General features: G+C 44.3%; 1 protein-coding gene across 2 annotated transcripts; it reads left to right on the plus strand.

Annotated features, from left to right (window-relative positions):
* The first annotated feature begins 58,930 nt into the window (after positions 1-58,930).
* LOC142776840 (uncharacterized) lies at positions 58,931-93,357 on the plus strand. Of its 2 annotated transcripts, none has more exons than XM_075881191.1 (5): positions 58,931-59,062; positions 60,619-60,758; positions 65,503-65,982; positions 80,962-81,062; positions 93,256-93,357. In XM_075881191.1, the coding sequence occupies exons 3-5, from the start codon at positions 65,593-65,595 to the stop codon at positions 93,323-93,325; spliced, it is 561 nt and encodes a 186-aa protein (XP_075737306.1). In that variant the 5' UTR covers positions 58,931-59,062; positions 60,619-60,758; positions 65,503-65,592; the 3' UTR covers positions 93,326-93,357. The 2 variants fall into 2 exon arrangements, with proteins under 2 accessions (XP_075737306.1, XP_075737307.1); XM_075881192.1 differs by having other exon boundaries at positions 58,932-59,071.
* The last annotated feature ends 50,822 nt before the right edge of the window (positions 93,358-144,179 follow it).

Raw genomic sequence — 144,179 nt, forward strand, 5'->3', positions numbered from 1 at the left:
CGGATCAACTGATTTGTAACTACGCTTGCCGATTTGCAATGTCATTCGGCTGACCAATTTCGGCGAATGAAGCATCCTCAGTGATGACTAATCGATGAACGAATCTGACGGCGTAATGTGCCGAGTAATCACTTCCTTTTTGGCTGTAATCTAGGATTCCGTTGCTGTTGCTGCGTGTCTTGAATCTCAGTGCGGAATATTTTTCAAGAGGTCGGTGAGGATCGTGTTCGACTAGCACTTCAGTGATGCGTGTGGTCTGTTTGGAAGCGCACTGCTGACGCACCTTCGCACAGCAGACGCAGAACGCAAATTGTAGTGAGCGAACTGAATGCATGCATGAATGGGTGGCTTTCGTCCGATGTACCACGTGTAAGAAAGAATGGGTGAAAGAAAAGAGTTGACACATAGTTTCTGAAAAACAAAGCAAGAAAAAGGTAAGCTCCACCAATATACCTTTCGCAAGTTCCCAAAGCCAGTTTTTCTCATTATACCATGCACGGCGTCTTACTGCTCCCTTCTTCACAACTGTTGGTTTCCCATGGCAGTCGTGCTTGCTTGGAGTCCCTGCATGTGTTGTTTGGGGGGTGGCTGGCGACCATGCTTGCGGCGCACACGCTATTAGGGTTGCTCAGAAATGCAAGAACCATAGCGCACGTATGTGCTTAAACTAATACCGCCGTGTGCTTCTGCCGCAGAGCCTTCGCAGTTTGCGGTCGCTTTGACGAACCAGCCGCGTGCAAGGTTGCCTTTCTTCTCGCCACTCCAGTGCTCATTGTACGTCCGCTATCTAGGAGAAAATGCACGTCCACCCTCTAGAGACACCATTTGCCAGCGCAAGCCCCGAATAAAACAGAAAACACGTGTTTCGAAGCGCCTTCTGATCATTAGAACTTTGATTAGGCATTGTCCCGGCGTTTCGGAATGCATACAGTCCCTCTTTAGAGTTCACAGAGGGGAGGCACGAACCACCTTGGCTACCTTGGCTGCGGGCAACGCCTTTGGAGTGTAAGAAGTCAGCGAGACTTTTTTTTTTTCTTTCAGTAGCTGAGTACGTAAGCAGTTCTTCAAGTGTGGTTTCACTTTGAAGTCGCGTGCGCAGCATCGTTTCCAGTTTAGAACTGGCCCTAGCTCGGTCTTCATCCCTCCTGTTATGGAGTGCGAGTGTGTGTGGCCGCAACGAAAGTGGACGGGCCATAAGCATTCTTACTATCACCCGACTCAGCCTTCCATGAATGGCACGCCGTTTGAGTTCGCTTCAAATGGGTGATGGTTTGGCTGGTGCCTCGGACAACGGTGAGTGATATGTTGCTGTTGTGGTGTTGATAGGGGGAATACTGTTGCTGCAGTTCTAAGATTGCATCGTTCAGTTTTTAAATAAACAATCTTTGGTGAGATTGCTAAAGATATAGTGCTTTTTTTTCCTTTTTTTATTTATGTGGTGCACTGGATTGCGGCTCTTCGCACTACTGTCTTTACTACTGATGTATTGCAGATTTTCGGGTAGTCTGAAGTGAACTGAGGATATCAGTTAAGGTAGGTTTGTTTCCTGTTTTATTTTCAGGTTGCTAGAACATCCAAAAGCAACAATGACCCTCTGTTTCAAGAAGGAACTGAATACTTGTTCAATAAATTTAGATGAGATAATAAATAAGAGTTAAGATCTCGTGAAACGACAGTCCTTCAGATGAATCTGGTCCTTGAGAAGATACGGCTACGGTTGGAATGGATTGAAAGCATGTTCCTTGGTGTGTTTTATTGTTTTATTTGTCGCGGTGGTGTGCATACGCGGGCTCAGATTTACAAATGGTGAAATAATGATACAGCTTGTATATCTAACAAACCTAATGCATTGTGATGAGGCAAGAGAGGGAAGAGTTTCACAATGTATCTACAAAGGCAAATATGCCTGAAATACTTTTTTTTGTTTCAGAGGATCAATAGTCAATTTGATTTAATCCTGCCGATTTGAATTATACACCGTTTGCACGTCAACAGTGTTGCTAATTGGAAAGACTTTAAATCTAAAGAGCATTGTAGCAGCGACTCGCGTTTCCTGTAGAATAGGTGCCTTCGTTCTTACTTCGTGTTTTGAGGAACTCAATTGTGATGCAAAAAGGATGTTTTTCGGCAAGTAGTGTGCTTATTCTTGACTATTTAAAGTAAAACAGGCTACATGACGGGCACGATTTATGTTCACTATAATGTAAGGGATTTGGGAAAAAGTTGTAAAACTGCCATGGACATCAAAACTGAAAATGGGCACCACGTGTTTCACTTCTATAGGGAGTAAGGTCATAGAATGAACTTGGCTGTTAATTCTATAAATTTACCTGCATGACTTTTTATTTGAAGAAAGTTGCACATTTAAAACAACAAGAGCGCAATGTTATCACTTTGCAGCTTTGTCACATCACACCCTTAGGGCCAATAAATCAAAGCTTGTGAGGCCGATAATTTAGTTGTATTTAGACACTTGAAATCTTAATTGCAAATTGCATAATGAGCGTCCAAGTCAACCATGTATTTGAGTGTATGCAAGTCAGTGCCATAGATTCGCCTGTGTGAACCGGACGATCTTATAAACAGTGAACAACACTGCCAACTTTTGTTTAAACATACATGTATGTAAGGGGACGAAGGCAACGAAACGTTTGTGGCACGAAGCCAGAAGGAAATTTATTCATATTTCTCAGTAAGAAAGCCTCTTAGTTGCTGAAAAATTCGTCCTGGTATGTGGTTCGAACCAGAACCAACACCTATCTTGGGCGGTCATTCTTCCAATTGAGCAAACCAGAAAGCTAGCATTTGACAGCGCGATGGGTGTATTCATCAACAACTTGAAGCACATGAACACAAGTATTACAAATATATGTTGCAAATGTTGCTCATTTGCAACATACATGTATGTAGCATTGCATGCACAGCTGGTTTAGCTGCTAAATGTAAAACATTTTGAAGTGACATGCACTGTGCACCGAAGCCTATGGCCGAGTCAAGCAGGGCATTGTTATTGTACACAGCCCCTCCAAGACTTCCAAGAATAAAATTGGAACGGCCAGACGACGACTCGTGAAAGCTTCCTTTTTTTTTTTTGTACAAGGCTGCTTCACTGGAAGTGAACACAGCTCGAGCCACAGAGCGTACGGTTTCTGCTCTTTCAGTATAGAAGTATATATGTGAATACAACCTAATTATTAGAATAAATTAGCCAATGTTGCCCTCAAGCCATTTCTTGGATTGAAACGACAAAAAACTTGAAAACAAGGCTGCACTTATGGGGGGGGGGGTCAATCTCTGGGGAGGGGTAATAAACGTTTCATATTTACCCTTCAAACTTTGGTGAAAAAAATTTGTGTTATATTGTGTGTATCGACCAATGCATGAAAAACCAACTTCCACCTTCTCTAGGCATCAGAGTCTGGGCCAGTGCACGAAGCTTTCATGCAAACTGCAAGCTTGCAAGTCTTTTTTGTGCCTCCAGTTAATTTTACATCGCAAGTATTTCACAAGTGATCTTGCTGACGTGAGTGAAATTTACAGCAGGGCACATGCGTTGATGCCGAAGTCATCAGTTTATAGATTGTATGTGCAATTTATCGAAGTTAGGCTAGATACGGGGCTCTAACGGGCAACATGATACAAAAATAGGGGTTAGGTATAAGTATCAGTGTAAGCTTAATTTATCAAGAGGTGGCAGCTGTAACTTCCTTGCTTAGTCAGTCGGTTAATACAATAAAATTCTATATAGTCACCTTAGTAGACATTTCTTCAAATTCATAACACCCACCCGTCTGCTTGCATACACACTCAGAATGAGTAGGAACTTAAGTGGGGATTTTCAGCTCTTGTTGTACTGTTTAAAAAAAATGACCGCACAAATTTTGTGATTGTGCCTAAGTTTAGCTGTTTACAGCAGGCTTAACTTTTAGACAGTTTGGTGCAGTTGCAAGTGTGATTCACTGCATCCCCAATGTGATATCAAAAGTGAGGGCAGGTTCACATTTTGCAGTTACTTTTCCTGGCATTCAGAAGTCATATCCGCTTTCTTGAGTTTGTAGTGCACGAACAAATTTCGCATGGTAGTTCAATGGTTTTTATAAAATTGCTCCTTACTCAAATACTACCACTGGAATTCCGGGGGCACATAATGAGCTGATGACAAGATTGACAAGATACAGGTTCAAATTGAAGTTTGATAAGATACATACATAAACAGCACTTGCACGACTACACACCAGCTGAGCAAGCACAGTTTGAGAGACAGGCAGCACTTTAGCATCAAGGTTCTTGTCATGGCATATTTTTTTATGCACAAAGAACCGTTTTTTTATTCAGTCATACCAACATTTTACACAAATTACATGACCTCTTTATTTGTGCAAACTTGTACAATTGTTGACTTGTGAGACATTTCTCAACCCAATTCGGATATTTATACATATAAATAAAAACACCTCATCCATATGTGTTATCCTTTTTTTTCAAAATCAGCTGCCTACTGAATGATTTCATTGGTTTCTACTCTTTAATTCCACTTCATATATCTGAACGCAGCAGCAGGATTATGTCAGAGAGTTTACAGCGGCAGCCTCCATATTGATCGTCACAATATGATGTCCACTGGTTGTTCAACTGAATGTCCTTTGAACATCTACTCAAAGCCTAGACATTCTACTCCCCCTTTCCCCTTTGAACGCATGCATGTGTCCTGCGCTGCATCTACGTCCTCTGGCGTGTCTATTGATATGTTGCTGGTAATCGTGAAAATTTTTGTAGATCAGTTATACACTCAAACATCGATATAAGGAACCTGGATATCACAAATATTGATTTTAATGAAGTAAATGAATAGTTTTGAATTAATTATAGTGTTAGAATATACCTTTATAACGAATGTAGAGTTATAACAAACTTATTTTTATGTGAAATACAACTTCGTTATAATGAGGTTTGAGTGTACCTTCCCTTGTACTTGCGCTGATGAAACTGCATTAATAGGCTGTGAGTGAGTGGTGTAACAGAGGTGGGCAAGGGTGCACAAGTGCCCCGGGTACCACTCGGGAGGGGGAGCCGAGCCGAGGCTGCACAACATGCGCTCTGGGAATCGCTGAGGACCCCAACGGCTTCTGGCGCCCCGTGCCCTGTGGAAAGGTCACCCTTCAAGTTCAAAACCAGTGAGGGCATGTCATCATGTTGTTTCAACACTCCCTTCCTCACCTTTTTCCCCCTAGTACCACCCTTGAGGCTAGAGGCTCCTAAATAAGTGGTGCTCTTGTCCTTCAACAAACGCAATATGCTGGGAGCCTGTGGCTTTTGGGAATCTGCAGCTCATATGAGCAAGAAGCCTGTGGCTCATTCTCATAGACAAGCCCGTCAAAAGCAATAAGCTAAATAGGTTGGTGTAAGCCGGTTTCCATTTGAGCACGATATTAGTTGTGAACGTACGTAGCCTGGATAGTAGACGGAAACTTTTTGCTAGAGTTCTGACTTCTCTATATTGGTGACCTGGCATATGTTGGTATGTGTCTGCATGTATACACATATGCAAATGTAATAATATCCCAACAGTAGGAGATGGAACCTCCATATTCTTTTTTTAGCTTCGCCACGGAACTGATCTCTTGAAATATTGCTTTTCTTCTGGTTTGTACTAAACAACTTTGGTACTTCCACAGAACCATAGTGATAATCGGAAAGGGAAAGTGCTGCCTATGGTCTTGTCGTTGAAGAGTTGCGATCGGAAAGCTCTATACCAACTTATCAAACATGTCTCCCTCCAAGATTACCGTGAGTTTTCATGGGCAGATATCGGAATAAAAAGAGGAGAGGGTAAAAATAAGTACGGGCTGTTTTACAAGGCTACATTATCCTTTTAAAGTGACAAACTCGTTCACAGATTGCTTTCTTCCATCAAAATGCGTCGTCCCTACTCGTTTCTCTCTGTGTATCGGTGCTTTCCCTTCGACGTTTCCCTCTATCAGGGTGCGTAGGCCAGAGTTGCCTAAGAGAAATTACGTCTCCATAGTAATTCTTTTTTGGAAGACTTCGAGGTGTTTGCGTCTTCTGGTGGAGAGGGAGATGTCCCGTGTGAAGTCAAGGTCACTTACTCAATTGACATTTGTGTCACCCGTCCGCAAAGTCACCTTTTCTAAAGTGTTTGCAGCAAAGGCATGCGTGGGTCTTTGCCTCATTGCTCCTTCTAAGCTAGCTTTATAAGCCAGGCGTCGTGATGTTATTAATCCTTGAGGAAAAAAGCCGTAAACATGAAATTGCACCCTGCTCTATTGCCTGTGCGATGCACTAATTGTGGCACACAGCACTACCAAAAGCATTGCTCAAACTTTCCAAGCTCTTGTTGTTTCTAGATGCCAGTGCACAAGAACTGGTTGTGAACGAAACAAGGCTGTATGAAGGGGTAAACTCGAGGAAAAAAAGGGGCTTAGGCCGCTGGCTACCCGCCTTTAGAGCAAGGTACTGTGAAGCGGTGACATCACGTGATTGTAATGTCGTAGCATGTCGACTGCTACGCCCGTGTCTGCAGTGGTAGGCCTCGTGTAAAATAGCTCAAAAGAGATACAGGAAGTGTCACTGGAATTACAAATATATTGTTAGAATGCATTCATGTCATTATTGCTATGAACTTAGCTGTAACAAGCGAAAAAAATGCCAGAAACTGAAGGGTATATACATGTACAATTGGCATCAAATTAAATGTGAACAGCGACAAGTATCACAAACCGTATAGTGCGCTCCATTCAGTCATCACCACAGATAGGCGAGCATCAGTTTTATTTGGTAACACTGAGCATGTGCCCGGTGATGACTCGACAGGGCGCACTAGACAATTGCTTATGCTTGCGGCTGTTCGCCTTTCATTTCATGCCGATACTACTATTGCTCTTCCCCGTTTCTCACAATAATCAGAAACGCAGTTCAGTCGTGATTTGCCAAGAGCTATTTGTTTTCTTGGACTGTTGAATAGGTGGACGAACGGACACACAGACAGATGCATGTACGGACGCACAGATGGCTGCATGGACAGATGGACGCATGGACGGGCGCAGGAGCAGATGCATGGACGAAAGCAGGGGCGGATAAACGCAGAATTGATTTCTTCATTTGTTTTGTTTTGATTTCTTGCTTCTACCGGTGAGCGTGTTGGCAATAAGAGCATCCAGGTGCAGTTTGGCTCCAGTGTTGTCAAGGTCGTTTAAACGAGCAAGGCTTGCAGCGAATCTGCGGCGGATTTCACCCTTGCTCTGCCACTGTCCCGCAAAAAATTATGGGGCTTCAATGGTTTTGATTTCATATGGTACATTTCTTCTCATTGGTACCCTTCCGCCTGCTCTTCGGACACGTGCCGTATTCCAGGGACAGATCGAGTGGCTTTGCATGGCTCTGCTCTCAGATCTCTTCCGCGATACTCTTCACGGTATAGTGTTTCTGCTCAAGCTCTCCGAAAAGAAAACGCTGTTAATAAAAACGAAAAATATAAACGTGCATACATAAACAGTATTCGGCAACGAGACGCCGTCAAAGAAAACGACGCTTTGCTTTCTGTTGGTTGGAGCCAGGCTTCGTTAGCAGAAAGTTGCTGCCGCCGTGATAGCATGGGGGATCTTTGCAGACTCACTGAAATGCAATCCTACTTCCAAGTGGGGATCTTCGCTGCAAGGTTGTAAGTCTGCTACCAGGTTAATCATGGCAATCATGAAAACTGCGACATCACTCCACCGCACCCAAGCAGCGGCTGATTGAATGCGTCGTGACGTGAGATGACACTTTCTAATTGGGTAACAGCAGTCTGATTTGTGACGACATTCCTTCAGCATTCAGTCTGGGGCAAGAGAATTTGAGTAAGAGATACGCGGTCTCCACTTTATTCCCACTAATAACCTATCTTTTCACACCCAACCGAAACTGTTGACGCTTTTTCGATGCCCCTGTTCATTTCACCTCCACTTCATACTTATCGTTAGCGTACTTTTGAGGTCCCTAACTGAATGTGCGTATCGGACGCCCAAGCAGGAGAGTTACACCAGAAAAGATCTACACGCTCATGTTTCACCCACTACTTCGGGACGAAAGCAGATCACGAACATTGAGCTCACTGTCAGCTTCGATGGGGCGGTAAGCTACAACGACACCTCATAATCTGCTCTCAGAGCTCAAGATTTTGCGTTTGGTGTCTCGAATGAACGGGTTATGGTGGCTACATGAGAAGGTACTAGCATCTTATCTAGTATATCAAACTCTGAATAGGGCATGAAACAAACACCAACAAAAGGCTAAAATGTTTAACAGCTAACATTGCAATTTGAAATATTTTTGCTTATCTCATACATCGGTCATTTTCGAAGGCAATTGAGCACCAGGATCGCAATAGGGCGCTTGCATGAACTGCGGCGACGCTATGCACTCTGGGTAGGCAGCCATATTTTTGTCAGAGGTGGCCGGGGAGGGCAGCAGCGCAGTCGTGTTTCCAAGCGTTGGCATAGCTTGAAAGCGTGATCGAGTGCGAGCGCGACGCAAATTTAACTCCAGGAAGTGTCGAGCACGATGTCAGCGTCACCGAAAAATTACATCGCAGCACTACGCCAGAAAGATCTCGAGTGGTTCGAAGAAGACACGAGAATTCGCTGCGAGTGGATCTTTCACGCCTCGTGCGGGTGACTGTGTAAGTGACGTGGAGTTGTGGCCACGCATTGAAACCTCCGATATTCATGAATTTCTCGTTCCGAGAACGAGTTTGAAAACCCGGGAGCAGATGAAGTCCAGAAAGGCCCTCGAGAACCACAACTTTTTGAAGAGTGGCCGAGTGCGGGAGCCGTGAGTGAAGAAAGTAGCCGCCGACACCGTGGCCGTCGTCACTCAAGTAAGACTTGTTAAAAAAAATTGAGAACGCTTTTCTCATGCACGCGTGCGTCGTACTCCACGTAGAATAATAACGCAGTGGGATGCGAGCAGGCTTCGCTGTTCCCGGCCATGCATGTGCAGTGCGCGGCAAGGAGCTCGCCATCACTCTTGCCCATGAACAAGACGTCGACGGGGGCCTTGTGAACACACTGAGAATTAATTCGGAACAGAAACAAACATTAGCACCTGTGGCAAAATCAAGTAATTTAACACCTCTTACTTGAGTGACAACGATCACGGTGTCGGCGGCGAATTTATGCACCCGCGGCTCCCACAACCAGCAGTTAATTTGCACGCATACAACAAAATCTGCCCGCCCAGTGTAGTATCAATCGTAAATCATCGGGGAAAGGTCTTCATTCTACGTTGGACGCAAAAGAAGGTTTATAGTTATGTCCCCGATGAATAAACACAATTATCATTTAAAAACAAGTAACAATACTTGAATCAATACCGAGAACAGGAAATTGAAAAAGAAGACTGTGATTTGAACCGTAGTGAACATCAACGACACTGCACAACGAAATCCACGTGGCTGTCTAACAGCGGCCGCAGACAGCAACATGATTTTCTTGCATAAAAGCAAAATCACAGCTCATTAAGAGCAGTTATGTCAATCTTGACAAATTACCTAGAAAAAGAGAAAAAAGTAAAAATTAGAAAATGAGAATTCATACTGACGACCTGTGGCACGACCGCTTCCTCAAATGCGAGGCAACCCACTATGCCACCAGGAGAGCTAGGCGGGAGCGGTCTAAAAGACTACAAATTTACAGCAATATGGGCGCCTTTTAGGGGCGAAGCTCCTTATAGCGGCACCCGATTGTCCCTCGCAGCAGTCGTAGGGTGTAACAAGTATAACATTTTGACCTCCAAGGTGGTGCCGGTGAGAGATTTTTCCTGTGCGTTGTTGAACAATAAAAGATAGTGCTCAATGTACATGCCAATGGCTGCTAAGGGGGAATGAGAGACAGGAGAATTTGGCTTTTTAGTTAACGCGCACTCTGCGAATTTTGATTGTTCAACAACGCACAAAAGACAAGAAAGGGTTGCTACGTTGTACTCGCTGGGCGTAACCTCCTAGGTTTTAGAAAGGTTTAGCGAGCGTTGGGCCGCCGTGCTATGAATACAGTAAACTAGTATATACCATGAACTCGAGGTGGTTAAAGGTGGGAAGTAGACACGAAGCGCAAGCCGTAAGAAAGTGTGCGTGTGCCTCCTCTCGTTCAGTCCTTGGGCTGTCCGCTGGATGGCGGTGCTTCTATATGAGGAATATGTGATGAAAAGATGCGAGATGGTGGTACTTGGAGTGTTGAATAGGTGGACGAACGCACACACAGACAGATGCATGTACGGACGCACGGATGACTGCACGGACGGATGGACGCATAGACGGACGCAGGAGCGGATGCATGGACGAAAGCAGGGACGGACGCTCAGATGAACGTGCGGACGCACGAACAGATGCACGCACGGATGGGCGGATGGACGCACGGGCGGCCAGACAGACGCACGCATGGATGGACGGAAGCAAGAACAAATGGACGGAGGGATGCTTCGCCCCACTATCCATCTTTCACTTCGTGGATATGCTGCCATTTTTTATCATTATACTATGGTGATGGGTGCCCTCACCATAGTGCACAAGGAATTGCTTTACAATGATGGGGCACGTTGCTATTATGACGGGTCCCTTCACTGTTATAATTTCACTATGCTGATGGCGCTAACTGCGCTGACAAGCCGCCTCACAGTTACAATTTCGCTACGCTGATGGGCCCCCCTTTTCAACAATAGTACTGCGTTGACGAGCCCTGTGACCATAATCACTGCCAAAAAAGTGTTCCACATTTGCCGTCATGGCTACTAGCAACGCTGACGAACACTCCCAGGTTTAAATGCACATAGTGGGGAAATTCAACGATGTTACTTCATTACCTGTGCATAACCATCATCAGATAGTGTTCTTCATCTTTATCGTTTGTGGGAATATCTCTTTGAGTCTCTTTGGTGCCTCGGTAGTGATCTGAATTGGCCACAGCTTTTAGACCTAATAAAGGTGTGTCAATCACTACGTTGCAATGTAAATTGGTACAAAATGAATCGGAAGGAAACGGACGTGCTAAAAAACAGCGACTGCATTTCTTCTTGTATAATAGCCTGGATCATGGCTCGCATTGCGGGATCAGAAGTAGGGTTATCAGGAATGGCTGCACGAAGGGGTTCCGGCTGCAGCCACGTGGATTCAATTTTGTACAGACGCTAGCATATAGCTACAATGTTAGCAACGGTAGTGGGGCCCTTTAAGGCCAAAACATTGGAGGCATCAGGCCTGATGTCTTTAAGATGACGCACTTTGTTTGGCTCGACCATGGAAGCGTTGACGTGTCGACAAAGCGAGAGAACATACCCTCTATATATGGGGTACATGACTCGCCGAGTTGTTTGCGAGCATCAAGTGTCCTCTTCGCCAGGCTGGATCAAACTGCCGGAGTACCAAGGATTTGTCGGAAATGTTTTTTAAAATCATTCCACCCGAAAGTTGATTTGGTGGTTAAAAACCAAGTTTGTAACACGCCAGTAAGATAAAAGAAGACGCGGTGGAGCTTTTGCTGATTGCCGACTGTCTGGCACTTGATCGCCAGAATTCAGCGGCGCGCTCTTTGTTTTTGAGCGCTCGTTTGTGACACTGCCCCCCCCCCCCACTTTAACATTATTATCTCATAATATTCAAAACTACACAAATGAGCGCGAGCAGTCACCACACAATAGGAGTCGTTAACCCAGCCCGTCGCTCATGACGCGTCACATTCACAGCAGAACACTCGATACAAGGTACATTGTAATACGATTTCACAATACATGAAATATAACCACAGGTACATGAGTACTATACTTCATCACACATTTCAGACAACACAAATGTACAAAGGTCTGTCTTTAAAAACAATTGCACAATCCTACACATCACGTCACCGCAACAAACATTTTGACTTGCTCGGCATACACTTGTGACACCGGATAACAACACACACACTTAGGCTCAAACTATCAAACACACTCCGATTCGACCTCAGCACCTATCATGTGTACTTCGAGCTGCGCTTGCGCCCTTTCTTGCGGTGCTTGCTCGATCTCTTCTTATTGTTCTTGTTTCCGTTACAATGAGCCCTTTCCAACGACGGTATCGGAGGCGGCGTCTCAGCCATCGTTGTCCCTTTCGACACGGTTAACGGGTCATAACGTTCAACCAATCTTATCTGGTTATTCACCAGCTTGTTCACGTCACGACATTGAGCCTGGCTGGCCGACTCCGTCACCTTTTCACTGTTGGTTGGTTGAGGTCGTTCCGCCGCAAGTCCAGCTGTACGGCACGTTCTCTAGTTCAACACGATCATCTCCCGATTCGCTGTCTTTTGTACCCGGGCTCCACCTTGAGCTCGGGTGAAATCCGTCGCGGGATGCTCCTAGACTGTATCTCGCAGTCCCTGTGTTTGCGAGGGCTCCATCTTCGGGTCTTCCCTCAAACGTTCGGGATCGTTCGGCCCTCGCGCTCCGTCGATGTTTCCAATGATCAGGTCGTACAGGGGGGTCTTCATGCACAGGGCAGTAACCTCCCCGCTGAAGTAAGGGGTTTCTACCTCAATCTCTGCTTCGGGAAGCATCCGAACCGTGCTGTCAATTAGGCGAACCGGTTTCGTTTTGTCTGTTAACTTACTTTCCCGTACCAAGTTTCTCCGCACGATAACAGTGGAGCTACCGGTGTCTCGCAACACTGTAACCTTCTTGCCCGCAACTTTTCCAGGCAGCGTTGGCATTCCCTTCGTAGCACCAGTTGGCCTTTTTGTCATTACCGCACCCACGGTAGGAAGTGTCTTTCCATTTTTCAATTCCACTAATCCGTCGGTGACGTCATCATCAACGGTTTTCGGTGCCTCCTGCACACAGGCTACTTGGTTAGTTTGACTCGCTCCGTTACAACTTGCGTCTGCCTTGTGCTCGGTCCGACCACACTGGAAAAATTTTACAACCGTAGGGCTCGTAAAGTTATCTCGACAGCTGTTAGCGCAATGACCCACTCGGTTATACAGAAAACATCGCGGAACACTCTCCGGTGCACGCTTCTTTTGTTTGGGTGCCAAATTTTTCGAATCTTCAGGACACTCCTTCTTGACCTTGGCCAAATTAGTTCCACCTCGCGCTTCCAAGAATTGGTCAGCCAATTCCAGCATTCCTTCGAGTGACTCAGCCTTCCTCTCTTTCAAGTACAGCGACAGGCTTGGGTGGCAACTAGTAAGAAATTGTTCTCTCATTAGGAGCTCTCTAAGCTCATCGTACTCCTGCGCTGTCCCTGAAAGTTCGATCCATCTGTCGAAATAATGGCTAAGTCGGGCGGCATACTGCGTAGCCGTCTCACCATCAGCTGGCTTTCCGGTCCGAAATCTGTCCCGGAATCCTTCCACAGTAAATCTAAATCGCTTCAGCAAAGCAGTTTTCACCTTTGCATAGTTGTCTGCATCGGTCGGCGTCAGCCTACCATACATGCTGAGCGCTTCACCAGTCAAGCAAGTACTCAGTTACCCATTGATGTTCCGGCCAATTCTGGCTCCTTGCCCTTGTTTCGTATCTGTGAAGGTACGCGTCAAGGTCGTCCTTCCTTTCATCAAACGCTACGAGCAGCTTGCTTGGGTTCAAGTGGAAGTCATGATTTTCCTGTTCGCTGAGTTCAACTCTAGCTTGGACGGGAGTTTCACTTCGCTGTTGCAAACGGAGCCGCTCGAGTTCCATTTCGTGCTGCCGCTGCCGCTGCCGTTCCCTTTCAGCCATCTCCGCCTCTCTTTTTTCTTTCGCCCTCTCAGCTGCCAGCTTTTCTCTCTCCAGCACCAACTTCAATTGCTGCTCTCATCTTCTTTCAGCTGTCAGTACTTTGCCTCTCTTTCTTCTTTCACCCTTTCAGCTGCTAGCTTTTCTCTCTCCAGCTCCAACTTCAATTGCTGCTCTCTTTCTTCCTTGGTCCTCTCAGCTGCCAACCTCTCTCTCTCTCTCCAACTCAGCTGCTTTTTCTTTCCTCTCCGCTGCCAACCTCTCTCTCTCTCTTTCTCCACCGCTTCTTTCTCCTTCTGGCTCACCCACTTCCGTAGTTCGGCGCCAGAAAGACCCATCTTCTCACCAAGAGCTACTAACTTCTCCAGATCCATGGTGCCTCTCAAATAAAATTCTAGCCGCGTGCACAAGATATCTGCTAACTCAGTCTATGTAAACACTCTCTGCCCACTCGTTAATGAGAACACTGAGCAACACACAACAATTGTTCCGATAGCACTATCAACGACTCAAGGCTCTTTCTCACTACTTTGGACACACTGTGCACCAAAAGGTCCTTGTCGCGGACGCCAAATTAATTGTCACAGGTCCCGTTAACTATGGAGGCGATCGCCGGGCTAATTCCAAGGGCCGGAGTACCGGCCCCCCGATTTGCACCACGAAAGCACGGACAATTTAGAAGTGGTCCTATTTGGTGCGCCAGTGCACGCCGGCTGCGACCCAAAGAACGAGTCAGAGCCGAGAGTTGATAAACTAAACAAAATTATATTCTCGAATATGGCAGATCAAACGATACACATACATGCACACTCGACAATAGTTGAATACGATATGTCAACAATCAAACAAAGTACTACACAGTACGATCAGCTACACTCGAAACAACGGACTCAAACAACAATACGCGCTGCAATGCAATCACATGCATGTAACAACCAAGACACTTAAAGACTAAAGAGTTCGAAACTTATTCATTCCAAAGTCCTTAGAACAAAGTCTGAATGATACTCTTCCAAGAATCACTCAAAGTCCAGCGCTGTTGTCGTTCCGCTGCCCCTACAGTTTCTCCTCCAGGAAACCTCGCGTCTTCAAGCACCAACTTCTTCGCCGGTAACACGTCGGCTTCCCACACGCAGCTGTTGCAACGTGTCTTCGCTCGCTGGCGGTAGACACACTCTTCTGCTTGTAGCACCAGCCTTCACCCTTCCGGCGGAAACCCTCTTCACCACCTGCTTTGTCACTAAATACAAAACCTTCGCCGATACGCTACGCACACTTGTGCAAAACTTTCATCTCCTGCCTACGCACACGGGCGCAAACTTTCTTCTTCTCCTGATCTCCCTTCTCCGGTGCTCGCTTAAATACCTTTCGTGCTAGATTCCAGAAAATTCTCGTCGTTTCGTCGACGCGTAGCACAGCCAAGGCTGAGGAAAGAGCGAGACGTTTCGAGGGCCGCCCGTGACACGTGACGCAACTCTGCATCACCACGCCCCTTTCCTTCGAGAACCTTCCAGGGCTTTCACGGCCGCCGATGTGAGGAGGTTGGTCGGCGAAACTACGCTTCCGAGGAGGGATGGAAAGACGGCGCACCCGGGGAGTTTTTGGATGCTTGTTTTCTTCTGTATCGTTCACCTTGAGGCTTCTGTCTGGCGCTTGGTCGCCAGAATTCAGCGGCGGGCTCTTTTTTTTTTTGAGCGCTTGTTTGTGACAAACGGGAAATCGAGCAGTGACCTCGACCACAGTTATTTCACCTGTGTCACGTGTAGTTTCTAGCTACCATGCCTAAGACTAGAATGGGTCACATTTTTGTATTGTGAAATGAATTAGTCAGAGATATGAACCTCGTGCAATTTTGCACATATTCTTAATTTTCCTGTGCTGCACATTCTTTCATACGATATGATACTTAACTTTATTGGATATGAGATATGTTGTAGTTTGATATATTCACACAGCAACAGGTGTATACACACGTACATCATTAGTATGAAGCAAGTCGCTTTATACAAACTTCGCGGCAACAAACTACAAATTGGAGATAACATTTATGTGTTTGATGCCACAAGTCGCAGCGTAACGCGAACTTCTAAATAGCCACGACAGCTGAGGGCATCATGCGGGTTAAAAATCCTTCGGAACCTCCGTGCAATTGAACCAAGCAGCACTAACTTTCCGTGTTTTATTCTAACATGCGCAGTATTCCTCAAAAACGTACAGAACTGTGCCCATATCTCGATAACACAAACTGCGACTTTCTATCTCTAACTGAAACCTGGCTGTATCCTGATATTTCTAACAACGAAGTACTGCCAGACAGCTGCAATTTCGCTATTTAGCGGAAAGATAGGACTACCAGAAGGGGCGGAGGTGTCCTGTTCACTGTGAAAAAGCATATTACTTTTTTTGTAGATGTAACAACTCCCCAAAAGTTACTGTAAAATTTGTATTACGTCGAAATCTTCACAACATATTTTGGGTGTTTGTTATAGGCCACCTGATAGTCCCGAGACTTTTATTTCCAATTTCCACCATAAAGTTATTGAAATTACCGCTAAATTTCCAAAGGGCAATATTCTCGTGGTCGGTAACTTTAATTTTCCGGATATTGACTGGCCTAACCTAATTTCCAGAACTAGCGAAACAAGTAAATTCATAGAACGTACACTAGATTTCTCCCTAGAGCAATTAGTGAACGAACCAACAAGAGGCTCAAATACATTAGACCTGGTATTTGCTTCAGCGCCCGATACGGTGAACCAGATTTATTGCTTTGACAGATTTAGCGACCACAAACTCCCTGAGTTTGCGATTACTACTTCTTTTACCGCACGTGTCACCACCCCCAAACAAATTTTCGATTACAAAAGAGCTGACTACGATTCCATAGGCCGTGGCTTGGAAGAATTCTGCACTTCATTTCTTGACAATTTTATCAATCACTCAGTAAATGATAACTGGTCTTTGTATAAGACAAAGCTATTGAAACTAATTGATACTCATATCCCCCGTATATCTTTCCGCGTTAGTTCTTCAAAGCCATGGTTTAACAAAAACTTCGCACTCTACAAAATAGGAAAAAGCGTCTGTTTAAAATCGCCAAAGGTTCAAAAATAGTCACTGCAATCAATAACCACAAAGCCTAAGAGAAAGCATACTGCAGTGCTGTTCGTAAAGCAAAGCAAGAGTTTTTGCTGCATGGCCTACAATCTTTAATGACGCACAACCCTAAAAAATTCTGGCGAACAATATCACCTGCTAGCGCATCTGATCACATTTTCCTTCGCAATGACACTGGCACCCCGATAACGCAAGAATCATGCCCCCGAGTTTTCAGCGACTTCTTTTGCGAGATGTTCACGAAAGAAGACTACTCCAGTATTCCATCGATTTCAGATGTTGACTATCCATTTAAGAGTCCCATAGCTATCACCATCGAAGGAATTACGTCACTAATCGAAAATCTTGGAAGTGTCCACCTCGTCTGCCATTGACGCCATCAACACAAAAATTCTCCAGCAGACCATTCCCTTTTCAAGCATCATCCTGTACGATATCTCTAAACAGTCCCTCGCATGAGGTGAAATTCTGTTTGATTGGAAAATTGGCGAAATAGTACCTATATTCAAATCCGGGGACAAAAGCAAACTAGAGAACTATCGTCCCATCTCACTAACATGTATCACGTCGAAACTCCTAGAGCATATACTTAATTGCCTCCAAAATCGCGCAGCATTTGGAAGATAACAACTTTTCTTCCCGAAACAACATGACTTTAGGAATGGTTTTTCCTGTGAAACACAATTACTAGAATTTACTAACAATTTATTTGTTAATATGGAAGAATATCTTCAAACTGATTGTGTATTGATTGATTTTTCTAAGGCATTTGATTGGGTACCTTACTTCGTCTAATCGCCAAACTATCATCCTTGCATCTAGATTCATTAACAATCTCATGAATAAGAAATTTTTTGTCATTCCGCAAACAGTTCACAGCCATTGACAACAACAATTCCCCGTTATGTGATGTTACATCCGGGTTAGCACAGGGTTGCGTTTTAGGACCCTTGTTATTTCTTAATAATATAAACGACTTACCCGCTAACATTACCTCCTCCAACCGTTTATTTGCTGATGATTGTATAGATTATCGAGAAATTTGTTCCCCAAGTGACCACATTGCTCTTCAACAGGATCTAGATAGTATTAGAGAATGGTGCCTACCTTGGCAAATGTCTCTTAACACTGATTAGTGCAAATCATTGACCTTTAGTCGCAAGCGATTTAACTCTACCTTTACATATAACCTAAATGAAAGACCCTTACGCCCTGCACTCAGTTACAAGTACCTCGGAATACATTTCACCCCTAACCACTCTTGGTCCACTCATGTAGAAAAAACCGCCGCTAAGGCCTCACGCACTTTAAGTTACCTTAAACGAAATTTGCACGGTTCCCCGGCCACCGCTCGTCTAATAGCATATAAATCATTCGTTCGACCCCAACTTGAGTTTGCGGCATCAATTTGGTCCCCTCACCAGGCATATCTTATCCGTGCCCTCGAGTGCGTACAGAACCGTGCGGCGCGTTTCATCACTGGTGACTTTAACAGAACTCTAGCGTGACGAACATTAAGCTCTCTCTCTCTATACCTACACTGCAGACACGTAGGAAAATAGTCCTTCTCGCCCTTCTAGATAAAATACACTACAGTCAACGCCCTTTCGACCTATTCTTAACAAAGCCATCCCGTACATCACGTCGTCTTCATAATAACCTCAGCTACCAACGCCTTCCTAGCCGCACTAACGCCTTAAATTCATCAGCCTTGCCTAGCGCGATAATACTTTGGAACGAACTTCCAGATTCCATTGTTAACATTCGTAATCCGGTAGTATTCAGAAGCGAACTGAGGGACTTTGTTATCTAGGTACGTTTTATTGCCAAGTTGCTATGTCCTTTTATTTGATACCTATTTGCATTTGTCCTAATATTTTTCTACATTACTGTACACATAGACTGCCTTATCTTCAATATCTCCGGCCTCAAGTGTTCATGCCATTAACTACTGTTTAAGGATGTACCTTTTCGTGAGATCCCTACCTCTGTTGATGAATATTCTAGCCCTCGCTCACGCAACACTCCTACTCAGGAGCCTGTGAGGTCACTGTAAATAAATAAATAAATAAATAAACAAATAAGTGGCAGTTGAGGGAGCACAACGCGTGCGAATTAACTTCGGTCGCAATGTTATCGCGGTCGATGTGGCCGCGGGAGTAGCACTCCTCGCAGTTTCAGACATCTGCGAGATCCCCTTGAGTGCCAGGCAGGCGTCAACCAACAGCTGCAGTGCAGTAATCCACAACGTCGACCTAGCACTCACGGAGAAGAAACTACGTAACAATATCGCATCGCAGCTCCCTGTACTGCAATGTACGCGATCGGGACGCAGTGTCGTCGTCATGTTCTCTGGACGGAAACCTCCACAGAACATCGAAATTTACAAACAACGACGCACGGTCTGTGCTCGCCGTCCTGGTTCTGTGCAGTGCGAGCGACCGCACTGACATCACTTGCACCGCACATGAACGTTGTGTGCGCTGTGGCGGGCCGCATCCGCGTGCCGATTGCACCGCGCAGCGCCCACGTTGCATATTTTGTGGCGCCACCCATCTGACCACAGAACCCCGCTGTCCTCACTGAAACAAGAGCGTCATCTACTAAAGGTCAGCGCGCAATCGGCCCACAGTTGTTCGCAAGAACAACCCCACGGCACACAATTCTGTCACTTGAGAGGGGTTTTCATATGCGGCGACCGCTGGTGGCACTACTGCTCATGCATCCACGAGCACCACCACCGCTCCAGAGAACGCCTCGTCGCGATCTCGGTGCTCGCGACCGCTGTTCGTACCGCGTTGGACTTCCTCCTTCCCGGCTGTCCGGTTCGCCTGCTCTGCATAGCAGCGCTGGCTACGCAACAAGCTTGGACACAGCATGGCGAGTAAAAACTGTGCACGGTGGCCGCGCATCCTTCAGTGGAACTGTCGTTTTTTGCGCCGCCGTCACAGTGAGCTCACTGAGTACTTGAGGCTCAATGAGTACGGCATCGTCGCTCTACAGGAGGCTTATGTACGCGGCAGCGAATGTAGACTTACTGGTTACACAAGCTACCATTGTAGAGTGACGTGTCAAGTGCGTGATTGTGACTTAGATGTGTGCTGCGAACCCACACATCCTCCCACCCGCTTTAACACCTCCATCTACGTGCGCAATGAACTCGCACATTGCATCGCTGACGTTTTTGACACTTTGTGCACTTAGGTTGAATATGTGGCGGTTAAAGTGCGTCTCGGGCAGTGAGACATGGCAGTGGCGTGTGTTTATGTCCATCTTGTGCACGAGTGCAACACGGCATTTGTGACCCTTTTGGCGCGATGCCTACAAGGTAACTGTGTAATTTGTAGAGACTTCAACTCGCACCATACGGCTTGGAAAATGACCACATAGACTGCAGATGCAGAGACCTGTTGGACACCATTGCTGGGACAGGCTTGCTTATTATATATATATACATCAACACAGGCTGTCTGACTTTCGTGCTTCGCGGCGCAAAGAGCAGTGCTATACTTCCTCTCACTTTTGAGTTACCAGTGCCGGTACGAGTGGAAGAGGGAGGCAGACATGTGAAGCTCAGATCATTAACCCTTCCACCTAGAGCCGCTTGATCGGCGCCGCGCGGGCACGCGCACATACTCTGTTACTAACTGGCTGCGTTTTCGGCAACTCTCGGCTGCCTCCACACCTTCCGGTGTCGCCTACTTCTCACACGTCGCCCGCTGCGACGAAGCGGCCCCACGCAAGTGAATAGTGCCTCTGGGAACACCAGTTCCGGACATCAAACTTCTCAAGCCAGAGGCTTCAGCGCTGTGCGACCAAAAGCGACCGCTAAGCTATGGACACTTTATAATCGCTTTGACGCCGTACGTCGCCGACAAGCACGGCAAAGACGCGACCGCTCCTGGGGCAGTCTATGCGTCACGCTGGACGACCCGCGACGCTCCGCGCTTGCGTGGCGGATATTCAGTGCCGTCCAGTGCCCTGTTGAGTTACGTTTCCCAGCCCTCGTCATTGCTGTAGCACATTGTCTCACTTACCAGCAATTGGCCGAGCCACTGGCTGACACCCTTTGCCTCAGTGTCCCCGAAAGCTTGCCCGAGGTTCCCCAACTCCCGCTGCACCATCGCTGAGAGTGGTACAAACCTCGCAGCTTTTTCGTCACCGCCGGCATGCGTGACCAAATACGCGCTTTATTCACTGAGGTTACATTCTCGGGGAGTTGCGCCTGGCTTTGGCGTCGTGCAAACGGCGCTCAGCGCCCGGCACTGACGGCGTGACATACCAGCTTCGCAAAATCGCGCAGTCCCAGCTCCCAGTGCTCTTGGCCACCTAGAACGACGTGTGGCGCACGGAAATAGTGCCACAAGAGTGGCGCGAAGCCATCGTCGTCCCCATGCTCAAGAAGAGTACACCCTCCTCGGAGCGAGCGTGCTATCGCCCTGTTTCTCTTACCTCCGCAGTGGGCAAGCTCTTCGAGGCCATGGCTTTGACGAGACTTCAATGAACTGCCGAGGCACTCGATGTTTTCGCGTCTTTGCAGTGCGGCTTCCGCCGTACACGTGCCACTGCCGACGCCCTTGCCGACGTCCTCGCAACGCTAGAGGAGGCACAGCACAACGGAGAGGCCGGCTACCTCATCGTGCTAGACATCAAGGCGGCATTTGACTCCCTGCCACACCCCACCATCCTGAATGTGATGCACGATTTCGGAGTGACCGGTCTCCTCTTCGCGTACATCGCTGCTTTTCTCGGCGGCAGAACCATGCGTGTGCGTGTCGATGGAGTCCTCAGTGCGCCGCGTCCTGCGAGTGTCGGTCTTTCGCAGGGCAGTGTACTCAGCCCCTTCTTGTCCTACCTCACCCTGGCTGACATCGACGATTACATTCCCCGTGCCCTTCCCTGTGATGTGCGCGTCGCGGTCTACGCGGACGGCATTGAGGTTTTTGCGACGGGACCTGTGATCAGATTCCGGTGCGTTCTCACCACTGTCCAAACCGTCCGGGATTCTATTGATGCGTTCATCATGGGCAGGGCAATGAGGCTTTCACCGGCGAAGACTGAAGCGATGCTGCTGCACCCCAGCTATGTCGTACAGCGCTACACACCGAGGTTCACTCTCCAAACAATCCCTATCTCTTGGAAGAGGCGAGTGATCTACCTCGGAGTGCAGCTGGACCAACGCCTCGATTGGTCACCAGCGGTCAGCGACCAGCGACCAGCTTCGAAACGCGCGAAGGGTAGCCTGCGCCACTCTAGCGCTCTTTGCTCGCGGCAAGGGATGCACACCATCCCTAGCTCTCCGCATCTACCACGAAATGGCTGCGGCGCGCATTTTGTACGGTTTTCCTCTCGCGGCGCTTACGCGTTCCAACTGGAAGACAGTCGACGCAGCGCATCGTATTGCAATTCGCCAGTTTTTTCAGCTTGTCCCGATCCTCTCAAACCGGCCCAACACTCGCTGACGCGCGAGACATGCCGCTGTCACTCCGGGCTTGCATTCGAGCTCTAAATCACATAGAGCGTATGAAACGCTCGCGTCATGCACAGCAGCTGGTAGTCTGGCTCTCCTCATTGCCGCACTGACGGATGAGGCAATGCGCTGCGGCATTCAACGCCCTCGTCCCGAGCTCATTGGTTTTGAATGAATATAGCGCCCCGCCCTCCAGCATCGTCCTCAGAATATTCGGATATGGTCACCGGGAGTGGCAAGCTAGCGGACGACGCCAAAGTGTGCGCTTCGGCACGAAGCGGCCGCCACTTTCGACGGAATTCTCACGGGGCGACTCCTAGCCTTTACTGACGGTTCAATGTTGAAACATGGTTGTGCCGCGGCTGAGTGTGTGGTGCCATCGCTGGAGCTTCACAATGAGTGCCGCCTCGCCTGCGAGGCATCGTCGACGATAGCCGAACTCGCCGCGCTTGACCTCGCCGCCGGTGCACTCCTTCAACTGTGAGTACCGTCGGCTGCCCTTCTCTCGGACTCACGTTTCTCCAACTGCTCGCGTAGGACTACCGCAGACCTCCGGTCGCCATGCGCGTCGCGCGAAAGCTCGAAGCGGCGCAGGACCTCGGGTGTGATCTTGTGCTGCAATGGATACCAGCGCACGTTGGAATATCCGGCAATGAAGCGGCCGAAGAGCTCACCAAGGATGCTCACTCTCGCAGAACCCCGGCGACTACAGCAGTCAGCACATTCGACGTAGCTCGGCTTCGCACACGGCGCTCCGTCATCGCTCGCCACCCAGACCTATGAGTTGCGGCAGGGCAGCCACCACGCCCACTCCACTCCCGAAAACCAGATTTTCGAGAGAGGAGCGTGCCATCCTTCTCCGCCTGCGCACCGGCTGCTACCACACGGCAGAACAGGTACACAGACAGTCGGGATGGGGAGACCCAAACTGCGGTCTTTTCCCGCAGCCCAAAACACTCCATCACATTATCTTCGAGTGTGAGAGTATTCGAATGGGCGCAGATCACTCTTCGGTCGCTTCGCCAGCTTCACGTATATCAAACTTAATATTACGTGACATGAATATATGACGAAGGTACATGACTAGTTGTCACAGGTACTGTTAATTCGGGAGGCGAACGCCAGGCTAACTCTAAGGGCCGAAGTATCGCCCCCCCGAAATGCACCACGAAAGCGCCGACAATTTAGAAGTGATCCTATTTGGTGCGCCAGCGGACGCCGGCTACGGTCCAAAGAACGGGTCAGAGCCAAGAGTTTATAAAGAACACAAAATTATATTCACAAATATAGCAAATCAAATGATACACAAATATTCACACTCGACAATAGTTGAATAACATTTGTCACCAATCAAAATCAACGTACTACACAGTACAATCAGCTACACTCGAAACAACGGACGCAAACAACAATACGCGCCGCAATGCAATCACATGCATCAAACAACCAAGACACTTCAAAACTAAAGAGTTCGAAAACTTATTCAGTCCAATGTCATTGGAAAAAGTCTGAATAATACTCTTCCCAGAATAACTCACTCAAAGTCCAGCGCTGTTGTCGATCCACTGCCCCTGAAGTTTCTCTTTCAGGAAACATCGCGTCTTCCATTGGCCGCTTTCCAAGCACCAAACTTCGTTCGCCGGTAACGCGTTGGCTTCCCACGTGTAGCGATTGCAGGACGCGTCATCGCTATCTGGCGGTAGTCTCACACTATTCTTATTCTGGTAGCACCAGCCTTCGCCCTTCAGGCGGCAACCCTCTTCATCACATGCTTTGTCACTGATGACAAAGGTCTTCACCCACACGGCGGAATGACGCTACGCACACTTGCGCAAAACTTCATCTCCTGCCAACGCACGCTGGCGTAAACTATCTTCGTCTTCTGCTATCCCTTCTCCACTCTTCGCCTAAATACCTTTCACATTATATTCCAGAAAATTCTATAATTCTAATCGTTTCGTCAGCGTGATGCACACACAGCCAGGGCTGGGGAAAGAGCGAGACGTTTCGAGGACTGTTCGCGAGTCATGACGCAACTATACATAACCACGCGCCTTTCCTTCCCGATCTTTTCAGGGCTTGCTCGGTGGCCGGTGTGAGGAGGTTGGTCGGCGAAACTACGCTTCCGAGGGAAGAGATGGCGCACCCGGGGTGTCTTTGGATGCTTGTTTTCTTCTTTAGCGTTGACCTTGACGTGCACCTCCGGCGCCTGGTACCGTCACCATCGCCGGATCTCGGCGGCGCGCTCCCTTTCTGAGCGCTTGATTGTAACAATGACAGCTGACAGACCCTAACACGGAAATCATGACATGCACATCATGTTAGCCATGACTACACAACATGCGCATTGTTCGCTCGCGGTCGTTTCGCTGCAGTTTCGAATATATCAAATTTAGTATTACGGGACGTGAATATATGACTGGTGCAAACATGATAATAATGAGATGCGTGTAATGCAAGACCATGACTACATGCCACGCTCACAGAACGCTCGTGGCTGTTTCGCCAGCTCCACGTATACGAAATTTGGTATTACGTGACGTGAATGGACGACGAAGCTAAACGACGCGTCCAAACATGATAATCATGAAATGCTTGTCGTGTAAAACATGACTACATGCTACGTTCACAGCCCGCTGGCGGCTGTTCCACTAAGTCCACATATACCGAATTTGGTATCACGTGACGTGAATGGACAATGAGCAAGAATGTCAGGCTCAAACATGATAATCATGAAAAGAAGGTCATGTACGGCATAATTTGCGTACACCTCGTAACCTTCTGTTAGTTTTAAAGTAACCTAACCTTCCCTCATTCGTGCTTTGCATATGATTCCCACGGTACGTGGGATCTGTCAATTTCTTTTGCTTCCGTAGTTACTCTGTAACTACTTCTAAATTGCGCTGTTCGATATGCACTCCCACGTTTAGATTAAGATATATACCTAATAAATTGGCTGGGAGGATAGCCGCCGTGGTACCTCAGTGGCAGAGCATAGAACGCGTTATTCGAAGGTGGCAGGTTCGGTTCTTGCCAACGGCAAGTAATATTTTCACCCTATTTTCTTTCTTTACATTTACCTCACAATTTGGTCTAATAACCACCCCTATACTTTCCATGGCGTTATCGTCTGTTAGATTTCATTATTATTGGGCCAAAACACAGAAAAACGAGCCCTTAAGTATCCACTTCTTTCCGGTATTCATTAATGAGGGTCTCGTACTGGCCGACTTGGTCCCTTAGGTTGTATACGAGGGAATATTGGTCAGCTGCCAGCTCGTAATAAGTTCACTCGCTACGTGACGCCACACAGGCTCATCAAAGAGTGTGCCACACTCACCGCCATGGATACAGATGGCACTGACTTACACTCCTACGTTGAAATCCACATATATACCCAATAAAGGGGCAGGTAGGGCCGCCGTGGTAGCTCCGTCGTGAAGCATTGAACGCATTATTGGAAGGTCGCAGGCTTGGTTCCTGCCCACGGCAAGTGATATGTTCACCCACTTTTCTTTCTTCACATTTACCTCACAATTCGGTATAATAACGTCCGCCATACTTTCGTTGGCCTTATTGTCTGTTAGATTTCACGAATATATATATATATATATATATAAATTGTAAGGTAAATGTGAAGAAGCGTGGCTGAAAAGATAGCTTACCCTGGACAGGAACCGAACCTGTGACCTTCGAATAACGCGTTCGATGCTCGGCAAGTTATCTTTTCAGCCACTTTTCTTTCTTCACATTTACCTTACAATTCGGTGTAATAACATCCCCTATACTTTCTTGGCATCATTGTCTGTTAGATTTCATTGTCAAATCAAGAAAAAATGAGCCATGAGCCCTTAGGTATACACTTCTTTTTCTTTCCCATATATATATATATATATATATATATATATATATATATATATATATATATATATATATATATATATATATATATATATATATATATATATATATATATATATATATATATATATATATATATATATATATATATATATATATATATATATGTATATATATATATATATATATATATATATATATATATATATAGTGGGAGTAATAATTCAATGGGCCAGTTAGTCTTCGTGAAGGTATGGGATATGGCACAACGGGAGCGTTGTCAACAAGGATAAATATATTTATTTCCCAACAGTTTCGGGAGGGGTCCTCCCTTCATCAGGGGATGAGTTATCCCCTGATGAAGGGAGGACCCCTCCCGAAACTGTTGGGAAATAAATATATTTATCCTTGTTGACAACGCTCCCGTTGTGCCATATATATATATATATATATATATATATATATATATATATATATATATATATATATATATATATATATATATATATATATATATATATATATATATATATGCACTCAGCTAGGGAACAGTTTCGTTACGGCTCAGAGCTTTAGTGCCTCAACGAAGGCTTCCCACCAATGACAGAGAACTATCGATGGTGCTATCGATACTATCGATATTTGAGTCACTATAGAACTATTCATGGTAGTATAAATAGTCGGTAGCGTTATAGTACTACTTATGGTGTGAAATCAACCGCACCCACTCACAGCACCATAAGCTTGATTCTCCGAGTGTGCGGCAGTGTATGGGGTAGCAGCAGAAGCAGGCTGAAGGGCAAAAATGTTCACGCGCATGCGTTCCTTCAGCAAAATGACAGACTGAAAAAATGAGGCTGAACCGTACGACTTTACGAATAATAATAATAATAATAATAATAATAATAATAATAATAATAATAATAATAATAATGATGATGATGATTGCTCAAATTTAAGGTACTAACACCGCCATATAATAATGAGACAGGCCATGGTGCTGGAGGGCTCTGGAAATTCCGACTATCTGGGGTGCTTCAACGTGCACCTAAATCAAAGCACACGAACCTCAAGCAGTTCCGCCTCCATCGATATTGCGGCCGCCGCGGCCGGGATTAGTTTCTGCGACCTCTGGGTAAGCAGCCGATCGAGCGCTTTAGCCACTAGACCACTGCAGGGGCTGTTCAGCTTTACGAGAAAGCCGTTTCATGTGGTGAAACTGCACACATTCGAACTATAGTATGGCGTTTAGTGGTTTCAAAATATAAATCTTGTTACGCGGTGTACGCACTGAAAAAAGAAGGAGAAGAATCAAAGGGACTGAAAGAGGATCTCTGCGCAAAAAAAAAAAAAACTATTATCTTGTTTGTTAACCTGGAACTGAACTTCCCAAGTAAAAAACATACTTTCCTTCGGTGCTTCGGATCTGGCCTTTAGCCACAAGAACACTTTTGATGCCATTTGTATTTATCTTCATGATACTAAATAAATTAAGGTGCTACTTGCGTGCAGTACCCCGCTGTGGTTGTCTAGTGGCTAATTTACTTTGCTGTTGTTGTTGTTCACCTATTTCTCGTGGCGCATAGGTGAACAACAAAAACAGCCGAGTAACTCAGCCAGTAGACTGCTGACACGCAGGTCGCGGGATTGCTAAGGCTGATCACCTCAGATGGATGGCGCTCAGCCACAGAGGGGGATGGGCCAAGAACCGAGCGGCAAGATGCTTAAATGAAACTAAAATGAAATTAATGCCAATCTGAAAAATTAGTTTAGAGATAATACTGCTAATAAACAAAAATGGTTGCGGAGCAAGTGGTCAAACCATCTCTTGTTCCTGACAGACATTGAATCCCGGTGGCGGCTGCTTCATTTTTGATGGAGGCAAAAAATGCTTGAGGTACCTATGCTTAATTTAGGTGCACGTTAAAAATCCCCAAGTGGTAGAAATTCTCGGAGCCCTCAACTGCGACGTCTGTCATATTCATAAGGTGGTTTTGGGACGTTAATCCCCACATATCGATCTCATCGATCGATACTTGATTGATATGTGGGGTTTAACTTCCCAAAACCTCCATATGATTATGAAAGACGCCGTAGTGGAAGGCTCCGGAAATTTTGACCACCTGGGGTTTTTTACCGTGCGCCCATATCTGAGCACACGGGCCTACAGCATTTCCGCCTCCATCGAAAATGCATCCACCGCAGTCGGGATTTAATCCCGCGACCTGCAGGTCAGCATCTGAGTGCCTGAGCCACTGGACCACTGCGGCGGGATGTTGATCGATGCTGGTGTGGGTATAATTGCTGTAGCAATATTTTAAGATAAAGGGGGTTTCTTCATTTATGCAAGTTCAGTCCATGGTTACGACTACTGGCTGATCTGAAGAAGTGAAAATAGTTACTGCAATCTTTGCGTTTAACGTACGTTGTGTTTCTTTCAGCAATAGATATTGAGTACCGAAAACGTATGACAAATTATTCGCTGATCTCCCTGAGTGGATATGAGCCATGCTGGAGGATTCATCATCATCATCATAAGACTGCTCTTGCTGATTGCAGCAGCAGCAGTCATTGCAGCAGCAGCAGCAGTCACGGCGGAATGTGCATGCTCTGAATCGCCTCACTCTGTATTTCCAGGCGCCCGAAGTTCCTTGCTTGGCAGGCACTACTGCTGAGTATCGCCCCGGTACCCCTCGCAACATCGCTCCGTCACGCCCGCGTGTCGCCAGCTACAGTGTTCAAGGGATACGCAAGCAGCGGATGCGCATCCTGCTCTGCACATCCAAAACGGGGCTATAAGGACCACTCTGGACTGCCTGGAATCCATTGCAGCAGCAACAGTCACGGCGGAATGTGCACGCTCTGAATCGCCTCACTCTGTATTTCCAGGCGCCCGAAGTTCCTTGCTTGGCAGGCACTACTGCTGAGTATCGCCCTGGTACCCCTCGCAACATCGCTCCGTCACGCCCGCGTGTCGCCAGCTACAGTGTTCAAGGGATACGCAAGCAGCGGTTGCGCATCCTGCTCTGCACATCCAAAACGGGGCTATAAGGACCACTCTGGACTGCCTGGAATCCATTGCAGCAGCGACAGTCACGGCGGAATGTGCACGCTCTGAATCGCCTCACTCTGTATTTCCAGGCGCCCGAAGTTCCTTGCTTGGCAGGCACTACTGCTGAGTATCGCCCCGGTACCCCTCGCAACATCGCTCCGTCACGCCCGCGTGTCGCCAGCTACAGTGTTCAAGGGATACGCAAGCAGCGGTTGTGCATCCTGCTCTGCACATCCAAAACGGGGCTATAAGGACCACTCTGGACTGCCTGGAATCCATTGCAGCAGCAACAGTCACGGCGGAATGTGCACGCTCTGAATCGCCTCACTCTGTATTTCCAGGCGCCCGAAGTTCCTTGCTTGGCAGGCACTACTGCTGAGTATCGCCCTGGTACCCCTCACAACATCGCTCCGTCACGCCCGCGTGTCGCCAGCTACAGTGTTCAAGGGATACGCAAGCAGCGGTTGCGCATCCTGCTCTGCACATCCAAAACGGGGCTATAAGGACCACTCTGGACTGCTTGGAATCCATTGCAGCAGCAGCAGTCACGGCGGAATGTGCACGCTCTGAATCGCCTCACTCTGTATTTCCAGGCGCCCGAAGTTCCTTGCTTGGCAGGCACTACTGCTGAGTATCGCCCTGGTACCCCTCGCAACATCGCTCCGTCACGCCCGCGTGTCGCCAGCTACAGTGTTCAAGGGATACGCAAGCAGCGGTTGCGCATCCTGCTCTGCACATCCAAAACGGGGCTATAAGGACCACTCTGGACTGCCTGGAATCCATTGCAGCAGCAGCAGCAGCAGCAGCAGCAGTCACGGCGGAATGTGCACGCTCTGAATCGCCTCACTCTGTATTTCCAGGTTGGTGTGCGAATTTTATGTAACTATTCTGTGCTGTAAAAATTACCGTGACTGCTGCTCAACGCTGCTTTTGACCTGTATACAATGCCTACCTGTGCTGAACTTGCTAAAAAAATTGAAGCGCTTGAATCTGCGTTTAAAGAGCAATTAGAAACTGCAGTTAAAGAGTTCAAGGCGGAGGCTAGGAAAACACTGGATGACAAAGGCCTTGAAGAGCATGCAAAACTATGCGAGAGCGTTAAGTTCCTCAGTGCTCAGTACGATAACATGTGTGTGAAGCAGAATGCGCTCATTGCAGAAAATAAAGCGCTAAGGGCCCATAACGAGTCTCTTGAAACCCGCTTGGCTGAACTTGAGCAATATTCTCGACAAAACAGTATAGAAATTAAAGGTGTACCAACGACTAAAGGCGAGGACTGTACTGCCATTCTAAAGCGCATGGGCGATGCAATAGGATGTACTGTAACACCTGCTGACATAGACACAGTGCATCGTGTTCCCACGAAATCAGCAGTGAACAACATCATTGCTCGGTTTTGCAGTCGTGACAAAAAAAAATGACTTCATCCGCAAAGTTCGCAAGGCTCGGCTTCGCACCGGCAGCATTGGCTTTTCGGAATCTTCTGACCAGGCTATTTATACGAATGACCACCTTACTGCTGAGAATAAGAAGCTATTTTCTAGGGCAGTGGCTCTCAAGAAAGAGCACCAGTGGAAATTTCTCTGGACCGAGAACTGTCGCATTCTAGCACGCAAGTCTGAAGATACCAGGGTCTTTCGAATAAATACCGCCTCTGACCTTTCGATTTTCATTTAAACGACGCCTTACATATTCTGTATCGACCACTAAGTTTTTCTTTTTTTTATGTCTTCGATTACCGTTAGCAACCTCAAACAATCGCTTACGTTACAGAAATATTCGCTAATTCATTTTAATGCTCACAGCATCCAAAAGAACTATGACGCGATTACCACTTTTTTTTCTCTACTGCACCACCAGTTTTCGTTTATCTGCCTTTCGGAAACGTGGTTGTGCGACGCAGACCGTAACATGTATTCTTTTCCACAGTATCAGGCAGAGTATTGTCACCGATCCTATGACGCGCATGGTGGGGCTGCAATTTTTGTTTCCAGTGGGGTTTCGTACACGCTCAGGTTTGATATGTCTTTCACCGTACCACTGTGCGAATCTGTGTGGATCTAATGTGGCACGTCACCCCTAAACAACGGAAAAAATTAATCATTGGCAGTGTGTATCGCTCTTCTTCATCTCCTGTTCTAGAATTTCTGTCAAATTTTGATAGATTACTTCACAAGCTATCTTTTGAGAATAAGCAAGTTGTACTGGTAGGGGACATCAACATAAACTTACTAGATATGGAATCCAGTGTCTACTTGGCTTACACGAACTGCTTCAGTGGCTTCGGCTACGAATCACTTATCACTGCTCCAACAAGATGTGGCCACCAGGGTTCCCAATCTCTTTTAGATCATGTCTTATGCAATTTTTCTCCCGCCCCCGAGGCTGGCGTGGTTGACACATACATTACAGATCACTTCCCCGTTTACATAACATTTATTGCTAGGCGCTCCAGTGCCGATAGCTGTTTTTACACATCTGTGCTGGATCATGACAAGTTTATCGATGCTATAGCTACAACTGACTGGTCACTTCTTAAGTCCGATATTCTTGATAATTCCTGCTCTGACGTAGAGGCTATGCTACAGAAATTCTGTGCTTTATTTTTAAAGGCCGTAACATCTAGTACATCAACTGTTAAATGCAAAAAACGGTATAAATTTCCCCACAATCCATGGATGACAAACGGCTTATTGACAAGTGTTCGTAAAAAAGATAACCTTTACAAAAAAAAACAAAAAGACAGCCTTTTAATACTTCGCTTGCCCGCCGATACAGGAAATATTGCAACAATTTGAAAATTTTACTCTGAGAAGCAAAAAAGCGTTATTATGAAAATGAGTTGACCAAACATCAGGGGGACCCTAAAATACAATGGAACCTTTTGAACAACTTTTTAAACGAATCATCTGGAAACTCACCTATATCTGAAATCATATATAATAATATTTCTTTGCAATAGCCAACTTCTATTGCAAATGCTTTCAGCGATTTTTTTTCTAGCATTCCTACTACACAATCGGGCATACCAAAATGTTCCGTTTCTCGGGTCGCTTCTTCATTTTTTCTTTTGCCCGTAACCGCTGACGAAGTATGCTCAGTTCTCTTGAATCTAAAAAATGAATGCGCAGGTCTTGACAATATTTCTGCGTATCACTTAAAACTGGTTGCGCGTAATATTTCTGGGATACTTAGTGATATCATTAATCTAATGTTTCAGCAAGGCGTATTTCCTAAACTTTTAAAGAAATCTAAAATAGTTCCGGTATTCAAAAAGGGTGACAAAAGAACAGTTTCTAATTATCGGCCCATATAAATTCTTTCTTCCCTCAGCAAAGTTATTGAAAAACTGTTCGTTGATCGTTTAAGTAATTACCTAAGCAAATTTCATATACTTCATCCGTGTCAATTTGGCTTTCGTTCAGGCAGTTCGACAAGCTTAGCACTAGTTTCATTATTAGATTACTTAAAAAAATCGATTGACTCTGGTAAATTTGTTGGATCTGTCTTCCTAGATTTCACCAAGGCCTTTGACACCATTAATCATGCCACCCTGTTTAACGAATTGGAGGCCTATGGGGTAACTGGAGCTCCATTAACCTTCCTGAAAATTATCTGCACAATAGAGAATGCTCGGTGTATGTATCAGGCGCTTCTTCTGAAACTAAGCTAATCAATCAAGGCGTGCCCCAGGGGTCTATTTTGGGCCCTTTATTATTTATTATTTATATTAATGATCTTGTCGATGCAATTAAATCAACTCACTGCGTGTTATACGCAGACGACATGACTATAACTGCAGCTGAGGACTCTCTAACTGCTCTTACTTTACACTTGAATAACACACTTCTAGATATTACTAAATGGTGCTACGAGAACCAACTTATTATTAACCCAGCCAAAACCAAGTTTATGATATTTAGGTCCGCTCAAAGGCCATTGCCTTTTCATCAACCCTTAATTCTAGGTCCTCACTCTATACCCACCTGTGATACTGTAATTTTTCTTGGTGTACATCTTGACTGCCATTTAAAGTTTAATCTCCACACTGATCACCTCAGAAAGAAAACTGCATTCGGAATTCGGGCTATAATAAAAGCTCGTGAAGTTTTTCATATAAACGTACTTATGTCTCTGTATTTCGCCTTCATTCATTCCCATATCATGTATGGTATCGCTGCTTGGGGAAACACGTATGACTGTCATCTATCACCCATTCAGAACATACAAAATCAGGCGATCCGCATTATCACTAATAGCTCACGATACTCCAGTGCAGGCCATCTACTCCAAGACAACAAAATCCTACCTGTTCGTAAGTTATTTTTTTATAGCATAGCCGTTCTTCTGTTTCAATTGCGCAATGCACTGCTACCCTTTGAGTTCATTCATTCAGTTTTCTTACAAAACAACAATGTAACCAGATTTGCAATGAACCTTAACTTTTTGCTACCCGCGTCGCGCACAAATTATGGAAAAATGACCACTGCCTTTGCGGCCATTACTTTTAGGAATTACATGCCTCTTTCTGTTAAAACGATGCCCACATTGTCATCATTCAAAAAGTCGCTTAAAAGTTTTCTGTTAAATTATTAGCTGCCTGTATATGGGCTTTTTGGGGGCTTTGCGTTTTTGGTTATGCCATTTAGATCATTGCATTTCGATTGACAATGTCCACCACTTAACGAGATGTTTTTTTCCCGTTCTTTCTTTTTTCTTTCCTTATTTGCCTTGCTTTTTGTTGCCTGATGTGTCACTTAGCCTATAATAATTACTTATCACTCTATATTGTATAATTAATTTCCATTCACTCGTTGCTTGTTAACTTGATCTGATTTATTGATTGTTATAATGCATCGAGGGTCCCGTTACAGTTTTTAACTTTGGGACCCTCGTCTGTATACTAATATTACTGTACTACTTTTTTGAAATGAATAATAAACTGAAACTGAAACTGCTTCAGTACTGCCTGACAATTGCCTTCTTCCTGTAGCTTTGTCTATCAAGTTATCGCCCAGAAAGTTCTGAACGTTCGCGCTGTCCTTGCGGACAACACGACATCATGCTGAGCGTCCGCAGCAAAGCAAGTGGAGCCTGCGAAGTTAGTCGAGCCAGGAACCAAGACAGGTCGAGTGCAACGATAGAAGATCTACGAATGAAGGTACAGGAGCTGAAGCATGAGCTTCTAGCCTTCAAGAACTTGAAACGTTTGGTAGGCGAAGACTGCACAGAGCAATATAACGACATTATGTACGAGAACAGCGCGCTCAAGACACTCAAGGAATATTACCGGTTCCGTTACAAGACTCTCCGAGAAGATGCTGACCGCCTCACTGTGACAAAGACGCAACTCCTAACAGAAAAAACAACTTGGGAGTTCATGTGCTGTGGGGACTTTGACACCGGCGATGGCGTCAAGGCCCTCATCAAGGGATACGTCAAGGAAGTTGAAGAGATAAAAGCCAAGCTCATCGCCTCCGAGGAAGTATGTGCCCAGCTTCGAAATCAGCTCAAGAGGTACGAGGCACGCACCAGCATGGGTCCCAACTCGGCTGTGGCAGTGAGTGGAATATGCGACCTCAGCTGCAGCGTCGACGTGACAATCGCGACAGTCGTGCTTCCCGGGGCAAAGCGCAACACGAAGCCGTTACCACCCAAAGGCAATTATGAGGACGAGAACAGGGAAAAAATTAAGGACGCTGACGTAGAGACAGATAAAAACATCGGACTCGAAGGCTCAGACTCTGAAGCAGAGTTGTTGAAGGGTGACGAACAAACCTTCAGGGACCTGGCCACAGGCACTAGATATGCCTTCATTGAGCAGAAGATGATAGGCGAAATCAAAAAGTGTCAGTGCCGTAAAGAAGTTATGCGCCAGCAGTATGTAAAAAGGCTCATACACCTGCAGCAAAAGAAAACAGAAATAGAGATAGAGAAAAACTTGATTGTCTCAAAAATGAGCCCTGCGCGTGCATCGAAAAACATGGACGAGAAAGTACGCAAGATCGAAAGAGACTTTGAGCAGAAGCTGAAACATTTTCACGGCGAGCTCAAAAAGATGCGTTCGGTCACGCGTGAGCATGCCATGCTCACGAAGAAGCAGACCGAGTACAGGCGACAGGCCTAGAAGCTAAAACAAGAACTGGAGGACATGAAGAAAAGCAAGGAAGATCTTGTCAGCAAGATGAAAGAAGAAAGCAGGCGCCATCAGGAGGCCGAGAAGCGATGCAACCAGCAGATGGCGCAGATTCTCAAGAAGAGCCGTTGGCAGGATGACCGTATCCGCTCCCTCGAAGCCCAGGACCGAGCTTTGGAAACTTCCCTCAAGCGGCTCCACGAGGAGAGAGTCGCCCTTGAAAGACAGGCACGAGCCTCATCGCAGGGCTTTGCGGTTCGTGTTCCCAAACAGAATCCAGCTCCCCGAAAAGGTCTGATTTCTCCTAAAGTGGCCAAGAAGAGCTGGCAGACAATTGAAAAGCACATTAACCAACTGGTTTTGACCAAGCAGAGTGTCTACACCTTGCAAAGGGATATGGAGCGATCACTTTCCGAACGGGAGAAGCTGACGCTCTGCCTGGAAAGAACAATGCGGAAGCGAGAGCGAGTGGTTCAAGCTGGGAAGGACACCCGCAACCTGGACAGCGAGGTAGCGAGCATCAAAGCAAATCTGAATTACCAGAACGAGAATATTAGGGAATGCCAGGTCAATCTCCTCCAAGTAGAGAGGAAGATAGACGGCAGAGACTGCCCGCAACTGGACGCTGTTCTAGAAGGCTTGGTGGACACCCAGGGCCGCTACCTGCTCGAAAAGCTGCTCCACAAGGTGATAAACCACAGCCTGCAAGCAGCACTGAACAAAAGCAAGGTAGAAGAGCTGAAAGCCAGACTTGAACTAGTTGAGGCTCGCAAACGATGCCAGAAAACAAAACCTGTTGCAGCACACCAAGAAGCAGGTGCAAGTGAAACCCTCGCAATCGCCACGCTGGTCGGAGGAGCCGGAGAGCGCGACCAGCTAAAGTCATCATCACTTACGGACATGTCATCAGATTATGAGTCGCAACGCATTCCATGAAAAACGAAATAAAAGAAAAACTGCCCAGCACAACAGTTACGATGCTCGCCTTTGATACTGTGAATTATTTCTCGCCGCAGAAAGAGTGTTCTTTTCGTCCAGAATGTGTGTTTTTTACCACTGCCTCCTTCTCTGTACTCGTTGTCTCGCTCACTAATGTTAGTGCATACCGCGCCTGGTAAAGCGATGCACGTTTTTTTCGGGATCGAAGGAAAAGAAGAAAGCGTGGAAAGCGGGTGCCAAACATGATGAAAACTTTCAATGACGCACGGCAAACATTTAGTATACCAGGTTTTCTGTAAGCAGCTGTTCCCTTCGCTGTGGTCAGTCTCATCATAGGCGTGCGCATGGGGCGGGGGGAGAGGGGGCAACAAAGTCAGCCCCGCACGATAACATATAAAGGCAGGGTGGTGCGAAGACAGCTTCATACATTGACTTTGGAGTGTGGGAGGGGGCGCAACGACAAACCTTCGCTCCCCCCTGCAAGGCAACCCTGTGCAAGCCTGTGATTGTGGCCCCAGTGGCTGATGTATCACTAGATCTACTGATTTTTAAAATTTCCGCTGACTGAGTGACAAGGTGTCGCCACCGACCAACCATCTGTATTTTCTGCAGAAACGTTCGCAAAAGGTGGTACTTTTTCAGCGTCCAGATTGCTTTGATGTGTTGGAGTAAAGAAGCAAAACCATGAGCTCACTCAAGCGACCCCGCAAGTAATAACTGATAATGCGTGAGCGAGTGTATTTTCCATATGAACAGCTTGGGCAACAGTGAAAGCTGTTATTAGATCACAACTCGGTTCACGCGCGGTTGTCCGGTGCCACGCCGGTGTCCGTAACCACATCAAGCGAAACTAGAAAAAAAAACCGACTACCAATGGTCCAGTGGGGCTCGAAAACGGGTAAGCTGGGTGCCAGATGGGTATTGTAGAACAGAGCTACCCCTGGGCTTGGGACTTGCTGGCAAACTTGCCTTAGGCAGGCTTGATGTCGGAAAGCGTTTTAAAACAGCGAAAGAGCAACAAGTCATCACACTATGCGAATAGTGTAACGAGCGGGTCGTTTAATGCTCCAACCCATTACAAAAGCTTGTTTTTGTTCAGCCATTATTAACAAAGGTGCTAGCCACTTCAGGCATAATTCCATATCGTCATCAGCCACTGCATGAATCATTCGGACAAAATTTCTTGCAAATGTTTAGCTAATACCACGCTTCTCCGAAAAATGACGAAACATTGCATAGTTAATGCCGGCCTACTACCCTAAAATTTTATTATTATTGCCGTAGTGGGTATCAAGCAAGTGGGCTTGCAGCAGTTACCCAATGAGCGTTTAGAAAAGGCTCTGAAAGGGCGTTCCTCTAGCTTACGTTGTGACTGTGCTGCGCCTTCCGCGCAGGCCTGGCGATTTTTTTTTCAGCACTTGTCCTTTCTATTGCTTTTTGTCTTTTCTCACTTTTACACTGTATGCCCCACAGCCTAATTTGATTTTCGCTCTGTGCAATACCTTTGTTGGAATTTGAAGGGCTGAGCAAGCTCTAACTTACTCAGGAAGAGCCAGAAGGTCTTTGTGTAGACGCACGCAAAAAAAAATGGCCCGAATCTACATGTTACACTGTAAATGTAATCGAAAGACGATAGTCTTGCGTCTGGAGAGAGTGAACAAAACGTTTCTTTGATGTTTTGCGCAAGAAAATCGGTGAATGGTATTCTGAAGCCGCTGCGTTAGAGTTCCTCGAGCGTGTAGCGGAGGCGAACAAGCGCATCTAGGCATGTTAGACCCGAGCGCCATCTGGCAGTTATCTTTGAAAACGAAGGCGTGTGCGACCGCGGAGAAACATGCGCGCCAATCTTGGAGGTGATAACGTGTAGAATGCAAAGCGACGGGCAGGTGCCACCACCGTGTCGTCGTAGCAAAGCGTTGGAAACACCTTCTTGAGCATCACGTTGCACTTTCAGCGTAGCGCGATAAACACTACAGTCCTTAGATTACTTGTGTGTGCTTCTTCCAGTATAAAGGCAGACATACGAAACATAGACGTGTTTTGGTTCCTCAGATATGCGCGATATGTGCTTTCTAATTGACAATCGCTCAACTATGAACGCTATACCTTGAGCAATATTGGTGTGCGCTGCGGATGGCGTTGGCCGTTTGATGTCGTTCGAGGTGTCGTTAGGGCGAAGAAACAAACGAATGTACAGACAGACAGACCAAAATTCTTTTTTTTTGTTCATGTTACCCTACAGGCCTCGGAAGAGCATGGAGTAGGGGGGGGGTTACAGAAAAATCACAATACATAAAGCATAAAAAGAAATATATCGAAGAAAACAAAGAAAATTGTACAATGGAAGGGAGAAGAACAAACACTATAAGCAAATGCAGCAAAATACAAAATGAAAAAAATAAAGCATCTTTATACAAAATCAATAGAACATATAATTCAATAATTCATTCAATAATTCTGCACTGCCACGCGCCATCGCAGTTTGGAATAGCCTTCCGGATGAAATTGTTTCGTTGAGAGATCCGGCCAAATTTTGTGAGCTACTGCAAATTTATATGTTCTCTTGATTTTGTATAAAAAAATTCTTCATTAAAAACGTCACAATTTTGCCACAATGGTGTAGCAATAAATACGATAGCAACAACTTAGAATGTAATGTTGAGAATGTAAAGCAGATCAAAGCATGCAGCACACTGCTCACACACAAAGACGCATGAAACGTAATCACAGGTACATTTATAAGTGTGAACCAACAAGTATCCCGGTTTTTTTGTCTTTTTGCTGAGTTTGAAAAGCGCATTTTTTTCGCAAATGGGGCCTGCCCAGCAAGCGAAGTGATTTTTTGTTCCTGGCAACTAAACACAATCGTCCCGGTGAAGGCCGAAGGGGCGCGATTCTCCACCACCATAGAGTTTTCTAAATATGCACTAGGGGGAACACTGGTGTTAGGGTTCATGGGAGCGATAACGCACAGTGCTTCAGCGAGCTGGGGAAAAATGGGTAGTACAATAATTTCACTATTCTTCGCACTTCTTGCTTCGTGTGTCTTCGTGTGGCTTGGAACTGTTTTCTCACAAAACTGTTGTGGTGTGACATGACTGCATTGCGAACATAAGTGACAGCCGACAGACCCTAACGTGGAAATCATCACATGGATATCATGTCAGTCATGACTACACAACATGCGCATTGGTCGCTCGCGGTCATTTCGCCAGCTTCAGATATATCATATTACGGACATGAATATTACGGGACATGAATATAAGACGAAGGTACATGACTAGTTGTCACAGGTCCCGTTAATTAGGGAGGCGATCGCCAGGCTAACTCTAAGGGCCGAAGTATCGCACCCTCATACTTCAGCACGAAAGCGCCAACAATTTAGAAGTGGGCCTATTTGGCGCGCCAGCGGACGCCGGCTGCGGTCCAAAGAACGGGTCAGAGCCAAGAGTTTATAAACAAAACAAAATTATATTCACAAATATAGCAGATCAAACGATACACAAATATGCACACTCGACAATAGTTGAGTACGATATTTCACCAATCAAAATCAACGTACTACACAGTACAATCAGCTACACTCGAAACAACGGACACAAACAACGATTCGCGCTACAATGCAATCGCATGCATCGAACAACCAAGACACTTAAAGACTAACGAGTTCGGAAACTTATTCAGTCCAAAGTCCTTGGAAGCAAGTCTGAATGATACTCTTCAAAGAATCACTCACTCAAAGTCTAGTGCAGTTGTCGATCCGCTTTCCCGAAGTTTCTCTTCCAGGAAACCTCGCGTCACCATTTGGCCGCTCTCCAAGCACCAAACTTCTTCACCGGTAACACGTTGGCTTCCCACCCGCAGCTGCTGCCACGCGTCTTCGCTCGCTGGCGGTAGACACACTCTTCTACTTGTAACACTAGCTTTCACCCCTCAGGTGGAAACTCTCTTCATCCCCTGCTTTGTCACCGAGGACAGAAGCCTTTGCCGACACAGTGGAATGACTCTACGCATACTTGCGCAAAACTTTTTTCATCTCCTGCCTACGCACACATGCGTAAACTGTCTTCTCCTACTTTGTCACTGAAGACAAAACCCTCGCCGACACGACACGGCGGATTGGCGCTACGCACACTGGCGCAAACATCGTTCCTCTCCTGCTTTCTTTTCTCCGCTCCGGGCTGAAATGCCTTTCCCCCTTGATTCGAGAAAATTCTAATCGTTTTGTCGGCGCGATGCACATCTAAGGCTCGGGAAAGAGCAAGACGTTTCGAAGACCGTCCCGGACTCGTGACGCAACTCTACATCACCACGCCTCTTTTCTTCCAGATTTTTCCAGGGCTTGCTCGGCGGCCGATGTAAGGAGGTGTGTCGGCGGAACAACGCTTCCGAGGGGGAGAGATGGCGCGCCCGGGGAGTTTTCGGATGCTTGTTTTCTTAGCGTTGACCTTGAGGCGTCTCTCTGGCGCTTGGTCGCCAGAATTCGGTGGCGCGCTCTTTTTCGAACGCTCGTTTGTGACACTGGTGCAAGCATGATAATCATGAAATGCGTGTCATGAAGACCATGACTACATGCCACGCTCATAGCGTGCTCGCAACCGTTTCGCTAGCTCCACGTATACGAAATTTGGTATTAATGACGCGAATGGACGACGAATGTAAATGACTCGTCCAAAAATGTAATCATGATATTAATACGAAGTGTCACTACCAGAAAAAACCAGGGAAGCGCGGGTAGAAAAAGAAGACGACGTTACTTCTACTGCGATCGTGGACTCAGTGCCCATTAAAAAAACCCCTTAAGTTACCTTACCTTACGTAACAAACTGGTGAAAGGTGCTGGGTAGGACGAAACTAAGGACGGTAGCTTCACTACCAGGACTTCGTCGCAGCCGCCGCCTCGCAAGACTCCCACTTTGGCCGATCGTAATGGCCCAAGAGCAGCAATCCAACGCTTCGAGGCAAACTCCGATGGGATCCGTGCCGTACTACAGAGTGCCACCAAATTTCGGCGGGACCTCAGGAGAAGACGTTGACATGTGGCCCAAGAACTAAAAGCGGGTGAGCAGAAGCAATGGCTGGAATTCGAACGAACAGCTCCTCAATCGTGTTGTATTCTCGTTAGCTGACACCGCCCTCGTGTGGTAGGAGAACCACGAGGACATGTTCACGACTTGGGAACGTTTTGTGCAGAAGTGCAGAAGTGTTTCGGTGATTCGGATGCAAAGAAGAAACGCGCGGAGCAGACGTTGTCTCAGAGGGCACAGCTTCCAGGAGAAACATGTACGACATACATAGAAGAAATATTGAAGCTGTGCAAGATCCTGAATGGGAGGATGTCCGAAGAAGACACGGTTGGACACGTTCGCAAAGGTATAGCCGAACACGTATACACTTTCTTAATTGGGAAAGACTGTTTGAACTCCGTGTACGACGTGATGAAGCAATGTCGTACCTCTCAGTGTGATTGTATGCGCCTAAGTAACAAGGTATGGGAAAAAATAAACGATACACTAAATCGGAGGCCAACCACTACACGAATAGATACACTGACTATCGATGGTATTTCTATAGGCATCTGAAGATTGTCCACAATGTCATTAGCGCACCCAGAATTTCTCTATAGGGGGGGGGGGGTGAAACTTGAGATAAAAGTAAAGTACCACCATATACTAAATAATTATAAAGGTTACATTACCTGCAATATTTATTATTATTATTATTATTATTATTATTATTATTATTATTATTATTATTATTATTATTATTATTATTATTATTATTATTATTATTATTATTATTATTATTATATACAATGAGATGACGATGACAACAATCTCTAAGTGTTTTTACCAGGAGACCACGAAAAACCTTGAGAAAGCCAACAAACCGTTCGATGAAGCAGTGCACGTACAAAATAAACGAGAAGTCGAATAAAACAAGGCTTAATATAGTTCTCAACAGAGATGTTTGTCAAATACTTATTTTTTCTAGCTTTTCAGCTCCGTTTATATGACTCTGGTGGTGACGTGTCGGTGGGCTGGCGGTCAAACAATGCTGTTTAAAAAGAATATGACTTCTATGGTAGAGCAAAAAAAAAGAAACGCAAAAAAGACACACGGAGACACCTGGCACAGTGTGCCTTTATTGTGTACCAATTATTGTGTATTTTTTCTTTTTACCTGAATAATCAGTAAATGCAATACAAGCAAGCCCCATCGGCAACCTAAGCAGTCAAAGAACTGCAACTGGGGATTTTTGCAATAATGCGAACAAAATATCCTCTATATTTAACTTCATTTGAGCTTCGTCAGACTGCAAGCATGAAAGTGCACCGTAAATATTGAATATAAGCTTTGTGTTATTGATAATAAGGAATATGTACAGCCCAACGCAGCGCACGTGTAGTAAAATTCTCAGCTTACGGATCAACTGCATTGTAACTACGCTTAACGATTCTCAATGTCATTCGGGTGCTCAAGTTTGGCGACTGAAGCATGCTCAGTGATAACTAATCGATGACCGCATCTGACGGCGGTATGTGCCGAGTAATCGCTTCCTTTTTGGCTGTAACCGAGGATTCCGGTGCTGTCGCTGCGTGTCTTGAATCTCAATGCGGAATCTTTTTCGGGAGGTCGGTGAGAATCGTGTTCGACTGGCACTTCAGCGACGCCTGTGGTCTGTTCGGAAGCGGACTACCGATGCACCTTCGCGCAGCAGACGCAGAGCACAAGTTGTGTCTTTCGTCCGATGTACCACGTGCAAGAAAGAAGGGGTAAAAGAAAAGAGCGTGACACATAGCTTCTGAAAAAAAAACAGCAAGAAAAGGTGAACTCCACCAATATACCTTTCGCAAGTTCCCAAAGCCATTTTTCCTCATTATACCACGGCGTCTTACTGCTCCCTTCTTCGCAACTGTAGGTTTTGCATGGCAGTCGTGCTTGCTTGGAGTCCCTGCATGTGTGTTGTTTGGTTGGTGGCTGGCGACCATGCTGGCGGCGCACACGCAATAAGGCTTGCTCAGAAATGCAGGAACCACAGCGTACGTATGTGCTTAAACTCCGCGATTCACGGTCGCTTTGACGAAAGAGCCACGCGCAAGGCGGTCTTTCTTCTCGTCACTCCAGTGCTCATTGTACGCCCGCTATTTAGGAGAAAATGCACGACCACCCTTCTGGAGACACCATTTGCCAGCGCAAGCCCCGAATAAGACAGAAAGCACGTGTTTCGAAGCACCTTCTGATCATTAGAACTCTGAGTGGGCATTGTCCCGACGCATCGGAATGCATACAGTCCCTCTTTAGAGTTCACAGAGGGGAGGCGTGCACGAACCACCTTGGCTGCGGGCAACGCCTTTGGAGTGTGAGAAGTCAGCGAGACTTTTCTTGATTTTTTCTTTTTGTTCACTAGCTGAGTACGTAATCAGGTCTTCGAACTTGTGGGTTCACTTTGAAGTCACCTGCGCAGCATCGTTTGCGGTTTAGAACTGGCCCTAGCTCGGCCTTCATCCCTCTTATTGCGGAATGCGAGTGTGTGTGGCCCCAGCGAAAGTAGACAAGCCAGAAGGACACGAAGGACACGAGCGCTCGTGTCCTTCGTGTCCTTCTTGTCTCTGCGTCGTCGTTCTGTTCTCGCGCTACAACTATCATCATCATCATTATCAGCCTGACGACGTCTACTGCAGGACAAAGGCCTCTCCATGTTCCGCCAGTGAACCCGGTCCTGTGCTTGCTGCTGCCAATTTATACCCGCAAACTTCTTAATCTCATCTGCCCACCTAACCTTCTGTCTTCCCCTAACCCGCTTGCCTTCTCTGGGAATCCAGTCAGTTACACTTAATGACCAGCGGTTATCCTGTCTACGCGCTACATTCCCGGCCCATGTCTATTTCCTCTTCTTGATTTCAGCTATGATAATCTTAACCCCCGTTTGTTCCCTAATCCACTCTGCTCTCTTCTTGTCTCTTAAGATTACACCTGCCATTTTCCTTTCCATCGCTCGCTGCGTCGTCCTCAACTTAAGCTGAACCCTCTTTGTAAGTCTCCAGGTTTCTGCTCCGTAGCTAAGTACCGGCAAGATACAGCTGTTATATACCTTCCTCTTAAGGGATAGTGGCAATCTCCCTGTCATAATTTGAGAGTGCTTGCCAAATGTGCTCCACCCCATTCTTATTCTTCTAGTTACTTCAATCTCGTGGTTTGGCTCCGCGGTTATTACCTGCCCTAAGCAGACATAGTCATTTACAACTTGAAGTGCGCTATTACCTATCTCGAAGCGCTGCTCTTTTTCGGGGTTGTTGTACATTACTTTCGTTTTCTGCAGATTAATTTTAAGACCTACCTTTTTGCTCTTTTTGTCTAACTCCGTAACCATGAGTTGCAATTCGTTTCCCTGAGTTACTCAGCAATGCACTGTCATCGGCGAAGCGCAGGTTACTAAGGTACTCTTCATTAACTCTTATCCCTAACTGTTCCCATTCTAGGCTTCTGAAAACCTCCTGTAAGCACGCGGTAAATAGCATTGCGGAGATTGTGTCCCCCTGTCTTACACCCTTCTTGATTGGTATTCTGTTGCTTTCTTTATGAAGCACTATGGTAGCAGTTCAACTATCAGCATGTCATACCAACTAGCCTAAGCTGCCACACTTCTATGGACAGGCCACTCGCGTTATTACTATTACCCGACTCAGCCTTCCGCGAATGGCACGTCACCTGAGTTCACTTAAAACGGGCGATGGTTTCGCTGGCGCCTCGGACAACTGAGAGTGGTATTTTTCTGTCGTGGTGCTGATAGGGGGAATATTGTTGCTGCATTTCTAAGATTGTGTCAATGTGTTTTTGGAAGAGAATTGATTTAAATTTAGATGAGAGAACAAACGCGACTCAAGATTTCTCAAAAATCTTGAGTCGCGTGAAACGACTGGCGTGAATCTTCAGTGAAACGACAGTCCTTCAGAAGAACCTGATCCTTGAGAAGATTCGGCTACGGTTGGAATGGAGTAAAAGCATGTTCTTTGGCTTGTTTCGTTGTTATATTTGCCGCAACGACATGCAGACATGGGCTCAGAGTTCCTGAGAAAGTTTGTATAATCAACAACAATCAACAACATTGTGATGAGGCAAGAAAAAGAATAGTCGCACAATGTACCTGGAAAGGCAAGGGTGCCTGAAATATTTATTTCCTTTTTTTTTTGTTTCAGAGGATCGAAAGTTAAGTGAATGTCATCCTGCCAATTTGAATTATACACCGTTTGCACGTCAACAGTGTTGCTAATTGGAAAGACTTTAAATCTAAAGAGCATTGTAGCGGCGACTCGCGTTTCCTGTCGAATAGGTGCCTTCGTTCTTACTTCGTGTTTTGAGGAGCTCATTTATCATGCAAAAAGAATATTTTTCAGCAAGTAGTCTGCTTTTTGTTGACTATTCAAAGGAAAACAAGCTACATGAAAGACACAATTCATGTTCACTATAATGTAAAGTATTTGGGAAAAAGTAAGGAAACTTCCACCGGCATCGAAACTGGAAATGGGCACCACGTGTTTCACTTCTATAGCGAGCAAGGCCATTGAATGAACTTACCTGTTATGTTTATAATATTAGCTGCATGACTGTTTATATGAAAAAAGTGGCACATTTAAAGCAACTTGAGCGTAATGTTATTATTTTTCAGCTTCGTCACATCACATTTTGGGGCCATTAAATCAAGCCTGTGAGGCTGATAATTTAGTGGTATCTAGGCACTTGAGATCTTATTTTCTTGCAATAGAAGCGTCCAAGTGAACCGGGTATTATATGTATGAGAGTCAGTGCAGTAGATTTGCTCGTGTGAGCTGGATAATGTTATAAAAGGTGAACGATACTGCGAACTCTTGTCCTGAACATACATGTATGAAAGGGAAAGAAGACAACCACCCGTTTGTAGCACAACGCTACAAGGAAATTCACGCGGATTTCTCAGAAATAAAGCCTCTTAGTTGCCGAAAAATTCGTCCTCAGTACGTAGTTCTAACGAGGACCAACACCTATCTGGGGCAGTCTCTCTGCCAATTGAGCTAACCAAGAAGCTTGCATTTGACAGCGCGAGGGTGTATCTCATCGACAACTCGAAGCACATGGACACAAGTATTACAAATGTATGTTGCAAATGTTGCTCATTTGCAGCATACATGTAAGTAGCATTGCATACACCGCTGGTTGAGCTGCCAGATGTAATAAATTTTGAAGTGACATGGACTGTGCACCGAAGCCAAGTCACGCAGGGCATTGTCATTGTAGACAGCCTCTCTTAGACTTCCACCAAGAATAAAATAAGAACGGTCAGACTGACGACTCCTGAAAGCACATTTTTGGTACAAATCTGCCTCACTGGAAGTGAACGCAGCTCGAGCCACAAAGCATGCGGTTTCTGCTATTTCAGTATACGAGTAGATATGTGAATATGACATAATTAATAGAATAAATCACGCAATTTTGCCCTCAATCCATTTCTTAGATTGAAACTACAACAATTTGAAAACAAGGCTGCACTTACGGGAGAGGGGGTTGACCTCTGGTGGAGGAATTAAAACCCGATTCCCGCCCCCTTCGGTGAACCACTGACGTAGGTGACGTAGGAGATAAGGACATTGGGGCATATAAGAGGGGGGTTAGGTCGGCCTCTTGGGGAGGGGTTACAACCCTCTAACCCCCCCCCCCCCATCCGTGCGCCAATGCATGATGTAGATACTTCTTTTCGACGATGAGTCGCGGTATATTATCACTACCGTAATCATGTCGGAGACATGAAGTTCCCGCTGGCTGGGTCCTCTCAAGAACTTGTCTGACTTCTGGAGAGGATGATTATTGAAATTTCTCTCGTACATTTGGAGAGGAATTACGGTTACATCTACTCCAGTATCCACTTTGAAGGTGACAGGTGACCCATTGATGTCTACAATAGCCCTCCACTTGTCGTTGCAGCTGAATGAGATGACTCCGAGCAATGCGCCGTCATTACCGATGTTCTCGCGGACTCATGCTCCTTCTTTACAAACACGGGCAAAATGTTCTTTTGGATAGCACTTGTTGCATTTCGCATTTCGGGCAGGGCACTTCCCTGTAGTGTGCTGTGAGTAACCAAAGAACGTACACTGCGTTGCTTTGGCTTCAGGAGGCTCTTTAGCTGGCATTGCAGGTGCCTTTCACTTTCCTGGAGGCACAGTTGGAGTACGAGCCTGACTGACTCTATCTACCTTCCCTTCGTTGCAGCCATGCAGCGTAGCAGCTTGTTCCTGAATGACTTAAGACTGTCGAGCCATAGTGGTGGCCTTTTCGAGGGTCAGCTCCGCGTCCAGCTGCACTCTTTCTGACAGCTTGCGGTCTCTGATGCCCACTACTATCCAGTCTCGTATCATGTCGTCATGCAATTCCTTAAAGTTGCACAACTTCGCCAGTCAGTGTAGCTCTGTGACGAACTCTTCGACACCTTCTCCTTCCCGCTGTTGTCTTCTGAAGAATGTCGCTCTTTCGTACTCGTTATTCCGTCGAACTACGAAGTGGCTTTCGAACGCCCATAGAACATCATTGTAGCCGTTCTTCCTCTGTAGGTTTGAATGAGGCAAGGATGTCTTCGGCCTTGTTGCCTATAAAGTGTACGCTGCCACCATGTAGAGTCCGTGGAGGCCTATAAACGTACAACCGACACGTATGACGTTCAGTCTGAGAGTGGCTTTATTTTCGAATTTTCCTCCCCGACTCGCGCCCCTGTAAGTCTTTCGTCGGGTGGGCCGGGCCCGCGCGCCGTCGGCTCAGATTTCTCGTGCGTCTACAAGTAAACACACATAGCCCAGATATTGGGGGGGGGGGGGGGGGGTCCTCACGACTTTGACGTACGTGTACACAATCTACTTAAACTACCACTGATAATTACGTCAAAAAGGAAAACTGATGCCTTTGCCCCCTCCCCCCCTGGCAGGTCGGTCTGAACCCCCCTCCCCCCATTAAAATTTCTGGCTACGCTCCAGCTGTCTACGCTTCTTTCTTTGCTTTAAAACACGATGCACTTTATTCTGCTTTTTATTTGTGCTCTTTAGTGCGCCTTTTTGTCATTCTTTTGTATATATTTTTGCTGCTGTTCATAATCAACCCTGCAAGGAGACCTTAGATTTTCGTAGCAAATTTTTGCCTGAAACACACTTGTACTCTCCACCTATAACGGCCCTCTTGAGGGCTAGCAGTATCAATAAATGCATGAATGTATGAGGCACATTGCCATTTGTGGGTGTTGTTGACATAGCATACGAAGTTTCAAATAATTTCATCGAGCTAATGTCGTGAAAATACAAAAAAGTCACAGCTTTGACGCAAAGACGAAGCAATGAACGCGACAGCAAAAAATTGGAAAGTCACGCCCAGAATGGCAAGCAATTCAAAACGTTCCACGCGTTTATCACGCACAAATGACGCACGAACCATGCTCACTCGGTAGAACCTTCGGCACCTTCGGTACAGCCTTCGGCAACTCGGACGCTCCGACGCGCGGCCTCGGCTCGCTTGGACTGAGGTCTGTGCCACCAAGCGTTGAAACTGATATGCTTGCTGCAGTTAACGATATATGAAGCGCGCGTCGGTTTCACCGGTAAATTTCTGTTTCCAGTCTGCCTGAACGGCGGGTTGAATACATTCACTTCACATCCCGTTTTCGCCACGTTTCACTCGTGGCTACGTTATCGCGCGCGCCCATTGCGTTCGTTGTCTTATACTTATCTCGACAATTGACCATTGCGTGCTAAGGCGTATGCACCTTTCGAATGTTAATTCGCAGCCGCTGCTCAAAGGAAGTCACATGTATAAAAAGTAGAGTCCACTACCCCCTCCGCCTTTACTAGAATGAGAGGCGGTGGAGTAACTCCTTCCGCCGCACTCGGCAGACCTGCGTTTAGATATTACCAAGCTGTCTGTATACGTGTATTTTGCATGAATACAGAACAATTATATCCTAACAAATGTACCACTTTTCCTCCATTCTGTGATGTACCAAAGTCACCTCCCGTTGTCTATACAACATCGTCTTGCCTAGGTGGTCGCCGGTTTTCGCGATAGAAATTTGGTGGCTCGTTTGGCCAATAAAATTGACGCAGATAACCATTGGTTAAACGTCATCGACGCAGCAGTCTAACAATTCAAATAATCGCGGTACAAAAGTCCACATCGTCGCTACGTAGAGGTCACGTGATGCTAGGAAAGCGGGAACACGCGCAGTGCGCGTATATATAGCCGCGGTAAGCAGACGATGCTCCGAGCGGTTGAGGGAGGCAAACAAAACGCACGAGCTTTCTCGAATTCATGTGATCTTTGACGGAAAATGAGAGTGAGTGAGAGAGAGAGAGAGAAAACATTTATTGAGTTAAGCTTGTGAGTGAAGTTGGGAGGGTCCCTTATTCCAGGAAGCCTCTGGCTTGGACAGCCCGCCGGGCTCGAGCGACGGGTTGACGCTGCTCGACCAGGTCCGGCTGCCACGCTTCACTGAGGAGGTCTTGGTCCGCATCTGGTGCTGCTGCATGTAGCCTTGGGACGCTTACTTTGCACTGCAGTAGGAGCTGCGCCAGAGTATCTGCCACATTGCAGTGAGGACAGATGTAGCTGTGCAACGTTGGCCCCATATGGTGCAATAGTACGCCGTGGGTGAAGGTGTTGCTTCGAAAGGACCTGTAGTCAGTGCCTTCATCTCTTGAGAGTTTTGGATGTGGCGGAGGGTATGACCAGCATTCGAGCCGATAATGTTGCAGTAATGCATGATACGTTAGCGGTACGCGTTCTCTTACACCGTGAATGCGTCAGCCGCGCATTCTCGTACGAGATCCGAGGCACCTCCCACTCAACGAGGGTGATTTTTTTAATAAAGAGAACCGTAAGCATTGCGTGCAACGTGGCCGGAACAAGAGTCGGCTGCTGGTGCTCGGCTGCGCAGAAATAACGTACATGGATGTGCGTGTGCTCATAGGTTTAGCTTACGTGCCACTTCTCGTGAATTAAACCTGAAGATTAACAATTAACTAACATAGTGATTTCACTTAGTGAACCTCTGTATCAAAAATAAAGCCTGCAGAAATAACATCGGGTCATAGTTGACTAGTACTTCAAGCGCAATTTATCTTTTATGTTACTCAATATTCTGCGTTTGATGCCTCGAAATTGTTACCTGTGCGCAAAATACGTCAGGCCCAGAGGATTACTTCTTTATTTATTTCTTTCTTTCTTTTTTCTTGTTCTTCTTCTATTTTTGTTGTTATTATTATTATTATTATTAGTATTATTATTATTGTTGTTGTTGTTGTTGTTGTTGTTGTTGTTGTTGTTGTTGTTGTTGTTGTTGTTGTTGTTGTTGTTGTTGTTGTTGTTGTTGTTGTTGTTGTAGTGAAGAAGAGGGGCCTCAGCGACATTTCTCGGCGCCTCAGGGGCATCGCCATCAGCTTAAGCTCGTGCTTGCTGCGCTTGGCCGGACGCTGCTGACTGCTTCGCCTTCTGCGTTCTGCTCTGCAAATAAACCCCGTTACAAGTGGTGGAGTCTGCTGGGTTTCGATCACCCTGGAGCTTCGAAATTGCATTTTACCATCCATTATGCCTACCGACGCAAGCGCCGCTCCAACTCCTCCACAGGCACCGCCTACTGTTCTCTGCGTCGGTTCTCTGCGTCTGCGAGATCCCCCTGTTTTCTCAGGCACAGAAGACAAGGACGTTGACGACTGGATTTCAATGTACGAACGAGTGAGTACTCACAACAAATGGGATGACGCCGCCAAGTTGGCCTACGTCTCCTTTTACCTGTCGGACGTGGCCAAGCTGTGGTTTATAAACCACGAAGCAGAACTCCCTACATGGTCAGTCTTCAAAACGAGCCTCACACAAATTTTCGGACGGCCGGAGGTACGCAAACGCCGTGCCGAACAACGCTTGCATACTCGGTCCCAGCAGCTTGGTGAGAATTTCACAAGCTATATTGAGGACGTTCTGGACCTTTGCAAGCGAGTCAACGAGTCGATGTCCGAAGAGCTTAAGATCAAACACATCATGAAGGGCATTGAGGACGACGCTTTCCAAATGTTGCTTTCTAAGAGTCCTCGCACTGTCCTAGAACTGACCGAGTTATGCCAGAGTTTTGACGAGTTACGCAGGCAACGTCTTTCCACCCGACGTCCCTCGGCGCTCGACGACTCTTTGTCCAGCCTGTCCACCCTTGGCATAGGAGAAGACCAAGCCCTCTTCTCTCCAAGATCCAAGAGTTCATCCGCGCTGAGGTCGCTCGTCAGCTCCGTTTGATGTCCTGCGTACCCGATCAACCACGCAGATTGCCGTCTACACTCCGCGACTTCATTCAAGACCAGGTCACACAAGTTCTTCCTCCCACCCGTGAACCGCCACCAGTCGCCGCCCCTCTTACGTACGCCGAGGCCGTTGCTCGATCTCGACAGCCTGCGTTCCAGCCAGCGCCTATGTATTCGTCGCCGCCCTTTTCGCCGCCGACCTATTCACCGCCGCCTATGCCGATACCACCTCGGTCGCAGTTTTCTGCCCCCCAGCCGCAAGTCGGAGTCTACTCCGACCAATGGCGGACCCACGACAACCGTCCGATATGTTTTGCTTGTGGCGGTGTTGGCCAGGTGGCACGTTATTGCCGTCGTCGCCAGGCTGCTCAGAACATTCGACGAATGCCCTCTTTCGACCCTCAGTTTTCTTCTACGCCTTCAAGCCCTCCTTCCTCTTCCTTTCCTTCTGATCGTCCACACGGTCCCACCCGCCGCTCCCCATCTCCACGTCGACGTTCGCTTTCCCCTATGCGTCGCCGTTCCGGATCCACCGACCAGGAAAACTAACGGCCGCAGTTCCCGAGGCACGAACTGCGTCCCCGTCGCCATGCACAAGTCCTCGCCCCTGTCCAGCTAACGTCATTGAAGTTTCAGTCGGTGGTATCGTCGTCATGGCGCTTGTCGACACCGGAGCCGCTCTATCCGTCCTTTCCATCAACCTGTGCCGCAAACTCCGCAAAGTTTTGACGCCATTATCAGGCCCCTCTCTTAGAACGGCTAACGCACAAAGTGTAACACCTCTCGCAGCCTGTACCACACGAGTCGTCATCGAAGGGATTGTGTATATCGTCGAATTCGTAGTGCTGCCCTCGTGTTCCCATGACATCATACTCGGCTGGGACTTCCTTGCGAATAATAATGCCGTCTTTGACTGCTGTCGCGCTGAACTTGAGCTATCTGCACTTCCTGATGTTAACGCCGTCGAAGCCTCCCTGCCGTATTATAAACTGTCTGTTTCCGACGACACAACCGTACCCCTGCGCTCTTCTCTTCTGGTGACTGTGTCGTGTTACGCTATTTCCGACGGTGATGTTCTATTTACGCCCTCTGCCCTGTTCATTCAACGCAAATGTTCTCTACTGCCCGTTGCTCTCCTTACTCTCCACCATGGCGTCCCGAAGACGCTCGTGTACAAGACGCTAGAAGGGCCTTTACCTTTATTCTATGGTGAATGTCTCGATAACGTGCATCCGATCGACGCCCGTCACATTTTTGACGCTCCGTCTAGTTTACCTTCTACGGACCTCAGCGCACTCATTTCTGACTCTGTTGTTGACCAGTCACTCCTTGACGCTTTCCACTGCTCCATCGATGTCGCAACGTCTTCTTCAGAACGAAGCCAGTTGGTGAACCTGCTGCAAAAGTTTCGTACTTATTTTGACAGCCACGCTTCTGGCCTCAGTCGCACATCGAACATATCTCACAAGATTGACACAGGAAGCCATACGCCTCTACGGCAGCGCCCCTACCGAGTCTCAGCGTCGGAGCGCCGTGTTATTGACGACCAGGTTGCTGACATGCTCCAGCGGGGTATTGTACAGCCTTCTAACAGTCCCTGGGCGTCATCGGTCGTTCTTGTTAAGAAGAAGGACGGCTCCATTCGGTTCTGTGTGGACTATCGATGCTTAAACAAGTTCACCCGTAAGGACGTTTACCCGTTACCGCGAATAGACGACGCTCTTGACTGTTTGCAGGGAGCAGAATACTTCTCTTTGCTGGATTTATGGTCTGGATACTGGCAAGTACCTATGGAAGCATCTGACCGACCGAAAACAGCATTTGTCATACCTGATGGATTATACGAATTTACCGTTGCACCCTTCGGCCTTTGTAACGCTCCAGCCACTTTTGAAAGAATGATGGACATTATTTTACGAGGCCTCAAGTGGAACACATGTTTATGCTACCTCGATCACGTAGTTGTCTTTTCCACCGATTTCGGCACCCATTTAAATCGTCTCGAGCACGTCCTCACACGCCTCACCGACGCCGGCCTTCAACTCAACCTCAAGAAGTGTCGTTTTGGTGCCCGGCAGTTCACCATTCTTGGCCACGTCGTATCGCGGGACGGCATACTGCCCGACCCCGCCAAGCTTCGAGCAGTCGCCGATTTTCCGAAGCCAAAGAACTTAAAGGAACTTAGAAGTTTTGTCGGCTTGTCGTCATACTTCCGACGCTTTATTAGAAACTTTGCTTCCGTATGTGCGCCCCTTACGGACCTTCTTAGCGGCGACAAGGACCTTTCCACCTGGTCACCAGCATGCGACGATGCGTTCACCAAATTACGCCGCCTGCTAACTTCACCACCCATCCTCCGCCACTACGATCCTGCCGCTCCCACGGAGGTTCATACTGATGCCAGCGGTGTTGGACTTGGCGCTGTGCTCGCGCAACGAAAGGCAGGGTTTGATGAATATGTCGTCGCCTACGCAAGCCGGACTTCGACGAAAGCCGAGACCAACTACTCCGTGACCAAGGAAGAGTGTTTAGCTATTATCTGGGCCCTTGGAAAATTTCGCCCCTACCTGTATGGTCACGCATTCGACGTCGTCACTGACCACCACGCCCTTTGTTGGCTATCCACACTTGAAGACCCTTCCGGACGACTTGCTCGCTGGGCGCTCAAACTTCAGGAATACGACATCCGCGTTATTTACAGATCCGGTCGTAAGCACACGGACGCCGACGCCCTTTCTCGATCACCCATATCGGATGAAGGTGTTTGCCTCTCTTCCCTCGAGCCTGCACTTGCGTCATCCGCCTTGCGCAACATGACCGTGGAACAACAAAAGGATCCCTGGATCAGTGGCCTCATAAGTATTCTTTCTGATCCTTTCACTCCTTCACCGTCTCGTGCTCTCCGCCGCCAGGCCAGCAACTTTTGCCTAAGGGATGATCTTCTTTATCGACGCAACTACCTTTCTGACGGTCGCAAGTGTCTCCTTGTGATACCCCGCCATCTTCGAGCTGCTATCTGCGAAGCTTTTCACGCAGACCCACAGTGCGCCCACGCAGGCCTCTTCAAGACATACGCTAGGCTTCGACTAAGATTTTATTGGCGTGGCATGTATAACTACGTGCGGAAATTCATTCGCTTGTGTGCTCAGTGCCAACGACAAAAGCTACCTCCCGGGCAAGTCTACCCGTCACAACCTCTTTCTTGTCCTAGTCGCGTCGGCATTGACATTTACGGACCACTACCATCAACTCTAGCTGGTAATCGTTGGATTATTGTTGTGATAGACCATCTGACACGCTATGCCGAAACAGCTGCGCTGCCGACTGCCACAGCCCGTGACGTTGGAACGTTTCTGTTGCAACGTTTCATTCTGCGTCATGGTGCCCCTCGCGAGCTCTTAAGTGACAGAGGCCGTGCCTTCCTTTCTGACGCCTTGATGGCATTACTGAACGAATGCCCAATCTTGCACCGCACAAGTACAGCGTACCATCCTCAAACGAATGGCATGACGGAGCGCTTCAACCGTACTCTTGGCAATATGCTGTCGATGTACGTCGCCTCTGATCATTCAAATTGGGACCAAGTTCTCCCGTTCGTCACCTATGCGTACAATACTGCCGTACAAGCTACTACTGGGTTTTCGCCATACTTTCTTCTGTACGGACGAGAACCTTCAAATACAGTAGACACTATTTTCCCATATAAACCTTATGAGTCCGAAAGTACAACTCTGTCCGAAGCTGCTCGACATGCTGAAGAATGCCGCCAGCTTGCCCGCTCTTTTTCTACCGAGGACCAGTGGCAGCAGCAATCCCGCCTGACTGGAGACCGTTCGGCTCCAAACTTTCCACCTGGTTCTTTAGTATGGCTTCGGGCACCTGCTACTGCACCTGGCCGCTCCGCAAAACTTCTTCCTAAATACATCGGGCCACACCGCGTTGTAGAGCAAACGTCACTCGTCAACTATATCGTGGAGCCCATCATCCCATCCACAGACCTACGCTACCGCGGCCGTGACACTGTCCACGTCTCTCGCCTCAAGCCTTATTATGACCAATTAGTCGTTTCTTCTCCCTAATCCGCCAGGATGGCGCCTTTTTCTGCGGAGGGCGATTGTAGTGAAGAAGAGGGGCCTCGGCAGCATTTCTCGGCGCCTCAGGGGCATCGCCATCAGCTTAAGCTCGTGCTTGCTGCGCTTGGCCGGACGCTGCTGACTGCTTCGCCTTCTGCGTTCTGCTCTGCAAATAAACCCCGTTACATTATTATTATTATTATTATTATTATTATTATTATTATTATTATTATTATTATTATTATTATTATTATTATTATTATTATTATTATTATTATTATTAAGGAATATCTAGACTCTTGAGTTCTCGCACACCTTTCGTCAAACTATATACGCCGTGGTATGTTTTCCAGAACAGGAATATGCGTGATCAGGAATAAAATATCTAATTGTGCAGCATTCACAACCATCGCTTTGCTAGAAAGGCATTTGGATATCGTTCTAAAACTGTTCAGTTATAGTCACTTCCATCAATTCACTGCTGAAGAAACAGCGCTGATCTGCTATTGTTCACGGTGCAATGAGGAAGAACAACACGCCGTAGTGGGCCACCCCCTCAGCCTGAAGAGCCAAGCGCGAGCTGCGTGCTGACCTGCCCTCGGGCCGGTTGTCGCCGCCCGCTTCCAGCGTCCATAAAGCTCCTGCTCAGGTATACTATACTAGCTCAGATGAATCCCGTTTCAGTTTTCAATCCCATTTCAATAAATCCCGTATCATATCTTGCCCTCGACTATTCAGTTGTATCATTGTTAGGATTGCTCGTAATATGATCAAAGTGCGTTGCTATTCAGTGCGGCTGCAAAGCATCAACTTTTGAGCAGTCGAAAGAGGAAACGACATGCATGTCCAAAAGGCCAGTGAAATGTAGAGTATGGTGCTTTTAATATGACAAAAGAAAAGAAAAAGTACGGGCTATAGACTTAATATGCCACAGATCGTACCCCCTTCCCCAATCCCTGTCCATCACACGCATAAAATACGAAACGTCTTCCCTGCCGTGCGACCGAATGCGCGAAGAGGACATGCGTCGTCCACACGTTGTTGTTTTTTTCTTAGGTTTGGGTGGAGCGCTCAGGCGCACGTGCGCAAAGCTCACCGTGCGCTTGTCTTTGCTCGAATAAGTTTATTGAGCCCGCAGTGAACAAAGGGCTTGCAAAGAAGAACGAGACATTCTCAAAGCGTGTTGGCTTCTTAGAATTCGTTTTGGAGCAGTAAGGTCGCATCGGACGTGTATCCGTGGAGCGGGTGCCACAGGGGCCCGGGTCGTCGGGAGGAGAGGCGGCTAGAAGGCGGAGTCAGCTTTCCCGGATTTATTGCTTTGAGAATTTCTGCCGGGGAACAAAACCACCTCAGCCGATTTCAAGACGGCCAGGCAAGCGGCATGGTCGGGTCATGGGTGACGCGACCGAGGAGCAGAAGCGGAAAATGTCATCCGTTGACGCTAATGGTCAACGTGGGTGCACGGTGCGGCCGAAGTAGAGCGTCCCGCGAATTCCTTTTCTCCTTCTTGAGAGCAAGGAAGGGGGGAGCATATCCACTGTTTTCATTATTTTTTTTTTCAGCTGCGTGGGGTCGCGTGGCTCAGGGAGGGAACAGAGGAGAGTTTGTTGGGCGCGGCCCGAGTGGATGGTCTTGCAGTAAACGCTGCCTTTAACCAGACTCTGGCTCTTCCTTTGCGTTGTCAGCGTGCACTTGGATCACCAAGCCGCTGTCGATACCTACAACATCACGATCACGAAATCTGGCTGAAAGTTCATTTATGCCGTACAATTATCCGCACACATGGACCTCTTCGAGTTGGAAAACTTTCTAATGACCTTTGCCAACCACAATCCATGAACAAACATGGTGGCAATTCACGTTCCATTCTCATAGGAATAATGTACCTCGGGCTCAACCACCTTGTATGTCAACTATGCCACTTGCATTGATATTGCTTATGACATCTCTCGGCACCTCCCTTGCTGGCTGCTCAGTGTGCTCTAAGCTGCCTTCAATGAGTAAAACAAATTATCCGCCTTTCTGTTCTTCGCAAAACTTTTATATCCTCAGGGTGCTTCAAGGAACGTGTCTAAAAATACTGACAATAATTGAAGGTTCTGCGATATTTTTACTCGCTGGCTACGGCATTATTAACGGCAGTGTTTATTTATTTATTTATTTATTTATTTATTTATTTATTTATTTATTTATTTATTTATTTATTTACTTATTTATTTATTTATTTAGAGCAGGGAGTCTGTCGGTTCACGCAGGAGGATCGAAGTCACTCCTGCGAACAACGCAATGGCACTTTGAGAATTCCAAAAAGCCGCCACTGGTGAAACCCAACTGGTTTCGCTTTCACCGCTGAAGGAGAAAGAAGCCCAGCACTCTTCAATGTTTTTGCATAAACAATGCATCAACCTCACTTTGAAAGTAAGCGGGTGGTGATTGTCAGAAAAGCACACCTGGCACATGCTGGTAACCAATTCAGAACTCGCATCACTGCCATAGTAGACACAAACATGCAGTGACTTTTGGTCGTCTGCTTGGGAATGGCGCTGCGTGTCGCAATAATACTTTTTGCTGCAAGCAAGAAGTCTGAATAATGTTTTAGTCGCGTGTAAAACAATTAAACACTTAGCAGCGTCGTCAAAATTCCTAACTAGTTCGTCAGACGTCCTCCAATTCCAAGAAACGCGAGCATGCTCTTGCCGAGTTTCGCAGCTACGCTTTTTAAACCACAGAAACAAAACCACCATCAGTACGATCAGGTGAAGTAAAAAAAACATTTTTCTGACAAAAACATTTAAAGGTACGGCAACTGCAAACAATAAGCATGCAATAATACTACGAAACGCGTTTATAGCAATGTTTGCAGACTTTTATGTCTCTTGGTTGACAGACTTTTAAATTCACAAAAATATGCAACCGAAGATTGAAAAGTAGTAACACTTTTATAATTTTTAATTACTTTAAATATAAATAAGTTTACAGTTCGTGCATAATCTTGCACAAAAATTCAATGTTTACAATGTTGCCTAAATTTGGTTAACATTTACGTACAATGTGGCCTAAACTACTTGCTACACAAATATTTGTTTAAATTTATTTTTAAAATTTTGAAAAGTGAGCACAAAAATAAGAAATTTTTGTTTTTTAGTCAACTTTAGGATGCATTGTGCGTTGTACTATTATTATAAAATTATCCTCGCGGCAAATCGCACACGTGACACATGTATGTTTTGTACACGCAACGCGCCTGTTCCAAAATGGGCTAGCCTGAAACTTCCCAAACGGAAATATCATTTTGTACGATTTTATTGCGAACACCATGCTCGTCAAGTTTTATTTGCGCTAGTTCTGCAAGTCATCCACTTTGCGAAGCAAGGTTAGCAAGGTGAAAGTCATGTGCGAGTCGCGGCCTTCGATAAATGTCCATCACTTCGAACACGTGTTTTCCAAGCGTGTTATGAAGGAACACCTTATCTAATTGCGTAGCTCTGGCGTCTACACCTAGCAAGACGCCCATGAATTCTCATCTAGAAAACCACCACCACTGTGCCTTGCCTCAGTACTTGGACTCCCAACCCACCTATAAAGTTCCCACCCCAAGATGAGTAACTTTTACCGCATGTTCGCGGGATCGAATCCCGGCTGCAGCGGCTGCATTTTTGGTGGAGGCGAAAATGCTGTGGGCCCGTGTGTTCAGATTTGGGTGCACGTTTAAAAACCCCAAGTGGTCCTAATTTCTGGAGTCCTTCACTACGGTGTCTCTCTTAATCATGTGGTGGTTTTGGGACGACCACATATCTACTGCTATCGTTTTACAGTAAATGAAAAAAAAAAACTGACAAAAAATGTGTAATACAAATCCATTCTGTTATCGACAATGCAAACTATAAGTTTGCTTGCATTTTACAAGACAAAGCGATAATGTTTCTCTCAGAGGGAACTTTCTAGAGATTCACCTTTCTTTTTTTCAAGTTTAGTAGCGCCCGCATATATTTAACTGAAGTGTAATATCAAAAGCTTTAAAACGCTGCAACTTTCTGTACTATAACTAGTCATTCTCAGTTGGTTGCACTAAACTGTAGCGGAAAGCGGCAGGGATTACCCGGTAAATCTTCCTGACTTGAGAAAACATTTTTATTGTTTTGTTTAGTTTCAAATTCCGATCCCAGGATCAACATTCTAGTGGTAGCTTTATCCACCATCTATTAGCTGATAATGATCACATCCGAGGCTACCAGATTGCGATGCGAGAACAAATTATCAACAAGACGAAGCACAAAAATGCAGCGTCTCACTTCTTTCAGAGACCAAAAGAAAAAGGAAATTCATTCCAAATATGTAGGTTATTTTGTCCTGCATTACCAAGCTGTGCCCTGATTATGGCAAGTTAACGACATAAAAAAAAAACCTAGAGTGTCGTCATCTGTCAGAATTATAAACATTTGATTCAGATAAGACTTCCTGCAATTCTCATCCATGCAAACTCAGTCCTATTTGTTATATACCGTTTGTGACATATGCCACTCACAGTAACTGTGATTCTTCATCAGAGTCAGGATTTTGGTTTATATAGTTTGCATTCTAGGCATGCACAATATTTACTAAACATAGCGCTAACACTCAACAGGTCAGTGTGTGAGCTGACCTGTTGTCTTTCATATTGTCACATAAATGGTTATAGCAAATGTAACGCTTTCCATACTCTATTCTAAACAATGGCACTTTTACTATATTGGCACTTCATATGCAAAAAGAAATGAGTTACCAAAGTATTTTTTCAGAAATAAAATGTTTTGTCTGCACATGTTTGATGTAAATTTTCCACTTCATTTGAATGTAAGCAAGATATCTTCGAGATATGTAGCAAAAGTAAGTATTAATTTGGAGATGTCACAAATTTCATGTCCAAAAATCTTTTTTGCCTCGCCGCAGAGGTCTAGTGCCTAAGGTACTCGGCTGCTGACCCACAGGTCTCAGGATCGAATTCCGGCTGTGGTGACTGCATTTTCCATGGAGGCGGAAATGCTGTAGGCCCGTGTGCTCAGATTTGGGTGCACATTAAAGAATCCCAGGTGATTGAAATTTCTGGAGTCCTTTACCACAGCGTCTCTCATCATCATATGGTAGTTTTGGGATGGTAAATCCCACATATCAATCGATCAGTGTACAAAAATTGAATGTGTTATCTTTTATAATAAACTCTCCTAAACAGGCTCAAGGTTTTTAATTTCAATCAAGCAATTAACAGTTTATCCCTCTATTAAAATCTTCCTAAGTTTACTTCCTAAGGTTCTTTTTTTTTTTTCAAATAAAAAATTACTGCAAAAGCTTCCTGAACAAACGTGCAGGTGGCTTTGATGTGTATGTGACCTTTCGTGGTGTCATGGAAGACTGGCAGGTATAATTTACAAAACCGTGTATGAATTTAAGGTTTAGATGGAATAATGAAAATTCTTCACAATGGCTTTTCTATTTTCTTTATAGATACTTTGAGGCCTATAATTTCCACTATCTTCATAATGTTAGAATTTCTTTGATGTGAATTTTGTCCTTGTTTTTTTATTCTTTTTTTCATCAGGTTTTAATTTGCATGATATAGATAACATGGTACTTATAGGGTCTTTTTTTTCTCCAAGATAAACCTAGGTAAAAGGTCTGAACAAATTTATTATACAAATTTCTTGCAGAGGGTCAAGGTTTCAGCTAGTGGTCTAGAATGTCTCGTGAAAGAACTCAGGTTTGCTCATGCCCCCTGCACTTCGTTACATGTCAACAGCTGGGATGCTGCATTGTTTAGACTTTTTTTAAAAAACCAGGGTACTACAAAGCGTCATGGGTACCATAACTACAGCAGTAATCTGCATGATCGGCATGCACATAGCAAGAACTTGTAACACTGTTCCAAATTTTAAGATCTCCACAAGCAAGGGCAGAAATTTGTCAGCCATGTAAATTGAGAGCACTGATGCTAAGAAGGTGGCATCAGTGATGAAAGTTTCGATCAGAAATATATGGTATATTTTCTGTTCGGTTTATTTAGCACACTCATTCTTTATGATGCCAGGACAAGTGGAATGATGCATATCTACATCTCAGCAGTTTTTTAAATGCAGTAGTGTGGCCAGCATGATGCCATATATTGACTCTTAAGAGTGATGCTTTCATGGTGGCTGTTTGTGAAGCTTTGTGAAGTAAAGCATACTTGATTTTTTACTTTTAATTTAAAGAAAGCACCTTTCAGGCATCTGCCATCAATCATAGTTTATAAAGTTTCCTTGTGAGCATGAAAAACTTGTTCGACAGTTAATCGGTTAAATGGTTTAGACACTTCAATGTGCTGTTTTACTTAGAAACATCTTGTGGGCATTATTATGTTAGAGGTTTTGTCAAGTAAGTAATCTCTATCTATGTTATCGATTACGAAGAGTGCATTATAACTGCTAAGATTGTCAAGGTCAAGTTTATTACTAATTTCGGTTCGGTTACAGCATTGGCATAGTACAAGAGGAAGTCCCAAAGGTTCAGAGAAACTGACAGGGGGACCTCCTATGATGACATGAATGGGGTAATTACAAAAAAAATGTACAGTAAAAAGTTCAAATTTGGGAGCAATGCCTAACGAGCCTAATTGACAGTAACAATACAAATATTACATGATAGTAATACTACTGATAAAATTAGACCTGAAAATATTCAATAGCAGGTGATAAAACTAGAACAAAGCAAGATTAAAGAACTGTACATGACAAATGCAACTACTTTTAAATCAGTTGCATAAGTTGTACAAAAGCAAATGTTAATATAAAATTAACACAAAACTGTTAAAAGCTATTAACAGTTAATTACAAAAATCAGATGAGTCCATCAATTTCTTGAGAAAATGTTTTTTGTTACGCAAGGTGGAAATATGAATGTTGTGCGATGATTTTAATTTGAAGGGCAATGAATTCCAAAATTCTATGCTTGAAAACAAGGTTGTGAACTTGCCGTAGTTTGTTCTTACGGCTGGCAAAAGGAGATTATTGCAATGGGAAAACCGGGTCATATTGCTATTAGTTAAATAATGATGATCAATGCATGCAATGACAATATCATTCGTGATGAGCCTATAGGCTACTATGGACAGTATGTGGCAAAATGGTAGCATGTTAAGCTAAAGGATGATGGAAATGGGCTAAAAGTCATAAGTCTAACCACTTGATTCCGCAGTCGCTGCAATTGTTCTATGTGCATGAACTAGGCGTTCGCCCAAGATGACACACAATACGAAACATGACTGTGAATATAGGCAAAATACAAAGAATCTGTGACATGAGGCAGAAAATAAGTTAGTGTCTTGATGATAACATTGATTCTAAGTGCAAGTTTTACAGAGTGAAGCGGCATGTTTATGCATTTTTGGTTAATTTCATAAGATGATGCTAAGAAACCCTGCTTCAGTACAAATGTTTATGACGTTATTGCCGATGTGAAGAGAAGTTGGTATATCAAGTGAAATTCGCAGAGAATGAAACACTATAAAGAAGGCTTTAGTAGCATTGATCTGCAGCTGATTACTTTGGCACCATAAATCTGTGTTCAAGTGAATCTGGAGCGTAGAAATTGATTTAGATGATTTGAAGATGGTTCTGTCATCAGTGTAGAGTATGCACTTGGTCCTAGTAAGAATGGTAGTTAGCTAGGTCATTAATAAACATGCAAATAATAGTGGGCCTAAAATTGATCCCTGTGACACACCTATATTAATGAACTTGGGTGAATAAAGATTACCATTAAAGTGTACCATTTGAGACCAATTAGTGACATAGCTTTTAATAAAGCTTAGAGGAGGGCCAGGCATGCCGAAAGATTGCAGTTTTTTAAGTACAATGCGATGATTTATTGTGTCAAAAGCCTTTGTCAAATCAACAAAAATGAATCTCACGAGTAGTGCTCTGTCAATAGCTTCTTTAATTTTCTCAGTTAAGGTAATTAGTGCCATTTCAGTCGAATAAGCTGGACGAAATCCAAATTTTTGTGGAGACAAAAAGTTAAATTTTTCAAATAAGGCATTAATATTATGTGGAAGTGTCTTTGAATTGCTTTACCAAAAAAAAAGGAAGGATACAGATAGGCCTATAATTCTGGACAGAAGTATTATCACCCTTTTTAAAGATGGGAACTATTTTACCAACCTTAAGGCAGCTCGGAAACACACCCGCAAAAAACAGCTTGTTGATAATATGGGCCAAAGATTGGGATATTATGCTTGAAACTAGTTTCACTTTAAAAGGATCAATATTATTTAACCATCACTCGTGGTCTTCAATGATACGATGACCTGAAAGACTTCATCTGCGGAGGTCGAATGTAAATAAAATGAATGACCACACCATGGTATATCAAAAGCCCGATTTGCTGATTGCTGCTTATCCGCAGATATGCAGAAATGCTCACTAAATACAGTGGCCACTTTTCCAGGATCGGTATAAATTTCGTCGCCTTGATTTATCTTTATTGTGGGTGCTAAGCCCTCCTTTTCGTTCGCAAATTCTTTGATGATTTGCCAGCTACTCCCGTGTTACCCATATTTTAAAAATAATATCCAGGTAGTAATTGTGGTACAGTGCACTAGAATGGGGCAGTGGGCTCACGGAAGGGTGGAGAGTGATGCACTTTATGTTGTCGCCGACAAGTGGCGTGGTTGGTAGCTTAACCTGAAGCTATTCGGCTGGTTGAAAAGCGCGGCTATGGCACGATGCTGTCTTGCGGGTGATAGTAACAGCGCCTGTGCCACTTTTCGGGGTGATGTTAAATTACATCCACTGTGACTGATTTGCGGAGGGTGGGGGATTCTTTAAGCGGCTTTTGCATGGACGGATGCTCCTCCACACAGCTGCTGCAGTACAAAGGCGTGTAGTTAGAAGCATTCAATTTTTTTTTTTACCTGCTAATCGATACGATGCTCAATACTATTTCGTCGCTGCAGCAATAATAGCGACTTCGTTCCCGCCTTTCGAGCCCCACTTTGCAAATTAAAAGAAGGCATCATTTTCTCATTTTTCCAATTCTTTTTTTTTTCTTGCATGTCAGCGGGGATAATTGCAACTAACCTGTTTAATGCTTTTTTTTTTGTTAGTCATTTAGGGGTTGAGTCAATTGGCTTTGTGATAAGTTTATCCGTGTCGTAATCTTGACAATCTTTTTAATTGCACTGGTAGATCATACAAGGTTATCAAGGCCGGTTGGACTCGTAGGCAAATACCATAATATAGCTATAGATCTAATGAAAAATTATCTACACAAATTTATCGGAGTACATAAATAATCTACATTATGTGGGTGCACATAGTTTTACTACATCGTAGAATCGCGCCAGTTCTTCAGCAGCGTGAATACAGCAGGACACAACGAAACACTCGACAGTGTCACATGCCGATAAACTGATTTTATTTGCACAATTAATACTTTGTCTATGTATGCTCAAATGCTTGCTATATCACAATATAAATTAAAAATACAGAAATTGTTACTCGTGATCAAATAATAAACAGACGCAGCGAACATAAATAAACGTCTGCTAAACGACTGCAAAAATGAAAAAAAGAACAGTGAAGAATATTCAATATATTTCACAAACCTATAGGTAGGCATCCAAAGGCCGAAGACAGAAGTGTCGTTACTCTGCAACTACGCTAAAGAACGAGCAATGCACACAACACAAAAGAATCTATGCATATAGTTGCAGTGAGCATATCTGCATATCTTGCAGTGAGTGGGCTCGGTGGCACGGTCGCTATGACACCAACTCACCGCACATTCTTATTCTTTGCACAGCTACTCGTCGTGGCCTGCTGCCACTGTGGTGCCGTCATAAGAGTTTCTAGGACAACGACTGCTACCAGAGCTTACCACTTTAACAGCGCAATGGCCGCTCCATTGTCGTCTTTCCGGGAGGCTTTGTCTGCGCGGCCTGTTAGGGATATCCTGAGTCTTCATCCATGGGATCCTCTGCCCGGCCCTCGACTTCCGTTCGACAACAATGCTGGTTGGTGGCTACGCCCCTCAAGGACCACGTTTGCAGGCCTCAGCCCTGCGTCTGATCCCGAGCGTCAACGACAGTGTCCGGCTTCTGCTGCCTTGCCTGTGCAGCCGCCCTTGCCGATGCGCATGCTCCGTCCGGGACCACACACCCTCAACTTTTCTGCACGTGACAGCACCCATAAAAAGCACCGCGACATCATCGCTGCTTTCAGTGGTCTCGGTGGCACGGTCGCTAGGACACCAACTCACTCCACACCATTACTCTTTGTGCAGGTAACAAATCATTTTTCTTTATTTACTAAACCTACAAGTTATCGTGGTCTCTTAGTACTGCCGTGCCCACATGCAGCATTTGCTATTCTTTGCGGTTGTGTGAATATCACTCAGTCTCTTGATACAGTGTGGCGATGTTGAGCTAAACCCAGGACTGGCCACTCGTGTCTCTGCCAGTGATGAACACTCTGATGTGTTGGCAACTTTGCGTGAACTAAAAAGGGGCAAGTCAATACTACTCAACGAAATAAAATGTATTCAAGAAAAACAGGCTGATAACGATAAAATGCTCAATGACATAAAAGAGAGGCTCAAGAAAATTGAAGGGGTGTGCCAATTCCTGACGGCAATCAAAGCTGATGTAAAGAGTGTGCATGAGCTTGCAGAGGCAAACGCACATCACATTGAAAAAATAACTGCGCACACAGATGACACAGAAGACAGAGCAAGGCAAAATAACTTGGTGTTCTACGGGATATATGATGAGTCAAACGAGAATTGGACAAAATCCGAGAAAAAATTATCAGGTTTTCAAGCAATCACCTCAAATTAACTATTTCCCCGAGAGACATAGAATGCACACACAGGTTTGGAACTTATTCACCTAATAAAACTAGACGAAGTTTGGTAAAGTTCACTCATTTTAAAGATAAAGAAAAAGTACTTCTTTCTAGCAGAAATAACAAACACCTAATCATTAACGTTGCGCAAGATTTCTGTCCAGCTACTTGACTAGCCAGAAAAAAACTGGTCGAGTTCAAAAAAACACAAAATTTTTCCAGCCGCCTTCATCATAACAAGCTTGTAGCAGGGAAGAACACCTATGTGTATGACCTAGTTGGGCAACAAGTCGTTCTTCACGACCCGTAGCAGTTGGCCAGTGGTCGCCCTAATGGTGCTAAAAACTATTTTTCGTTTCTTTTTACTAACATAAGGAGCTTATTACCAAAGCGTGATATCTTAGCCAGCTTAATTGATTCTTCCAATTCAAACGTTCTAGTACTAACTGAAATGTGGCTGAACTCTTCAATCAATAGCGTCGAAGTATTTTCTTCTCAGCCTGATTACAGTGTTTTTCGTAATGACCGTGACAGCCAGTGTGGCAGTGGCGTGCTCATTGCTACTCACAGAGACCTTAACTACTCCCGCATCAATATACCTACCTCACCTGAAATGGTATTTGTGTGCTTCAAAGCCGCTCATTCGCACGTAATCTTTGGAGCATGCTATCACCCGCCAGATTCCGACAGCACGTTCATTCCCATGTTTCATGACGCACTAAAATCCCTGAAAACTCAATTTCCTAATGCCACAGTTGTCTTATATGGCGAATTTAATTTTCCGAACATAAAATGGTCTTATCTCGTCTTCATCACATCGAAAAAAACATTGAAAGCAACTTTGTCGATACATGTTTAACATTTTCTCTAACTCAAATTGTTAATGCAACAACAAGGCAATCCATAAATTCAGCCAATATACTTGATGTCATATTAACCACTCATCCTGACAGAGTCACCTCAATTTCATACCTCGATGAAATCAGCGATCATAAGGTCATTCATGGTTTTTTCAAAGGTAGACTGAACCGGCCCACAAAAACAACCAAGAAGCTCACCTTATACGATAAGGGCGACTATATCAGCTTCATTATAGAATTAGAAATATTCTGGCAATTATTATTCAAAGATTTTAATGAAAGATCTGTTACAACAAATTGGTTAATGTTTAAATCCAAAATAAATGAGCTGATCAGTACTTACATCCCACCCATTGAAATTCGTGATTGTAGGACTTCCCGCTGGTTTAATCTTGAACTTAAAAGGCTTAAAAACAAGAAGAAGCGGCAATTTCGCTCCGCAAAAAGCACCAACAATGCCGTGGCGTGGCAAAAATATCAGGCCACAGCAAAACTGTACTGCTCTGTTGTAGATAAAGCAAAACGATTCTTTAATGAAACAACCTTGCCGAATTTACTCCGCACTAATCCAAAACAGTTTTGGAAGATGATTAACCCGCGACACGAAAACAAGTGCATATCAATATTGGATGATACTTGACAGCCTATCGCCAATAACGAAGTAGCTGAGCACTAAACCTTACTTTTTCTTCTGTCTTTACCAGAGAATCAATTGATAACCTTCCTCATGTATCTCCCCTCAACTACCCTCCCATGGCCGATGTCATATTTTCACTTCAAGGCATCCAGAAAATTATCGAATCGTTAAAACTTACTTCATCCTGCGGCATCGATGGCATCAATGCTAAGGTGCTCAAAAACACCAAAGAAATCACCAGTGTTATTCTTCCTCATATATTTCAGCAATCACTCTCACCTGGCATTGTTCCTCATGACTGGAAAGTGGGTAACATCGTTCCAGTTCCAAAACCAGGTTCATCTATTTACCGACCCATATCCCTAACCGGAATCTGTTCAAAAATAATGGAACATATAATTCATTCAGAAATTGCTAAATTCCTCGTCTCAGTTAAGTTTTTTCACCCTAACCAACACGGATTCCAAAAAAGGACTCTCATGCGATACTCAGCTTGCATTAATCATTCATGACTTAAGCGCAAGTGTAGACCTTAACGTACCAGTTAAAGCCATTTTTATAGATTTCGAAAAAGCTTTTCACAAAGTTTCCCACAACCGCCTACTACTAAAGCTCTCTCAATTAAACCTTAACCGGCTTGTCTACAATTCGATTAAAGACTTTCTCACTAACCATCAGCAACTTTTAGAAACTAATGATACGTCCTCATCCTTTTCTAACGTCATTTCTGGTGTACCACAGGGTACAGTTCTGGGCCCTCTCCTCTTCTTATTTACATAAATGACTTACCCAATAATATTTCATCTAACATTCGCCTCTTTGCTGATGAGTGTGTTACCGACAAATTACTAACGTTTCAGATAGAGTTACCCTCCAGCGTGACCTACTAAATCTTGGCGAGTGGTACAGCAAATGGCTCATGGTTTTAAATACCAATAAAACTGCACTTGTTTCATTCCACAGACGCCAGAACTTTGCCACTGATAACTATATAATTAATGGCTGCACAGTTTCTTCCCTCAGCTGTATTAAATACCTTGGCATTAACATTTCACTGAATATAAACTGGTTTTTTTATATAAGTAAAATAGCTAACAATGCTAACAAAGCTCTTGATTACTTTCAACGTAACATACATCTTACCCCTCCTTCAGTAAAATTACTAGCCTACAAAACTCTAATTCGCCCAAAACTAGAATACGCATCCGCCATTTGGAACCCTCCACGAAGTAACCTAAATAAATTCATTGAACTAATTCAAAACCGCACAGTTAGATTCATCTATTCTGACTACTCATATCACACCAGTGTTACTACCCTTAAAAGTAAAGCAGGATTACCTAACCTTGACCTATGTCGTAAGATTTCTAGACTCTCATTGTACCACAAAATGTATCATGCGTTTCATTATAACTCCCCCATTCAGCCAGCCCATCGGACTTCAGCCCGCACAAGTCAACACAAGGCCGTCTACCCCGCTCCTGCTTGCACCACAGCCCACCATCATTCCTTTTCCCTTCAGGCAGCCAGAGACTGTAACTATCATCCCTCAAGTGTCGTCAACCATTCCAACACAGATACATTTAGTAATACCATAAAATCGTTGTTTGAATAAATCTTTATTGTTTACCCACTTCCTCATGTAAAGCCCTCTTTTTGGGGCCTTTGGGGTATATTAAATACATAAATAAATAAAAGCCAGTGCCAAATGTAAAAAAAAGTAATGAAGAAAAAAAATAGGCCGAAACAATGAAACAACCCGCACAAAACAACACAGAGAAGCAATTTTTGCGTTATTCAATGTATGTGACTGGCTGGCGTAGTTGGCATCAGCTAAAAACTGAAATATAAATAGGCCGCCATTGTAATGTTCTATTTTTCTATTTCTTAAGCTTGAATAATTTCTTTATCTGCCCTGCATAGACTTCGTATCTTCGGTGTATAGTAAATAAATGAAATAAATGAGATATGTTGAAGAACAAGTTTGACAATTAGTTTTTATGTATGAAATTTAATACTTATAAGCACCATGCATTGCTTCAAGTAACATGTATTCATTTTTAACACGCGACATAACACGTAAAAAAAGAAATGCAAGCAGCTACATTTTTGTAATCAGGACGTTCACTCATACTGAAGTAAAGAACGTGTGTGCCCCAGAAAAACGTAGGTTCACAAGCATCCAGGTTCACAAATTATGTACACATCATTCCCTCTCCTCGCAAACTCTTGGTGATCTTTTGATGCATCGACGTCTTCCTTTTTTCACGTTTTTCAGAATTGATAGCCTTTGTGAAGAAATGCAGTCGCGTCGTAATATAAAAGCTTATCACATTCTTAGTGAGCTCTGCAGCATGTTCGCTACAGTCAATTTTGCATGTGCACTTTGTCTTCACAAGACTGAGCACGTCCAAGACGCTATCAGCATGCAGTTGCCTCTTGCTGAAGCATTTTGTAAACATATCCTCCAGCATTTTATGAAAGAAAAGTGTGCACCACGTGGGTAAATAAGCCCTTCTCTGTCCTTGTGCAGTGTCAGTGGCACTAGCCCAGGGGTATCATCTCCAGATGGCGTGGTCAGACCATTCATGCAAGGCTGGCAGTTCCTTTTCATTACGCACTTTTATGCTACATACCCAGCCACATAATAAGTTATGTGAGAGTCACTCCTCTTTATCTGTTGGTTATGATCTGTACCAGGCAGTGCCCCTTCAGCGCCAGTCAAATTGCCCGAAGCTATGAAAGCATCCACCTTATCCCACAACTTGTTGCTTGTTGCACAGCTGCAAGTACTAGCTTCGGTATCTAGCAAATGACTTAAAGAATATGGATCAGAGTTTCCATATCGAACGTTTTTCACTAAGCTGTAAAATGATAAGCAGTTCATGGTAAATGAGAAATTGAGTGCGTGTTGGATAATCATTGCAGCCTGATATTGTCTGACGATTCCAAACAAATTCTCTATAGAGTCCTAACTAAGCTGAGACGTCATAATGTACCTGTACCCTAAATTTTGTAGATACCCAAGAAGCTCAAGAGGGTTTGAGATGGTGACTCGCAGGTCAGTCGCTGTTGAGTCGCTCACAGACCCTCCAGCTCCCCCTGCCTGCTGCTCCCAACTTTTCAGGTATTCCAAGAACCCTGATAGTGCTTCGGTTCATGAAGAATTGGGTCGCAGGGCTGCTTTCGGGAACAGAGATGTCATAGCACATATGAGGTGATTGATCCTCCTGTAAAAAAAATCGTGACACATTCAGCTGAAGTTCTTCCATGCATGAGTGGTTTCATTTTGTTGATGTAATATATGTGTGTGTGTGTGTTTGTGTGTGTGTGTGACTGTGTGCATGCGTGCGTGGCTGGGTGTGTGTGTTGTTGTTGTTTCGAGTTTTGAGGCGCAAAAGCAACTATGGCTGTATTGCACCAAAGGAAAGGTATTTTCCTGTACAAGAGAAGTATTAAAAACAGGTCCTAATAGTTTTGGTAATAAGCATCAGAGTAGTTTTAGTATATTTATAGCTTTTAGGAATTTGATGGAATTCTTCTGTTCTATTGTAGGGTTTTTGCCACTAAAAAAAAAAGCTGGATGAAATGGTGTTTGTTGATGGCATAGGTGTTGAAAAAAAATTTCCGTTCCCGCTCTAGTTTTGTACAATAAAATCAAAAGATGGTTTACTGTCAAGATTTCTCCACACCTTTGACAAGTCGGTTGTTGCTCCTTATTCAGAACGCAACTGTGGGTCAGCTTCTACATGTAGGCTTTTGACTGGGGATGTTCTGTATGCTCCCGTTGCTAGTTGTAGATCATGGTTATGAATAGGATCTAGTTTTCGGAGGTATGACGGTCTTGCCGATCCATATACAGTACAACTGTAATCAAGGATGCTGCATACCAATGATTGATACAGATAAATAATGCATGCTCTATTGGAGCCCCAGCTCTTTCTAGATAGCACCTTTAGAATGTTGAGAGATTTATTTAACTTTGTCTTCAAAGCATTTATATGAGGTATAAAACTTAGTGTGATTTATCAAATATAACACAAAGAAACTTGTGTTCTTTTTTTACGGGCAGATTCTGTTTGTTAAGTCGTAAATTAGGGTCAGGTTGGAGTCCTCTTTTGCGTGAAAACAGCACGGTCACCGTTTTGTCGTTTGAAAACCTGAAGCCATTTTTATCTGCCCATTCAGACAGTTTATTTATAGGTTATTGTATCTGTCTTTCGCAGGTGTGTATGTCGGAAGAGCAACATGCAATTTGTAGGTCATCCACATATATAGAATGCTCTACAGTACGGGGTATTTCTTTTGCAACGAAATTCATTTTCACGATAAAAAGGGTCGTGCCTAAAATACAGCCCTGTGGTGCCCCATTCTCCTGAGTGAAAGTACGCTAGAGGGTAGTGCCAATACGAATCTGAAAAGTGCGATTTGCGAGAAAGTCCGATAAACAGTAGAGCATTCTGCTTCTTATTTCCATATTGGCCAAGACGCACAGGATTTCGAACTTCCAAGCAGTGTCATAAGCTTTTTCTAAGTCAAAGAAAACTACTAGGCACTGTTGCTTATGTATAAATGCTTCTCGTATTGTGTGTTCTAAGCAGACAGAGTGTTCTAATGTTGATCTCGTTTGTCTAAAACCACACTGGTTAGTGTCTAGAAGGTTACGTTGTTCAAGAATGAACATGAGCCTGACATTTATGGTGCTTTTGAATAATTTTGCTAAGCAACTTGTTAAGGCTATAGGGCGGTAGCTATTGGGCAGAGTATGTGGTGTCCCTGTCTTAAGGAAAAGTATGACAACAGTATTTTTCCATGCTAGAGGTATTTTGCCCGTAACCCACTCCTTGTTGAAAAACGTAAGTAACGCATATGTTGCGCTTTCAGATATATATATAGATCATAGTGTAGTGGACGTTATCAAGGCCTGGGCAGTTTGCTTTCGTGTTTTGAGTTCATTTTTCGATTCGTCGATAGTGATTAGGCTGTTATATACTTCCTTTGTACGATCTTTGGTAGAAATTTTCGGCTTTTCTGTTTTTGTTTTATATGAAATGAAAGCCGGATTGTAGTTTGCCGAACGCGATATGTGTGGTAAATGTTCTCCTAAAATGTTTGCCTGATTTTCGGTTGTGGTTTGAACACCAGAAGGGGTGAACAGAGGGGTAGTATAGGCTGTGTAATCCCCATTCATTTTTCGGACACCCTCCCGTACTTTTTTGCTTGGTGACGAGCAATTTATGAAGGATACATATTTTTGCCACGACACTTTTTCTGCTTGTTTGCGAATGTAGCGTGTCTGGGTTCGAGCTCGTTTGAAGTTTACTAGCTTTGCGAACGTCGGGTATCTCCTGAAAGCACCCCAGGCTTTGTTTTGTTTCTTCTTCGCAGCACAGCACTCTTTGGTCCACCATGGTTTCCTATGTTTTCGCGCTAATGCCAATATCTGCGGTAATAATATGGATGCTGCTGCTAGAAGACAGATAGTATACTTTTCATTTATTTCGTCTACGCTCAGAGGCTCATCGTATTCTTCTTCTATAGAAGCATAACTAGTGTAGAGGGTCCAGTTTGCCAAGTGTAGCTTCTACCTTTACGGTTTGGTGGGTAGTGGGGTTGGCTGGGTCAGATGTACGAGGCATGACAGGCGGTCACTCCGTTATGGATTATCATGAACTTCCCTTCTTAAGTAGACGTAGAGATCCGATGAGCAGAAAGCTAAGTCAATACAACTCATTTTTCCTGTGCTTGGTGTGCAGCATGTTTGAGCATTTGATTTAAGGATGCAAATGTCGTTAGAATGAAGTCTTCTATGATTTTCCCCCTAGTGTCTGTGTGCATCTTTCCTCCTAGAACTGTGTGCATTGAAGTCGCTGACCAAGATAAAAGGTTTTGGAAGTTTTTCAACGAGTTCTTCAAGGTCTCTAACAGTTACCTGCGTATGAGGGGGAAGGTATATGGAACAAATGATTACTGTTTTGAATGATACTACACTAACCGCAACTGCTTCCAAAACGGTTTGTAACCAGATGTCTTGTGATGTAGTATTGCATTTCATGATGATTGCAACGCCACCGGATAGCCGACCGATGGTGTCACGCTCTCGACAAACAGCTTTTTACTGTCTAAAAAAGTTCGTGTTTTCAAGACTCGGACTTGTTTCCTGAACGCATAAAGCTAAAGGAGAGAAGCGGTTTAAAATCTCTTTTATATCACCTAGGTTGTGCAGGAGTCCACGGCAGTTCCAGTGAACAATGAGTGTCATTTTTTTGTTAGGCATTAGTATCGTCACTGTTTTGTTGTACACTGAGATATGCCATAGGTGATATAAAATTTAAGTTTTGCTCTTTTGTTGGTTGCAGAATAGAGCTGAAACACATTTCTAGTTACTTCCCATTTCCAGAGCTAGCAACTGGTTGGCGACCTCATTTACCTTGGCCAAGAGGTAAACCAGGTTCTTTCGGGGCAGGTGTCCCCGATGTAGTCGTCGTATCCATTGCTTCATCTGGAAGCCTAGACTCAGAAAGTATTCGTTCAAGCTGCTTGCCTATAGGCACAGCATTTTTTGGTGGTGCTTTATTCGTAGGTAAGGGTACCATAGAGATAGTGCATGTTGCAACAGATTCCACAACAGAATCCACTTGCGGTGTCTCAGTTGTTAATGTGGGCCTTGCTTCAAAGCCGAGACCTTTTGAGCACCTGATGACGCCTCACGAGGGGGCAAAGGCAATGCCGGATCAGCGAAGCTGTACTGGCAGCCAGTAAATACCATACGCCACTCTGCCCCCCCCCCCCCCCCCCCCCCCCGGCGAGCTGCATCCGCATAGCGCGAGCCTGAAAACATCACGTGCTGTCGGCGTGCTTCGGCATATGTGAGATTTTTGTTTACTTTCAGTTGCATGATTTCTTTCTCTTTCTTGATGACATCACAGGATCTTGAGTATGCTGGGTGTGGTCCGTCACAGTTGAGGCATTTTGTGACCGTTGAATCACAATCCTCTGATGAGTGATTCTTGTCTCCACATTTTGCACAAGTGGTCGTTCCTCGGCAGGCCTGCAAACCATGCCTGTACCTTTGACACATAGAGCATCTCCTTGGATTGGGGATATATGCCCGGACAGGACAACTTAAGTACGCTACATTTACCCTTTCTGGTAGATTGTGTCAATCAAACAGGATAACTATGTGTTTGATCTTTATCTTCTCCTTGGTTCTTCTGATAGTAATCCTTCAGGCAGCACTGACTCCTTGATTTTGCAGACTTGCCAGAATATCTGTGTCTGTTTCATTCATCAACTGTTTTTCAGAAATTACCCCTTGCACACTATTCAAGCTGCAGTGCGGTGCGACTGTGACTGTTTGTTTGGCAATTTCTTCGTGCTTCTGGAGAACTTCACATTGTTCTGTTTTCTGTACTTCAATCAAGAGGTCTCCTGATGAAATATTTTTTACCTTGTAGTATGTACCGACTGCCCTTTTAGGGACTTTGCGATCTTGAAGACCAATTTCGATATCATTGGTTCTTTGTCTTTAGTTGAGGGAACAACTAATAACTTTGGGAATGTTTCAGGGAACTTATCTTTTCATAAGACTTTGGTGCGGCTTCTTTTCTGAGGCCGATCATTTTTCTTGGAAGGAATAAATACCATGCATTATGTATAAACAAAGGGTTCCGGATATGTCAGCTGAGGTTCGCCTTCATACTCTCAGCAAGGTCCCGGAGCCTCCAACCTGATAAACAGGTGGAGGCTAGGGCTTGACCAAGATCCCGACCGCCACCGTTCACGGTTTTTAACCCTCCACTTTGCAACCTGTAGCCACGGTGTGAGTAACAGTGTCAGTTTGGGGGCTAAGGGTTCTGTGGTGGTGCCATGCACCATTAACTTGATAGCTCAAGATACCCTTGCGGGTAGCTCAGGTCTGTGGTGTCGCTATGCATCAAACACCTGCCGAAGCAGACGTCCCTGCGGGTGTGTGTGTGTCAATTGTTTCATGCTCTGCATTGTTTCACACACAGCATTGTTTCACATATTCTTGCTGCTTTTGAGGACCCCTTGCAATTTGTTCCCGAAACGCTTCTTCTGTGTCGCCTGCATTGAACTTCCACATTTTTTCAAAGTCCTTCCTCATTGTGGAAATCCGCGAAGTGAACCGTTTGTTTTCACAAGCCACTGATTTCAATTTCTGGGCGATGGTCTTACAATGCCTGACAGGTGCTCGTCGGACCCTCGACCGCCTAGTAAAAAGAGCCTTTCGAAGGTACTTGCAGCTCAGACATTGTCCACCTAAAAGTAGAAAAATGCCAAAAATTAAGAATGCTTATATATATAATTGTACAAAAACACATTGCCAAATGCATTAAAAAGCTGTAAACTGGATGACAAAAGGTCACTTACCTATGTTTGTTACTTTACCGCTGCTACTGGTGTTGAACTATGTGCCATGCCTGATCTTAAGTTGTTTTCGGAGTCCTTCGGTCAAAAACCACGCCTTGTAATCTGTGATGTTCTGAGTACCAACGCACAGTGCAGTGGCTTCTATGCTTTTCAGCACGTTATCGGCTCCTTCCTGACATAGTAGGGTCCGTTGTTCGGTCAGTTATCCCCTCATGAACAATTTCCAATAGACATCAGGTTGTCTGTCGCAGAGGAACATAACCACTTTGTCGGATGTAACAACCCTTTCTTCTAGGTAGGGCGATGTGCATTAAAGCACTCCATCAAGGTCAGGAAGTTGATGGCAACTTCAGTACTTCAAAGGAACATTCAAAAAAAGAGAAACGGCAAACAGCGTTGACCCTCTGCCGTGTCACCTTATTTTTGCGCATAATCGTTCATCTCAGACATGTCGGGAACAGAAAAGTCTGAACCATTACAGGAGAGTTTGCTTTGGCCCCTCTTGGTCAGCTGAGGAGCATCCTTAGTTTCACATTTCTTTCTTTTTTTTCTAGGATTCGGTGTTGTCTTTGTCAGGTATCTTGGTAGATTAGGAAGAATCGTGGAAAGAATCCCTACTATCTTTCGTCAGCAGCGGCTTGTCACGAGAAATGCGTACTTTTTTACCATCTATAGTGTGCACAAAATCCCTAATTACAAACCGTGGTTCAAAGTGCAGCTCACAGACTGCGCAAGATTCATCTATTTTTTTATCCGCACGCTGAAGGTTCTTCTCCCATTCTCTTCGCCTTTCTGCATCACGAGAAATGCTGAACAAAGACACTTTTGGTGCATCTTTTATGCGACTGTAGCCTGTTCTGCATCCGGGTGCAAAACAGTAATTACGACATTTATACTTAGCTTAAGCATAGAAACACAGAGTTAGGGTAATGATATGACCGTATGGTGGTGATACTTGAAGTCTACAGCCGATGCCAACTTCGATCTAGCAGGCACGTGGAGCATTCCAAAGAAGGTATCTGACCAGTTTCCACAAGTTACTTTACGTGGAGTCTTGGTATATTCAGGCAAACACAAATCAGTCTGCAGGTGCGCTCGCGAGTGTATTGCATTGGACTAGGGCACGTCAGTCAAAACAATTAAGCTTGACCTCCCGACGTGAGGACAATGTGTTAAAATCTGCTGCTCCCTGGTGCTAGACCACTAAAGTCACCTCTGAAGAAAGTCTGAGTTCGACCTGAAATGTTGGGATCTCTCAACGGTTGGGTCTCCCTTTGCAAATGTTACTTCAGTCTCCCTACTACATTTTTTTTCTTTATACCTGTATCCAGCCCATGACGTCCCAACATTTTTTTTTTTTTTTCAACTCGTGGCCTCCCCACCCTGTCTTCACCAAAGCACAACTATAGCTTTGCGGTTACTGTCCTCATGTTTTTTTGCATTTTTCAATATTGCTTGTTGTACTTGGCTCTGCTGTCACTCCTGATGGACCCAGCTCTTTTTGTCGTAAAACACTGCCTCGAAAATTTCTATTCACGTACGCAGAATATTTTGTGTGTGCGACCACAGGGGGTGTAAGAAGCGTGCTTTTTCTTATCGAAACGCAGCGACAGATCGTTTTTGAGACAGCTGCGGATGCCTATCCTTCAGAAAAACAAGCATACACAAGAAGTGCAGCAAAGCGGCACGTGTGGTACTGACAAAGATATTTCAAATAAATGAATCGCTTGAAACAGTAGCTTCAACTAGTTTGAATTACAAAAACAAAATTTCAAGACCCCTGACCGCCACTTATATATATTGTAAGGATTACAGCGCCACTGGAGCTAGGGCACAGGCGCATACACGGCTATAGAAAGAAGAGAACAATAAGAACAGTCGGGGCCCACAGCAAGGGCATTGTCTCTTAGTTCTGTCTGATTTATTATAATATATATTACAGCGAAAGCTGTTAACATGGGAACACAGGTCACGTGCGGTGCCGTAGTAGTCCATAACCAGTATCACAAGAAATAAGAAAACAAAAACGTCTGTAAATAAAAAACGCGAAGGACACAAACAATAGGAAACGAACCTACGCCGTTGCTAGGACTTCGCTTCCAAACTGACCTTAGTCCGGCTTCATGTCAGAAAAGGAATCGCGTTTATACGAGTAATAATTCAATTTAAAATAACAACCAGGTAAAAAATAATGCAAATTGTGTAATGAGTGGGTCTTTCAATGCTCCAACCTATTATAAAACTTGTTCTCAATCAGCTAATAACTGTGGCACATACTAACTTCAGGCGTTATTCTTCGTCATCAGCCACTGCATAAAGAATTGCACAAAAAATTCTTAGCAAGTGTGTAGCAGACTATATAATTATATGAATCTATCGATTTCTTTATGAATGTTCACGTGTATATCTCTAATTGTATTTTGATATATTTTTTCATAGCATGTGCACTATACATTAATGAGATTTTGAACATTTAGGTTACAGTGCAGTTATGCAATATTGTGTTTATTGATGTACTGACACTATTGCTGTAGATATGTACTCAGTGTGTAGCATTCCGTTACCCTCTTTTTTTTTTTATAGTATGCATGTATTCCTTAACCTTTGTATCCCCACTCCTGCTTACAGCCTTCTAAGGCTAGTAGTACTTTACAAATAAATAAATAAACAAGTACCACGCCTCTCTGAAGAATGATAAAGGATAGCGTAGTAAATGCTGGTCTACTACACAAAACTTATATTTATTTATGGCTTAGTGGGTACACAGTAAATAGCAGCAGTTATCCAGAGTGTTCAGAAAGGGTTCTGAAAGGCTGCTGCTCTTCCAGCTTTTGCTGTGACTGTGCTGCGGGCTCCGTACAGGCCTGGCACTTTATTTATTTGTTTTATTTATTTATTTATCTCTTGTCTCATTGCCATGGCACTCCCCTCACCTCAGGCTTGTATATGTCCACTTTCTATTTCTACAATTCTTGAAGAAGGTCTCAAACCTAAATATAATGAACCCAGATATAAAGAAATATTTACTATAACGAAGTAAACGAAAAATATTCCTGCAACAGATTCACTGTTAAGAATATACCTCTATAACAAATTTTTGGATATAACGAAGTTATTCTGGTCTGAAATGCAACATTATTCAAAAGAGATTTGAGTGTATTCATGCATTAAGTACAAAGTACAGCTTATTTCAGCATCTCTCCTGTATTTTAAACCAATGTTACCAACTGCTTGTTTTCCCTCACATTTGTTTTTATACTGTGCCATTCAAGTCTCCAATGGCCATGGCACATTGGGCTGGCTTCTTTTTCATTACCAGTTAAACATTCTCTTAAACTATTCCACTTCGTCATTGTCATGGCAAGACATTGGGGTGTATGCTTGTACTGCTTTCAATTTCTTCCCCTATTTTTTTCGTCACAGCATTTCATCAATATTGTTCACAATGTCCTTGGTACTACGAAACCAGCCCACAATATATTGTTTCTCATCAGGGGGCAAAGAGGTGTGTTATGGAAGAATCATTAACCGCGAAAAGACTCCATGGTTAATCCTTGGTGGTGTCCATTTGTAGACCCCCACAGGTCGCCGTGGCTCGCCAAGCCTCACCCAGTCACCATGTTGGCTCCCCTGTGCCAACATGCCAAATGAGTGGTACCGTGTATGCCTCAGTTCTTCAAACCTCTCCGCAGACATTCTAGTTAATGCTAACTGTGTATACTGTCAATTTTTATGAAATGGAACACACGAATGCATTGCCTATGCACAATGATGGCTGTTGGCACTGCGTTCAAGTGGGAGAGAAATCAACAACAGCCCCTCTTCACATCATGTAGTGGCAAGTAAAACAACCAGTCATTGGCAATATGGAATGGGTGGCAAGACTGCAACTCCCTCCGCCTTCAAGGCGATTACGCAAGAAGCCCTGGTCATCTTGCTTGCCACTAGATGACACGAAAAAAAAAACTGTGGTTGCTCTCGTTCCCGCTTGAACACTCGTGCAGCTGTGGCTTGCAGCAGGAGGAATGGACAAGAGACTGCACTCATTGCCGCTGGGCATGTCGATTTATGTCACTAGAAGAAAGATTTATCATCTTCACACAAGCAACATATCAGCAGTAATAATAATAAAAACCGAATCCACTACAACACAGATTTTTGAGCAGCTAAAACATCCCTTTAAAGCAGCAATGAACCTTTTGAAGCAGTTACCAGTCGCTCATTTATAAAGCAAATATTTAAGCCTCTAATCGGAAGCATTGTACCAAGTTTAACAAAATCGAACTATGCACGCATCCGTGCATGTGAATTTATGCCCCTGAAGATTAAACTGACTTAGATATCTTAATTTTCCTGTAAATAGCCTGAAGTTTTTTTAGTTCTTTCATCTCTGCAAGCCTGAGAGATACACTGCATATTGTAAGTCATTAAGGGTCTCTCTAAAACTTTATATACATTACCAGAAGCACGAACTGTGGCTTGTAGTTTTGAAAAAAACTATATTTCTGATGAGGTTATCTGCTTTCAGTACAAGGTAGGCCTGCGAGTTGTGCGGTGGACCCATGCTGTCCCACTTCCCAAGAATTCCCAAGCTTCTGCAAAATTCCCAAGCTTCTGGTCTGTGGACAGGTATGAGTGAGTCAAACAAATTTATTTGGTCTACAATAGATGCCAGTGAACTCCACGGATGGGTATTAAAATAAATACTGAATTTATTAAGTTATTGGTCCTTGCTGTCTCAAATTCACATTGTGAGCTATAAAATTGCAGTAATAGGAGGCTTTGTATACAATTTGAACGAGTTCCTCAACCCTCTAATGCCTCACCTGCCAAACAAAATAAACAATGTTTTCATTTTCCAGCTTTAAATTATAAACTTGAAATGATTATGCAGCTCAATTGTATAAAATGCAACTTGAATGCGTACTTGTATGTGTGTTGGGAATTATCCATATGCCAGAGAAGCATGTTCGCTTTTGTGGCATATGTTGCATATACCACAGAAGCAAAGACCTTGAAAACAAAAAGACTCCAAAACTGTGCAACGTGTCCTATGCCATTTAGTGTGTACACACAAAATAAACTAAATTATTCAAGATAGAACTTACATTGCCCAGGCCAGGAAAAACAAAAAAGTGAGAGTTGTTGCACATGCTTCGTGCTCTCCGCCATCAGCTACAAAAGAATTGGTTCTAGCATAAAATACCTTAGGCAAGACAGCTCTTTTCATGCTGAAAGTTACATTTTTCGTGAATACTTTACAGCTGGCATTAAAGACGGCATGCATTTTGTGACTTGCTTGTTGGGAGTTTTTCAACGTGTGGCGAATTTGTGACACTCAGTGGTAAAGAGTTAATAAGAAATGTTGCTACACTCAAGAAACAGAATCAAAATACTATTAGGTTACTGTGACACCGTGCTTTTTCAGTGAAATCTCACTGACCACTGCGGCACATGGGATCACTGATAAATTCTAGCCATTGCACACTACTAAAACATCCTGTATAAACTCTTCCAGAACTAATCAAATATACAGTGCAACAGTTTTTTTACAAACAAACTAAAAGCAGAAAGGCCTTGTACTGCTCGCTTGATTGTAATCTTTTATAAAGTAAAAGACCATGTCACGTAATACCGCGCAAAAATGTCGGCACAGACCACCGAGCACAGAGGGACGAAAAAGAAGGACACGGTGGCATGAGGTGCTCTTTCAGGGTACCGGCCAGGTGCAGTGCAGTTCCGGGCTTCCAAGACGAGCGAAATGTTCTGCCGGGTGAGACGAGTGTGAGTATGGAGGACCACAGAGCCGGGCGAGGTTCAGGGTTATCAATGTGCGAAGGCTTTAGGTGCCAGCGTTCAGGGGACTTGCTGATCAAAGGGCCGCCAAATGGTTTCGAGACGTACCGATCAATGTGGCAGGCTGGGACTTGGGCTGCTGGCCCATGTGCGTCTGCACCCAAGCTGTGCCTGGCAGTGTCCTCGCTGAGGCGAGAAATGTCTGTTGAGCTGTCGCCCGGAAGCTGTGGCGAGCATCATCCCAGCACGGCTTAGAAAGTGCTGTCCTCGACGGAACCTGCACGTGGATCTACACTCCTGGGCGGTTCCCGAGACGTTCTCGAGGTCGGGCTGGTCCAGGCATTTCAGAGGTGCCGCTACAATAGCTCCAAACCCTTGAGCCTTGCATCACGGGACTTCCATTCGTTCTTTCGCCTCGCGTGCTGTGATGGATGTTCCGACGACCACCACATTATTGACATTGCTTCTTTTTTTTTATTTTGTTACAGAAATATTTAAAAGCGCCTCCCTGTCTGTTTCTTGTGTCACTGCACAATATTAGAAGTGCTGAACTGTCCTAATCATCACAAATTTTTCTGGCGTCTGCGACGGGACTACGCTCTATAGTTCCAACTTTCAGAGCCGAGTGGGTGGAAATGGATTGGGAGAAGTACATTCTCATTGGCGAGGAACTTGGCTTGTCGGGTCGGATAAAGAAATGAAAGAGTGGATCAATGAGCAGCAGAACAAAGAGCACGATAGACGAGCTGAGGATAGGGACTCATTGCAAATAGTGCACGAACAGGAGATCGCTCGTCTGGCAGAGGAGAAAAGTCTGCTGGAGGCTAAGTGTCGTCTTGCTGAGCGCACGGCTCGTACAGTTAGAACCAGTGGAAAGCATGTAGAAGCCTGCAACGAAGTGTTCAGATGCCCCGACAAGTTTATTCCTCCCTACAAAGAAGGCCGCAATGAACTCGACGCAAACATTCAGCGCTTCAAGCGGGTAGCCACTGGCCAGGGTTGGCCAAGCGACAGGTGGGCGCTTTCATTAATCTTATGCCTGAGAGATATTAAGCTTGATGAAACATGGCTATTAAGCTGACGAGTGTCCGCATGTAAAGAGCCGCAGCAAGGAGGCATCAAGTGCTGTTGCCAACTGTGACTATACGCCTCTTGACAGAAGCAAGGAGAACGTGTATTGTACCCCTACAGCGGTAGAGGGAAGTGTTCTGTTGCCAAAAGAAAATATCTGTCTTGGTCTGCTCAGACAAGAGATGTCAACGACAACCGGATATCTTGGTGGAAAGCCTGTGACGGTGCTGAGAGACTCTGGATGCAACACCGTGGTTGTCAAGCAATTGCTGGTACTGGAAAAGAACTTCTCCAGTACTACACGTACTGTGTACCTTCTGGACGGCCCTTCGAAGCAGCTACCTGAGGCAAAAGTGTACATCGACTCTCGTTTCTTTCAATAATCGACAATGGCACTCTGCATGCAAAAGCCACTCTATGACGTCGTTCTCGGAAACATCGACTGGGTAGTCTTTCCTTCTGGTTCTACCACGTCACATTACCCGACGAACGTTGCAAGATTGCATAAGCAGTCGGCACCAGTAGGGGAGCCTGTGCCAAGTATTAGCAGACTTAAGGGCTGCGAGTGCAACGGCAACAAGGGGAACCAATGATATGCAGTTACCTGTTGCGACATCAAACACACTAGATGTGACCCCACAAGTTCTGGAAAAGTTGCAGAGAGAAGATCGCACCTTGAAGAGCTGTTTTTCGTTGATCGGGAAGATGATGGTGCAGCGATCAGTGAACATAGAGTATGTTTTGATCAAGGGCATACTTCACCGACACTAGAGATCACGAGCAAAGAAGGAAGTTGGCCAACTGCTTGTTCCTCAAAGCCTACGTCGATGCGTCCTCAGAATGGCACATGAGGGTGTTATGGCAGGCTGCCAAGGTATCAAATGAACGACTGATAGGATTCAGGAAGAACTTTATTGGCAGGGCGTGCAGGCTGAGGTGACATTATTTGTGCGCTCTTGTGACATCTGCCAGCATTCTGTTCTGAAGCACTTGATCGAACGTGTGCCTCTTGGAAAAATGCGGTAATTGACGTGCCTTTCAATGTGTGGTGATCGATATAATCGGCCTACTATCACCAACATCGGCAAAAGGAAACCATTTTATCCTCACGATGGTGGACTGCACAACAACATAACCTGACGCTGTAGCTTTACCAAGCATAGAAACGGAGAGGGTAGCAGAGGCGTTGGTAGAAATATTCTCGCACGTGGGAATACCATGAGAAATTTTGAGTGATCGGGGAAGGTCATTTACCTAAAGCCTAATGAAAGAAGTGAGCAGACTACTATCTTTCCGACAGTCCAACCACCCCATACCACCCTAAGGTGAATGGTCTTGTTGAGCCCTTCAATGGTACGTTGAAGCAGATGATACGGCACATGTGCTAGGAAAGCCCATAGAACTGGGACAAATACTTGGCACCATTATTATGTGCCTACAGAGAGGTGCCTCAGTCGAGTCTCAGCTTTTCTTCTTTCAACCTACTGTATGGACGATGCATTAGAGGACTGATGTCTATACTGAAAGAATTATGGACCCACAAGATGCTGGATACCCAAACGAGGACTACAGATGGCTATGTCGTGGAGCTTCATAATCGTTTGTATGAAACATGTCAAATTGCTCATGAGGAGCTGCAGAAAGCCAAGCTCACACAAAATAAATACTATGATCGCAAAGCGAAGCCTCGTCAACTCTGCGTCGGAGACAAGGTGTTGCTATTGCTATCTTTCTACACCAAAAAACTTATACTAACTTGAAAGGGCCCCTTCACAGTACTGAAGAAGCGCAGTAAAATCAACTATGTCATTGAGCTGGGATCCCGAACCAGTTTGTTCCACATCAACCTCTTTAACAAGTATGAAGAGAGACCACTGTCGACTGACACGGCGAGCCACGCGGCTGTCACGCTACAGACAGAACAGCCAGAGGAAGAACTGAAACTTCCATTGCTCTCGCTTCAACAGCACGAGACCTACCGTAATGTCAAAGTCGCCAACTCCCTGGACATGACCCAGAAGGCACAGATCGAGAAAATTCTTTCAGACTACCAAGATATTTTTTCAGAAGTTCCGAGAAAGACGAACTTGGTAGAATGCAAGATTATGACATCTACTGAACCAGTGAATGTACGGCAATACCCGATAACATTTCAACAGGCAGTCGGGAAAGAAGTGCAGCAGATGCTGTCACAGGGAATCAATGAACGGTCAGGCTTGCCTTAACAGTCACCGATTGTTGTAGTTATAAAAAAACGGCAGCATGCTCCTGTGCATTGATTTCCGGCAGTTGAACATAGTCGTCGTAATGAATAATGAGCATATTCCACGAGTTGACATGATATTCGCTAACTTAGGAAAGGCTCGCTATTTTTCCAAATGTGATTTTACGAAGAGATACTGGGAAGTCTCAATGCATAAATACTCAAAAGACGTGACAACCATTCAATCAATGTCGGGCCTTTACCAGTTCCACTTTATGCCTTTCAGCATTAAAATGGCACCAGCAGTATTCACCAGACTCATGAGAAAAGTTGTGGCTGGCATTTCTTACGTACACCATTACTTCGATGATGTACTGATGGCCACAGACAAGTAGGAGACCCACCTTGCCACACTTGTCACTTGAACGTTTCTTCCAGCAGGTACGGCACGGACAGCTCACAATCAAGCCATCCAAGAATGGAATCTGTTCAACTTCTGTGAAGTTCTTGGGCCACATGGTGGGTCATAAAGTCTTACGGCCACAGCTTGAAATGCTTGAAAAGATGCAAGCTGTAAAAAGAATCCACACAAAGAAAGAAGTCTGGTCCTTTCTCGGTCTCACGGGTTACTACCAGGACTTCGTACCAAACTATTCTCACGTTTCTCATTCCTTAACAGAGCTAACTCAGAAGCGTTTGCCGAACAAGGTAATATGGGAACAAAACCAGAAAGAGTTTGACGAGCTCTGTGGATATCTGTTCACTGGTCTATCTTGAGATCACCTGACTTGATGCATCTGTGCGCAGAATAAATTGCTTCTCTGTCTAAAAGTGTGGGAGCTGTACTCATGCAGAGTTATCACAATCTTCTGCATCCTGTCGCCTTCGCAAGCAGGAAGCTCCTTCTGTGGGAGACACGCTACTCAACCGTACAACGAGAAAGGCTTGCGCTCGTATTGGCTATCCAAAAATTTTATGTTTATCTTTTCAGAAAGCAGTTCGTACTGCATAACAATCACCAGCTGCTGGCCTACATCAACTCGGCCAAACACATGAACAGCAGAATTCTGCGATGGAGCCTAACACTGAAGGAATACAACTTCACTGTGGAATACATCAAAGTAATTGATAACCTTGGAGCTGGCTATATGAGTCGAGGGTAGACTTTCAACGATATATGCTTGAACTGCTTTTAATTTTTGTGAACTTTGTGAACTGCATATAGAATGCTCTGTGAACTGAGTGTGGAACAATATGTGAATACGTGTGAAAAAAAAATTGTTAACATGCGAACACTTAACCCCTTTCGAACTGTACACTTTGCCGTCCTCCTGATTATAAAAGTTGTTGAAGTGAAACAACTTCCTTAAATGGGGGGTAAAATGTCACATGTAAATACCGCGCGATAATGTCGGGGCAGACTACCAAGCAGAGAGGGGCGAAAAAGAAGGACACGGTGGCACGAGGTGCTCTTTCAGAGTTCAGGCCAGGCACAGTGAAGTTCCAGGCTCCAAGACGAGCAAGACGTTCTGCCGGGCAAGACGAGCACGAGTACGAAGGATCACAGAGCCGTGCGAGGTCCAGGGTAGTCGATGTGTCAAGGCTCCAGGTGCCAGCGTTTGGGGGACTCACTGATCGAAGGGCCGCCAAGTCGTACCGAGCGATGTACCTGGCTGGGACTTGGGCTGCTGGCCCATGAGCGTCTGAACCAGAGCTTTGCCTGGCAGTGTCCTCGCTGAGGCAAGGAACGTCTGTTGAGCTTCTACACCGAAGCTGTGGTGAGCAGCATCCTAGCACAGCATAGACAGTGCTGTACTGGACAGAACCGGCACGTGGAACCGCACTCCTTGGTGATTCTCGAGACGTTCTAAAGTTCGGGCTGGTCCAGGCATCTCAGAGGCGCCGCTACCACTGCTTCAAAGCCGTGAGCCTCACGTCACGAGTCTTCCACTCATTCTTTCCTCTCGTGTGCTGTGGTGGATGTTCCGATGACAACTACACCACCAATATCCCTTAATTTTTTTTAGTTTGCTACATAAATATTAAAAAATGCCTCCCTGTCTGTTTCCTATGCTGCTGCACAATATTAGAAATGCCGAACCGTCCTAACCATCACAGATCACTCTTTTGTAAAAACTTGTAATTGCAGTTAGTATCCCTTTGCTCTAATTCTACAGAAATGAGTATTTTGAGCTCTCACCGTACTGTTTTTAAAAGACCAGGAAAATGACGTCACACAAACATGATCACACTAACTTTGCGATTTTATCCTAAATTTAGCTGGATACAGCAGGCTTCATATCTTGACAGTTTGGTGCAATAGCAAGTGTAAATGCCCACTACATCACTAATATGTTATTAAAAGCAAGTGCTGATTCACAATCTCTAGTTACTTTTTCTGGCATACAGATCTAAGCCATCTGTTTTCTTGAGTTTGTGGTACACAAACAAGTTTTAGATATAATAATTTTGCAGTTCTAATGAAATTTCTTCTTGCTCAAATTACACCACATGGAACCCACGGGGCAAAAAATGAGTAGGTGACAAGATTGAGAAGATGCAGGTGTGAACTGACATGTTTATAAGGTACATAAGCAACACTCGCATGACCTAAACGCCAGCTGAACAAGCAGAGTTTAAGAGGAGAGCAGTACTTTAGAGTCACATAAAAGTTCCTCCTATGGCATATTTTGTTATGGGCAAAAGACCTTTTTTTTTTCAGTCACACCTACAAAAGTGCCAAAATTACGTGACCACTTTGTCCATTGTGCACACTTGTACATTTGTTAAATTGTGAGCTATTGCCAATACATTTTCTATGTTTATACATCTGAATGAGAAACACTTCATGTGTATGTGTTGTTCTTTTTTTGAAAATTGATTAACTATGCTTAATGATGTATATATTTAAGTGTAATTGTAGAAGTATGTACAAGACATATGCACAGCATGATACCAATCGTAGCAGCAAAGTTTAAACATTACACTATGTAGCTAGCTTCCACTAAAAGCTCGAGCTCTACATCACTGCAGTCACATTGCAAAAATTAATAATTTTGAAAGCTCTTTGATCCTACTGCATATATCTCAATGGAGCAGCAGGACTATGTCAGATAGCTTACAGTGGTAGACTCCACATTGGTCATCACATTATGATGATCAGTGGTCGTCCAACTCAATGTCCCTTAGACATTCACTGAAAACCTACCCATCTGACTCGCCCCCCTTTCTTTTTCAGTAGAGTGACTTGTTGGGTGAGTTGGTTGATTCTTACAGTAGACTTAGCGCAAATACCAAGATGAGAGAAGAGCAAGCACTTTTATTTTCTCTTAAACACATGCACAAGTGCTGTTTCTACGTCTTAATGTGTCTGTTGATGCGTTGCTCTTAATCGTAAAATTTTATGTGTATCAGTTATGCCTCCTTTTATATTTTCTATGATGAAATTGCATTAGCTGAGTATTGTAATTGATGCCTTATTTAAACACCCCTCTTTTATAATTTCTCACAAATGCTGCTTGTGAAACTTGAATAGATTTAGGAGCTTCAAGCCTTTTTTCATTCTATGTCAGTTATCCGAAATTCAGTGCCATATGCAGGAGCCATAAAATGTGTTATTAATGACATTCTTGCATGTGTAAGGTATAACTCCTTTTCAATCTAAAAGAACTGGTTATGGCAGTACATAATAACTGTACCTATTTACTGTTATTTAAAATTCATGTATTAGTGCTGCTGGCAGTGAATCTGAAGCAGAGCTACGTTAGAAGGTAGTAAAGGGCGTATTTCATGACAGATTAGGGGTGAATTGCAAGTCAATTGCAACGATTCACAGATTAGACAAACTGGTATCAAGCAGACGTCTTGTTATACTTTATTTCCAAGATAACACGGAAAAGCAAGCTGTGTTGCATCAAGCTCAAAAGATGAAGAGAACCAAAATTTATCTTCGAAACGATTACTGACTGACACGCTTCGCGAAAGAAAGCTACTATGGGAAACTGCTAAGGCGGACCTAGAAAGCGGTAGCAAGGTTGCTCTAGTTCATGATAAGATTCGCATCGATAACACCCTTTTCTTGTGGCACGACTCGCTTAATGCACATAGGAAAGTGTTACATGAAAGTGCCGTAGGGCACCCCAGCTAGCGCTTAGGGGAGCACCAACTTTGCTTGCTTTGCTTCAATGCACGCAGTATAAGCAATAAAACTGGACAGCTGGAAAATATTTTACTCATGCACGATCCACATGTATGTGTCATAACAGTGTCTTGGTTGCATGAAGCCATTGGTGATAGCGAGATAGTGCCACCTAATTACCAAATTTATCGATGTGATCATGGTTCTCGGGGGAGTGGAGTGGCTGTTATTATTAAGCATGGCATTGATGTAGCTATTGCCAAGTGTTTTTCAGTGAGAGAGAGTCTGCTTTTGAAACTTTCATTTTTTTAATGTCATTTTCCTCTGTGCTGTTTATCGATGTCCTACTGCTGAGAATTTTTTTGAGTGATTTGTATGATCAACTATATCTACAAAGCGAAAATATTATTTTAGCGGGTGATTTCAACCTTCCAGCAAATAATTGGGACGATATAAATTATGGTACTACTTCTTCAGCTGACACACTTTTAGACATAATGTTTTTCCTTGGCCTTGAGCAATTGGTAAGGCACCCCACAAAGGGTAGTTTCATACTTGATCTACTATTTACAACGGAATTCTTTACAGGAGTGACTATCTCAGTTGAAACTGGTATTTCTGATCATAGATTAATATATTTTGGATATTTATGGTCAACGTAAATCAGTGACAAAGCCAGTGGAAAGCGTAGTAAGAGATTTCGATTGAGTGTATGATGTTGCAGTAATTGATTATTTAGAAACGTATCTCACCAGATCTGTTAGCGATGTTCATAGTGCCTGGCAACTGTTTTGTGGTATTGTGGACTTCTACACAAAAACTTTGTACCACTTAATTGAATATGTAAGCGTTCACATAACCCATAGATAAACCATGAGATTACACAGATAAAAAAAATAAAAAGATTGCGGAAAAACGTAGACTAGCACGCAGTATTTTTCCAAACTCAAAAAAAAAATTGTTAGAGATTGTTAGTACTGCTAAGCATGAATTTTTTAATGACACCCTACCGGAGTTCATCAAGTCTGATCCTGAAAAAATTTTGCGCTACCTTAAACAAAGTAATGAGGAATTTTCTAAAATACTAGTCAATGAGGTCTTGATAACTGCTCTGGCACTAATTGCTGCTCATTTTAATAAATACTTTCAAAGTGTCTTTTCTGAACCACAGCATTATGAACTGCGCGACCGCATACCTATGATTCCAGATGATCATAGCTCGTGAGGGTCTTCTGCAAATGTTACTTAAGGTTAATTCTAAGAAATTGTCAGGGCCTGATGGCATTGGTAACTCATACCTACATCTCTATGCAGAACAAATTACTGACTTCCTTACTGCCCTTTTTAATGCATTGCTTAAAAGTGATGAGATACCAGCTGATTGGCATACAGCTCGTGTTATGCCGATTTTTTAAAAAAGTGATCATATGCAGAACAAATTACTGACTTCCTTACTGCCCTTTTTAATGCATTGCTTAAAAGTGATGAGATACCAGCTGATTGGCATACAGCTCGTGTTATGCCGATTTTTTAAAAAAGTGATCATCATTCCTTGTCAAACTACTGTCCTGTTTCTATCGCTAGTAGCTGCTGTAAAATGTTAGAGGGTGTTGTTGCCAATTCTGTTAATACATTTTTATCAGAAAGTAATATTTTTGTCACTATATCATATGGTTTCCGAAAAATATGCCTACAGTAATTCAGCTTGTGTCTACAGTGCATGAATTCGCACGGGTTCTAGATATATCTGGACAGACTGATGTGTTTTTTTTAGATTTTGGTAAAACCTTTGACAAGGTGCCTCATGGAAAATTTTTGTTAAGGCTCCAAAATATTAAGCTACCTTCAAGAATTGTTAGGTGGATTCATGCGTATTTAAAAAACAGAAGTATATTTGTTGAGGTGAGGGGTTGGGTTTTTTTTTCCCTATCTGTTTCTTCCGGTGTGCCATAAGGTAGCGTGTTAGGCCCCTTATTATTCTTAATTTTTGTTAATTATTTAGTTGATGTCGTACATAAGGACATATCTATTCGATTATTCACAAATGATTGTGTTGTTTTTAAAGAAATCTATTGTGTAAATGACCACATGTTACTTCAGCAATCTCTCACAAGTATAGTTGTTGCCAAAACTGGGATATGGAACTTAATATCGACAAAACAGTTCTCCTGAAGATAACAAGAAAGTGGGCTCCAAGCCTTTAAACTTATTGTCTCCGCAAAAACCTTCTCAAAGAAGTAGAAAAATACAAGTACTTTGAAGTCACTTTGACGAAAACACTTACATGGTCAGATCACATTGCAAGCGTATGCACGGCTGCACTTAGGAAACTGTGGTTTCTTAAAAGCAAACTTAAATGTTCCACGTAGGAGAACAAATTATTGGCATACAACGTTTGTATTAGATAAAACCTTGAATACGCCTCGGTTGTTCAGGACCCTCAAAAAAATATATCTTTCTTGAAAAAGTTCAACGGAAGGTGGTCAAATTCATTTTTAGCAAATATAAAAAACATGATTTGCCAACATAAATTATGCTACTTTATGACATCCAAACATTGGAATCTCACAGGAAAATTAATTGGTTAATGTTTCTAATGTTAATATTCTGTAATTAATACCTATCCCTCATGTAATACCCCAGCTGGGGCCTTTGAGGTATTCAAAATAAATAAATAAAAATAAATACACAAAATTCTTTTTGGTAAAGTTACAATAACTTTGCCCAATCGTGTGAAATGTCTATCTTCTAGAAAAACAAGACATAACCATAAATACTTTTCACTGGCGCCTATTTTTGCTCGTATGACTGCTTTCAAAAATAGCTTTTTTTCCAGGACTATTGCTGACTGCAACTCCTTACCAACTAGTGCTTTTCAATACGAAAATATTGAAAAACAACTTGAAGCTTTTTTGTTTAGTTTCGTTTTGAATGATGTATGAATATGGCTTGTTGGCAGTGGCCGAGTGAATTATTTGTAGACTTTTGCTGCTTATGTTCATGATTTTTCTGCCATAACACTGCTGGCTAAGAGCTATATAAGTTGTCGAATTATGTGCTGTGACAGTGTACAACTTTCTGTTTTTTGTTTTTGTTGCCCCTCCTGCTAGGTCCTAAGTATAGGCTTGCAGAACTTGTAAATAAATAAATAAATAAATAAATAAATAAATAAATAAAATGATCAAGTGCATACTTTTTTGGTTGAATACAAAGGGGGATACAGTATGGAAAACCAATGCATATAAGGAGAGGAACTCAAAATAGGCAGTGTAAATGGCAGTCTCCTACAGGTGCTGCTGAGAAGCGTTTGCGGGGAGTGCGCTCAGAAAACTTATACACGGGTAAGTCACTAGATAAGAAAAAAATGCCAACTCCAATGAGGCAGCCCGAACGGATACAGACTGCAACTCTGTTATAATGCTTATCCTGCTTGAATTTCAGTTGTAAACCAATTTACACTTACTCTTCTGAAACCTAGCTCTCCAAGTGGTAAATGTAAGGTGCATTTATGGAATACAATCTTGTAAATATGGCCAGCTTTTGATACAAGCAAGTTTTCTTATAGGATCCATAATGTGCAACATAGTACTGTCTTTTATTGATCGTTTCTGCAGGTTGCTGCGTGAACTACACATGTGCTACACAGGCTACATCACGAGTCCGACGCAATACTTAGGTACTTAGTATTTTTAATAAAAACTTCTGTTTTCTGTTTATTCCGCAACTTTTTTTCTTCATTATTAGCAGGGGTTCCATTCTGGCAGACTTGATGCGTTGAGGTAGTACGGGAGGGATTATTAGTCAGCTGCCAGCTCGTAACAAGATCGCATGCTACACAACGCCAACAGGCAAAAAAAAAAGTGTTCTACATTTGCCATCATAGGCGGAGAGTTTTATTATTCCCGGAGGACGCGGGGCACCTTACCTGCTCTTACACATTTTCTCTCTCTCTCCCTCTTTCTATGTGAGTGTATATTCATATATATGAGAACTAACAGAGAATATTGCCAGGGAGAGTAGACAGGATGTTATTATAAGTAAACGTAATGTGAGTGTAAAGTGACACATGACCTTCTGCAGAATGGCACTAGAGGTTTTTGCAACTTCGTTTGTCACTCTGCTGTGATCACTCCTGTTAGCATTATGAACCACATGCAAGTAAACACCTACTGCCCTACCACTCGGCACATTCTGAACTAGTTAAGAGGGGCGGAGAGTTTTAATATTCCCAGAGGGGGTGGGGCAGCCGACTACTATCTCATAATAACATCACGTACACAATGCCAAACAGGCCGAAAAGAGTGCTTGACACTCACCATAATGGAAACCAATGGCGCTGACTGAAGCTCCCATGTTTAAATTTACATATATATTCTACAAAGTGGACGAAGCGATGACTACCCCGTTAGCTCAGTGGCAAAACATAAGACGCAGTATTCGATGGTCACAGGTTCGGATCCTGCCGGTGACAAGTAATCTTTTCGTCTACTTTGCTTTCTTCACATTTACATTACAATTGCTTCTAGAACATCCCTTATACTTTCCCTGGCATAATATTTTGTCTAACAAAAAAAAAAGTCCTTAAATTAGTGTTTTCATATATAAGAGAAAGAAGTGTACACCTAAGGGCTCATTTTTCCATGTTTTGACACAATATTAATGAGATCTAACAGACAATAATGCCAACGAATGTATAGGGCAAGTTATTAGAACCAATGTAATGTAAATAAGAAGAAAGAAAAGAGAGTGAAAAAATAACTTGCCGTGAGCAAGACGGCAAGTTATTTTTTCACCCATTTTTCTTTCTTTCTATTTACATTACATTAGTTCTAATAACTTCGCCTATACATTCCTTGGCATTATTGTCTGTTAGATCTCAATTATATATATATATATATATATATATATATATATATATATATATATATATATATATATATATATATATGTATGTATGTATGTATGGCATGCCAATTATCATTATGCAGTGCGATTTAAAAAAAGAGGAATAGCTTTAGCGAAGCAAACCTGGTGCATATTGTTTCCAGTGTACTGAAGTAGCCCCTACTAATATTTTTGTTATTTCTGACACAAAAAGTACTCACCTAAATATAAAAACGTCAATGAGGCAGATGTGCACATGTTGAAAAGACAGCTGTCTGTGCTACTTGCACTAACGTAATGATTGTTTGCTCCTTTTTTTTTCTGTGAATAAAAGCCCGCAAAAAATTATAAAGAACACGTGACTGCATTCACACCCACTGAAGAAAGCAGTGCTTTCAAATAATCTTACTGAAAGCAACCGCATTGCCTCTTTTCCGTATCCAGAAACAGCGTTTTTCACAGGAAACGGCTACATTGTTCACAGTTTTCAAGGATTCCTCCCGTCTGATTGTACATCACTATCACTGTTCATGTTGCATCACTGTTCTGATTAATGATTAGTGACTGTGTAAGCTCAAGGCAGAGCATTTCTTCGGGCGGGAAGTGGCAGATAGTGCGATTTGTATATTGTTCTTTTTTTACGCTTCCTTCATTGCTACTGGCTATTTCTAAGTGAGATTGTTTGAGGGTGCTTTTTCGTGATGCGCGCGTTGGTCAAGTCACGTGTTATTTTTCATAATTCGTGGGCTTTTTTTATTAAGAGGAAAAAAATGAGCACACATTGAGTATGTTGCCGAGAGACACGTTTCAACATGATCTGCCTTATAGACATTTTGATAATTAGGCGAGCACCTTTTGAGTTACAAGTATGATTATGACCAATTAATTTTTTGTCATTAATTTGATGAGAGAGATCCTTGGAGTCGTTGGTGATTGGGAATCAATATATTTGCATAGCGCAAGACTACAAGTAGTTATGGCACAACTACAGAAGAGACAAGGACAGAAAAGGGGGCTGACTTCAACCAAATTTTATTTGCAAAAACGCTGGAAATATATACTCTCGACAAAAAACAGCACATCACAGCACAACCGCGCAATCTAATGTGTCACAGCCAGACAGTTAATATCTCGTTAATACAACAGTACACCTCAGCGCAAACTTACAGTCTATTGCGTCCAAGCCAGATGCTCAATTTATTTTTTAGTGAGTGCAACCAAAGGCATGCTGATACATAGATCACCCAGCATTTGCATTTGATTAGCCTCAATTATTTCTCGTGTTAGCTTCTGACAATATTGTGTCACAATAGTGCACTTTTCAAATTCCGTTCTGCAACCACAATCTTTACAATGAATACCCAGATGGCCTTGAACAGCTGAGTATACATGGTAGTGATGAACCTGCCCGTTTGTGCAACATACTTCTTGCCGCATGATGACGGGATTAAGTGAACGACAGCCATCACACATGCTACGAATAGCCACCTATGTTTGATTATGCAGCCGCTCCTTCGTGCGGACTGCGCATTCACACATATGCAGAGCACTGAAAGCTTTTCTGGGGCAGAGAAAACAAGCTTTACATCAACCTTATAACCTTCTTCGTGTGAACTGCGCATTCACACATACATATACAGAGCACTGAAAACTTTTCTGCGGCAGATAAAATCACCTGGTGATAAGGTTAATCTGTAGGTAGAATATTAGTATTAGATATGAGATATGTCATAGTTTAATATAGATTCACACAACATCAACTGTATACTACACACTTTACACCATTGGTTTTGTGCCAACTGCACCATTTAACTCAACTGGCATTTAGCTATGTATTGATTCAAATGCATACTCATGCATCAGGGTGTCTACCAACCTCGAAAACCTGAAAAAGTCAGGGAATTTGAGCCCTTCTGAAAAGGTCGTGAAAAAGTCAGGGAATTTCTGAAAAACTTGGCCAGGTCATGAAAACTGACAGCAGTTTTGTGCAATCGTCACATAAATAAGCATTACCATTTATCAAAGCTTAAAAAGTAGCTCTTTCAGCTGCAACTACAGTGAGCTGCTAGAAGGCATGTGAAAAAAAAAAGACAGTGCATATTGCTTCATAGTGTAAACGCAAAAGGATACACCGACCCATAGAACACAAAAGTTGCTGACGTTTTATCATCGGATATGGGAGGGAGCCTTGTTCACATTAAAAGCCATAAGAAAGGCGCAGCGTACTTAAGTACGTCTAAATACGTGACGTAAGCAGCGAAAGTACATTGTCAGAAGCATCTCATCACTACAGTTCAGGACATGTACATTCGTCTGTATCGAAATTCTAGGTTTAGGTATGATGCAAGCTTTTTTTAAATGTGGAGCGCTTAATAGTCACACCGGCTCTCAAATCCAGCGTCGGCGGTGGTATCTACACTCTACTGTGCATGCTTGCATCTCGTGCCAACAGTCACTACCCCCCCCTCTTTCTATCTCGCCTCGCAAGGCCGATGCAGGTAGCGTCTTCTAGTAAAAACCGACTACTCGGGCTGCACAAACGTTCTCAAATAGCTGACTTGCTCACTGCCTCGCTCAGGGGTTTTATTTTGGCTAAATATACATATTTTTTCACATTTACCACACACGCTCGGAACAGTCCGAGTGCATCAGGTAAATATGTTTACTTATATGTATGGAGCGCCTTTTTTTTTTTTTACCACTCGAGGGTTTGTTTCCAGTGCACAGAGTTTTTCATGCAGATGTGGCAGTCATAGAATTTGCTTTTATTCGCCATGGAAAAACCTGGAAAAGTCAAGGAATTTAGAAATATCAAATTGGTAGACACCCTGATACATAAATAGAGCCAGTTCACATCAGTACATTAAAATTTCCACCTTGTTTCTATTTTTATTCATTTTTTTGCATGGGAATACTAATGACTCATCATGGTGAATACATTTCCTTGTGCTCAGCTTATGATGACTTCACCTTCAACACAAGTATTGTTGATGGTCACATGAAAATGCATAATCTACACTGCCCGAAATTTATTTTGCAAATGCTAATTTAGTTAGCCGAGTGAGTTTTAGAAAGTCCGCAATGAAGGTCGTAGAACATGCATTATAGTCGTTTCCAACATTTTTCTCTGCAGTTTATCAGTTCCAAGATAGTATAGACACACAAAAGATGTGAAGGACTAGTTAGGGGACATCAATTTTTGATGAATACTGTAAAGATGATTATAAAAGATTGTTTGTAAAACATGCAATATCTGTGAATGTAGGACATTAGTGTGAATGTGACTCATATGCCTGGCTACTATAGTTATGGTTTAAACTGAAAAGAAATACCTAGAACACACCAATAAATAATGTGCTTGTGCTTCTTAAGAAAGCAGAAACTGGATTGGGGCACAAAGATACTGCAGATGAGCAACAAACACTAAAAACTGCAATTGTCGATTGCCCCATTTGGTGTGACGCATTAGCCAAAGGCTTTTTATCCAAAATCTTTTTACCCACACTCTGTGACAACACAGCTGAATGGTCTCCGCTTGAATTGTAATGATTTTCATGCATAAACTGTATTGTAAATTGTAATTAACACCTGTTTAAATTGAATGTTCACAATTAGGGCCTATGGGTGTGATAACCAGACTATCACTTTACCTGACTGAAAAATAAATGAAAGAACATTTGCATGCCAATCTTTCACATTCTGATCATTCCGAGTTATTGGCAATTATGATTACAATGGCGGCTACAGAGCTGACGAGAAAGAGGGCAGGAACAGTGAACAAGAAGATTAAATTGCCAAATGTCTGGAGCTAGGAGTCTGATGAAGTAGGGCAGGAGAGGGGTCATATTTTATAATACTTTAGACTCACAGGATATGCATTGTCAAGCAGTACCACCAGTCGGTTTTTGTATTCTCGACTGTACTGGACCAGAATGTTCTAGAGACAGACAAATAGAAGAAGGTGTTGGTGCACCTACATAACGCAGTTGCAAAGCGCGACAAGTTCATGACATGGGTCAATTTCATCGTTCACTTTGTATCTAACAGCCGAATTTTATTGCACAGTTGGAAGTGAACAAGCTGCATGTTTGCAAAGCTATTGAATGTGGCATGCTGTAATGGCAGGATAAAATATCAAAGCATGCAGTGATCTCGTAAACGCAGGCCCGACCTGAATTCAACGTTGAAAACGAACACTGCAACATCCTTATGACGAGTAAGTGAAGAACAAAACGAAAGGCAAGAAAGACCTGCTGGCTGACGGACGCCCCTAGTCAGTAGAATACCTGCAAACAGTGCGAGCTATGACATGCCAAGAAACTTCCCTGAACACCCAAAGCTTGGATAAAGTAAGAAATGCTGAAAACAGCCTGTGGCGAGTGAATTCCTATGAAAACTGTTTTTTCCTTTCTCTTCAAAAAACCTCCTTCATAGACCTCCTTCAGCCCCATTTGGGTTGTCAGTTTTCGCCATTATTGTACCAAATTTTCTCTGAAATAAACTTTTTTTACTGCTTTCTCATACACTCAAGATCCAAAGAAATAAATTCGAAGAAAATTGGCCAGAAACCTTTTTCTTGGGACTGAAAAGGTCATGGACAGAATTGTTGGGGTGCTGGTTAATGGGCAGTAAACAACATACAGGGGTTTTGTAACTGGAGAGGTGGAGGGGGAATGCTATGCACAGGTGCCATGGTGAAGAAGCCCAGCCAAAATATACTGGAATGCTGGCATCATGCTTCCTCAGCAAAGTAACAGTTGCTGTGAAGCACGTGGTTTTGTTGATAAAGTCGGCCGATTGTATCGCATTAAAACTTAGATAGCCTGCATAAAATATCTTAGAAGTAAAGAAGAGCAAATAGTGCAACAACTTTTAAAAATTAATTTATCAGTCAGTTCTATGCCCATACTAAAATTTTACCATTATACAGTCAGTAAAATAAGACAGTCATCCCAGAACAACTATGTAGATTACTGTTACTTTTCTCTGACTGGATTCACAACAGTTACAAACTATGTTATTGAACTCAGTATGCTAATCTTGTAGTATGATCAAGTTGTAATTAGGCTTACCAATCGTTCTGGGTCTCGCGTCCCTGTCCCCGTATTTCATGCACTGTCTCAAATCCTACACCTTCCTTGTCGGGACAGCTACATGTTTCATATTAATTCGGGACTGTCCAGTTAGAAATATTTATGTTACACAACACATGCCCAACAATGCGTTTCATGCTTAGAAACCCGAAGATCACATAATTTGCACGCACAAAGTAATGTTGCGGCGGCTAGTAGTGGCTACAAAAATGTTTAGCCACTTCAGCTGTAGCTCTGCATCAACATTTATGAGTATTATCTAGTAAAAGGAAATGCCAACAGATGTAGGCAGCTGAAGTCCTTCAAGAGGCCGCAATTATAGAGAAACAGTGGATTTGTCTGGAAAATACCTCAATAATGAAAACTTATTGTGCTGGCTTGCTATGTTACCGTACGCCACACACACCGTGCACAGGGGGGTGGGAAGGGGGGGGGGGCTGAAGTTTGGATAGAGGGTGTTGTACCAGGAATAAATAGAAAACTACAAGATTTTCAAGGCCTTCAACAGGTGCCCCTCGTCCCCCGCAAAAAAACTTTTTGGCTATGGGCCTGCTGTATGCACCGCCAAACCCCCCCGCGCATGTCCCTACTTGCTTCATTGAAGAGTTGGTAACCCTAATACTTACAAAAACTTATGCAGTAAGTTTCGCGGTATGGGCGAGTTAAATAGCACTTTCCTGTATACTGCTATGACCATTCAAAATCGCAGCAGTAACTTGTGGATCTTGAGCACCTGCCGTGTTCTTTCTCTCCGAAATTCTGCAAAAATAATGGCTTTGGCCCAGGAATTTGCACATATAGTGAAATTTTTGCCAAGATGTTGTAGGTATCACCTCTTGGCACAGTTTCGAGCAATTGGCTCCGGTATCACATTACTGGTGCTTGAGAAAATTTTTGGCTCATCCTAGTATGTGCTACTTGGCAGACACTCATGTCTGCTAAGTATTAGACACTCGTGTCCTTGGTATTTGTTAGCACTGGTCCGAGTTGCGACCCGAAGTCAACAAAGTCTGGTTAGGATGAGCTGGCAATTAGTTTCAGCTGGGGCACCTGTAGACAACTGGTTCCAACTGGGCGCTGTTCCATAACAAAGTTCATCTTGTTCAGTTGGAATCACCTAGAACCGGTTACAATTTTTTCATCGAGGTAGCATTTTACATCTTGACAGTAAAATAGTTGAAAGCACTTTTGATCTGTCTCTAATGCGATTCTTACTAGTGCTGCCAGGGGGATAGAATAGCCTGGCCATTTAACCTTACTGGTCAATTCATTTGGATTGCATGTCTTTTATCTATCGGTTAAAGGGACACCAGAAGGAAAGCATGACTTGGTTTAGATTGGTAAACTTATGATAACCCCAATGCCGTGAGTTTTACTTTTGTAAGTTCATTATTAGCACAGAGAATCAAGGTCTAAGTTTCATTTTTTATTTTGTGCCAAAATCTCTGCACATGATGTCAAAGACTTCAAAAAGTATTTTTCGTACTTCCGCGATATCAGCTAGGTTAAATTTTCTTAAACCTTGTATCTGTGCCTCAGATGTGACTGGTTCCATGTCTTTTAAGCATAATAAAGGCAAGTAAAGTACAGGTTACTCCTGGATTCCTCATCCCTGCTTGCCTGCTTTAGTTCTTGGGCCACTTGTCCACTAGCATTTCGCAGGATAAATCCCCATGCGCTTCTTGATCTACCACTTTGGGTGCGATTGCTGCTTCTCACTCTTGGATCGTCAGTGGATCGTGAGCCCCATCTGTTTGCTGGACTTCGCAATGAGGACGTAGAGGATTGGTTAGGCTAATACAACATAGAGAGTGCGGCGAATCATTTGGATGCATAAGTTCGTTACCATTGAAGAAAATTAAAGTTCAATTTTTGTTTTTAATTAGCGTGAAAAGGTATTGTATTTTTGTTTTTAAATAGTGTGAAAATGTATTGTACTTTTGGTATTTTTGTGACATATATAGGCTCGGTAAAATCTTATGAAGCTTTGTATGCTAGGTCTATGACACCCACAAATGACAATTTATTTCATTTTAATCAATTAGCAACTACGCAGGATCCAGCAGACGCCTTCAAAATTTATGACATCATGGGGTTTGGTGCGAGGACCTCAAGGTTGCTCTCCACCTGTATTTTCTTTTTGCGCCCACCAAATGCCCTGTTGTGATAAAGGTGGCGTTTTTGGGATTGTGAATTTGTACTTTACGAATACGTTAAAAAAAAACGGTCTTTCTATTTAGTGCCCTTTTGTATGGTTCATGTTAAAATCAAAAAGGTTATAAATGAACAGTGGCGGGGAATCCTGCGCCAACGGGGAATTACAGCGCCATACTGCTCTAAAAGGGTCTTTTTTGTCTAATTTTCACCATTGCTGCGCCATGTAGTTTTGGAACCGAAAGTACGTTGACATCACGCATCGTGAGCGGATATTACGTGATGGTTGCCACCTTGTTCACTTGCGCTGCTACAAAAGCAGCGAATTGGCTGATAATTATTACGCCTCCCGCGCGATTGCGGCGGTGACTTTTGTGGTAACCATTCGCAAAGAACGATGACAATGTGGCGACTATAGAGAAAACCGCGCCATAAGGCTTATCGCTGATAAAAAGCCTACGGCTGTGGCTTAACGTCGTTTTAAGCCCACTTCACGCGTTTAATGGCCAGCGACTATCTGAGAGCGCTGATGTGCCGATCGCTGCCGCCACAAATCGTTGTGCGGGACCGTATTCCGCGTGCACCACTTTGCAGAAACGAAAGCAGCTCGCTGTTGCGAAGTTGTGGATCACGGGCACCGAGAGCAAGCGTAGCACACGCTTTCATGAGGTGCCTGAGGTATAGAACATCCAGGACGGGACAGCGAAGACACATACACAGCGCTGCATATGTGTCTTCTTCTCTGTCCCGTCCTGGATGCCTCAGATACCATGGATAACTAACAAGCCCGCCATGCAGCCTTAGTTGACTTCATCAGGTGACAGCCCAAACGCGCCGCCGTCCACTGCGAGGACTGGGGACTAGAGCATCGCGTGCAGAAAGCGCGCATCGTCGCGTAAACGCAACAGGTTTCTCGCCGCATCTGTGCACGGTGTGAAGCGGAGCGTGTACGCCGAGTAGGCGAAGCGCTGCATTCAATTAACCAGTAGACGATAGGCTTCCTGAGACCGTACCGCGTCTAAAAAAAAAACTGCGAATTTTCGCTAAGTAGCAGATCGCGGTACACATTTATCGCGGACAGCAGAGTCCGTTTCGTCGCCATGTCAGGTGCTGCGTTGCTCCGCAGTAGTTTCGAAATTATGTTTGGTGTCACCACTGTGTGCCATCGGACTGTGGTGCGAGAATGCCAATCATTTCTGAACATTCGGAAAAGAGAAGAAATCACTTCGTGGTGAGCAATTTAGGCAATATTTGTGGTGGCACTGTACTGTTCTTTTTTAGCCGAGATGGCTCACGTAAGGAAATGCAAATTGGTACATGGTCATAGGCGCGCGCGCACCGGGAGGGGGGGGGGGGGAGGATAAGCCATCTATGTACATTGACGTAATAGGGAGGGGGCGCAAAATCCGCTCCATAGACATGACGAATGGGAGGGGGGGGGGGGTGCTGCGACGCACACTGATGCATTTGGTGATTAATGCATACTACGTTTAGTGCGTAATTAGCTACGCTCCCGGCAGGTTGTCGGCATGTATGTACATAAAAACGAAGTTTTACTGTAATGAGCGTTGAATGTGTGTGTGCGCACCAGAGTTGCCAGATGCCACCGAGCAAACAAGCAGTCACCCCAAAACAAGCCCAAAAAAGCGCTGGTGCTTCTCCGAATAAGTCCAAAATATGCGGAAACAAAGGTTCATATTTTTGAAAATTGCGTTGTAGTATGGAAAAAAATACTACGAATACATCTGAAAGGCGCACAAACATTTATTTTGCATAATGAAAATATAGGTGCATGAATAAAAGCAAGAATGTTTTTAGCCTTACACAGTCATTGTCACTGACATCTGGCAGATCAGGACAGTCCATGGCATCCATGTCCGCTGAACCATACATGTTCGTTGCGTGGAATAGTTCCATCATTTGTGCGGTTGGTTGAAATACTCGGCGGCGGGCTCTACATAGCGAACGTGGAGGATGGCGCACAGCGTTGCAGTTTTCGTCTTATTCCCAGACAACAGAAAAAAACCTCAGGACCTCCTCAGTATGCCTCCGTGAGGACAATATGACGCTGTCAGAATGTCCTCTTATGATACTAGAAAGGCACTAATCCTACTTAGGATTTACTTCTTTTCATGACATTTTCATACATCAAAAGAAAAACACCTGCGAGTTCTCGAGTACATATACTGTATCAATCAACAGAGAGGTGATAATGCTGGACTATTAGAGTAGTAAACAAACAAAGCTTGTTGACTGAAATTTATTTAACAGTAATTAATCACAATAGACAGCTTTGTCAGGCATTCGAGTCCGCGTATAGCCTGAAAAAAGAAAAGCAGTATCAAGGCAGTCAACACAGCTCAACTACGTTTGTAATCTTCTTCGAAAGTTTGACACAGTGTCCTCATCACCACGTGCATCGCGCCCAATGCACTCACTAGTGCTAGAGGCTCCGCATGACAGGCTATCAGTACACTCGACACAGGCGTTGACTTGACTTGCCCGAGGTCGGGCCATGTGTCAGATGCAGAAGTCAATCCTTTCACGTTTCGACCAGGCTGCTTCGAAGCCCAATTTATCGCGATTGGCTGTTGTTCCAGGCTGCTTCGAACCACACCTCGCCGCGGTCGGCTGGTGACAATGCATCCATGATAAGTCTGAATGTTGAGCAGCCCAGTGCACCCATCAACACGACAATTTACCTACCGTCATCACCTACGACTTACACTCTTACACATATCTCACTTTTAACCATGCACACAAACAACAAAGGACACGAACTTTCTCTAGTTCACTGCACTTTCTCTGACAAGACCACTGCTGCCATTTCGACAGTCAGTTGGCTTGGAATGGCTTGGCTACTTGACTATCTGAAATAGTGCCGCATAGTCAATGGTTGCCAGCTGCTAGTTTGTTACTACGCGCTACAGCGACGTATAATGAATAATTTAGGGCTGTGACATTTAAGAACACACTGTTTCAAATGGACATTTCGCAATACCAGGTTCGATACCTAAGTCAATTGATTACGTGTGTCTCAATAAGCGTAACGCATAATTTGAAAATTTTCTGCAAAAAAAAAAAAAAACGAGGATAAAATATACAATCACTTTATGACTGTAAGAAACAAACGTGTGGAGAAAGTTTCCACGTATGAAATGCATCTACTTGGTGCGCGAAAGTCTTCAGGAATTATATCTAAGTGCTCAGTGCAATGCTTTTGTCATCCCCAAAAGATCCTTAACAGGACCTTTTCCGGACCAATTGTTGTCCTCAGAAAGCACTCGAAAAGACGTTTCCGGGGCAAACCAGCTTGTGTCGTCCTCAGTAAGTACTAAGGTCAATGAGAACTGTGCGAGGACGATTGTACCATATGAGGACGACCTCAGGACATCGAGTGTTGTCTGGGTTGCGGAGGCGTGATTTGACGAGGTTCATGTGCGAACAAATGCGCTCGACATCGGCGTTGCTCTGGGGCATGGCCAACAACGACATTGCGAATGCTGCTGATTTCGCGAAGCAGCTTTCACTACTCGCATCTGTGGAATACAGGACTTATACCCAAAAAGAAGTAGTGCTATTTTTTGTTGCATTTTTTCATAGAAGGCAGACCTGTCTATATTGGGTGTCCAGAAGACCTATATCTCCCTTAATTGGTTTAATGTCACATCATAAACGGTGTAATCTCACATCATAAGGACATCATGCCTCATAAAGACATGTGCGTCAGTCACCTTTCACTTTCACTGAATTATAAAAAAAATTTAATTCTTGAACAAGGTGAGAGGTTTTACCGTCTATGGTAAAGGTTTTATCAGTTTATGTGAATTATTGTATGATGCTGATGCCGAGATGCGGAAAAGGAGTATATTTTGTGATTTCTTGGTGAATGAAGGTCAGTTAGTATGCGCTAGTCCGGTGTGTTCTCTCCGTGAGTGTCAGTTAATCATTCAATCAGTTTATTAGGCATTCGTCCTCGTGTGTGTGCGCTGAAGTTTCAATATGCTGGAAGCGCCGACTGGTAGGGAAGCGTTGTATCGCGCCGTGTTTTGATAACAAACTGCGTGCCGGGTGATGCAACATGATTTTCCGAAAAAGCACAGGTAAGCTCCTCAATAAACGCGTCAAGTGACCATAAAAATTTGAAAGCGTCTCTGCAAAAAAACAAGTCCAAATCTGTTTATAATAAGCGGAACTGGCAACTCTGGTGCGCACTGCTATGAACTCCATGCTGCAGCGAGCTTGTTGGTGCAATACCCTTCACTATCTTATGTCACTGCTTCTGTGCATTATTCTACCTTTGTTCATCTTATGAACTTTCGGCTTCTGTATAAATGATGTTATAAATTGAGGGAACGTCAAACTGAATTATTGATCAATTTTCTCCCTCTATGTGAGTCATGGAAAGCCCGTGCTCAGAACACAGACGTAGCTGCTTCGAAACCAGATTTTGCCTGCTCCGAAATTCTGGAAGGCATCCCCACCACTTTTTCGTTTTAAAACGTAATGACGCTTAGAATAGCAAAGCGTACAGACAGAGCATAATTCTCTCACAGGCTTATTATTGTTATTCGTGAGGGCATATTCATGTTTGACGAGGACAAATTACTCTTCAACAGGGACGCTGTCATTTCAGAAAACATTACAGCAATGGGTGACAATATTTTTCTTATCCACCTTGTTGTGGGCTTCTGCGAAACTAGACATTGACTGTTCTTTATGAAATCAGGAGCTGAACTTTCACCCAGCTAAAGAGGGAATACTATTTGCACTCTAGATCTGTAATTAGTACAGTGCACGAATACGACGGGTGAATTCAACAGTGCTTGTTTTTTACTGTCATTTTCCTTATGCTAGAGAGGGTATAAAGGAAATTAGCATACCAAACACTTCGATTCCTGATTTAAAAAGCAATGAAAAGGTTACATTGAGTTGACTTGGTTAGAAAGAATGCAGTGTGACTTGTTTATATTATCTGAGACATTTAGTGTTACGGTTGGACTTCAAGTGAATTGAGCGATTTTGATAAAAAGAACCAAACGGTAACTGTGTTTTGGCTAACAATAACAATAAAAGCAGTGAAAGAGTGGGAAAGTACATGTCTACATTTTGAAAAATAGTACATACTGTGTATAATGGTAAGGTTGTAGGATTTTCAAAATAGCAAAGTCTTTTTTTCATAAACTAAAAAGCAGATTAAACAAACTCAGTGATACTACTGCACCAAATCAGATTTTGCGCCATCCTGATGATACCAATGGAAATTGCGCTAAACTGCACCATAGTTTCGGGTTCGGGGAGTCTATCACCGGCAATAACCATGCAGGCACGTCAACACTTGTGCAGAGCTTGTTCTTAAGGCTGCCAAAATTACAGCCATTATTCTGCCGAATAAACAGCGGTCGCGCGTGCGTCCCAAGGAATCCATGTTTCTATGCTCGGTGCCGACGCAGCTTTTGTTGTGTAAGTCGGCTCGACGGCAAAACTGTTTATCTCCGCACAGGCTCGTGGTACGTAGGCCAAGAGATAGTGTGTGAGCGTAGCGGCGATTCATCGGTTAACGTCGTCTATTGCAGAAACACTGCTGATAGCTCGTTCCAGAAGTCGCACTGCACGTTGTCATTAAAGCAATTTTCACTACTGCACACGTCAGAATGTCTGTCACGTACGTCTATTTCTCTACATAGCAAAATGAAATCAGGGATTGGAATATGATTTTGATTGATATGTGAGGTTTAACGTCCCAAAACCACCATATGATTATGAGAGACGTCGTTGGGGAGGGCTTCGAAAATTTCGACCACCTGGGGTCCTTCAACGTGCACCCAAATCTGAGCACACGAGCCTACAACATTTCCGCTTCCATCGGAAATGCAGCCGCCGCAGCCGGGATTCGATCCCGTGACCTGCGCCCGCCGCGGTGGTCTAGTGGCTAAGGTACTCGGCTGCTGACCCGCAGGGCGCGGGTTCGGATCCCGGCTGCGGCGGCTGCATTTCCGATGGAGGCGGAAATGTTGTAGGCCCGTGTGCTCAGATTTGGGTGCACGTTAAAGAACCCCAGGTGGTCTAAATTTCCGGAGCCCTCCACTACGGCGTCTCTCATAATCATATAGTGGTTTTGGGACGTTAAACCCGACATATCAATCAATCAATCAATCCCGTGACCTGCGGGTCAGCAGCCGAGTACCTTAGCCACTAGACCACCGCGGCGGGGCTGGGATTGGAATAGATGTAAGGAACAATATCGAATTTTTCTTACTTTGCTTCCACAGAGAAACACGTGAACGGTGAGATTGGCGCTTTTCTTCAAATATATTTTATTTATGAAACTTTATCCAGAAGAGCTTTTTCGCTTTCACCAGCGCTTCCGCGTTTCTATTAGCTGTTCCGGTAAATGCCTCTAAAAGTCCCTGGCCTTTCGAGCTTGTGAGTGCTAGGGTCCCAAATTGAACTTTTTGCTAGCTTTTTTTTTAATGTTATCTCATTAATAAACGTATGCCTCCAAGTTGGAGCAGCCGCAACTCTGTTTTGATACGCGTAACTGTGTGTAGCGGGCCCATCACTTATCCTGATATGCCCTGTTCTCGGAAGGCTTTCCTAGAGGCGGCTACGCCATGTTAAATGTCCACCCCTCAAAAACGGTACCGGAATCATTGCTTCATTCTGGGGGTATGGGGGTATCAGCGTCGCTATAAAAAGGTATGAAAAGGCGCATTCACTGGCGCACGCTATCTCGAGACATAATGAGATTCTTTGTGAACTTGCCTTGCTCTCAACATTTGCTCCACGTTTAGAGAACTGACCTCACGAAAACCGGCATCTGATTGGCCATATTCCCCTTAACCAGCGTTCTCTTGAATTGCGCGAGATCGCGTCGACAAGGGCTCCTTGCCTTAGTTCGTATAACAATACCATTTGTTAGTTTCTCGCCTTCCGCGCAAAACACTTGCTCCACGCGCTGTGATCGAGATCCGTACGGCGATTTTGACGACTATAGAGACCTCTGGCACATCTCTTCCGCGCCGATGCACGCACAGCACGAACGGCGCGTACGAACGGACCTCCGATGTAACAATGGGGTTGCCGCCTTGAGGTTCATGGCTTGGTGCATACCCTGATATGGCCGCTCTATAGAGCGGCCATATCTGTGGGAAACGTGCTACTCTCCATATATGGAGAGTAGCACGTTTCCCACAGACTGTTTGCGGTGGTGCCTGCCGAAGTAGTACGCGGGCCAGCTATCATGACTGCGCCCTTCAAGTCAAAGTTCACAGTTGCTGTTCTAACAACACAACCCCCACCCCACCACCCTTGTGTTCTCTCATGCCCGTTGAAGACGGACGGGGCGTTTCCTTTCTGCTTAAGTAGTAATATATGACAGGTCTAGCACACGTGGTGATGTTTATTATTGCATGCACCCTCCGTCCGAAGAGATAGGTCGGCTCTTTTTATCTCTCCTTCAACCACGTTCGTCGCCCCCCCCCCCCCCTCCGCTCGCTGGCTTTGACCCACGTGTAAAACATACAATAGCGGGGGATGTTATCGATTTGGGTGTTACACACAAAAAAAAAAACGTGGGTGATACCTCTTTTTAGGAATCGGTAATACCCGAAAGAGAAACGTAACCTCGCAGAGGTAGTTGAGTGTTTATTGTGCATTGTTTCGCTACAAGGGTGAAGAAATGAATGCGACAGCGACAAATCGCCGAGTCACACGAAGAACGGCAAGTATACCTCGAAACTTTCAGCACACACCTCAAGCAGAAAGCACGCAAGAAAAATGAACATACACAGAACAAACGCTAAAAAAAAAACTCGCAGCTTGACACTGAAGGCACGCTGTTCAAACAGAAAGACGCACAAAATGAACGCACATGTATATAAAGCACCAGCGCTAATAACTGTCACAATTTTTACTTCTTCGTATGTTAGCAGCGCACTCCACGCAAGAGGGAGCAAAGCATGGCTGGGCGACCTCATAAATTTCTTTCAAATTTTATATATTGTTGCTTGATGAGTGGAAATAAAAGATCTGCACTTAGTGTTGTCGGAAATTTTTTTTTCGAAGCACACTAAATCAATAAAGAAGAGGTGGAGTGCCACGCTTACCTGCTCTGTAGTTTTTTTTTCGACTTTGGCGATGACATACAGAAAATTTATTAAACCTAAGTACCTCAAATTTATTTAGCTAAATATAGGCGTACTTGCGCTTACGTTCAACTCTATTTTGACTACATGCGTATTGTAAATGTCTTTATACAATTTCTCAAATCCGACCTAAAAACTTTTTTTTGTTTGCAGGCCTTTATTTTAAAAAGAGCCTATGACAGAGCGGTGAAAATTTCACATTAATTTCTCAGTATGATTATTTGTAATTGCCAAAGCTGATGATAACACTTTTCAATAAAAAGATATAATCACACTAACTTAAAAAACATGTAATGGAAGCTTCTGATGACGATTAAAAACAATTTTTGTTATTCTTTTAAACTTCTTCACTTATTCTCCTGCACACCAGCTTTCACAATCAATAAAAACATGTTGCATAATGGGATTTCACTTGCAGTTACGACCCGTCAAAAATGGCCTCGTAAAGATAGGCTATTGATGGTCGGAGCCCGCAAAGTATGGAATGCAGGTCTATACTTCAGATACTTAAAAGGCAAGTAGCCCTGAAATAGCTGTCGACTGCAGTGAGGACGCCAATTTCGATACGATTTGGTCGCGGGAGCTGCCATGAGTGCAGGATTACCGAAGCAAGCGCGAACAGTCCGTGTTCCGGTGTTAGGAATGAGGTGTCGGGATATGCCACCACGTCCGTGACTGTGGCGACCCTGGGTAGCGTGGTCCTGTTGCAGCCATCCGAGTCTCAGGAGGAAACAAGTTAAGGAGTCGGGGTAGATGAAAAGAAGCGTTTATGTACAGCATTTACGGGTTTAGAGTAACGTAGAACAACATCAAACAAATGAAGCACTTAAGAGCGTCTCTGTGCTCATGTTTTATACATTCCGTCTTCCCAAAATTCCTTGCGAGGGCAGACAATTGAGCTCAGGTCCCTCCAATAGGATCGTTCTCCTCCACTCCACCCCCGAACAGGCAGTCAAATCTCCTTCTAGGAAAGTGCAAGGGCACGCACACCTCGTTGCACAGGGGGAGCAATACAGCACCAACAGCGCAGTTCAATGACCTGGAACTCCTCGCGTAGAGGAGACTCTTGCGGGTGGCAAGATTCTAGGCTGATTCATCCGACGCTTCTAGCTCCTGGCAGGCCCCGTAGATAACAATGCACCAAGGCACGGCCACTGGCTCAGGTATGTGGAAAATGTTCTCGCTGAGTAAGTTCAGATGAAAGGCGCATTGTCCGGTGTACAGCGCAGAGGAGGTGGCAGCTCAGGCTGTAATCGTCCCTCAGGGTAGTCAGGTGTGTCTAAGGGGTTTTCGGTCCGCTAGCTCATGGACCAACAGAACTCGCTGCTTCACCACTGAGGTTGAAGCTGCCTTGGAATGTACGATGATCTTGTCGCCTTGTCGGGCTTTACCCGCTAGGTTCGTGTTGGCCCCTTTTGCAGGCTCGGTGACTCTACTCGTCGAGGTGGAGGGTGGCTCCCTTCCTCGTGAAGGGTTATCGATGTGTTGAGACCAAGATAAATCCGGAGTGAAAAGGAGACATAGATATTTGTATTGTGAAACAATTCCGAAAGGGCAACCATTAAGCGAATAGGTAAATGGAAAGGGGGAGAACGCTTGGAAAATGACATGGATATCGTTTTTCGGAAGTTGATTTGCATTTGCCAAGTGTCACACCTTGATTGAAATAAATTTAATGAATCGTTAAGGATGATGTGATTATGAGCAGTTTTAATCGTACGATACAAAACACAATCATCAGCAGACATGCGGATTTTAACAGGAACATTACTTGGCAGATCGTTAATGAAAATTAGAAATAAAAGAGGGCCTAATATTGAACTTTGAGGGACGCCAGACGTTACAGTGGAGGAATGAGAAGACTTGAAGAGGACGTACTGAGACCTATTGGATAGGAAAGAAGAAATCCAGTTTACTAATATTTCGTTCTTAAGAATAACAGTGAGCTTTTTTTTAGCAGTCTGTAATGTGAAACAGTGTCGAAAGTTTTGGAAAAGTCTATGAATATTGCGTCAATTTGATCACCAGCATCAAGGACCTGGAGGATGTCATGAGCGAATTCACTGAGCCGCGTTATGGTACTAAACCCACGACGAAAACCATGGTGGGCATCAGATAAAACATTATTGCAATCTAAAGATTCTATGATTTGCTTGAAAATTATGTGTTCGAGTAATTTACAAGAATGGGATATGATGGAGATGGGTCTGTAGTTCAATAAGGACTGCTTTTTTCGGGATTTTGTATAACGGAAGAATTTTAGCCGATTTCCATGTTGTAGGGAAAACAGATGTCAAGAGAGATTTCTGAAAGATAATTGTTAAGTACCGACTAGTCCATAAGAAGTACCTAATGAGGAATTCGTTGTTTATATTATCAGGACTACCTTTCTTCTTTGGATCGAGTTTTAAAATGAGATTCAGCGCACCCTGGTTTGAAACAACAATATCGCCAATAGAACTGCGAGTATGCCCTATAAAAGGAGGAACAATGGAGTTATCAAGTGCAAAAACAGATTGAAAGCAATCATTGAATGCATCTTCAATAAGAGCTGTATCGCCTGTAACTGTGTCATTTATTTCAAATGTGTCAGTGCATGGTAGAGTCTATCGGTAGGACAGACTTCCAAAATTTACGTGGATTATTTCTAAGGAAACCGGGGAGTGTAACTCGATAGTAAAAATCAAGAGCAGCATTTGTTTTGCTTCGAAGTTACTCCTTCAGAGCAATGAATAGTGCGGAAAAAACAGCATCACCAGTGCATTTAGCACACCGCAAACGCCTAAGTCGTCGCGACAGGTGCAAAATTGCCCGTGTGATCCAAGGCAACTCTGAATTCGTCTTTGTTTTTAACGGTACAAAACGCATAATACACTTTGAAACAAGATCACTGAAGAATTTTGTAAAAGTATCAACATCTTCAGAAATACTAATCGCTTCAAATTGGGCAAAAGAAGTGCTAAGTGTATCAATAATACCAATATCGTCAGCATGGCTCATATTGCGGAAAGTACAATAGATGTATCGGGCTTTCGGTACAGGACATGAAATAGATGCAACAACAGCTTTATGATCCGATATGCCATCCACAACAGTGCATATATAACCATAATCTCAGACTCTAGGGCTGAAGAAGACAAGATCTAAAATCGCCGTGCCTCTTGTGGCGTCACTGACTATTTGCTTTAGGCCGGAAGTAGGGGAAAAGTTCAATGTTTTTCTGTGAGGTTGGGAAGCATGACCTAGCAGAGATAACGACGTCCAGTTTATATCGGGGACATTAAAATCACCAATACATACTAGATTTGGTGAATGAGGAGCTATTTCTTGGACGAATGCACTCAGGGAAACCAAAGAGTCCGCGATCAGGTTAGGTGGATGGCAAAAGACACCAATAACAAAAGCCAATGTTTCAAAGTAAACTTTACCCCAAACAGACTCAGTTTGAGACGGAGCATCAAGAACAGAAAACTTTAAGTCGGAATGTAAATATAAAACAACGCCACCGCCTCTACCATCGATTCGATCACTTCTTACGACATTGAAGCTCGGCAGCGAAATCTCGGCATCTCAAATTTCATTATGAAGCCAAGTTCATTATGTAGCCATCCGTGACACCGATGATATGAGGGGAGTAGGATAAAGTGACAAGAAATCAGAAAACTTGTTGACTAGACTTCTTGCATTAATGTTTAAAATACGAAGATTATCAGGGAAATCATGGGGGCGTCAACAAGATTTAGGAGTAGTGGCCGAAGGAGATGCCATCACCACAGTATCGCGATTATGAGACTGAAAAATTGTGTTTGACTGTGCGTCTCAGTTGTAGCGTATGTTATCAATGAACACGTGGTTGTAAACGCTGCGCACGGAAGAGCTGCTGTTGCGATGGGTTCTGGTTGCCTCCCATAGCTTTCTTCTGATGAAACGTACGTTATCAGAATAGTCTTCGGATATGCGTTGATCGGAGCCCTTCAGCTTTGCTGCGTTTTTAAGAATATGAATTTTCTCACGAAAATCCAGCAGCCTGAAAATGATTGGGTGGGTGCGGCCTGCGTAACGTCTACCTAACCTATGACACCTTTCGATTTGTGGGCAATCCATGCTCAGGGTTTCCGTGAAAAAATTTTTAAACAACGTTGGTCAATGCCTTATCATCTGGAGATTCAGGAATACCGTGAAGAATCAAGTTCTTACGGCGCAGTCTATTTTCTAGGTCATCGTTCTGAGCCGTGAGCGTAATCACCTTCTTATTAAGAGAACAAATTGAGCTTTTTAAATCTTCTACCATATTTTTAGATGCGTTAGACATAGTACTGGATGACTCCAGAGCGTCAAGTTGCGACTCAACAGCCTCAAAGCGCGGATTGACTGAAGAACGAAGCTCGGCAATATCCTGGGCTATTTTATTTTGCCCAGCTAGCAGGCTGGAACACATGGCAGAAACAATGTTCACTATCTATGGATACCACGTGGCTATTGGTTCCGCGCACATCCCCACTCGGTAACAGAGTAGATACGCCAGAGTCAGTGCCGGAATCACTAGTAGGGGTACCTTTTATACCCCTTGGCCCAGGGTTCTTGATCAACGTCTCCACTCAAACAGTACACAAGCTGAGCATAAATGGAAACATATAGAGATACAACGGTCTGTGGGCAACAGAGCATCATCAAGAAACGATCACTTGAACGGATAGAATGTGCGTTGTCCAAATAACATACCTGCACAATAAAGGTACCACGTGAGCATTGTGTTGTCGCTGCTGCCGTCTTGCACACAGAAGCTGCGCTGTGGCGGGGAGCCTTTTATATCCGATGCTGGTGACGTGGCGAAGTTGGACTTGATCAAGGTTTGTTGACTCAGTTGATAGTCAGCGTAGATACTTCGGGACAGCGCAGACACAATAGTTGAACTAAGTCGATCTTTCGGCTGCAAGACAGGAAGGGCGGACTGCATATATCTGCGGTGATCGGCGTGTTGGTTTGCGCAAGTTGACGCATTCCGAACCACCGCGCCGTCCAGGCAGAGTGCCGGGGAATCCACAAGGCTGGCCAGAAACTGCACAATAAAGAAGCACCGCGTGAACATTGTGTTGTCGCTGCTGCCGCCTTGCCCACTCAATGCCGCCTTGCCCACTCAACACAATTTTGAGTAATTGTGTTTTTCAGCTGCAAATTAGCAGTGATAAATACGGAAGTGAATGACTAGAAATTAGTGTTGTGTGCGCGGGGCTCATTGGGGCGCTGTATGTGACATCAAACTGCGATGTATAAGTCAGTAACTCTGCAAAAATTTTGTTTCTTTAAAATGAGCTTCTTGTGCTTAAAATGTTAGTCGGCACAATAATTTTGCTAGCAGCTATACTTTGCCGTCATAAAACGCACAGAAGCAGAGCAAAGCGCGAGCACTATCAGAATCAAATGAAGTGTGAGCATCGGACTTTGCGCACGGCCATTTCAAGTCATCTGCAGCCGCCATGCGAGATGGGCAGGCGCACCCGGTTGTTGATAGTATGGAGTCCGTAAAACCACTTTTATGGTTTTCCCAGAGATCAATTGGTGCAGCGCAGTTTCTCCGGCTTAAACAACTCAATGTGCGGTATACTTAAACATAACCAGACAGTAAAAAAGGTTTTTCTGGCCACTCATTGCGCAGAATGCAAGTGCAAGCCGGTGTTTGATAAAAAAAAACTGTCTTGTATGCTCACTGTAACGATAGTGTAAGGCTCATCATCAAGGCGGCGGCGCTAGCAAATCGAAGCTGCGTCAGCAAGCCATTAATCGCACTAACAAAGAAAGAACTATAGATTACTTGAATTCACCGGCACGTGGTTTTTTTATATAAAATCATTGCTGCTTAGTTTTTTTGTCTTTGTGCATTGATTGATTTGATTGTTATGTCATGTGACAGGTATGTATTCCTGGTGCTTTGCAATAAATTGTAGTTAGCGCTTGTCCTCGTTGTTCTCTTAGTTATCTTCGTGCGCTTCAGCTGTTGAAGACATGGAATGCCAACTAGCCCGCTCCCACACCCTGTATCTCATCGCATCCATCACTGACCCGGCCAACTTCAAGAGTACCATAAACGCATACCCTTTTTAAACATGCTCCATTTGTTTGTGCAGATTGTTACTTGTTTTTTTCACCACTTTTCTCTATAACGCCTTGTGCATTGAGAGAAAATAAATGAAATGAAATGAAATCTCCGGGCAGCTGTCACCCGCGTGCGGGAAGCAGCTTCCTGAAAATAGTTTTCATGGTGCTTCCCACCGAGGGAACTCAGTAAAACTTCCACATCGACGCCTTGAAGTGGTGGTAGTCCTCTCAATACATGGCGGGGCACCTGCTTAGCTATATAAAACCGCGAAAAGAAAATGAAATTCACCAAACGCACAATGCTGGATGATGATTTTGTCCACAGAAGTGAAACCTTTGCTTCCCGAGGGGGCTTCACTAAAGTTTGAGAAGTGAACTTTACCGACGAGAAATGCTGAACTACAACCTTAATTTGAATAAGACCTGGTCGCTGACATGTGTTGAAAGTGGGAAGCTAACTGAAAAAAAAAATGTTAGTGATTTATGAGTTTGTATACCATGGTTGAAATGCGCTGCAGGTGTTATGTTGCTATGTTGCCTTCCGTCACCAAAAAACTCAGTCAATGCTCCAGCAGTCTGTGACGTCCACCTCAGCACCCCGAATCTTATCGTCGGTAATAAATAATCTGATATAAGCATTCAGTACAGAGAAAGCCGTTTAACATCTCTGTTGCTTTCCGGAAAGGAACTATTTTACGACTACACTAGTATTCTCAATATGACAGGCAAATTAAAGGGTGGTGGCTTAGAATCGAATGCGGTTCACGAATCATTCCATGAAGTAGATCGAACTACAGCGAACAGTTTAAGGGGAAAAAAAGGCAGGCATATCAACAGACTACTATGCCTCTATCACCACACATTCAATCGTCACATCTTTTAATATTTACGAACTGGATCACTGCAGGCGGTTTTACTCTGTGCAAAGAAATACAAAATATATAGGATCGATACATAATCGAAGGCCATTACGAAGTCATAGAAACGAAGCAGATCAAACTGGCGCAGCTACGCACTAGTGGCGCGAAAACTGAGGAAGCGATGGCACTGGTGGCCTAGCTCGTTTCGTTTCCGTACTCATAACCCTAACTTTACCTCTTCCTCAATTCCCTGTTTCACTTCTTACTATATTTTATCATATATGGCTATGCTATTGTTTCCACTTTTCTTTGCACACTTCATCCGAATTTCGAGGGGCCGCCAGCATGGTTGAAAATCAAGCTTAAACGCTCTGCTGTTAAAAATAAAATGTTACATGGGTCAAGCGTGCTATTGCCCGCAGCTTTTCCACCTACATTCGTCTGAGCTGTGGGCTGATCGAACGTCGCTGTATACAACGGCAGCAAACGTGAACAATCATTTTTTTTTTCTGAAAGAGAAAACGTATAACTGTCAGTAATTACCTCACGTTTGCAATGAACCAAATGCCAATCGATTACTGCTTTATAAACAGAGGCTAATTGCTCTGTTGAACTTCTTCTTCTTGGCAACAGCAAGATTCGTGTTCCTGCCGATGAAAAACTAATGTAATTTGTACACATACATTACCGAGACCATTCAGTAAAAAGTCGATCATCATGAATATTTTTTCAATTGTGAAGCATTTCTTAGCAAACTCTGGTGAATTTGAGCCTATCTATCTATCTATCTATCTATCTATCTATCTATCTATCTATCTATCTATCTATCTATCTAGCCACTTACGTTTGGGTGCTGTCGTGGTCACCCCTTTAACTTGGCGTCAACTAAAATTAGCAAGGTTTGACGAATATGACGTGCTGATCAAGACATGAATAATGTCACAATCCCGAGGCGTACGTTGTCAAATACTTCCCGCCAGATAGTGGCGTATACCCACCGGCGGGTATGTGTCGCTGGTATGCGGGTATGTGCCACAGGTGTTTGACACTTAGTATCTACCCAATAACGACGAGAACACAGATGGGCAATTTTGACGCGCGAGCGTTAACAAATACCCCGCATCGGTAGCGTCGACCCGATGAATGCGAATAATAAATATCAGGGTCTCAGCGGGAATTGAACCGAAGCATTCTGCGTTACAATGAAGCATTTTACCACAGAGCTACGCCAGTTCTCGCAACTATTTTTCAAACAGACGCTAATCTTCGTGAAAAGTCAATAGTGGTTGCAGTGCTACCTACCAAATTTTATAAAAATTACGCATGTACTCCTATGATACAGCCGTCATGCCGGGTTAACGTCAATTGGGCTTAGTTGCCATGCGCTGGAGTTGATATATGCATCAGTGTACAGGCCCGGCATCTTCGCGACCATCAGCACTCAATATCAGCGTCTGATGTTGCTAATACGCATGTTACAGTTGGCATCGTTGCGCAACTGCAAACAACTGGTAATATAAACATCTGCAATTCTTCAACATGTGTCTGTGCGTGCAACATTTGTACATATATTTAGCGTCATTTCATGACGTGTCGCTCCCTAAAAAAATGCAACACGGTCTCCTTACTTCCGCATGCTTCGCATAACGCCGTTTCCAAGGTACGTGGGATCTGCCGAATGTTTTATTTGACTAGCAGTAATAATTACGTTGCATATAATAAAGATTACAACGCTTCCATCGCGGAATCAAGCTCTCAAATCCATGACATCCGGGCGCAAGAAGAATCACTACCTGCTTAACATGTCTACTGAAATAAACAGTGTGTGTTGAAAACTGGTTTCTAAGTCAGCATGGTAGTACATAAATCGTCAGCCAAGGATTCAAGTGCCATAGCTGCTCAGTAGATGCACAGGACTTCAATGCATACATCAATAGCGCGGAGATCATTGCACATTCGACTATCTGTTACGTAGAGCTCTTGGTAAGTAATGTACGAAATAAAATTCTCATATTCCCGATCATAGGTCGTAGTGAAATCTCGCCCTATAAAGCGTTACACAAATTATTGAGCTATTACTCCTTTCTTATTATATGAAGGCGATTAAAATGCGGCCAAGGATATAGTAACATACATAATGGCTTTAGGTGTAACAAATTGTTTGTCACTCATCAATAGTCGCTGCAGAATAAATGATGCTTGATAAGATGAATGAATAATGAAAGGTTATGAAGTTGATTGATTTATTGGTGTGGTTTAACGTCCCAAAACCACTATTTAATTATGAGAGACGCCGTAGTGGAGGGCTCCGGAAATTTGGATCACCTGGGGTTCTTTAACGTGCACCCAAATCTGAGTACATGGACCTAGAACATTTCCGCCTCCATCGGAAATACAGCCGCCACAGCCGGGATTTGATCCCGCGACCTACGGGTCAGCAGCCGAGTACCATAGCCACTATAGACCACCGTGGCGGGGCAAGGTTATGAGGTCATAGAACCAAAAATAATTGAGGAAATACTGTCCCTTGATGACAGCCATTGTTTGAAGCGTAGTTTCTTATGGAACTATGATGGGTATTAACAAATGAAATGCCCGCAATCACATGCTACCAAATGTGACGCTAACAATAAATTATCAAGTGCTCTATAAAAGCCGCTCCTCGAGCTTGCGCTGTAACTGCGCTGCTCGTCCCGGGCAGGCCTGGCACCCCCCCCCCTTTTTTTTTTCTAGCTCTTTATGCACAGTGAAACACAGAATAAGCGTTAAGTAAAAGTAAAAACAATAGAAAGAGCTTTGAAAAAGATAACCGGAGAGTACAATCTAGGAGCACTAATTATGTGGTTGCCGAACGTATGGCTTAGCCACAAGTCAAGTATTGAAGCTGAAATTATAAATACAATGCATTACAGGTGACGAGAAAATAAATTAAAGAAATCTTTTTTGGCTGGCCTAACATCTTCGTATATAAATTGTTCATGACTATACTGCTCAGTGGGGAGTGGAATTTTTCTGAGCCAAAGAAAGACAACTCCTCAGTCTGAAAAAACCATGCATGGCAGGTTCGAAACATACTCGTGTACTCCACACCGGCTGGCTCTTAAACGCCGTAAGTAAGAATGATGGTAGTGGTTAGAAGAAAAAGGAGGCTAATTTCACGGCCGGGCTAGGCTTCGCCTGCGCGCTCCCTTCTTACAGCCTTCGCAACGGGCGTAGTACATGCCTCTTGCCACTCCTTTGAGGGGGGCGCTGTGACCCTGCCATGTGAAGAATTGGCATGATTGAGAAGTCCGCACTAGAGATATATCGAACTTTTAAAAAAGCAGGAAATTGCCAAGTAAAGGATCTATGATAATACTCGGGGTAGTTTGAGGCCAGGACGGGAGTAATGCGAACCAAGCCATCATCATCATCATCAAAATAATAATCATAATCAGTCTGACAACGTCCACTGCAGGACAAAGGCCTCTCCCATGTTCCGCCAGTTAACTCGGTCCTGTGCTTGCTACTGCTAATCTATACCCGCAAACTTCCTAATCTCATCTGCACACCTAACTTTCTGTCTCCCCCTAACCCGCTTGCCTTTTCTGGGAATCCTGTTAGTTACCCTTAATGACCAGCAGTTGTCCTGTCTATACGCTACATGCCCAGCTCATGTCCATTTCCTCTTCTTGATTTCAACTATGATATCCTTAACTCTCGTTTGTTCCCTAATCCACTCTGCTCTCTTCTAGTCTCTTAAGGTTACCCCAACCATTTTTTCTTCCCATTGCTCGCTGCGTCGTCCTCAATTTAAGCTGAACCCTCTTTGTAAGTCTCCAGGTTTCTGCTCCGTAGCTAAGTACCAGCAAGATACAGCTGTTATATACCTTCCTCTTGAGGGATAGTGGCAATCTGCCTGTCATAATTTGAGAGTGCTTGCCAAATGTGCTCCACCCCCATCTTATTCTTCTAGTTACTTCAATCTCGTGGTTCGGCTCCGCGGTTATTACCTGCCCTAAGTAGACAAAGTATTTTACAACTTGAAGTGTACTATTACCTATCTCGAAGCGCTGCTCTCTTCCGAGGTTGTTGTACATTACTTTCGTTTTGTGCAAATTAATTTTAAGACCCACCTATATCTGCTCTCCTTGTCTAACTCCATAATCATGAGTTGCAATTCGTCCCCTGAGTTACTCAGCAATGCAATGTCATCGGCGAAGCGCAGGTTACTAAGGTATTCTCCATTAACTCTTATCCCTAACTGTTCCCATTCTAGGCTTCTGAAAACCTCCTGTAAGCACGCAGTAGATAGCATTGGGGAGATTGTGTCCCCCTGCCTTACACCCTTCTTGATTGGTATTCTGTTGCTTTCTTTATTAAGCACTATGGTAGCAGTTGATCCCCTGTAGATTTCTTCCAGAATGTTTATATATACTTCATCTACGCCCTGATTCCGCAGTGTCTGCATGACAGCTGATATTTCTACTGAATCAAACGCCTTCTCGTAATCTATGAAGGCTATGTATAGTGGTTGGTTATACTCTGAGCATTTCTCTATTACCTGATTGATAGTATGAATGTGGTCAATTGTTGAGTAGCCTGTTCGAAATCCTGCTTGTTCCTTTGGTTGATTGAATTGTAATGTTTTCTTTACTCTGTTAGCAATTACCTTTGTAAATAGCTTGTATACTACAGAGAGCAAGCTGATCGGCCTGTAATTCTTCAAGTCCTTGTCATCTCCTTTCTTATGTATTAAGATGATGTTAGCGTTCTTCCAAGACTCTGGTACTCTTCCCGTCGGGAGACACCTCGTAAACAGGGTGGCTAGTTTTTCTAACACAATCTGTCCTCCCTCTTTCCGCAGATCTGATGTTACCTCATCCTCACCAGCAGCTATGCCTATTTGCATGCTCTCCAAAGCTTTTCTGACTTCTTCTATCATTACTGGTGGGGTGTCATCTGGGTTACTGCTAGTTCTTATAGTATTAAGGTCGTGGTTGTCTCGGCTACTGTACACATCTCTGTAAAACTCCTCCGCTATTTTAACTATCCTATCCATATTGGTAGTTATTTTGCCTTCTTTGTCCCTTAGTGCATACATCCGACTTTTGCCTATCCCAAGTTTCCTCTTCACTGCTTTGACGCTTCCTCCGTTTTTCAGAGCGTGTTCAATTCTCTCCATGTTATACCTTCTTACATCGCATACTTTACGTCTATTAATCAGCTTCGAAAGCTCTGCCAGTTCTATTTTGCATGTTGTACTTTACACTTTCATGCTTTGATGCTTCTTGATTAGATTCTTCGTTTGCTGGGAAAGCTTGCCAGTGTCCTGTCTAACTACCCTGCCTCCAACTTCCACTGCACTCTCCGTAATGATACTCGTCAGATTATCATTCATTGTATCTACGCTAAGGTTGGTTTCCTCACTAAGAGCCGAGTACCTGTTCTGCAGCGACACTCTGAATTCCTGTACTTTCCCTCTCAGTGCTAGCTCATTGATTGGCTTCTTGCGTATCAGTTTCTGTCGTTCCTTCTTCAAGTCTAGGCGAATTCGAGACCGTACCATTCTATGGTCACTGCATCGTACCTTGCCAATCACTTCCACATCCTGCACGATTCCTGGGTGTGCAGTCATTATAAAGTCTATTTCGTTCTAATTTTCGCCATTAGGGCTCCTCCATGTCCACTTGCGGTTTTCTCGTTTGCGGTAGAAGGTATTCAAAATCCGCAAATTATTCCGTTCTGCGAATTCTACTAGTAGCTCTCCTCTGGCGTTTCTAGTGCCGATGCCATAATATCCTACTGCCTGGTCTCCAGCCTGCTTCTTCCCTACCTTTGCATTAAAGTCGCCCATCACTATAGTATACTGTGTTTTTACCTTACTCATTGCCGATTCCACGTCTTCATAGAAGCTTTCAACTGAAGCGTCATCATGGCTGGATGTAGGCGCGTAAGCTTGTACAACGTTCATCTTGTATCTTTTATTCAGTTTAATTACAATACCTACCACCCTTTCATTAATGCTATAGTATTCCTCTATGTTGCCAGCTATGTTTCTGTGAATTAGGAACCCCACTCCCAGTTCTCTTCTGTCTGCCAAGCCCCGATAGCAAAGGACGTGCCCATTCTGTAGCACAGTATAGGCCTCATCTGTCCTTCTAACCTCACTGAGCCCTATATTATATCCCATTTGACACCCTCTAGCTATTCGAATAGTACAGCTAGACTTCCCTCACTAGATAAGGTTCTAGCGTTAAACGTTGCCAAGTTCAGGTTCCTATGGCGGCCTGTAGTCCAGAGATTCTTAGCACCCTCTGCTGCGTTGCAGATCTGACCGCCGCCATGGTCAGTTGCTTCGCAGCTGCTGGGAACTGAGGGCCGTGAGTTATTTGACGTATGCATGTGGAAAGTAGTGGCCAGATACTGCACCAGGGTGACCAATCCTCCTCTGGTGAGGGAGTGCGTTCCCGGCGGTGGTTACCGGTGAGGCCGCACGCCAGGCCTCTTAATGCAATATATATATATATATATATATATATATATATATATATATATATATATATATAAGGGAACAAGTGTATACTAATGGGCTCGTTTTTCGTGTTTTACACAATAATAATGAAATCTAAGAGACAGTAATGCCAAGGAAAGTATAGGGGAAGTTATTAGGCCAATTGTAATGTAAATGAGAAGAAAGAAAAGTGGATGAAAAGATAACTTGCCGTGGGCAGGATCCGAACTTGCGACCTTCGAATAACGCGTTCGATGCTCTACCACTGAGCTACCACGACAGTCATCCCCCCAGCCACTTTATTGGGTATCTATGTCAATTTAAACGTGGGAGTGTCAGTCAGCGCCACTAGTAGCCATGGCGGTGAGTGTGGTACACTCTTTATGAACCTGTTTGGCGTCACGTAGCACGTGAACTTATTACTAATTGGCAGCTGACCAATAGTCCACCGTATACAACCTAGAAGCACCAAGTCTGCCAGTACGAGACCCTCGTCAATGAATAAGGGGAAACAAGTGTATACTTAAGGGCTCGTTTTTCGTGTTTTACACAATAATAATGAAATCTAACAGACAATAATGCCAAGAAAAGTATAGGGGAAGTTATTAGGCCAATTGTAATGTAAATGAGAAGAAAGAAAAGTGGATGAAAAGATAACTTGCCGTGCGCAGGATCCGAACCTGCGACCTTCGAATAACGCGTTCGATGCTCTACCACTGAGCTACCACGACAGCCATTCCCCCCAGCCACTTTATTGCGTACCTATGTCAATATATATATATATATATATATATATATATATATATATATATATATATATATATATATATATATATATATATATATATATATATATATATATATATATATATATATATATATATATATATATATATATATATATATATATATATATATATATAATATATATATATATATATATATATATATATGGCAATGAAGGGAAAGCAAACCATCAGGAACAACGCTATTTACTTCGTGATGAAACAAGCGCTAAAAATACACACACTCAGAGAGGACACAGACAAGAGCTTACTAGCAACTGAAAATTTTATTTCGAAGGGAACACTAGTAATTACATCACGCGCATGTAAGTCATTCCCAACTTCCCCTGTCAACATCAACAACGTGATGTAACAAAATATGCACTCCCATAATCGATGGCACACAACCAGAAGCAAACACGTGTCAAGAACTACGAAAAAAAAAACGTAAAACAGAAAAAAAGCACTGTGTTATGTGACGTCCAAAAAAAGCAAATTCCACATCAGTTAGTAGAACTGACGCTTGACTGACGCAACTGTCCCCTCCTTTTCTTATCCTATACGCTTCCATTATTTCCCTCGTCGTCCGCTTCTTGTGCCTGTCAATTATTCGTGTGTCGGAAAATTTCGGTTGGCAGGTGCACTCCTTGCAGTGCATCGCTAAGTGTGAGTAGGGGGTCGCCTCTAGTGAACTCTCACGTTCACAAAGGCGCACATTTATGCACCGACCCGTCTGACCAACGTATTCCTTTCCACGTGTGAAAGGAGTTCCGTATACAAGATCTTTTTTGCACTCAACCTACCTCCTGCCATGTTTTATGCTACATCTGTTCGATTCTCCCGTTTCTTTCTTGTTGACTAGCCTTTCTACTGCTGGGCAAATCTTTGATAATTTGTTTTCAGCTGAAAAAACAACCCGCACGCCATACCTTAATGCAACTTTTTTCGACCGAAGTGAAATATTGTGCAGATACGGGATGACCACTGTCCGCTCTTTTTCGCCCTCATCTTGTCTCCTCTCTTCGCGTGTGCCAATCATTGCATTTTTCACTTCCCGACGATTCTTCTCACAGTCCAAAAGGATACAATCATCTTGGGAACCAGCCTCCCTCAAGCGCTCGATCTGCGCGGAAATTGTGCGTACACTCAATGAATGAGAGTGTTTCCGCGCAGACCAAGACGTGCTAAGAGCACATATTCGGCACATTTCACGGATGGTATCGAGTCATTTGGCATTTCTGCGAGAACAACGACCGCAGGCGTCGTTCTCTAAAGTCGCCAGCTCCTATCGCGATTTGCTACCATCCGGTTTTATACCTTTGGCGCGTTCATCATCCATCCGCCTTGTGGAGCCTACGACAACCCGACGTGCCCCTTTCCGTCCCAGGAATAAAGAATAGAGAAGTCTTTCCTACATTGGCCTTGTAACAAGCAGCTCTGGACTGTTTGCACACGCTCTATGCTGACAGAATCCACGTATACATGGATGGCTGTACCCACGGCCACTGGATGTAAAAGCGCACGCTCTTTCATCCATCGGCCGTGGCTCTACCACCCCGACTAGCTCCACCGTCGCCACCGTCCCCCTGTCACGACACATCAACATCATCTGCAAACTTTGTCACGTCAGCGCATCGGCTTTATCGGAAATTGTTGCCCTGCGAGGTGCCATCGATTATATGAAGGAACAACCGGCTAATCGAAGGGCAGTATCCTGCAACTCCAAGGCGGTTCTACAATGTCTTTCATCGAGATTCATATCACTTTTGAAAGACGATAATAAAGACGATAGTCTTGCTTGGGATTATTCAACGCAGAAATTTCTATCTATCTATCTATCTATCTATCTATCTATCTATCTATCTATCTATCTATCTATCTATCTATCTATCTATCTATCCGCTTCCGTCTACGTGCTTTAGTTTAGGCCCTTGCTCAACGCCCAGCCATCTTGATCTGATGACTGCATTGATACTTGTGAACATTGACGATCAAAAAACAACTATTATACTCATTTCTGAGGCGCAACATCAATACGTAAGTATGAGGTGGTGTGTTTCTTTACTAAAAATGCATAGATACGCAGTTCCGAAAACCCTAGTGTTTCTTATACATAATGGCAATGTAACGCTATGCACAAAAAGCGAGTGTCTCCTGCGTTTCACTAAGAATTAAGATACAGTGTTGTCACCTACCAGTGACTGTGCGTTCTCCACGAGCTTTCGTTTCTCGACATTACTGCGAGATGGCGTCCATATTTCACGCAGCATAGGGTTCCTCGATGCGCGCGTCCCCTTGGAGGGTGGAGCCACTCTTTGAAGGGGTGTATGCCGCCTTCCGATCGGTGGCCGCCATTCAACTCCCCCCTCTCATCGCGGCTAGTTGAGTGAGACCCGTGCACGGCGTTTTCTCGGGCAAAATACTTGGGTGTTGCATGCCAAAGTGCAAAAAACCACTCGCGAAATGGCAACAGGATGTTTAGATTCCCGAAAGATCCGAAAAGGCAACTCTTGTGGTTTATAAAGATCAAGCGCAAGAAGTGGCAACCACGGATCGTTCGTGTTTGTGCAGCGCATAGAGTTTCTCAAAATTAACTAGAGGGCACTCTGGCGCTGCGATCGTTCAGCGAACATGGGAATGATGGGTAGTACACACATTTGCCTAGTATTCGTACTTGCAGGCGTTGAATCGTACTTGCGGCTTCGTTCAATGCTGTGTTTCGGCTTTGTTTTGAAAGAAAGATTGAACTCTTTTGAACTTCGTGAGCCAATTTGGAAAGTAAGTCTAAAAAAATAAAATGGTGAAGCGCAACCGTTGAACATTTGCTAATACTTGTTTTGTAAGAAAACAGCTTCAAGCCACACGAACACACACGGAGCCAAAAGCAGGCCAGAAGTACTAATATTAGACAAATGTGTGTACTACCCATCATTCCCATGCTCGCTGAAGCACCGTGCGTTGCAGCTCCCATAGACACTAGTGCCAGAGTTCCCTCTAGTAAGTATTGTGGGAAACTCTATGGTGCAGCGTAATTTATGCCATTTCAGCATTCTGAGAGTTATGACATAAAGCGCTGTCACATGGGCACTTTCAATCGCGATAAAGCTTGATGTGATTGACTCTCTAACACTAGCTGCAGTACTGCGGCAATCACTGTTGGTAAACTTGAGTGCGATCGGGCTTAATTGCGATCAACAGTGCACCGGGTGCAATACACGTTCATTTGCATGCTGTGTACATGCGTATTTGACTCGTTCATTTTGGATCACACAAAATGCGTTGTTCTAAATCACTTCTTGTACACAAGCTGCAATTACGCGAAGATGTGCGCCTACGTTGTGCACTTGTTGCTGCCGGCGCCTTCTACTATTTCTTTTCGGGGCAAAGCTCTTTACGCCCGGGGTCGTATGTCGCGTGTCGTCGTAGTCGTAGTAGCCAGTTGCATTCCATTGCATGTCAATTAAAACGGTGTCACAGCATATCCACGGAGGGATTGATGATGAGTGGAGAAAAGCGTCCGTCAGTCCGTCTGTGATTATGTGCGTGTGTCCTTCCGTCTCTCCATTCATCCGTCCCTGAGTTAGTTCGTGCATCCGTCCGTGCGTCTCACCGTCCATCCGTGCGTCTGTGCGTCCGTCCATTCGTCCGTCTCTGCGTTCGTCTGCGCGTCGGTTCGTCTCTGCGTCCGTCTGTGCGCCCGTTCCTAACGCCTACGACATGAAATGCACTTTAAAGCTTGTATGCATCAGCCAGTTTTTGCACATGCCAGCGAACTGTAGTTGTGAAAATGATGACTCGCAGTTCCTGGTTGAGATCATTTCCCAAGGGAAAATAGAGTGTCGTGGAGATGCTGAAGAGGAAATTGATGATGGGGAAAATCTTTTCATTGAAGCGTTGACTTCAATAGAATGCAGCATTTTGCACCTATAGGTGGCTTTCTTGTGTAAGAAATCTTTAAGAAAATCGATTGTGGGCAGTGCAGGGCTACAATGAAGGGCTCGGCGAGCCATGAACACGCATATTTAACTGCACTGAAAGAGTATGTTCAGGATGGTGAGATCTTGTGTTATCCGAGCGGTGAGGTTATGAGCTTGCTCATATCTTGTGAAGAAGACTTGAAAGAAATCAGATCCTGAGTAGATAACCTGTTCACCTTGATGCCCCCTCTCAAAGATGTGACTGAATATTCAATCAAAAGGGCGAAGTGCAGCGTGCAGGCATGTCATCAATAGAAGGGTTCTCTGAAGCAATGTTGATATCAAGCTATGCACGAGTGAAGCTGCGCGTTCACCTGCGCCAGCTCGAAACAACGATAACCAGTGGAAGTGAAAGCAAGACATGCGCTGCGGTTAACTTGCAGTGAGTTATAACGTTTGTTTTAAATGCGAAGCATTTCTTAGCGAACTTTAGTGGCTTTGAGCGTATTTATCCATCTATCTAGTCGCCTACTACTTTTATCTCTCCTGGCCGTTTCGATAATGATATCGATACCAAATTTGGTATGGCATAACATAATTGTACGAGGAACATATTTGCCTAGTCATACCACGAAAATCATGGCATGTATGTCATTAATGTCATGATTTACATTTCATGGTCCTGCAGCTTTTGCGGCAATTCCGTTCACATGGCATGTTGCAAAGCTGGTATGGTATGGAATGATTGCATGGCGAACACAAGCGACAGACCCTAACATGAATATCATGACATGCGTGTCATATAACAAGATGACTACATGCCACGCTGATGATGTGCTCGCGGCCGTTTCGCTAGCGTCACATATACCAAATTTGGTATTACAGTACGTGAATGTATGATGAAGGTATGTGACTGATGCAAACACGATAAACATGAAATGCGTGCCATGTAACAACATGACTACATGCCATGCTCATGATGCGCTGGCGGCTGTTTCGCTAGCTTCACATGTACCAAACTTGGTATTACGTGACGCGAACGGACGACATAGGTAAATGACGCATCCAAACATGATAATTACGACATGGGTGTCATGTAACAACATGTCTACATGCCACACTGATGATGCGCTCATGGCCGTTTCGCTAGCTTCATATATGCCAAATTTGGTATTACGTGACGTCAATGGATGACGAAGGTATGTGACTGGTGCAAATATGATAATCATGAGATTCGTGTCACGTGAGAACATGACTACATGCCACAGTCAAGGCGCCAATGCATTTCGACGTGACGCGGTGCGCGTGCTCGCCGGCGTTTATTTCGTCGCATCACGCCGGCGTTGCCACGCCAGGCACCGGTCCTGCGTGGATTTGACGCATGCGCGTTTCAGCGCGCGTCTATTGTCCCTCCGTCACGAAAAGAGGAAGACGCAGTGTTGTCTGGGTAACAGATTGGCGTGAAATGCAGCATGTCGCATTTCGCGCCGGTTGCCGTCGGGCCACGCCGACGGATGCTGGTTGCGCCTGGCGTCAGACTATAGAGTTCTCGCATTTTGCTAACGTAGCGTCGCTTTGCCCAGCGTGCGCGCGTCAACGCTACATGAGAGTATATTGGGCCCTTCATGATGCACTTGCGGCCGTTTTGTTAGGTACACATATAGCAAATTTGGCGTTACGTGACATCAATAGATGACGGAATATATGACTGGTGCAAACATGATAACCCTGACACGCGTGTCATGTAAGAACATGACACCATACCTCGCTCATAGCATGCATGCGGCCGTTTCGCTAGCTCCACATATACTAAATTTGGTATCACGCGACGTGAATAGATGACGAAGATGAAGGAAACATCCTAACATGATATGTATGACACGGAAGTCATGTACGCCATCAGTTACCTCCACCTGGTACCGTTGTGCTGATTTCAAAGTGACAGATCAACATTTCTCAATTGTGCTTCGCATATCATCGATTCCCACTGTACGTGGGATCTGTTAATTTTTTTTTTGAAGTATAATAAATTTATCGTTCAAATAAAGCTGTGGCATCCGAAATATCTGTATAATAAATGCAATTGGTTCCCTCATTGTTGTAAAGCCGTGTGGTCGCTTCATTTTAACAATATCAATGAATGCTTTAAAAATTGCAAATTTACCATATATTCCTATAGAAAACACGCTATACCTGGTTTGACAATCAATGTCTGCGAGCGAGCCATGATTTAATGCCATAAAAGCCACATGTAGGTCATCTAATAGTATGATATGTTTTCAACATTTTTTTTTGCTAATCTGTTGTTTGCAGTAAGGTATAAGAGATCAAAACAGCGTACAATATACTGTGCGTTGCAGGGTGTGGTTTGTAAATCAGGCAGCCATTCAGTAATTCAAAAACAATATATGAGAATATGGTACGCAATCACAATTTTAAGGGCGAAGCTTCTAAAGCCGTTGGTTTGTTTATGAATGTCCGTGACCAGTTGGTAACCACCTAGTTGTATGACTCACTCAGCATGTGGCGCTAGTGTGGAAGACAGACAGACGGATGCACAGACAGACAGATGGACGGACGGAAGCAAGAACAGACAGACTGACGTACGCTTATCCCCACTCACCATGAAGGATGAGTGAAACGAAGCGTATGTCCGTCCGTGCTAAGCTGATTTCCACGGATATGCTGGACGGACAGACGTATGAGTACGGACGGATGGACAGATGGACGCATGAATGGACGCACGGACAGAAGCATGGACGGGAGCATGGATAAACGCTTCGCCCCACACATCATCAATCACTCCGTGGATATACTGTGATTTTTCTCTTTTCTCTTGACAGCACGCATTTTTTATTCTTTTTTTCCAGCCAGCTGTTTTTACACGTTTGTGGAATGCACACAACACAGAGACACATTGAAAGGTCATGTGACTTAGGGGCTTGTGTTTCACATTTTTAACCTATATAAATAGTTAGCGACTAGTTCAAAAAGACGTTAATTGAAGGTGTTAACGTGGCTTGCGTCGATGACATTTTTCTGCTGCGAGCAACTCCAGCTGCTAATGTCACCGTAGATATGAAGACTAGAGACTAGATATGTAATACCTTCATACTCCCGATGAAAAAAACTTAGTATTTCTCTCATGTTGTTTGAGTATCACATGTTTTCACGCAACAACCTCTGTATGTAGCCGCGCAACACTTGTTGGCTGGCCGTCGGGGCTATAGGCGGCTTGCGGAGAGGCATCGGCATCGTAATGGCGGACTCCGCAGCAGACGACGCCGTTGTCTCCACCCTCCAAAGTGGTGGATGAGGGCGCGCGCATCGAGGGACCTTAACACAGCACCTTCAGACACACAGAAGACCATCATTTGAAGATATTTCTAGCGAAGCACGTAGATGCGTGGCCAATTTTGCAAATAGTTTTTAAATTTCCTGTACCTTATCATATTTTTTCAGTTCAATTAAAGGCAGCAAAGAGTACCTCGTGCTTTATTGTGCTTCGATAGTCACATTTATGACGCATATCAGTTGTCAGCCTATGTAAGATCGTTACATTGTTTACGTGAGTTTTCAAGATTCGTTTTCACAAAATCATTCGTAGAGGTAACCCTCGAGCAGTGTATAACGCGATGATATTTTTTTCTCTTCGAAAATTGTATACTTGGTGCATTTAGCAGTATTGCATTATTGTTATCTCTACAAGAATTCATAAAATTTTTTGTTTGAAAGTTCTTCGTTTTTTTATTTCGTTTTCTTTTTCATTGTGAATCTCAACTAATTACTTTTTTTTAAATTAGAAACTAAAATGCAAAATGTGCTTTCGGCAGTCGAGATTAGTGAGTGCTGTTTTTTAATGCAAAAAACCAAAACAGAATTAGTCAAAGTAATTCTGTTTCACTCTTATTTATTTAGGTATTTATTGATATATTTATTTTTTCTATTTATTTACAGATCTTTCTTCCTGAAATACTCACACTATAGCTGCAGACGGCGGTGATATTCGTGATACTTTACTGTGAAGTAGGCGGCAGAAAGCTCGTTAAATTCAACTCGAAGAGAATCGACTGTAAAATTTTTTTATTTAAAAGGGATCTGAAAGGCGGGTGGGCTCTAGAATGAACGACCATCGCGCCACACAGCGTGGAAAGAACCCATAAAAGCCACCTCAGGATTCATTTTTCCGAATTAGGCACTACTACACGTTTCTGGCAGGGAATTTCATAAACTAAGTTCATGAAGCTCTAACAGCGAACAGAATTAATTGATCAGTCAATTATATGCGAGAAACAGACATCGACGTGCATGTCGTTCACATTCATTGAAATAAACACAGATGCGTTGTTCCCGTAACAAAATTAAGTATTTAATTATGAAGAAACAAAATGGTCACACAGATACACAATGAGTAAAAGAGCTCTTCTCGACACGGAGGGCAATTTGCGACTGGCTCCGTTATCACGTCATCTTCTCTGCTCTCCCTCTCCTCCTGTGGTCAAGCATTGTCTCGTGCTCTCTTTTCTCTTCTCCGCAGCTGCCCCTCAGTGTCGGGTTACAACCGGCGCCGCACGTCCCGAGCTCGTCCTCAAGGCTGTAAAACGGGCCGTTTCCCTGGGTACCGTAAACTTTCTTTTGCTTCAGCTTCTTCCGAGAATTTTGTTCGCAACACCCCCCCCCCCCCCCCTTGAAATGAAGAAAACCACTCAGAGCTTGTGGGAGCTGCAGCGACAGGATAAATGATGCAGCTGTGATCATACTCACCGGGACCGATATCGCCGGAGTCGATCACTGCGATAATTTTCACTGTGCAGCGGTCCCTTTTAATGGTAAAAGCCACACACAGCTCCAAGGTGTGATAGGTCACGTTCAAGCATATTACATTGTGACTCTTAGAACGTGTGTTAAGATATAGCCTACTCAAGCCAGAGACGAACACTCTTATTGAACCTTCGCACGTTCTGCTAACATCAACACACACACACACACACATACACACACACACACACACACACACACACACACAATAACGGACACATGGGTACATCAAAACGCCGCCCATCTATCCGCATTGATGGCATTTTTCTCAAACACAAAAAAGAAATTAATATTCTAGGTGCATTATTTGACCCCTCTTTAAATTTCCATGCCCACATTGACTACAATAAAGGAAAAACAGAAGTGTCCACGTCCCGCCTCCTCGCATTTGTTAAATCACACCATTCACTAAGCAGAACACTCATTAGACGACTCTACCGTCAAGTGATACTGCCCTCACTCACATATGCATCTCCAGTATGGTGGCCTATGTTCCTGTGACATCCCCTCAAACACGTACTGAACCCCGCTCCTTTCGAGATATGTGCGCTCGTTTCTCAAACCCACGCATAAAGGGCATTCCGGTGTTAAGTGCCAGAAGGATTATTTCTACTATTCTCGCGGGCTCCCCCGCGCAAACACGAGGACCGGGCGGCGCCTTGTCGTCTACAGACAGTCTGACAATGTAGGATGGGGATAATCGGCGCGTACCCTTCAGATCTGTGGCATGGGGGAGCAGCAGAACACCTTTTGTTGGTTCGAGGAATGCGACCTTTGCGGCAAGCACCTGTGCCGGGTCCAGTATGCCTTTCTGTCAACCTCCGTGGCTTAAGGGCTTATTACTGCGTTCTGCGCGGACGGCCGCCCGCGGCGGTGAACGCAAAGAAGCGGCGGCTACGAAGAATTTGGCGGGAGACACCGAGCTGCATGAAAACGTTGAGACTTGGTCTAGACATCGGCTCGCCAAGTGCCGAAAGCATCGGGACCATTGTTCGCCCGTAATTAAAGTGTCTTCGGACGGCTCGCCCGTCACTCTCCCTGAGGCTTGAGTTTGTACATCGTTACTTGCTCGGCTTTGTTTGGGAGAGGGTTTTCTACTGGCGTAGGCCGCGGGGGTGGCAGCCGAAGAGGATAACTCGGACTGAGAAGCAAAGATATGTCGCGTGGAGTGGCGGACTGGTTTGGTGCCCCGGTAGGGCGGAGTCGGGTCCTACAAAAAGGGGACTACGTACGAGACGAGCGGAAGAGCCCCGAGATACGATGTGAAGGGTCGGAGAGAGACGGACCGTTGAGATTGAGATGGCAGAAAGACAGAATGGAAAAGGAAGATAACGGTGCGAAGAGATAGCAATGAGAATTGATGAGATTATGACTGAGGCAGAGATGATATGACGAGGAATGAAAGTTAGAGATGAGAAACGAGGAAGCGAGTGATTGCGGGACGTTATGAAAGAAGATTAAGAGGGAAATCGCCGAGAGAGACAACGAAGACGATGAAGACTGACAAGACAGACCATTCGTGAGACGAACTTTATGCACCCTATTTAGATTAGCTTTGCGGGAAAGGAGGTGGCCTATTGAAACATTGCGCGGTTTTATTAATTAATGACCTTATCATCTGTGTCGTCGTGTGTTTACTTTATATATGCATAACCTTGTGTTGTTACAGTTACTTTCTTTATGTGCCTGCCCTGTGTCGAATGTCGGGAGTGTTTAAATCATGTGTTATAATTTTGTGTAGTGGTTGATGTACGCGGGTCTACGATGTTTGCAGTTAGTATTAAATTAAATGAACCAGTAAACAGAACCAGGTCGTAGTGTCTCTTACTTCCCGGCCCCAGCACGAATCCCTGTATGTGGAAAGTGATTGAGACACGTAGCCAAGAGGGAACCGGATAGAAAAAGGGTTGAGTGTTCTTCCCTCTCTTTGGCGATCGGTGGCGTAGTGGGGGACGTCTCATTCCCATCAAAATTCATTAGGGCGCGAGTTTTATCAGTTCAGCGAACCGTCTTAATTTCTTTAACAGGTGCATTTTACACCACACGTACGTCATCCCTACAGATTCTCGCTAACGCGCCTCCGTTACCATTAGAGTTGGACAAACCATCTGCAGAATTTTCCTTATTCATTCTCCGGAACGTAACTTACTATGGTGTAAAAAAACATTCAAACCGGCTGACATACTATATTGATGCAGTCCGTGGGCTCATCACCCCAGTAAAAAATATAAATTTATTTTCACTAAACTCTCCCCATCAAAAGAAGCGGTTATTTTCAAAGCAAACGCCATTCACGTACACACTGACGGTTTATACACATACGCGGCGGGAGCGGCATATAGTGATTTGACAAAAGATGGAAAAATCATAACTGTCAGGAAATATCAGATCCGTAACGCTTCAAGCGCATACGACACGGAATTAATTGCATTCCAAAAAGCCCTCCATTTCGTTTTTACAAACAACTTTAACTCGCCAGCCCACATTTACACAGACTGTCTATCGCTTCTAATGAAACTTTCAAGTTTTACTGATAACGATGAAAGAATTGGGAGCATCAAGCTGCTTCTTAACCATATAATCTCGTCAAGCAAAATTATAAAACTGTATCATGTACCTGGCCATATGGAAATTTTCGGAAATGAACTAGCTGACGTTGCAGCTGCACTAGGAGGGAGATCAGGCTTCGTGCGTTACGCCAAAATATCAATTTGGTCAGTACGAACTCAGTTTCACAAAATCTTGAATTCATATTGGCACACCCATTGGCAGACTGAGGGACCTGAGACAACGCTATTTCGTTGGATGGCAAGTCCGTACAAAATTCCCCAATGGTTCCCCCCTCCTAAACGCCTAACACACTTATTATCTGTTCACGAATACTTCCAGTATTATCTTTATCGATTCAATATAACTGCATCGGACAGGTGTATGTGTGGTGCACCTTGCTTGAGCGAACAACACTACTTTAACGGATGCCCAAACACGCAACACATTGTGGCCCATTTACGTGTGCACAACAGTGATACAACACTACCCGCGCATTATTATGGGCTATTGACCCATAAAAAATCTTGTGCGTACCTACTTCAGTTAGTGACTGTCATGCGCAACTATGTTTCTATAACATCCACATGACACGCATTAGCTACCAACACTTTATCAGGACGTCGCTTCATACTCCGAATCACCTCCCTATCATAACTTTTGCGTGAATGCTCTCGATTATAGTCGCAGTTATGCCAACAAAGGTGGGGGAAAACCTCTGCGACTGATAACAACAGCAACATTGCTCCATTTTCCCTAAGTACTCGAACCAAAGCATCCGCAATGCTTGTGCAAATACCTAACCCTGCCCCCCCCCCCCCTTTTTTTTTTAAAGCTTGTTACTATTGCAAATGGCGCCTTGTCTAAGTTCGCAGCGGCAAACAGGCCGCCCAAGGTTTCCTGTAGCATTGCTGGTTAGAACGACAGCCCGACGTGCCTGGCTACACGGCTCCTGCTGAAGAAATGGGTTTCGACATCACAGAGGCCACTGCTATCATCCTCGTCAACGTTTACCCATCCTCAAGACCACTGGCCCGCATCCCACTTCGTCGTTTTGTTGGGACTTTCTGCATTCAACGACAATGCATTTAAAGTAAACATGCAGAAACACACACACACACACGCACACACACGCACACACACGCACACACACACACGCACGCACGAACCCCAAAAACTCAAGTTAGGGAAATACACTGCTACTGCATGTCGACCTGCTCATTCCTGAGAAGCTAACTAGTTTATTTATTTCACTTTCATGCCACACTCACTAGGTTCTACCCATGTCATTTTTAAAACTAATTGGCTTTTAAAAAAAAAGAACTTGGGAAATTTCCCCTCTTCATTTATATTAGATTGGCTTGAGCACGTTATACTTCCTGGTGGTACGGGCTACCCCCTTTTTCCTTTTAGTTATTTTCACATATATGGGGCGAAAAAAGCAGACACACACACACGTGCACGCACACACACACGCACGCACATACGCACGTGCGCGTGCGCGAACACCCACCCACCCACCTTCCTCACACGTGCGCGCGCAAACAAACAAGCACACACGCGCGCACGCGCGCACGCGCACGACAGAATATGTGGCTTATTTAGTGAACTTCGCTTGTATGCGAGTGTACAATACATTGATACATATCTTTACTATACCCTAACTTCTAAAGGCACTCCGAAGTGTTGCCTAGTGAGAAGGTGCAACACAGGCAATCGTGCCGACCAATCACAACCTTATAAAGGCATACTAAGATACTCATCATGTAACTGGTGGTCATATAAACCCAAAGAAGCATAAGGAGAAATGTAGTATGGGCAGCCGTAGTGAGCACAATCTTTGTCGTTCAGCAGCGTGGCAAACAGCACAAGAATAAGGAACCTAAAGCTGTAAAAATATACGACAAATTTAAAATATTTATATATATTCACTTCATCCATTCGTCCCATTACGTTGACATGAGTTGAAGGGCACACAAAGTGATTTCTGAACAATGCGACATCACGCACAACAATAAATGCAAAGAATGAAGAAACATGGGTGGACGTGGACATGTTTTATCGTGCAAAGTTAAGAACAACACACATAGTAAGCATTATTTTTCGAAGAAATGAAATAAACTCTGTACAAGCAACGCTTAACGTAGCAAACAGGCACATGAGACAGCGGTATACTGTTTATTATATTTTTCAATTGACACGAAGATTATTCTGTGTATTACATTTCATATTATATGCACATATGTTACCCGAAATTAACGAGAATTGTTACATGCAAACTTGAGTTGTTGCATTGCCGTTCACACCTTTCGTATCTACCAACCACGTCTGCGAGTGAAATGTGGAACCGAAAAGTAAGGAGTACGCAACGGTAGAGAACGGAGTCAGTTTGCCGCGGTGTGAAAGTGATTTTCAGCGATATATCTCAATCAGTTGAACTTGCGCCATTACAAATGGACGAAGAATATCGCATAGTGATTTTACTCAAACCGTGTTTTTTACTACCCGCCAGGATGGCCCAGTGGTTATGGTGCTCCGTTGCTGACCCGCAGGTCGTGGAATCGAATCCCTGTCGTATTTTCGATGTAGGCTAAAATGCTCGAGGCCCGTGCACGTTAAAGACCCAAAGTGGTAAAATTTCCGAAGCATCTGATTACGGCATCACTCATAATCCTATTGTGGTTCTCATAATCATCTCTCATAATCACCTTGACATCCACAGAAGATGGCAAATGTATAATATTTAGATCCGTTTTTTTTCTGTTTAATTGATTTTGTTCTTTCGCTGCTGACTCCATATTTTCAGCGATTGACTTGCCTTTGAGGGCTCCTAGAAAATCTGTCGCGTATAGAGCCGTGCTCTTGTGTTAGTCACACTCTTTGCAGCTTCTGAACTTTTCGAGCGCATAAATTCTGACGTGTGAACAGAGAGGGGACCAAGTTAGTACCAAAGACTTGGTGTAAACTTGGCCTGAACTTTCTTTTCCAAAAACCACCCATGTCTTGCTTCCTCCTGATATTTGGAATACACCAGCAGGCAGGAAAAATATTTCTTGCCAGTGAGGTTAGAACTTCAGTTTGCACTACTGACTGAGGGAAAGCTGTATTAAGCGCCTGGTTTACATGTTGTCATTAGCAAACGTCGTCTGCTCTCGTCGTGCTGCAACTCCTGGCGTCTTGGCCCGTTAAACACGTAAAGACCAATGTCATTGTCAGGAATCGCGGTTTCCGTGCTTTCATTATGCTAAGACATATTTTCAGGAGCTCTTTCGGCCCACAGGTCGTTTTCAGGCAGAGCAGAACTGCAGTTGGGAACAGTTTTTTCGGCTGCTGTATAGCTTTTTCGCCAACTGAGTACACACTGGGAGCAGCAAGGACTTTCGAGAAAGAATCATCAAGTGTTACCGTACGGCGTTTCGGTCTGGCTATCAAGGCTCATAGAAGAGTGCTGATTGAAACAGTACACGAACTACCCAGCAATAAGTGTAGGCAGCGTATTTCAAGGTGGTGACTTCGCATTAGGAAAGAAGGTGCTCAGCAAAGTTCGGGTAGTGACACTGAATGCAAGGAACGAAAACTTTACCGATGATACATGTCGGCTGGCAAAGTTCCACCTTAAACACTAGCACTCATTTCTTTCGTCGTGGACAGATTCGCCTGTATACATTTCGTCCGCTTCCCTGCAGGTGCCACTAAGGTCACGCTCGCCCAGTATCTTACTCTGCGCGTGAAACGTCTCGCGTTCGTCATTGCGCCCCTACGGAAGGATGGTATATAGTTTCTGTTGCGTTGTGGTCCCAGACCAAAAACGTGAATGAATGTGAAGGAGTTGATTCCAGCAGTGAAATTCCAGCGACTCGAATCAGATTTCTCGAAACAGACAACCGACAGACACGGATGGTGTACAGTACAGCGTAAGTAAACTCGTGTTGCATGCGCTGGCAGTTTCCGACGGCGTTTACGCGTTCTGAGAAATTGATTATGGTGCACTATGCTCTGAACAAGACCGGAGTTCATTACTTCACCACCAGCGAACCGATCACTCGAGATTTTACGAGTTATGAAGCTGCTCCGGTTCGCGCCGCCGTAAGTGCTGCAATCATGAATGCACGTAATAGTTAGAACAGTGTATACATTGTGTGAAATATTCTTTGCAGTTCTGAATCTGTTGAAGTAAAGGGAAATTACGGCTGCATGCTTGCAAACAATGGAAGACACCTTGCCGCAACGCTATCATTTCAGGGCGACGAAATCTGCGGGAAAAAAAAAGAGAACATTACTCGATTTTGCGCGTATTTAGGCTTTCTATCGCATATACGCAGCGAACAAGTTATTTCTATGTGGAGGAGGAGGAGGATGATTGAAAGAGGAAGTACCGGGAGGTTAGTGGGTGTATACTCTGTAGGCGAAGCAGGATTAGGTACGCGTTTCTACAACTATGTTAGATCGTTCTTGCGCGACAAGACGGCTACAATCCAACTCGGCTCGATAGGCTCGAAGAAATTCAGCCTGGGACCGAGGGGCACACCCCAAGGGGCCGTGATCTCTCCGTTCCTGTTCAACCTCTCCATGCGCGCTCTGTCGCAACAACTCTCACAGATCAACGGCATCAGTCACGCCTTCTACGCAGACGACATCACCGTCTGGTGTACTAGCGGCAGTGACGGCCATATCGAGGAGCGACAGCAAGACGCGGTAAACATGATACAAATATTCTTACGGCAGGTCGGTCTTTCGCTATCAGCAGAGAAATCAGAATTACTTCTATACCGCCCGAAATACAAGGCGCGCAGAGACGCATACGCGGGGATCAATGTCCTGACGGCGGATGGTACGCCCATCCCCACGGTGGACCAAGTTCGCATACTAGGCATGGTCATTCAGGCCAACGGCCATAATGACGTCAGTATTTCTCATATTTCCAGGAAGGCCAAAGCAATTGCTTAATTAATTAACAGAGTAGCTAACAGGTGTGGTGGACTATCTGAGGAGAATATCCGCAGACTGTTTCACGCTTTCCTCATGAGCCACATCAACTATGTGGCTCCCGCCCACCTGTGGCAAAAAGGAGACATACGCCGTCTCGACGTGATCGTCCGCCGGTCCGTTAAACAGGTGCTCGGGTTACCTGGCAGCACCCGTACGGTCAAGCTCAATGAGCTAGGCATTCATAACACATTCAACGAAATCGTAGAAGCTCAAAAAGTATCTCAAATTGTAAGGCTGTCTTCCGCTGCAGCTGGGCGACGGTTACTAGCCCACCTCGGGCTCAAATCTCCCGTATCCCAAGAATGTCCGCAGCAGCTCCCCGAAGACTTGCGCGCAAAATTAACAGTATCCCCGATACCCCGTAACATGCATCCCACACATAACGTTGGGAGACGTCAGGCACAGGCGCGAACCATACCACAGCCGCTATGGAGGATAACGTCGCCTTTGTAGACGCAGCGAAGTACAGCTCTGCGGACCACTTTGTCTCGGTGGTTACAACACTCAAAGGCGAACACTTGTCGTCTATGACTTTATTAAATTCAAACGCTGATCGCGCCGAGCAGGTCGCTGTGGCACTAGTTCTCCCTGCCACCGATCGCACCGCCATTTACACGGATTCGCGCGTAGCCACACGGGCCTTCATGACAGGCTCAGTTTGTCGGGAAGCCGCGCGCGTTCTCTCTGCTGCCAATTGGCCAGGCAAAAAACACATAATCTGGTTCCCGGCAAACGTTGGCCGACACGTACACGGAACCATCCTTAATGCCAACGAGTTAATTGGCTCACTCCCAGGTGCGAGGTCTTACATTCCACGCCGGGGAGAACCTCTCGAAGGCTGAGGACGTCACTTGTTTCTCCAGAGACCCGTTGCTAACTTTTAATGAAATTTGCAAACACTACCAGTTGGAGCGGCGGAAATACCCACTCCCGCATTCACACTTAACAAGACCTCAGTCCATAACTCTACGACTCTTACAGACGGAGGCGTATGCATCGCCTCTAACTTGCTCTAAATACATAGATGGTATAGATCCGGGGTGCCCGCGCTGTGGTCATCCCAAGTGTACTCTCCAACACATGCTGTGGCAATGCCCTGCGTTGCGCGAGAGCAGCGAGCCTCCCTCTACGAAGGCGGACTGGACCTGTCTCCTCACAAGCCATAACAAAGGAGACCAGCTTAGGCCCATCCAGAGGGCCCACGACATAGCCGTGGAGTTTAACCTCCCCGTCCCGTCGTGGGAGTGGCCCACTGGTGTTGCCCCCTAAGGGGGATTGAGCGCCGCCTCCGGATATTAATAAAGTTCTTTGCCTGCCTGCCCGTAGGCGCATTTTCGATTGGGATCAAGTGAACATTTCTCAACAATGATTACCTTGCCCTCACAGATTGCCCGATAAAACCTCTGCGATTGGAGTACTTCATTGGTATCAAAAGTCGCAGTGCAACTGTAATGTCAACCATGGTTGCGAGAAAGTCTGCCTGAAAAAAAAATGCGTGCGAAATCGTGTTGCCAACGTGCAGCATTATTTACAAGAAAAACACTTATTGCGTATCGCATGCATGCGTGGATGCACGCAGTAAACTAAAAAAACTAAATGTTGATTATAATCTATCATTACGTCAGGGCTGCTTGATATATGGAGTTGAACGTAAACATCATTCCCATAGTCATGCAGTCACTCTCATTCCACATTATAAGCGCAAGCGTCATTGACTTGCGAGACACACTTCGCCCTTACGACGACTGATTAAGCCATCTACGCTTAACATATATTAACGATTTACGATGCCTTCTCCGATCAGGCGGGTCGTCGCAATGATGCGTTTTCGAAGACTAGCCCAATCAATGGTACGACGTGAGGCCGTTGCTCCAAACGACTACTGTACCTGTCCTTTACTGTACTTTACAGCTATTACATTGCTTTTCTTACTCGGTTCACAGGCACATTTTCGTTGGAAGGGGGGGGGGGGGGGACTTTGATATACATGTACACATTCTGCTCAAACTACCGTTGGTAGACACGTCACAGAGGAAAGCCGATGTTCCTGCTCCCCCTCTCCCCAAGTCGGGTTGGTGTGAATGCCCCCCTTCACCGAAGAAAAAAAAAATTCTGGCTACGCTCGCCTGGCGGTTCGCGGCATGCGTTGTCGTGAAGACCGCTACTCCAACGGCTACCTTAAGTCAGATGATGAGCTTAATGAGAGGTTTTTTGCTGCCATCAATTAGAGGTATGCTGTGCGGACAATAAGAGACCTGAAAAAGTCGTCTAAATGTACAGATGTATCGACTTTTTGTTAATGTATCGCTATGCGCCTTGATTTAGCATAAAAAACACCGTAGTAATTTTAACCAGGGACTCCACTCGGCAGGACGACATGTTTTCAGTGTTAGCGCTGCAAAAAATGACTTCGCGTTTAAAATTCTGAAAATCTGGCTATCATTGAAGATCGGGCTAAATATCTGGTCACCGGTTCTTAGTTTTCGCGGCACCGATTTATTTCGATTTAAGGGGAGCGTTGCTCTGGTTAATGGTACATGGCCCGTACTTCAGAGATTCTGATAAATGTAATTGGAATTTAAATTTTATTATTCGGTTTTCATCATGATTAGATGCGCGCTTACAAGCTAATCGTGACTTCATAGAAAAAAAAACGATACTGCCCTTGTGCATGCTGTTGACATAAATGCTCTGAATTCTCGCAATAGCTGCGTTTGGTTGTTTGTTTTGTATGCATTTATGAATGTGTTTTATTTGAACATAGAAAAAACAATCGTGCGCGACGCGAGACACCAATGTGCAGTTGGGCTGCACTCCATGTCGTGACATGGCCGTGTGTAATATCGGTCGTCCTGGTAGAAGTGCGAATTAGGCATTTAGAATAGGGAACAGGCCTGATGTTGAATTCTGTATATCAGATGTCGATGTGCGACCGCTGAGCTTTTTGACGTTTTATATGAAGTCCCTGGTTGAACTTATATATACTTGTGTGTTTTTGGATATAAATCAAAGCGCATAGTGACCCACTAAGAAGCCATTTATACATCCTTATGTTTAGACCTGTTCACGTCTCTTTTCAGGACTGTTCAGTAGCCATCCTCATGACGATGTAACCCTTGGAGGTACCATGTCAATTTCTATGAAAATGAACAACTCTATCTGGTGGCAGCTGACAGTGCGTTCAAGTTGGAGCGAGAGCAACGACACTCTCTTTTCGCGTCATCTCGCGGGGAGCAAAACAACCATTCATTGCATGCCCGAGTGCATGCACATGTTATTTAGTGTTTACTTTTCACATTTTGTGCGGCATATCAGTGGTGTCGTTTATATGCTTTGTTTGTTAGTGTTAATTCTTATCTGGGGCTTTTACGTTCTAAAACCATGCCTCATTGCAGGACTGCGGCAATTTTGACAATCTGTTTTTTTTTTTTTTGCCTGCACTGACCCAGTACATGGGCCCCTGGTGTTTTACGTTCTTCAAAATGAGACCGCCGTGGCCTAGATCGAAACCGCGATCCTCGCGTCAGCAACCGAGCACCGTGACCACTGTACCATTGAGGTGGACGCCTGTCTAATTGCATTAACTATTTATCCATGATCTACTAATCACACAACTTGACTTCTTTCTTTTGTTTTTTTTAGCGACATAGCGTGTTCACTCTTCACAGTGGTGCCCCGTCTTGTCTTCATGCATCTTCTTTGTATGGACGCTTCGCGAGTACAGCTTGCGTAAGCACTTCTGTGTGATCCTTGAT

The sequence above is a fragment of the Rhipicephalus microplus genome, chromosome X (assembly GCF_043290135.1).
Source record: "Rhipicephalus microplus isolate Deutch F79 chromosome X, USDA_Rmic, whole genome shotgun sequence".
Classification (NCBI taxonomy): Eukaryota; Metazoa; Arthropoda; class Arachnida; order Ixodida; family Ixodidae; genus Rhipicephalus; species Rhipicephalus microplus.

Coding starts and splice junctions, on each gene's coding strand:
- LOC142776840 (XM_075881191.1), top strand. CDS start 65,593: ATGGCCGCTCCATTGTCGTCTTTCCGGGAGGCTTTGTCTGCGCGGCCT. Junction 65,983..80,961: donor CACCATTACTCTTTGTGCAG/GTAACAAATCAT, acceptor ATCTGCTTTCAG/TACAAGGTAGGCCTGCGAGT. Junction 81,063..93,255: donor AGCTTCTGGTCTGTGGACAG/GTATGAGTGAGT, acceptor TCGTTTCTGCAG/GTTGCTGCGTGAACTACACA.